General features: G+C 37.7%; 4 protein-coding genes and 1 long non-coding RNA gene across 10 annotated transcripts; 4 read left to right on the forward strand and 1 right to left on the reverse strand.

Annotated features, from left to right (window-relative positions):
* The first annotated feature begins 21,989 nt into the window (after nt 1-21,989).
* Nucleotides 21,990-30,148, forward strand: bdh2 (3-hydroxybutyrate dehydrogenase, type 2). 3 transcript variants are annotated; one of them, XR_010896626.1, is made up of 11 exons: nt 21,990-22,040; nt 22,604-22,691; nt 23,712-23,790; nt 24,682-24,778; nt 25,018-25,126; nt 26,845-26,905; nt 27,158-27,271; nt 27,380-27,438; nt 28,461-28,553; nt 28,693-28,808; nt 30,008-30,148. XR_010896626.1 is itself a non-coding variant. In XM_067403254.1 (11 exons), the coding sequence occupies exons 2-10, from the start codon at nt 22,620-22,622 to the stop codon at nt 28,744-28,746; spliced, it is 738 nt and encodes a 245-aa protein (XP_067259355.1). In that variant the 5' UTR covers nt 21,990-22,040; nt 22,604-22,619; the 3' UTR covers nt 28,747-28,788; nt 30,008-30,147. The 3 variants fall into 3 exon arrangements, 2 of the variants coding, with proteins under 2 accessions (XP_067259355.1, XP_067259354.1); XM_067403254.1 differs by having other exon boundaries at nt 28,693-28,788; nt 30,008-30,147; XM_067403253.1 differs by lacking the exon at nt 30,008-30,148 and having other exon boundaries at nt 28,693-29,188.
* si:dkey-162b23.4 (sodium/hydrogen exchanger 9B2) lies at nt 28,696-48,449 on the forward strand. 4 transcript variants are annotated; one of them, XM_067403250.1, is made up of 13 exons: nt 28,696-28,788; nt 30,008-30,185; nt 31,985-32,198; nt 36,210-36,380; nt 38,378-38,520; nt 38,725-38,852; nt 38,938-39,113; nt 41,056-41,162; nt 41,290-41,439; nt 41,677-41,785; nt 43,489-43,625; nt 43,800-43,983; nt 46,546-48,449. In XM_067403250.1, the coding sequence occupies exons 2-13, from the start codon at nt 30,093-30,095 to the stop codon at nt 46,605-46,607; spliced, it is 1,674 nt and encodes a 557-aa protein (XP_067259351.1). In that variant the 5' UTR covers nt 28,696-28,788; nt 30,008-30,092; the 3' UTR covers nt 46,608-48,449. The 4 variants fall into 4 exon arrangements, with proteins under 4 accessions (XP_067259351.1, XP_067259350.1, XP_067259349.1 ...); XM_067403249.1 differs by having other exon boundaries at nt 28,706-28,808; XM_067403248.1 differs by lacking the exon at nt 28,696-28,788 and adding an exon at nt 29,335-29,390.
* A 528-nt stretch (nt 48,450-48,977) lies between these two features.
* Nucleotides 48,978-51,595, reverse strand: cisd2 (CDGSH iron sulfur domain 2). Its single transcript, XM_067403255.1, has 3 exons — nt 51,412-51,595; nt 50,532-50,746; nt 48,978-50,019 (listed from the first exon to the last, which is right to left on the reverse strand). Exons 1-3 carry the CDS (start codon nt 51,512-51,514, stop codon nt 49,930-49,932), a joined length of 408 nt encoding a protein of 135 aa, XP_067259356.1. The 5' UTR covers nt 51,515-51,595; the 3' UTR covers nt 48,978-49,929.
* Nucleotides 51,596-52,653: 1,058 nt separating this feature from the next.
* Nucleotides 52,654-89,510, forward strand: suclg1 (succinate-CoA ligase GDP/ADP-forming subunit alph). The gene is made up of 9 exons (XM_067405065.1): nt 52,654-52,780; nt 54,558-54,658; nt 58,768-58,884; nt 59,166-59,378; nt 61,954-62,011; nt 63,316-63,399; nt 63,503-63,654; nt 68,774-68,962; nt 73,017-89,510. Exons 1-9 carry the CDS (start codon nt 52,747-52,749, stop codon nt 73,041-73,043), a joined length of 975 nt encoding a protein of 324 aa, XP_067261166.1. The 5' UTR covers nt 52,654-52,746; the 3' UTR covers nt 73,044-89,510.
* A 4,700-nt stretch (nt 89,511-94,210) lies between these two features.
* On the forward strand, nt 94,211-98,551 carry LOC137033008 (uncharacterized). The gene is made up of 6 exons (XR_010896787.1): nt 94,211-95,471; nt 95,715-95,802; nt 96,313-96,377; nt 96,494-96,563; nt 97,584-97,660; nt 97,810-98,551. It is a non-coding gene; the product is annotated as an uncharacterized lncRNA (long non-coding RNA).
* The last annotated feature ends 45,628 nt before the right edge of the window (nt 98,552-144,179 follow it).

Below are 144,179 nucleotides of genomic sequence, written 5' to 3' on the forward strand. Positions count from 1 at the left end.
AGCGGGGTTTTATCTTAAGTCCGGTCACAATCACATCATTGATCCTGGAGTATTGCTCCAAATCCTCCACTTTCCTCTCCAACTCCACTATTTTCCTGTCCCTTTCCTCGATCTGAATTCGTAACTGTGTGACTTCCTCCACCAGTTTAAGAATTTTATCCTGTTTAGTCTTTATAGCTCCTATATCCTGGGAAAGAAAATCAAGTGTCTTTCTTATGTCCTCCGTCTCCTCCGCGGCTGGATTTTTCTTCGGTGCCATCACGATAAAAAAAAAATAAAAATGATGGGCTACCCAAAAACAGCAACAACAGTACGCTGATGACTAACTTGTGCCGCAGCAAAAAGTTTACGTCTTACCTCTATCTCCGTTACTAATGTGTATCAGTGTCGCCAATGAAGCGAAAGCAATTTTTCAGTCTCTGCAGTGCATTTTTGGATTATTTTAATGGTAAAATACGAAATGTTTTTTACCATTAACGTGCGAAACGTTCAGTAGAAGTCCGGTTCTAGCCAACTCGCAGCACGAGGTGAATCCAACTTTAGTTGCTGTAGATTTACTTTCCAAGCTTCACTGTCGGTATTTCAAATGTGCAAACCCCTTACATAAACATCTTATTGCGAAATAACTATTGAACTGTTCTGGTTTAGTCTCTCGTGATTCATTGAAAACTCCAACTCCAACTCCAACTCCACTCACTCGACAATGTCACTCGGCGGCCGAGTGTTTGGTACGCAATACATTTTTATCCACTTGAATATAAACGTTTTAGGGTAAAACAAACACATCTACAGTAACTTCTGCTTATATAATAGGGGGAAATACATGCATACAGGGTTACATACACTTTTGGAGTATATTGAATACATTTCTGGAATTTAACTTATTGGTTAAAAAAGAGAGTTTGTCTATGTTTCTCTCTCTGTGTGTGTGTGTATTGGGTCATCTGGGGTTCAGGCCTGGTTTAGGGTAATTCGATCTGAGTTGATAATGAAGTCAAGGAGGGAGAGTTTTATGGATATCTGAGTTGTCTCACACCTCGCAACAGAGCTGTTGAGTGAGCCATAAATTGAGTGAGCCACCCAGGCCGGAACCTAAGTGAGATTTATATGAGAAGTTTGAAAGGCTAAAGTTTTTTTTTAATGCAAAGTTGGTTTGATGATCTTGAACCTTTCCAGACACTACATCTTGTATAATGCTGGTTCTAGCAGTTGGTAAAAAGGACTTCCTAAAACGCTCCTTGTAATAGCGGGAATAAATGAATCTTCAGCTATACGTACTCACAAGACCTCAAAATGTTCATGAAGGGGATGACAATCATGATTCATAAATCATAAAAAACAGTTTTCTCTATCATTCTATCTCCTCTAAGGTGTGTAACACACTCCCCACCACAGTCTTTGACTGCAGTTTTTATCAGTGAATCAATTAAAAAACAGAATCATTCGGGAATGAAGCACCACTGTGTTGCAACAGTCATGCCGTGGCTTTGTTTGGCCTTTGTTTCGTTAGCAAAGCAAATAAATAACTAGCAGTATTGCTTAAAATGTAAGTTACCCAATGTTAACTTTTTGTTTTTTGAACTGTTAAAGCAAATTAATTAAATTAGAAAAAAGGTCAAAATAGAGGCATTTTCACTAGTGGTCTCTTTTGAATCCCACTGTTTATTTAATAATTCTGTGTTGATCATATAACAGTAACTACTTCACTGGTAGCATTTTATCTGCATGAATATGCTCCTGTACTTATGGTTCCAGTGCAACATTTGGTTCAACAATCCTGTTCACAATGACTAATGACACTTAACCCTGTAGCTCGAGGGAAACTGTCCCTGCAATTAGTGTTTGCAATTTCAACAGCACTCGATGGAAAGCTTCCACCATAAGGAATTAAAACTGAATGCTGCCTTGATTCAAGTAGAGTGCCATGCATGCAGATTGCAGATAGAAATGTTGAACTGAACATAAAAATCATTTTAAGGGCTTACATTTGACAGGTTGTCAAAAGGATTTCAAAAAGTAATGTCAAGCATTTGTTTAAATGATTAGTTTTGAATGAAAGCTACCAAAAAAAAAAAAAAAAAAAAATCTCAAATACTAAAGCTTGGTGCTAGTATCTGTCCATCCATCCATCCATCCATCCATCCATCCATCCATCCATCCATCCATCCATCCATCCATCCATCCATCCATCCATCCATCCATCCATCCATCCATCCATCCATCCATCCATCATATTCATATTTGTATTTATTTATATTTTACAAATGTCATCTATATCATTAGAGTTTGTTGTGATAAGTTTGTGTGCATGCTGAAAATATACAAATGTACAAAAGTATCTCAGGGCTCTTAATCATTCAATCAATGATGATTTTTAACTCCAACCGCTGCCGTCTGTCAGTCAAATAATGGGAGTGAATGGGAACTCGAAAAATAAGAGTCGAAAAAACTTGCATAGACAAATCCAAATTAAACCCTGCGGCTTGTGACAACACATTGATGTCCTAAGACATGAAACGATCGGTTTGTGCGAGAAACCGAACAGTATTTATATATATATTTTTACCTCTAATACACCACTATGTCCAACTGCGTTCAGCACTCGCTTAGTTAGGTCTGATCGCGCTCTGACAGCGGAAGTGATGTCTCGCGCTCATTGAAGTATGCTCGAGACATCACTGCCGTAGTTATGATAGTTTGGGTAGTTATATTTTTCTTATGGAAATATTATTATCTTTGTAACAAAGTCTGAAGAAGAGTGCCTAAACTCGTGGACAATATGTTAATGTGTAAATGTCAAAGTTGTAAATCACTGCATATTAAGAAATACAGCTCAGGGTGGGTCTCTGTTTAAAAATATTGTTCTGTTCAGATTCATTACTGGAGAATGGTTTGATCTACAATGAAATGTATTAAAAGTAGATTAAAAAAGACAAAGGCTTTACTCACTTATTAAATCGAAACAGTCAAGCCCATTTGTGGAAAGAAAGTAAGATAAATCTTGTGAAAGTTATGAAAGTTATGTTCGTGCCGGACAAATCAGACAGTTACATTACTCTCTGCGGCTCGGACTAATTGAGGGTACTTGATTAATGATATGCCTTATTGCAGTAATGTGAAAACAATATGTAATCAATTATGCAGTCTTCTCAGGAGCAACCTTTCCATTTAAGTTGTCAAGATGCTAATTAACAATACCACAGACTTTATGGGTGTATACATGTATTTTTTTAAACACTCGACTGCAACAATTACTTATCTGCTCATGAGTGTGGAATCAGTTGATGTGTTGGTCTTGCGAAATGAATGAATCGGTAATCTGTGGAAGCCTGAATTATTTTTACTTTCACTTTTCACTTCACAAAGCTTAATTCAACAGGATTAAATCTGCCAGAATATTGTAATATATATTATTTAATAAATACATAGAACTCTCATTTCTCCAGAACATTTTGTTTTGTTTCATTTTGAAAGTGATTTCAACATTTGCAACATAGTGCCACTTTGAAAAATATATAAATTTGCTAAAATAAAAAGGCAGTTACTGCTTTCAGTGCTTAACATCTGATATGTCATCTAAAAATGATATGCCCATATAGACATTGAGAAGAATGAGGTTGGTTGGCACAATTTTCATTCTTTGGTGAAAAAAAAAAAAAAAAACAACTAACTGCATATGAAAGCTTAAATCCAAGTGTAAAACAGGCCATAAAAATCCATGTGTAAAAACATGGGATGCAAAGTTTTGAGAGAGGAGTAAACAAAAATAAAAGCTGCGCCTGAAATTGCATAGGTATACATTTGAATTTGAATTTACTTCAGGAATGTTAAAAAAAATGTTCTGTAGTATGAATATGGGTAGTATGAATGAAATTCGGATGTACTTCTACGATGTTGTTACTGACTGTCATGTGACCTACCAGCATCAGTTGAATGGCCAGATTGGTTCAAGCTGATAGGCAACAGTAACTCAAATAACCACTCGTTACAACTGAGGTCTACAGAAGAGCATATCTGAACACACAACATGTATAACCTTGAAGCAGATGGGTTGCCCCTGTTGAAAAATACAGCATATGCTGGTTAGGTATGTTTTGAAGCATGGCAGCTGGTTTGAGCTGGTTTATGCTGGTCCTTAGTTGGTCATGAGCTGGTTTAAGCTGGTCCTGAGCTGGTGCTAGTTGCTTAGGACCAGCACTTGACCAGCTTAAACCAGCTCATGACCAGATGCCATGCTTCAAAACATATACCTAATCAGCATATGCTGTTTTTTTTTTTTTTTTGTTTAACAGGGACAGCAACAGAAGACCACACCGGGTACCACTCCTGTCAGCTAACAGAAAATGGAGGCTACAATTTACTCGAGCTCACCAAAATTGGACAATAGATGTTTGGAAAAAACATTGCCTGGTCTGATGAGTCTCGATTTCTGCTACAACATAATGATGGTAGTGTCAGAATTTGGCGTAAACAACATGAAAGCATGGGTCCATCCTCGTATCAACAGTTCTGGCTGCTGCTGTTGGTGTAATGGTGTGGGGGATATTTTCTTGGCACACATTTGGCCCCCTAGTACCAACTGAGCATTGTTTTAACATCACAGCCTACCTGAGAATTGTTGCTGACGCATGGACATCAAGTGTGTGGATATCAAATTGACGTCAAAAAATTGACGTCAGTTTGATGTTTTTTTTTTCAACATCAATTGGACATCAGTGTGTGGACGTCAAATTGACGTCAAAAAATTTACGTCAATTTGATGGTTTTTTTCAACATCAATTGGACATCAGTGTGTGGACGTAATTTTTTTTTACGTCAATTTGATGTTTTTTTTTTTTTTGACAGGACATCACTGTGTGGACGTCACAAAATTGACATCAATTTTATGGTTTTTTTTTTTTACATCAATTTGACATCAGTGTGTGGACGTCAAATTGACGTAAAAAAAAATAACGTCAATTTGATGGGTTTTTTCCATCAATTTGAAGTGTGTGGACGTCAAAAAATTGACGTCAATTTGATGTTTTTTTTTACATCAATTGGACATCAGTGTGTGGACATCAAAAAATTGATCTCAATTTGATGGGGTTTTTTCTACATCAATTGGACATCAGTGTGTGGATGTCAAAATTTGAGTCAATTTGATGTTTTTTTTTTTCATCAATTGTACATAAGTGTGTGGACATCAAATTGACGTCAATTTGATGGGTTTTTTTACATCAATTGGACATCAGTGTGTGGATGTCAAAATTTACTTTCAATTTGATGTTTTTTTTTACATCAATTGTACATAAGTGTGTGGACATCAAATTGACGTCAATTTGATGGTGGTTTTTTTTTACATGAATTGGACATCAATGTGTGGACGTCAAAAAATTGACGTCAATTTGATGTTTTTTTCAACATCAATTGGACATCAGTGTGTGGACGTCAAATTGACGTCAAAAAATTGACGTCAATTTGATGGGTTTTATTCAACATCGATTGGACATCAGTGTGTGAACGTCAAATTGACGTCAAAAAATTGACGTCAATTTGATGGGTTTTTTTCAACATCGATTGGACATAAGTGTGTGGACGTCATTTTTTTGACGTCAATTTGATGTTTGTTTTTTCAACGTCAACTGGACATCAGTGAATGGATATCAACAATGACCAAAAGCATTTTTGAAAATCTACTCACCCCACCTAAAGCACCTTGTACACCTTAACAGTTTTGTATTATTAGAATGGCAGTGGCTAAATGCATTGCGTAATGTACTAGGCAGATGTGTATTTCCGTGCGTGTTTTTTATTCTGCTGGTGTGGCTTGCCTGGAGGAAATAGTGAGGATTACTGATCTAGGTGGTTATCCACGCTTGTTTAGAGAGCTTTAATTATTTTGTGGATTGCTACAGTATGTTAGTATGAGTGATGGTGGCTGAAAATCTTGTAATTAATGTTGTAGTTTATAATGTCTTAAAATGAGTGATACAAGTTGTTCCATCTTCATACAGGTTCTGTACAGCAGTTTCTGAAAGCGTGCTGCACTGCTAAGGCACATGCTACTCATGTATTTGAAGAATGAGCATGCGAGCTCATTGGCTACTAATACAGCAGGAACCAATCATCTGTGTCCTATAGATAATGATGTGATTACTAGCAGTTGAGTTAAGGACCTAGACTGCCCATTTAGAGTTTCATAACAGAACTTTGTATTTTTCTTTCATTGCATTGTGTCATTATTTTGGTGGTCGAACGAATATCAGTGTGTGGATGTCAAATGGATGTCAAATTTTTGACGTCAGTTTGATTTGCATTTTTGACCTGTTTTTTTTTTTTTTTTTTTTTTTTTTACGTCAATTTGTTATTTTTTTCGACATCAATTTGATATCAGTTTTTGAATCTCAAATGGACATACATTTTTTTTATGTGAATTTGACAGGGTTTTTTCATCATCAATTGGACATTGGTGTGGACATCAAATTGACGTCTAAAAATAGATGTCAATTTGATGGGGGTTTTTTTTCAACATCAAGTCCATGTCCATCCCTTTATGACCACAGTGTACCAATCTCCTAATGGTTACTTCCAGCAGGATAAAACACACCATGTCACAAACCTCAAATCATCTCAAACTGGTTTCTTGAACATGATCATGAGTTCACTATACTCAAATGACTTCCACAGTCAAAAGATCTCAATCCAATAGAGCACCTTTGGGACGTGGTGGTGGAATGGGAGATTCACATCATGGATGCGCAGCCAACAAATCTGCAGCAACTGTGTGATGCTATCATGTCAATTTGGACCAAAATCTCTGAGGAATGTTTCCAGCATCTTGTTGTCTCTTGTAATCTACACCATGAAGGATTAAAGCAGTTCTGAAAGCAAAATGGTGTCCAACCTGGTACTAAAGTGTACCAATAAATTTGCTGGTGACTGGCCAAAATGTTTGTCTAATATACAATTTTTTTTTTTTTTTTTAATTATTCTTATTCTTATAATGGTTTAATGGCTTTAACAATGGTTTGACTACTATTTTAATTAGCCATTGAATTGCTGATTGACATTTTTTCTACAAAATTGCTAGTTTTATTTATCCTCTGCACACATTCACATTTTTCTTGTTATGTAACCTGTGCTCATGTATAAATAAATCTATTAATGTGCTTAAATCAAAGGGATTGATGGCTTAATGGCAAGCTTGTGATGTAAAAAGAAAAAGAAGCCCCAGGCAGAAAAACCTTATTTACCTCAATACGTTTTTGGAGGATCGATAACCCATTAAAGGTTTCCTACAGCCTTAATAAGACATCCACTGAACTACACAGAACCAATATGTATCTCGCTCCAGCACTGGTTTTATTTTCATGCTTCTAAGCTCACAAAGCACTAATTTCAGCTCTGTGAATTGGATAATGGGATAGATTCAACATCAAAGTATTAAGAGTGAAACAATTTGCTTTTGGGTCCATTCATGTTTTGTACCGCATTGCTCAAGCGCTGACCTTAGAATGGATTTGGGTCCTATAGCACCTCTTGACAGTAAATGCAGAATGTCTTTAAGCAAAGTCATTTTTCCTTTAACATTCTGATTGGACCATTGTGACCCTAATAGTATGCTTGGGCAAATACAAACACACACTGAATCAAGTCAAGTGACTTCATTCACTACAAATTGTGACTCCATTATAAATGTTTTAAAAAAAGACCAAGATGATGTTTGTGTCAAAAAGGCCACCATATCTGGCACATAACAATCAGCATCAGAAAGCAGCAAAAAACAAAAACAAAACAAAAACATTCAAATTTTATTTTATTATTATTTTTTTTTTTTAAATATATAAGTAGGCTACAATGTTATGCAAGTTAATGTTTGTTTCAAAATAAAAGCCTGTTTGACTGTGGCACCACTGTTTAATGCTAGTTTCCATTACCCAGCCATGTTGTATTACCCTAGCAGTTTTCTTGATTCATGCAGCAGTGAAATATAGATTTCTTCCCTTCTTCCTTATTGCTTCAGATATACAGTTGTGGCCAGAATTATTAGACCCCTTCATAAATATGATCAAAGATGACTCTAAAAATAAATCTGCATTGTTTATCCTTTTGATCTTTAATTCATAAAATTAGCAAAAATCTAACCTTTCATTGAAGGAAAAGAATTGAAAGTGAGGGGGAAATAACATTAAGAAATAAATGTTTTTCTCCAAAACACATTGCCCACAATTATTAACACCCCTAGAATTTTTTATGAATAAAATATCTCTGAAGTATATTCCCATTCATATTTAATTTTTTTTAGCTCACCAGGGTGATCATGAACATGAAATTGGCCAGCCATGACTTCCTGTTCCACAGGAGTATAAAAATGAGGAAACACAAAGGCCAAATCCCCTAATCATTCATCACAATGAGAAAAAACAAAGAATATAGTTCTGATGTGCAGCAAATGATTGTCGAGCTTCACAAAATAGAAAGTGGCTGTAAGAAAATAGCTGAGGGCATTGAAAATCCCCATTTCCACTATCAGGGCAATAATGCTAAAGATGTTACAAATCTGCCTGAAAGAGGACATGTGTCTAAATCGTCCTAATGTGTGGTGAGGAGGAGAGTTTGAGTGGCCAAAGACTCTCCAAGGATCACAGCTGGAGAATTGCAGAGATTAGTTGAGTCTTGAATCTCAGAAAGCCTAAAAAAAAAAATTATCAAAAGCACCTACATCACCACAAGTTGTTTGGGAGGGTTTCAAGAAAAATCCTCTGCTCTCATCCAGAAACAATCTCCAGCATATTCAGTTGTCAGACAAGACTGGAACTTCAAACGGGACAAGCTTCTATGGTCAGATGAAACTAAAACAAGAGCTTCTTGGCAGCAAACTCACCAGATGGTTTTTGTGCACACATGGATAAAAAGTGCCCCATGCCCACGGTCAAATATACTGCTGGATCTTTAATATTGTGGGCCTATTTTTGTGCTGGAGGTCCTGGACAACTTGTTCAGATATATGGTATCATGGATTCTATCAAATACCAACAGATAAAAAATCAAAACCTGACCGCTTCTGCTAGAAATCTTATAATGGGCCGTGGTTGGATCATCCGTCGGGACAATGATCCAAAACAAACATCAAAACCAACACAAAAATGAGTCACTGAGCACAAAATGAAGCTTCTGCCATGGCCATCCCAGTCCCCTGACCTGAACCCTAAAGAAAATGAGTGGAGTGAACTGAAGAGAAGAAGCACCAACATGGACCTGGGAATCTGAAGGATCTGGAGAGATTCTGTATGAAAGAATGGTCTCTGATCTCTTATCAGGTGTTCTCCAAACTCATCACGCATTATAGAAGAAGACTCAGAGCTGTTATCTTGGCAAAAGGAGGTTGCAAAAAGAATTGAATAAAAGGGTGCTAATAATTGTGGGCAACGTGTTTTGGAGAAAAACATTTATTTCATAATGTTATTTCCCGTCCACTTTCGATTATTTTCCTTCAATGAAAGGTTAGATTTTTGCTAATTTTATAAATTAAAGATCAAAAGGATAAACAATGCAGATTTATTTTTAGAGTCATCTTTGATCATATTTATGAAGGGGTCTAATAATTCTGGCCACAACTGTATGTAATGGGCTATATGCACGGAGCGGTCTGAACTTCCGCAATAATATAAGACAGCTCGAAAACTTCCGGTGAGAATGGTGTGTTGAGACTCAATAGTGTAATACTTAGTTTATAATCAGAATATAGTCACTTAAATAGTCAGGCATAGTATTCATTTAGTTATTCAAATGTAAGACAGCATAAAAAATAAATATTCCCTTAACTATTCCCTTGTTCCTCCTTGGGTAAATTCAATTCGATCATCAGTTTTCACACTTCAAAAAGCTTCAAAAATTTTATTTATTGTGCACTTTAGTTAGATTAATTGAATAAAATGTCTGTTTTCACAAGTGCGCTGAAATCATTGATCTTGCACTGCACTGACTGACAGCTTCAGTTCACGAGTTCACATATACATATGATTAGATAGAGATAGTAATGCGTATTTGGCGTGCTGTCCAGGGGGAGGGCTCCGAGCTCGGAATTTTGGCCCGAACCCAGAGTACTCCCCCCGGATGTGGTTATGAGAGATGGAATTTAGAAGTGAGGAGATGGGGTGGTGGAGGGATGCTGATAAACTGTCAAACGAACGGAGGTAAGTGTGCCGTATATATACCTCCATTGGTTGATTAGCTGAATGCTTTCCACCTGTGATAATTAGTCTAATAATCTGCACCTGCTCCTCCCGAATTTTGTTAATAAAACATCATTTCACGAGTTCACATATACATATGATTAGATAGAGATAGTAATGCGTATTTGGCGTGCTGTCCAGGGGGAGGGCTCCGAGCTCGGAAATTGGGCCCGAACCCAGAGTACTCCCCAGAAAGCTAAGTGAGCAAAGGACAGCCGCCAGACTAAAGACCCCAAAAGACGCCGAGAATTGGCGGACTGGCATTTCAAGAAGCCTGGTCGTTTGACCAGGAGGGCCCATGTTGCCACTGACGGGGAGCGTATCACTGTACCGGGCGGACGGGCCCTACTAGCCTGACAAACGATGAGTAGCTGAAATTTGGAACGACCGATCGGGAGGGCTCTCGCAACATCTGATAGGAGACCAAGGCTCCAGAAGACCGATGCTTGTTGAATCAGAAGTGTAAAGCCCTACTGGCCGGAAACTGAGGAGAAGTATGATTTAAACCGTCCAACTGGGGGTCCGTGTTGCCTCTGACGGGATCGTGCATCGCCAGGTGGACGGGCCCTACCGGCCGATTGACGGGGAGCGCGTGATTTGGAGCGCCCGATCGGGAGGGCTCTGGTTACGTCCGACGGGAGACCGAGGCTCACGGCGTTGAACGGGTGAGCCCTACCGACCGAGAGTTTCCAGACTGACCGACCAATCGAAAAATGTTGGTCGATAGTGTGGTGGACGGAAAGAATGCCCAGCCAGGAGAGCTCTCGCAGCGTCTGATGGGAGACCAAGGCTCCAGGAGACCAATGCTCATGGCATCAGACGGGTAAGCTTCGCTAGCAGACAGGCAGAAAATAAAGTGCAGAGGTTCGATCGGGAGGCTCTCGCGGCGTCCGACGGGAGACCAATGCTCCAGGAGACCAATGCTCGGGGCCTCGGACGGGTAAGCCTCGCCGGACGAGGAGAGAATGAGCACTGACCGGGAGGCTCTCGCGGCATCCGATGGGAGACCAAGGCTCCAGGAGACCAATGCTCATAACATCGGACGGGTAAGCCTCGCTAACAGACAGGCAGAAGTTAAGCAATGAAGATCGACCGGGAGGCTCTCGCTGCGTCCGAAGGGAGACCAAGGCTCCAGGAGACCAATGCTCGTGGCGACAGACGGGTAAGCCTCGCCGGACGAAGAAGGATATCGACAAGGAAGCTGATCGGGAGGGCTCTCGCTGCGTCGGACGGGAGATCAAGACTCACTGTGTCAGACGGGTAAGCCTTGCCCCGTCAGAGAAAGGATAAAAGGATAAAAGCTGACTGGGGAGGGCTCTTGCTGCGACCGATGGGAAATCAATACTCACAGCATCAGACGGGTAAGCCTCGCCAGACAGAGGAAGGGAAGAGTTGGAAACTTAGCAGGAGGGCTCTTGCAGCATCCGATGGGAGATCAAGACTCGCAGCATCTGCGTTTTTTTTTTTTTTTTTTTTTTAAAATCAACCGATAAGGGTTTGGTGGGCTTTTCTGATATGGAAACGGTTGGTCCTGATGTAGCTATGGAAAGCATCTGAGGACCATCTTCCTAGAGCTTGGATTTGCTGCTGGGAGAGGCCTTTTTGGGCTGCTGATGTTGCTGCCCCAATGCGGAATGAATGACTGGAAAAGTTGTGTGCTGAGATGCCGGATTGCTGGAGAACTGATTTGAGGTGTTTTTTGAAACCAGAAGCGTGTAGCAGGTTTGTTGGAAGCATCGATGAAAAGAGGTTCGAGAGGAGATTTAGCCTGGGCGTTTCTGATCTTCAGATATGCTAAGATGGTTTGGTATGGTTGGATTGGAGATGAGAGGTTGAAAATGTATATGTAATGGCCTTTTTTAGCTTGGTCCGTTTTGCTTTGCTTAATCAAGTAGGAGATTGTTTCGCTGTCGATTGCTGAAAGGTCTGAAATGGTGGGGTGGACTTTCGGATCGAACTTTGAGGTGATTGCAATTTCGGAGCATCTGAGAAAGCCAAAAGGCGAGAATGAACATGGCGTCGAGGGTGCGGGCGGTATTAAGGGGCTGATAACTTGTGCGAAGGGTATGGATACATTTGGTGAGGATGTCCAGCGTTATAGGTTGTCTGGAATCAGGGCGGGAGGGCTGGGATCGTTGGATCCCTTTGATTAAGAGAGAGGTTTGAGAGTTATTTATTTCTGCGGAGGGGCGCCATAAATCAGTTTATGGAAAAATTGGACGCCGCTCAGATAGCCTTTGATGGACCCGACTTGGAGGCCCTTAACGCTTTTGAGATAGGAGATGAATGAGGTTATTGAAAGGAGAGAAAAATCAGGGAACTGCAAGTTATATGCGCAATGGAAAGCTTTGAAACATCTCCATGCTGTCACGTAGGATTGGATGGTTCTGGGGGAAACAGCCTGCAGGATAGCGTCGAGTGATGCATCGAGAAGGGGTTTTAATGGGTGGTTTACGGGAATATCAGATCTGAATAAGGAGGTACGGGAGTTGGGAATTGGTCTGCTTCTGGAGCCAGCGTCCTGAATTTCTGAAAAAGAAAACGAGACAGAGAGTCAGCGATCTGGTTTTGAGACCCAGGAACGTGTTTAGCACGTATGATAAATTGGTCACATGCTGAAATCCAGGTCAGACGTCTCAGCATGGGCATCAGAGCGGGTGAATGGGAACGGCCTTTATTAATGCACTGGACCGTTGACTCGTTGTCGCAGTGCACCAATATGCTACTAGCAGACCATTCTTTCCCCCACAGAAAAGCTGCGACTACGAGAGGGTAAAGCTCGAATAGAGCTGAAGACTGTGAAAAGTCTTGTAGCTGCGGTGGCCATGGTGATGCGAACCAGCGACCTTGATAAAATCCCCCGAAACCAGTTGATGGGGCTGCGTCTGTGAACAGTTGGATATCGACGGGGGAAGAAACGAGACTGTTATAGAAAAAGGTTAGGCCGTTCCACTGATTTAAGAATGATATCCATAACCGGAGTTCGTCGCGGCATGCCTGAGTCACGGAAATTAGGTCCTCTAGCGCGTGAACCGAAGACGCGAGTGAGAGGAGATGTGAAATGAAAGAGCGGCCCTGTGGAATGATGCGCATTGCGAAATTTAAGTGTCCGAGAAGGGATGAGTTCGCGTTTGGAGCAATTGGAGTTATGCAGGAGGGTTGACGAGACGAGGATTATTCTATCGATTTTTTCTTTTGGCAAGGAAGCCTGGAATTTCTCAGAATCTAAGTTAATGCCAAGGAACTCGATGGATGTGGCGGGACCCATGGTTTTTTCCTGGGCGATAGGGATTCCGAGCTCGGAAAAACAGTTTGAACTGTATGGATATGCGCGGCTGGAATGGCGTTGGGTGGCGAAATGACTAGAAAATCATCTAGCAAGTGAAGGAGGTGAGGAATCGCGTAATTGTTGGACAAAATCCAGCAAACGGCTTCTGAAAGCATATCAAAAATCTTGGGGCTGCTTTTGCAACCGAATGTTAAACGAACGGCAAAGTAGAATTTCCCGTGCCAGCGTACCCCGAACAGGTGCCAAAAATCAGGGTGAATAGGCATCACTTTGAAAGCAGAGGTGATGTCGATTTTTGCAAGCCAAGAGCCTCGACCTGCGATTTTAATCATCTCGATTGCTTGATCTATGTCATGGTATTTTAGAGAGAATTCGTCGAGAGGGATCAAGCTATTGATGCTTGGTAACGAGGAATTGTGCGGGGCTGATAGATCGATTATAAGACGCTTTTTTTCCGGAGAATTTCCTCGTAGCCACTCCAATGGGGCTGATTCGAAATATTTCGAAAGGGGGTTGTCGAACGGGCCGATCATGAAACCTGACTCGACTTCTTTTTTGATCAGATCATTTACTACTTCTGGTTCTGCGAGTGCGGATTGAAGATTATTACAAATGATAGACTGAGTGAGCGGGCATTCCACGCCGGGTTTAAAGCCGTGTTCGAGACCAGACAGCAGATAATTAGTAAATTCGGCATCCGGGTGGTGAGCCAGTTCGATAGAAAGGCGAGAAATGTTCACAGGAGTCGATAAATAATTTTTCTGTTTTTTATTAAGTGATTTAGACACCGGACATACGTGACGGGCATGAGCACCGCCGCAAAAGTTGCAGATATGTAGATATCTGCAGCGCTGTCTGAAGCAGCCTGCAGTGTTGAAACTGTTACAGGGCTGCCTGTTGTCTGTGAGAGGTGGCGGGGCTCTTCTCACATTTTCAGTTGCGAAGGTTGCTGGTCTTGGCACATAGCTGGTGGATTTGACTTGGGTGTCCGGGCAGGGAGGGATGGAAGGGTTAATCTGTGGGCACGTCATGGTAGAATGTGCCACTGACCTGCATATGGCACACGAAATGTTTCTGCAGCCTAGAAACACCCTGCTGTGGAGATCGGCATCGAGTGCACCCCAGTAAGGGCACTGATTCCACTGGGCGACTCGCACGGCACATTTTGCAGAAAACAGTTTGTGGTAGGTGTAGAAGTGCCTGCCCCCATAGGACAGCGCCAGCTCAGCTATGATTGCCAGATAATCATTTAGTTCGCGCCGCCTATGGGGGAAAGCTGAACAGATTATTTCAGTGAAACGGGAAAAGGCAATAGAAAACTCAGAAAAAGAAAGCAGACGAGATGAATGTGGATTTGAGTTTTTTAGGGTGACTGAGAAATCGCCGCAGTCTATTTGACGGTTAGAATCTGGAGCCGGTATTAAAGAGAGAAGAGATGATAAATCTACGTCCGCACCTGCCAGGATCTGCACTCGGATGTTTTGAGCCACTGGGGGGGCTCCGAGGCGACCGCATTCGGTGGGACGGGCATCGCTGATGCTGTGAAGAGAGAGTAAGGTGATTTGTTTTGCAGGAGTGGATTGCAAGAAGCAGTGGCTGCAGCTGTGTTTGTCAGCAGCGGTGGCCTCATGCTTAGATCAGCCTCTTGAAAAGGAAGATTGAAAGGAGCCTGGAGGTGAGCTCTAAAATCTTGAGCTGAAGGCGTAGGCGCCCTCGCTTGCGCTGCCTGCCACTGAGAAGGGGCGGGGTTAGAGATGTTCGGAGGGAACTGGTGAAAGCCCTGAGCCTGAGTTGCCAGCATCCTCGCGCTAGTGTCTGCGAAGGGAGCTGGAGGCCACTGATAATAGGTAGGGTTGTGGACAGCGAGAAAAAGGCTGAGAAGCTGAGGGAAGGCCTGTTGGCCCGGCCGCATGAGGTGTTGCGGCGAGAGGAGCCGAGTAGAAATGCTGGGCTTCAGCGAGAGGCGGACTAGGTCTTACGGCGGAGGCATCTGGGGCACGGCCCAGGCTCGCCGAATGCCTTTTGTTGCAGCCAGACAGTTGAGTCGAGCTAGATCTTGTGCGGGAGGAAGGAGGAGTTGAGCGAGGCGAACGTTGACCTTTGCGGGCTTTGCTCTGCCTGTTGGCCGTCTTGGGAGCTGGAGTGGACTTCGGAGTGAGGTAGGTTGGCTGTAAACTCACGTATAGATCGTACAGTTCCGCTTTGTTCATTTTCCGCGAGAACTGTACATCTGAATTTGCCAGCGCTTGCCTCAATCCTACTACTGTCCACTTGCCAATAGGTGGAATCGTTGGGACGGCTGAACGATAGGAAGACGCCGGGGAGGTATTTTGAGGTCTCGCCGGTGGAGGCGAGGGCTGAGCTCGGCGTCTAGGCGAGCTTGTAGCTGCACGGGCAGGTGGTCGGCCGCGCCTGGGAGCCTGGGGCTCAGGTGCAGTGTCGGGCAGAGGAGAAGTTGTCGAGGGGTCGGCAGGTGGAGACGCAGGATCCTCGGAAAAGTTAGCTTCGTCGTTAGACGGGGAGACGTTAACTTGAGACATAGTAGCAGAAGGGCGAACCGAAATGCTGATAAACTGTCAAACGAACGGAGGTAAGTGTGCCGTATATATACCTCCATTGGTTGATTAGCTGAATGCTTTCCACCTGTGATAATTAGTCTAATAATCTGCACCTGCTCCTCCCGAATTTTGTTAATAAAACATCATTTATTATTAAGGGAAAGCGCGGTGCTCGCTTTCTGTGTCATTCATTCACAAGAAAAGTTATTGTTTTTCTTAAGATTTTTTGAGTATTTCATAGGGTGAATTAAGGGTGATTGGGACAGTTTTTGAACTTCCGCCTTTTGCAGGGTTTCTTGTCATAAATGAAAAACATTAGCTCAACACATGATACATTTCTGTAATACTGAAGATGTTAACTATGCATTTGAGGAGGAAACAATGGTATATTATAATGAAAGGATGTGTGATATACACTTTTCTAAAAACTGAGCAAAAAAAAAAAAAATGTTTTGGTAACATTTGGGTGATTGGGACACAACGTTTGGGTGATTGGGACAGCACATCTTTCCACTGATTTAGGTAAGCATATTTACTGTATTGCACATGTTAGTTCAGACTTTGATATAATTTTATATGCAATATTTCTTTTCTGTTCATCATCATTAAGAGTCCATGTTTATGATTGTTCAGCTCTATTTCTCAGTTTGTAAATCCATCCGCAAAAGAAGGAATGAAGTCCATAGGTCATTGAAAACATTTAAAAATCAAGTAAACAAGTAAAAAAAAAAAAGAAAAGAAAAAATGCTATAGGTCCAAAATTCATACAAAAAAATCCAAAACCTTTTTTTTTTTTTTGGTAACATTTGGATAAGATGTTGGGTGGGCCTATCGCCAATTAACAGTTTGACCAACACATTTAACCTGCACAAACCTTTATTGCAACAGTAAAATTATTACTGCAACAGTAAAAAAATAAATAAATAAAAATAAAATTAAAAGAGTTTAACTATAATGTTTATATTTTCAGAATTTGGTTGTTTTACTTTAGTAAAATCTAGCTAGTTCATGAATATTTTAGTGGTTGATTAAGGCTTGCACATGGTTGGGAACACTGATTTAGAGCATATAGAGCATAAACAATGGTTCTTTATTGCAAGGCTAATAATTTTCTTAATTAGCAAAGCATTTAAGCACTGTCCCAATCACCCAAAATTATACTGTTCCATCCGTTTGGGTGGATGGGACAAAATAAAAACGACCTAAGTGAAAATAGAAACATGATATTAACATTTTTTTTTTTACTGATTTTGTAGCACAAAAGTGAGTCCAGTTGTTTCTGTGAATTGCAGTGATCCATTTGCTTCTTTTTTTTCTGTAGCTTTCGGCAGTCTTTAAATATATACCTCAGGTTTTGTGTCAAAGCCATTTGTCATGCTGAAAACCAATGCTGCCGCTCAGTCTTTTGCCACTCAGTGGGCGTGACCGCAGTCCTAACGGTCAATGGTGATGTTACGTGCATACCCTCTATAGCCTATTTGTTGCAGTTTTTGCCAGGGGTATGAAACAATTGAGATTAATCAATCTGAATGTGAGCTAATGTATTTTTTTGAGTGGAATGATTATCTGTTTCATTCTGAATGGAGGTTTATTATACTGTAGGTGGAGACCGGGGACAGTTGTAACAATTTTTGGTCATGTCGTCATTCCTCAAATACCTGTAGACAAAAACAACATTGATTGAAACATTAGAAGTCAAATGTTACATCTGCCCCCACATGCGGGGGCAATTGTAACAGCACAGGGGGCAATTGTAACAACAGCATGCTGCAGCAACAGCAACCTCAGCATGCTGTGAACAGAGTGTACAGGGCCTACTCAGTAAAATGGATCCCCAGATTGAGAGGCAAAAACACTTTTCTTAAATTATTGAAAAAATTATCTATTGTGATGTCCTTACTAAACTGGACACTATTATGATGGTGTCTGGGGCAATTGTAATGCAGTGTTACAACTGCCACCGAATGTACCACGCTGTGACAAGCTACCCTGCTCTAGGTCATCAAAACAAGACAGATTTAAATTCATATAGTCCTTAATGGTTAAGTACGGAAGAGGATTAGGGCCAAGCAATAATAAAAAAAAATAAAACCATCTCGAGATTAAAATTGTTAAATACGGAAGAGGATTAGGGCCATGCAATAATAAAAAAAAAAATAAAACCATCTCAAGATTAAAGTTGTTAAATTTCGAGAAAAATCTCGTTAAATTTCGAGAAAAAAATTGGAAATAAAATGTTGAGAATAAACTTGTTAAATTACGAGAAAAAAATCGTTAAAGGTCCCGTTTTTCGTGGTTTTTTGAAGCTTTGATTGTGTTTATAGTGTGCAATATAACATGTGTTCATGTTTCGCGTGTAAAAAAACACAGTATTTTTCACATAGCCTAATTCACTTATCTGTATACCGCTGTTTCCACTGTCATAAAAACGGACTGATGACTTCCTTGTTCTATGAAGTCCCTCCTGCAGAAATACGTAACGAGTTCTGATTGTGCCAGCGGTTCCTGTGTTGTGATTCGACAGCAGCTTAGTGCACCCAGAGCCATAGAGAGCGCACCTTGAAAGGTCACGCCTCTTACCATAACGTGTGCTGCACATAGTTGGCATGTGGATTATTGTGGTTTTGTGCCGAATGAACACAAAAGACAATAATTCCCGAGAGACTGAACTCTTTAATCTCCACAAGCAGCGACAGAAAATGTACAACGTTAGCACTCACTCAGAAGAGTACGTTACCTCATACGGAAAACAGCCATATACATAAACATAGTACCCTCTTGTGGCCATTATGTGCACTGCAGTCCAACATTAAAGGGATACGTTTTGTTTTGTGTCACCGTACACTACTCGAGTAACTGTATTTAAATAGGGAAAACATGGAGGTGTTTGGTAGCTTCTCTGCTTGGCCCCTATTGAATGAACTGGGCTAAGCTAAGTGCTAACAAAGTTTTGCCGCGAGACAGAGCGATTTAGTGCACGCACTGAGACGAGAGAGGTATGTATCAACTCGTCTTAGTTAAGGGAATTACATAGTTTAATATAAAAAAAACGGTGGAATATCCCTTTAACTATTTCAGTAAGGATACCACAATTATAATTTTCGGGAACGAGTTAAACATAAATTGTAACCATTGATCTCTAAGTACAGCGTCCCTGGGAAGGCCAAACAAAGGTGATTGGACTGTGGGATGAAAATAACACCGTTTCAACGACGACAAACACACTCTACAAACGCAACTCTTGTGTATTCCTGTGGGCGGAGGTTAGTCAAAAAGCTGTTTTAGTGACGTCATTAAAGAAGAAAGTAGAGGGATGTAGTACAAACTGGCCGTTCGATGTAGGCACTTCTGTTATCTCGCTTGGCATTGAACTTTGAGCTTTAAAATTTTACAGATTTTATTTATACTCTAACAACAACAACAACATTACACACTAACTAAAGTTTGAAACATGGGATCACGAAGAACGGGACCTTTAAATTTCGAGAAAAAAGTCGAGATAAAATGTTGAGAATAAAGTCATTAAATTACGAGAAAAAAGTTGTTAAATTATGAGAACAAATTTGTTAAATTATAAGAAAAAAGTTGTTAAATTATGAGGACAAATTTGTAATTTAACTACATTTTTTTCTCATAATTTAAACAATATTTCTCGTAATTTAACAACTTTTTCTTGTAATTTGATGACTTTATTCTCAACATTTTATCTCGACTTTTTTCTCGAAATTTAACAAGTTTTTTTCTTGTAATTTAACGAGTTTATTCTCAACATCTTATCTCGCCTTTTTTCTCGAAATTTAACAATTTTTTTCTCGAAATTTAACAACTTTAATTTCGAGATGGTTTTATTTTTTTATTATTGCTTGGCCCTATCCTCTTAAGACAATATGAGGAAAATACTGTAGATGAAAACAAACAAACAAACAAACAAACAAACAAACAAACAAAAACTTTCATATCTCAAAAAAGAGTCTTGTAGAAAAACTTTTCCAAGTAGGGCTATGACTCAGAAGCTTGTCCTTTGGCATGCAGAGAGGGATCTCCACAGAGCACATGCAAAATGAGTTTCATGGATCTGTCTCATTTCTGATTGGTGTAATTTGAGATGTTACAATTGCCCCCTGTTACAATTGCCCCCAGTCTCCCCTACTTCTCCAAAGCCACTGGAAGGCAAGCCTGCAACCTTTAGCCAAAAAAGCGTAACGGGCTGGCTGTGATGGTTCACGGAAACCAGCAGGATGCAGAGAAGGAGACCATTACGCAATAATGGTGCCACACGTGATTAAGTTAGCCGTTTCTCCAATGGTATGAGATACAGACCCTCTCATCTTCTCCCATCTCCAGTTCCTGCCATGGGCGAGGCTAGCCCCTTTTTAGGGGTGCTTCAGCACCCCTAAAAAGGAGCTCAGCACCCCTAAAACTTGGAGTAAGAAATGTTATTTTAAAATTTTTGTTCGTCTTTTACAAGGTTAAATAATGTCCAAAACATACTCCGTAGTTTGTGGTTTAAAATGTATGTGTTAAGGATGAAAATGAAAACATTCCCCTTAGCAAATCGTGTCATACTCTTCTCTTCTTCTACTTCTCCTCTGTACCTGCACCGCTGAGCACGACCGTCATCCAGCGCGAAGAGTGAGAACCCGTTATGTAGTGTTGTGAATCAACTAAGTTGCTCCAAAGCTGTGTCTCACACTTCTTTCCTTTTACCTAGAGTTGTTCCGATTCCGAAACCATATCGGTGAGTAGCCTACTGGAGTCACCCCCTGGGTGATGCTACTCCTCAAACCACCAACAGAGCATATAAAATACCAAAAATTTAGTTTATATAGAACTGTCTCTTTACGACCACAACAAACGGGACACTTTTCAGACGCGCGTTCCGACCTCGCCTCAGCGCCAGGTGCAAGTCAAATGAGGGAGCTTCAGTTGAACAACAGTGAACTGCGGCCAGATGAGATGTTGTCAGGCTATGTCGGTAAAACTCAGAAAAATGAACACGACTGTCCAATCAGCTGTTATTCTGTGCTCATGGCGCGCACTAAAGAATTGCATGCGCAAATGCGCCGGCGCGCGCTGCATAATTACTTTATTATAGCTTAAATAAAGCGCAAAAGAAACTGCGAGCAATTACCGTCGTTGTTCTGTTGTAAATTAAGTCATGAAATTACCAAACATGCGATTAAAGCTGCCTCAAAACTGTGCATGCATGTATATATGTGGCCATGGTTTTAAAGCTATTGTTATCCAATTTGTTGGCCTTAAAACGTCTTAAAATGCACATATGTACACCAGGGAAATCTAAATTTTCTGACCTTTTCTGACCTCGGTAATTAAAACCCGGCGTGCGGCCCCGCTTATATTATAATGAATGAGGTAAACGTGCATTTCTCCAAATGTGCGCACTTTTGGACTAAAAGTTTTGTGTATGCACTGTGAACAAAAAGAAATGGGACCAAACACGATTGAATTTGTGCCTCGTTATTCAATTAATAACTAGGCTATACAAAAAAAAAAAAAATAATAAAATAAAATAAAAAAAAGAAAGAAAGAAAGAAAAAAAAAATCTGGATTTTGGAGCTAGTTGAATCAATGTTAAAATGATAAAGTTATTTTTCAATAGACATATTTTTTGTTTTTGTGTGAAAAGAGGGTGGGTGGTGGCAGTGGGGCTCATTGGGTGCTCAGCACCCCTAAAGCTCTGACCCTAGAATCGCCCCTGGTTCCTGCCATTATTCATGAAAAAAAAACATAACTCACACATATATATGTGTCATAAAATAAAGTCTGGTAGAATTATTAGGCCTATTTTCAAAAACACATGCGTATTTGCCTGTACAACAAATAATCACATTTTATGCTTTTCTTTTATACATACAAAATACAAGACTTTTATTTTGATAGAAAAACGAAACCTGAACGACAGGGAAGTTCGTTCATCACGTGTGTTTTTCTGGAGCGCACACACACAAGTTGACAGTAAGTTGTTCCGCTGCTTCTCCTTGTAAAAATGCTTTGCCTTTATTAAGCGTTTCCACTGACTAATTGTGAAGTATTTAGGGCGCTTAAACGTGGACTGCATCTGTTTATTTCTATGTTTACAGTCATTTATAAAACTTAACTGCTGCACTGAATTACCTTTAAACTCGTCACGTGACAAGCTTTAGACCCATGTTATTTAAACTTAACTAAATGAACGTCGGATAATGCGCGATACGTCGCTAAGATCCAAGATTAATTTTACACTGCTGCAGAGACGTTCATCACCTAAAATTACCCGTCAACTTATTATTAACCAAGTAATTTGTTTACTGCAAACGATAACTCACTGATTCTACTGCATGTATGTTGTGTTACTCATGCTGAATATAATGTATCTGGATATTTTGATATATATATATATATATATAAAACATTTCCATTGGGATATTAAACATGAACTGTTCAAAACGACTAAAAAAAGGTAAGTGTGTTCAGCATACTGAATTTAATGTAATCAAACTAATAAACCTTGCCTTTTTATGCTCTTTTTACACATTTAGGTTATTATCGAAGAAAATGGGCCGTTTGGACGGGAAAGTCATAGTCCTCTCTGCAGCAGCACAAGGCATTGGAAAAGCCTCTGCAATAGTAACCATTTATTTTACTTCAGCCACTTCCTGCTTACAACTCTATAAGTTTTCAGCACTCTGCTGTGGCTTATTGACAGCCCTGTGTGCCACTTTGATGCATATAATAAATGGATTTACTCTGAGGGTTTACAATTGCCATGTGTTTTCCTTTTCAGTAAAAGCATGTCATGCAAAGGCTGTCAGCATGGTATTTTGTGGCTGTCAAGTGTAGATGCAGAATTCTTGGACATAGAAATAACACTATAGTAAATGTTAAACCCAGCTCTAGGGAAGAAATTGCCTAGCTTTTGCAACCTATTTTCTATTTTTACCAGAATTTTTTGTATAAAATTGCTATAATTAATCATTAAGGGGTGAAGAAAAGAGTGTCTCAGATCATTTAGGCAAATTTGATCTCTGTGAGTCAACAGCACGTTATCAGCAGAGCGCTGGAGGTGGTTAAGATGCACACCTGCTAGGTGAATAAATTTCCATATCAAGTGAATATTCAAATGGTTATTAAATGAGAGAAGCTACAGATTGAGGGAACGCTCTAGCCCTGAGCCAGTTGGCAGATCACATGGAGGGAACACATGCCATTGCACAAATTGTCATCAAATGAAATCTCACTGGCGGAGTGTTATTGAAACGTTTATATGGTAAGCTTTTATATCACCTCAGCTCTGCTGAGTGCACTAACCCTGCTCAAGATGAGCTATAAGATACCTGTTGTCCGGTGAAATGGATTTGATGAAACTTATCAAAGGTTTGAAATCATACCCATTGCTATGATATTGTATTACATTTGTCCATCTTGTGGTAGAGCATGAACCTGACCTAGAGGTTGAGAAAGTTAACAAACATCATGTGATTGTATTAGTAGTGTGATGAACGAGAGTCTGGCTCGGAACACACATTTGATTGCTCAGTCATTGAAACAAAGCGCGTGTTTTTATTTGTAAGGTTATAATTACATGATGCTAATCATGCAGGTTGTTGTTTATTGACTTTAACTGTAATGACATCTTAATTGTAACAGGCTTTTGCCAAGGAAGGTGCTCAAGTCACTGCTACAGATATCAACGAGGAGAAACTTAAAGAGCTGGATGGCATTCCAGGTATTTTACTTATTGACTAGCTATGTATTGCCACCTAGTGGGAAATGTGAAAGTGTGCTATGTAATCTTAAACTTAGATATCAATATAAACTATTAATGCCAATTTCCTCAATTATGAATGACAATGATTAAAAATAACATTCTGTAAATTTTAATGAAATAAAATCCAATTCACTTTGACTTGAAATGTTGAAATATGAATGTCTGTCAGAATTTTTTTTTTTTTTAAATGCACTACTATTCAAAAGTGTTTTTTTTTTTTTTTTTTTTTAACTGTTTTTCAAAGAAGTCTCTTATTCTCACCAAGGCTGGATTTATTTGATCAAACATACAGTAAAAATTGTAATCTTGTGAAATATTGCTACAATTTAAAATAACTTAATTCTAATGTATTTTAAAATGTAATTTATTCCTGTGACGGCAAAACTGAATTTTCAGCATCATTACTCCAGTCTTCAGTGTCACATGATCCTTCAGAAATCATTCTAATATGCTGATTTGATGCTTATTAACATTTATTTGTATTAATGTTGAAAACAGTTGTGCTGCTTTGTTTCAAGATTTTAGAAAGTTCAATAGAACAGCCTTTATTTGAAATCTTTCAAATCCAAAATGTAGTGATGGACACCTGGTCATGTGTGTTTGCTTCTTAATTTCCTCAAGCATCTTCTTTGATCTTTGAGCATGTCTATATCAGACTTATCCCCCACAAAGAGATTTCAAAGGCTAGTGGGCCTTTTTTAGCCCCCCTTTTCATACCGCTCTGCTTTGCCACATAATCCCATTATGTTGGAAACAAATTGCTTTAGTTCAAGGGTGCTTCTCCCCTCAGGCTTTTGTATGCTCTTCTGATTCCTGGAATGCCTTTTTTTTTCTCCCTTGCTTTTTTAGGTATCAAAACCAAAGTTGTTGATGTTACCAAGAAAGACCAAGTGGAGGCCCTGGCCAAGGACTTTGACCACGTGGATGTGCTCTTCAATGTTGCTGGGTTGGTAATCAGTGAATATATAACTTAAGCTAACTTTTAAAAAAAAAAAAAAAAAAAAAAAAAAAACCTGGATATTATATGGAGTTTCTATATGTAGCCTATCCTGCCTAGTTTCAGAATATACCATCTTCCAGAAATCACATTTCATGAATAACAAAAAAGCATGACTTTGTTTCATTTTTGGGTGAACTATTACTTTAGTGTGCACACAGTTTCTCATTCTTTTTTCTTTGAAATAGTTTTGTCCATCACGGCTCAATACTGGAGTGTGAGGAAACAGACTGGGACTTCACCATGAATGTGAATGTCCGTAGCATGTACCTGATGATCAAGGCCTTCCTTCCTAAGGTCATCTTGTCCTTCTCCTCTCCAGGATTAGACCAGAACACATGCTACCTCTTACATTTAGAGATTATTTTTTCATCCCAATCTCTTTTGTTCTTTGAGGGTTTAAGGGTTAGTTCACCCAAAATGACTTTCATTTCGTTAGACTTTTGTTCATCTTCTGAGCACAAAAGAAGATATTTTTAATGAAATTTGAGAGTTTTCTTTCCCTCCATTGACAGTCTACGCAACTACCACTTTGACGCTTCAAAAGTTCACAAAGAGATTTTAAAACGAATTCATATGAATTGAGTGGTTTAGTCCAAATTTTCTGAAAAGACTCAATCACTTTGTTTTGATGTGACAGTTTAATTTAAGCTTTAATTCACATATAAACACTGATCAGCAAACATAAACAGAAGCTTAACCATACATTATTTAATGCACGAGAACAAACTTCATTGGTTCTTGCAGAAGCTCAACCATGCTGCGTAAAACACATGAGAATGAACCTCATTGGTTCTTGCAGGCGTCAAGCAAACATGCTTGAGCTCCCATTTACCACAAATGATGTGTGAGTTGATGAACGTTAATATGTGAATAAACGGCTAAAATCAATCAGTTCATCATATAAAACGATCGTGTCACTTCAGAAAATAAACTGCTCAATTCGTATGGATTAGTTTTACAGTCTCTTTATGAACTTTTTGAAGCGTCAAAGTGGTAGTTGTGTAGACCCAATAGAGGGACAGAAATCACTCAGATTTCATTAAAAATATCTTTGTTTGTATTTTGAAGATGAACGAAAGTCCTACAGGTTTGGAACGACATGAGGGTAATTAAATGATGACAGAATTTTCATTTTTGGGTGAACTAAACCTTTAAGAGTACAAAACATGTGGTTAACTACTTAACCCTTCTGACGGTATAAATGTGCTCAAACATTGTTCCTTTGTTGATGAAATATGAATGTCTGTCAAATTCGTACACTTTTTAAACATAACTATGTGAATGCTAACTTCAGAAATCATTCTAATATGCTGATTTGCTGCTCAAGAAACATTTCTTATTATTAGGTGCGTTCATGTCATTTACTCAAGTCAAATTCCCTTATTAATTATGAGATTCCAACTTGTAAAAGGCAGCACGTCCTCATAGAACTTGTAATTACTAAAAACTATTTTCTGAGAGCTCCAACTTGTACCTCATGATTGCTGTACCACCTGACAGCTGTACAGATTAATTTTGGCATTGATAAGTGTTGCCATAGAAATGTATAATTCCCAGGATTTGAACATCTGAGTGGACTGTCAAATGTTGTCATCTCGTAATTACGGTAATTCCCACACGTATTATTAATGTTGAAAAAAGTTGTTCTGCTTAATATTTGTTTGGAAACCGTGAAACATTTTTTAAAAGGTAAATAAAAAGTTCAACAGAACATTTATTTGAAATTGAAATATTTTGTAATATTATAACATTATAAATTGTAATAGTATAACATAGTAACATTATAACATTAACATTGTAACATCGTCTTTTCTGTCATTGTGCTGAATTAAAATATTAATTTCTTTAATAACATCATATTTATGACTTTTGAACAGTAATGTATATCTGGTAATATTATTATCATGGGATCCATGACAGTTGCATGAACACAATAATCCTGTCTGATTTGAAGAATGTTACTTTAACCAGTCGGCCAATTTAAACTAAATTCCCCTTATCCATTTCTATAGATGCTGGCTCGTAAATCTGGTAATATAATCAATATGGCATCTGTGGCATCTAGTATCAAAGGTAAATATTTTCTGATCGAAACCTATATGCATTTTGATGCTGAATTATAAATGGGCCTCTGTAATACATAACGTTGTATATCGAGGTTTGGCCCTTTGCTCCTAATTACATGTGATGATTGACATTGTTCCATGTAGCTCTTGGCATATCATCTTACCCCCCATTATCTCCAGTTCAGCTGATGCTTGGATAAATTCCAGGTCAAGTGAAGTTTGCCCTTTCCTAATTGCTCATCGTTAATTGCATGTCTAGGAGTTGCTAACAGATGTGTCTACAGCACGTCTAAAGCTGCCGTCATTGGACTGACCAAATCAGTGGCAGCCGATTTCTTGGAGCAAGGGATCCGCTGCAATTGTGTCTGCCCTGGTAAGCTACTTTATTGATTGGTTTCCTCTATTGAGTCCCTGTAACATACAAAAATGCCTCTATACCTAATGATTAAATGAGTCACTTTGCTTCTCTTGAACTTTACAGGAACCGTAGATACACCATCTTTACGTGGGAGAATTCAGGCCAGTCCTGATCCAGACCAGGTACTGCTTCCCTATTACCAAGACATTGTGCTACACAGCCAAGTGACACAGTAATCTAAAGCTGTTTGCATAATCTTCAATTGTGTTTATTATTATTGTTTATTTTTATTTTTTTACAAATGCAAAACTCAGAATCTTGACCAAAAAATGTATGCACCTCTTGATGGAAATAAATGTTATTTCCATCAAGAGGTGCATCAGTTTTTGTTCTTGTATTGACAACGCAAGAGTCGAGCATTTGTAAAGTCTACTCCAGCACATCCCAAAGACTTTCAAAGAAATTAAGGTCTAGACTCAGATGTGCCAATTCATGAGTGAAAATGATTCTTCATGCTCCCTCCTAACCATTCTTTCACAATTTGAGCCTGATGAATCTTGATAATGTCATCCTGGAAACCATGATGCATCTTCCTACATGGTTGTTTAAGAAATGAAAAGCTACACACTCCACACTGTAAAAAATATTATCATGATTTTAACAGTAAAATACATTTTTACAGTTTTATTTTGTACATTTTAATTTACAGTGAAAAATCGTGAATTTTTATTCCCTGAATTCCCTGCATGACATTTAATGTATTTTTGTTTAAATATCTGTTTCTTATTAGGTTTTCTTCGTTTTTTTTTAATCAGTAATGTACATTAGAGTTTTGTTACATCTATGTTGTTACATTATTGTTCATTAATGTTATTGTTAATAATGTTATTAATTAATGTTTATCAAAATGGATGTAAGTACTTCATTAGGTCAGTAAATTAACATTATATCAGTAAATGAAATATGTTTTTTACTGTAAATTTAAGTTAAATCTGTAAAACCTAAAATGTTGCTACCGTATTTTTTACAGTAAATTTATGGCAACAGCTGCTGGGTTTTTTTACCGTTAAAAAAACAAAAAAAAAACAGTTAATTTTAAAGTTTATTTATTTATTTTAACCAACAGCATTTACTAATCATATAAACACACACAGTTCAGCCTGTCAGTCTCTCTGTCATAGAGTTTCTGTCTTTCACCTCTCAGGCTTTTAAAGACTTTATGGCCAGACAGAAGACTGGTAGAATGTGCACAGCAGAGGAAGTGGCACATCTGTGTGTGTACTTGGCCTCAGATGAGGTGAGTATTCGACCATTGTACCCTCTTCTTTTCCATTATATAATTTTTAGACACACCACTTGGATCTTTATAAAGGTTTTTGCACACGTTATTAAAGCTTTTAAGTTTAAAAATAATCAAAAGTTTTTTCTTCCTGCAGTCTGCCTACGTAACAGGAACTGAAGCCATCATTGATGGAGGGTGGAGACTCTGAGGATGTTTTATCACTGGCCAAATCTAAAAAATCAATGCTGCTGTGGGTCCTTCCTGAGTTCTGTAAATCCATGTCTTGATTTCATTGAATACTAAATTGTTATTAGCCAATGCTTGCAGTTTATAAACTACATATTATGTGTTATTTCCCTCTAACATCATGTCATCTTCAGCTAATTTTCAGCTTTGTTAAAAAAAGAATTGCTTGGTTGAAATAATTGTCAAATGTATCAACATTATACAGTCAATTACTATCTTCTTTTAGGCTTATTCGTGAATCAAAATTAAGAATAGTAAACCATGTTTTTTTTTTTTATTATTAAAAACCCATAGTTAGTAATTTAAAAGAATGATCTTTGAAACTCTTAGTTTTTTATTTAATTTTTATTATATGTGACATTTATATGTAATAAAAATGAACCATATAAAGCATAAAACACTGTGGATGTCCCATGACGGCGTCTTGTGATTGGTCCGTTGCTGTCAAATCTAGCCAATCATGCTGCACAAGGGGCGGGACTTGTCAGAAAAGGGGTTGGGAAAATATCCTGATTGGACCACTTTATTTCTTTGGGTTGGACGAACGCAGAGCCGGTAAAATAACAGCTTCCATCTGTCACTCACACTTCCGGATGCCTCCACCGGGTAAAAGATTAACCTTTAAGGAGTATCCTCGCATTTGGGGATCAAGCGCGAGTGTGTATTTTCAGTAATCTTTGTTTTTGTATGTAAAGACCTCAGCACATGCCGGTTAATCCCTTGAAGACATCAAAGTTACCGATACGACCGCGTGAGATTTGAACGCAGTTTGAAGCCATGATTTTTTTTTTGTTTGTTTCATTGCATGTCAGTCAGCTGATTTATTTTTAATCACAAAAATAATAATCATCACATAGAAAAGACGTTGTCTTGATCACGCAAAACAATGTGACTTTAGGCATGAACCAGAAACGAGGGAATGTAAATATTAGATAAATGCGCATAAATGGACTAACAACATTGTAATGTCAGTGATGCTCAGTGAGTGGTTTACTACAGTCTTATAAACAGAGACCATATGCCACACACTCTTCAGTCTGATAAAGCACCATATGGCCCAGTCGTCGCGTTTAGTCCTGTTACAATCCGATTAACCTGTTGAACAAACCAGGCGCTTTTTTCCCCCTAGTAGTCGTGATATTTCCTCATTGAGGTTCATTGAAAACACCTAATCAGGCTTTATCGATAGGTTGATGTTTTAATAGCTATTTATATTTACACAGGTTGAGTCTTGATGAACAGGAGCCGGTCATGAGCGCGTGCAATGGCTAGAAGACCCGCGCGAGGATAGAGCAGAAGTGTAGTGCCATGGAGGATGCCCATTCCAGACCCCATTCAGCTCACTCAACTTACTCACAGAGGACTGAGGATGCAGCCTCCGTCTTGGGGAATCATGCTGAAGTAGGTTATTAGTCAGACTTTATGCTGTAAAATTGGTTTTAAGAAATGGGAGAGTTGCCTTTATTGTTGTTATGTAGTGTAGAGGAAATGTTATGCATCTTCATAGCTGATCTTAAGACTTAAAGAAAGATTAAACGCTTTATACTAACCGTAATTTATATAATTAACAAACATTGTAATGCATTAGTTCAGTAGTTTATGTACATTCAATTAATATTTGAATGTATGAATATATGAATAAGAAAATACAGTGAGAGTGTATTGGCAATGCTGTTTTGTTTTTGTTTTTTTACATTCTTTTTAAATTTAATTCAATTAAGTTATTTACAGCATAAAGTTTGATTTAAAATCTGATTGTGAAAAAAAAAAAAAACTTTTAGATTTTTTTAGTATTTTGTTATGTTCTTTAAAAACAGCAGTCAAACTAAAATAATATATTAACTTTTTTGTTTTCATTTTACATTTGTTTTAGTTTTTTTTTTTTTTTTTTTCAAAATCCTAAATCCCGGTTTAATGACAATTCTTATTTTTTTTAATGGAATATTTCAGCATTTATTATTAAAGGGTTAGTTCACCCAAAAATTAAAATAATGTCATTATTTACTAACCCTCATGTCGTTCTACACCTGTAAGACCTTCGTTCATCTTCAGAACACAAATTAAGATATTCTGATGAAATCCGATGGCTCAGTGAGGCCTGCATTCACAGCAATGACATTTCCTCTCTCAAGATCCATAAAGGTACTAAAAACATATTTAAAACAGTTCATGCGAGTTCAGTAGTTCTACCTTAATATTATAAATTGACAAGAATATTTTTGTGCGCCAAAAAAACAAAATAACGACCTTTCAACAATATAGTGATAGGCGATTTCAAAACACTGCTTTGGAGCTTTACGAATCGAATCAGTGACTTGGATCTCCTATCAAACAGCTAAACTGCTGAAATCACGTGACTTTGGCACTCTGAGTCACTGATTCAATTCGCAAAGCTCCGAAGCAGGAACGACATGATTAAATCACATTATTTTCATTTTTGGGTTAACTAAACTCTTAATGATTTATCCGTGCGAGTGTTGTCAAAAGTACAGACCGTGATACCAAGTCGGTACTGAAATTTAAAAAAAAAAATGACGCTGTTGAGCGGATTCATAAACACCTCTGATTGGCCATTGTGTTCACGCACTCATCAGATATGTCTGTGACTGGCTACAATGATCAACGCTTCAAAAACATGTTGTAAATAGACATCAATGACGCTCTTCACCGACCTGCTTTCAAATGCTCCCGCTTTCAAAACACTTTCAAATTCAAACACTTCCGTGTGCTTTCAAATGCTCCCATGCGTTGATCATTGTAGCCAATCACAGACATGTATGATGAGTGCGTGAACACAAAGACCAATCAGATTTGTTTACGAATCCGCTCAACAGCGCTCAAGTCATTATATTTTTTAAATTTCAGTACTGATTTGGTATCGCGGTCGGTACTTTTGACAACACTTAAAAAAAAAAAAAAATGTGCTGTTGTAATTTAATCAAAATAACTTCCACTTGCAATGGTATCTCTTCTCTTCTCTAATGCTGTGTTTACGACAATCACAATAGGGAAAGAATGACTATTGCAACTTCCGTTTCATGCCAACTTCATATTAAAAACTATAGGTGTGGTCTCAGACATTTGGAAATACATCATATATGTACTATGTATTATATTCTGCACTGGATAAAGCATCTGCAAATTTAGATTTTGCTACTAAGATCACCGTTCATCTCTTCACTCTTCATTTTCTGATTCAGCATCACCTTACTGTCAGTCAGACAGTCCTTGTGGTTCCGAAGCGCCCGGAGAGCCCCAATCCGAGTGTGACTGAGGAGACGACTTTTGTCCCACGACCGGTGTCTTCAGTTGACGCTTACACCAACACAGACCCTCCGTACGAATGCTGCCCTTGGCTGCGCAGACTATGCCCGTGCCCGCCCAGAGGCCTGCTGGCTGCAATTATCACCAAAGGTCAATAATCTTCCAAAACCTGATGGTAGAGACTACATGTGTACTAGTACTCAAAAGATTTTTAAAAGTCACCCAAATTGCATTTATTTGATAAAAAAAATAAAAATAAAAAATAAAATACAATAAAAACAGTATTATAATAAATATGATTACAATTCAAAATGCCTGTTTTTAATATATTTTAAAATCATTTATTCCTGAAATAGCAAAGCTGAATTTTCAGCTTCAGTGTCACATGATCCTTCAGAAAAGTTTTGTCAAAATGTCTTGATTTGATATGATCTCAACTGAGACACAAGGAACCTTAATTTGCAGTGGAGACTTTAATATAATTCTCAACTCGAAAATGGACACCTCTACATTGACAGAGAAACCGATAACTTCTACAGCAAAGATATTGAAAGGTCTTATTAGGAGACATGTAGGTTTGATAGACCTTTGGAGGGATTTTTTTCCTAAAGGACGAGATTATACCCATTACTTGCATGCACACTCAAAATACTTGAGAATAGACTATTTATTTATGTTTAGAAAAGATAGACATAAGATAAATAAATGTACCATAGGAACAATGGACCTCTCCGATCATGAACCAGTATATGCCTCAGTGAGTTTAAATAAAATTCATATTAATACATTATGGAGACTAAATTCTAGTATTCTGAACAATGAGCAGTTTATAGAATGCATGAAAACTGAAATTAAACACTATTTAGAAGAAAATGACAACAGGGAAGTATCCCCAGCAGTACTGTGGGATGTTTGTAAAGCTGTCTTGAGAGGAAAAATAATTGTAGAAACAGCATTAGCTAAGAAACGGAGACAAGAGAAGCTCATTAAATTACAAGTAAAACTAAAGGAGCTGGAAAGGGAACATAAAAGTACACAAGCCCACAGATCAGGTCTAATATAAGAGACTGGAAAAGTTAAAGAAGAAATTGCTGAGGTACATAATGTGGAAATAGAAAAGAATCTCACATTTCTGAAACAGCGTCATTATGAAGCTGGGAGTAAAACATTAAAACTTGTGGCTTGTAGGCTCCGTAAACAACAAGCTGACAACACAATTTAACCCTAAAACGAGAAAGATTCAATATAGATTAAAAGAAATTCATGAACATTTTGAAAAGTTCTATAAGAAACTATATACAGAAAGTACATCTATACCAGAAATGGATATTACGGCATTTCTAAGTTCTTTAAAATTACCCAAATTAACAAAAGAACAAAATGAAAGTTTGAAAAAGGATATAACTTCACAAGAATTGCTGACAGAGATCACTAAATTAAAATTAAATAAATCAACAGGTACACATGGGTTTACGGCTGAATGGTACAAGAAATTCAAGGAACAGCTCACCCCTATCCTTCTTCCAGCCTGTAATGCTACATTTCATGGAAGGGAGATTCCTATTTCATGGAATGAGGCAATCATTTCTCCTATTCCTAAAGAAGGAAAAAATAAACTAGATTGTGCTTCTTATATGCCTATCTCGGTTTTAAATGTTGACTATAAGTTATATACAGCAATATTGACTAGGAGAATACCGGTAGAACACTTACTTCCAGAGCTGATTCATAATGATCAGACAGGGTTCATTCAACAATGATAGACATATACTACATATAATGAAACACATTCAAGAGAGTAACATGCCAGCAATGATATTGAGTCTGGATGCTGAAAAAGCCTTTGATTCAGTCAGATGGTCATACCTATATAGAGTACTAGAAAAATTAGGTTTTCATGAAAACATTATTAAAGGTGCCGTAGAACGTCTTTTTAAAAGATGTAATATAAGTCTAAGGTGTCCCCTGAATTTGTCTGTGAAGTTTCAGCTCAAAATACCCCAGAGATTTTTTTTTTTATTAATTTTTTTAACTGCCTATTTTGGGGCATAATTAAATATGAGCCGATTTAGGCTGCGCGGCCCCTTTAAATTATTGTGCTCCCCGCCCCCGGAGCTCACGCTTGCCTTAAACAGCATTAACAAAGTTCACACAGCTAATATAACCCTCAAAATGGATCTTTACAAAGTGTTCGTCATGCAGCACTACTAATCGCGTAAGTATTTTATTTATTTGGATGTTTACATTTGATTCTGAACGAGTTTGATAGTGCTCCATCGCTAACGGCTAATGCTACACTGTTGGAGAGATTTATAAAGAATGAAGTTGTGTTTATGAATTATACAGACTGCAAGTGTTTAAAAATGAAAATAGCGACAGCTCTTGTCTCCGTGAATACAGTAGGAAACAATGGTAACTTTAACCACATTTAACAGTACATTAGCAACATGCTAACGGAACATTTAGAAAGACAATTTACAAATATCACTAAAAATATCATGATATCATGGATCATGTCAGTTATTATTGCTCCATCTGCCATTTTTCGATGTTGTCCTTGCTTGCTTACCTAGTCTGATGATTCAGCTGTGCACATCCAGACGTTAATACTGGCTGCCCTTGTCTAATGCCTTGATCATGGGCTGGCATATGCAAATATTGGGGCATACACACCGACTGTTACGTAACAGTCAGTGTTATGTTGAGATTCACCTGTTCTTCGGAGGTCTTTTAAACAAATGAGATTTATATAAGAAGGAGGAAACAATGGAGTTTGAGACTCACTGTATGTCATTTCCATGTATTGAACTCTTGTTATTCAACTATGCTGAGGTAAATTCAATTTTCAATTTGATGGCACCTTTAAAGCCATACAGTTAATATATTCAAGACCACAAGCAAGAATTAAAGTAAACGGGAGTTTGTCTAATTTCTGCAATCTGGAAAAAGGAACGAGACAGGGGTGTCCTCTTTCCCCCCTCTTTCTTTTCTCTATATTGAACCCCTTAGTCAACAGATAAGACAAAACCATTATATTACTGGGATGAAGATGGGGGAAAATGACCATAAAATTGCGCTATTCGCAGATGATGTTATGATATACTTGAGATATATATACTTGGGATTTGGGAACAAAATGAATTTGTGCAGATACTCTTGTCTGCATTTATGGCTATTACAACTAATAAGGTTGTTTCTAAATGTTATCATTGTCTACAAAACCACAGACCAGAATCCACTTCTTAAGTCAAAAGAAAATGGGAGAAAGAAGGAGACATGTCTATAACGGAAGAAGCTTGGTTAAAAACATGTAAATCCCAATGGAAAACCACAGGCTCTCACCAATGGAGGCTATTTTCCTGGAAAAATGTCATTTGATTTTTTATTTCACCAGCTCAAAAATGTTATAGTGAAATAGGATCAGGATGTTGGAAACACTGTAATTCAGAAGAAGCAAATCATCACCATATATTCTGAGCGTGTCCAGTCATTCACACATTTTGGAAAGATGTACACAGGACATTAGAGGCTATATTAAGAATCAAAATTCCATTCCAATTTTATGTCTTATATTTGGGTAATCTGGACTTGCATAAAACCAATTTTATATACCTATGGAGAATATTTCTGGTTGCAGCTAAAAAGGCTCTTATGCGCAAATGGCTTCAACCTACGTTACACATTATATAAGACTGGAAAGCAGTTGTAATTGAAATATATAAGATGGAAGTTCTTACCTTTTCTTTAAAATTAACAAAGCAAAAAGGGATTCTGCTGTGGAAAAGATGGAAGGAATTTGTGGAAAACAGAGTAATTATATAATAGATGTAATCATAGATTATTGTTGGAAAATCAAAACTGTAACTATGCAAAGTTGCCACTAGACTGTACTGTACCCCTAATTGTTTTTTTGTTATGTTTTTTTATACTTGTGTTGGTTATCAACCTTTTTATATATATATATAGTGTTGTGGATAACTTGTGTTCTGCAACTATTATGAATTTATTGAGTATGAATTTATGGGATGTCAGCTTAATGGAAAATATCCAATCTTCCATTTATTCTGTAATGTATGTATGACTCCTACACAAAAAAAAAAGTATTATGTTTACTGAGTGATCTGCTGGCTGACTGAACCCAATATCTGTTTGTTCTTGCAGTGACCATGGCCGCTGTGCTCTTTGGGGTGGTGTGGTCCATTACAGAGAAGGAATGTCTCCCGGGCGGGAATCTCTTTGGCATTGTGACCTTGTTTATTTGTGCCGTAGCCGGCGGAAAGCTGTTTGGACGCATACATTTGCCGAACATGCCACCTTTACCTCCCCTTCTTGGTATGAGCAATTTCTTAACATATTAAGGTGAGGTCACATTTGTGAAATTTTGCCGGCAAAAAGGTCCATTGTCAATATTGAAGCGATATTGTCTGTGTGTGGACCTTTTTCGCCCTCACGGGAAACTGCGATTGCACACATTTGTGTAGATATTGACCACAAAGTTTCATTAAATGTGACCGCACCTTAAGAAAATAATGGCTATGTTAGGGATGGAGCATTAACCTACTGCATACTTCACAGTATATACTGTATACTACCTGTTATTAAACATCATACTATTTTTGTACTGAAAAAAATAGTCCAACTTATGAAGTCTTTCAGATGGTAACTTGGATAAGAACCTTATATCTGAACATCTACTTAATAGTCTTCTACTTATTTAAAACTAATTTACACTACCACTCTTTTTTTTTAATTTAATTACACTTTTAATCAGCAAGTATGTATTAAATTGATCAAAAGTTACAGTTAAGACATTTATAATGTTAAAAATTATTTCCTATTAATGTAGTTCTTTTGAACTTTCTATTTATTAAAGAATCCTAAAATAAATGTATTGCAGTTTCCACAAAAATATTAAGCATCACAGCTGTTTCAACATTGATAATAAGGAATGTTTCTCGAACACCAAATCAGCATATCATGTGACACTAGCTATGTTTCCATCCATCTATTTAATGCAAATTTTGGGTTATTGCATAAAAAAAACACCAAGATACATTCTAAAAATGCGCAAAAAAACAAAACAAAAACATTTGTGCTCAAATGAAGCATATTTTTGTTATTCAATAAGATGACATGCTTCAATGGAAAAGCATTTACTAAATAAATCCCTCGATACACAACCAAAAACTCTGGACTAACCAGCTGATTCATTTCATTTGCACAGCATCTCAAAAGTTGGTTTTATTATTGTGAAAAGCCTGAGCCAAAGTCTGTTATCAAAATAGTTGGGTATAATTGCATCCCAAAACTGTCTCACACGATTGCGTTCGGAGGCGGATGCCTGATACTTGGGAACGCAATCGTGTGAGACAGTTTTGGGAACATGACAGTGTTTATTTCATCTGTTTGCATTGACGTTCAAGGAAAAGTGACAGTTTTGTTCTCTTGAACACATGGGATTGAAACATTATTTGCAAATGTTTTATGTTATATTCCAATTTTGCTCATAAGTTAAATTCATAATTTTGGATGAAAATAGCTTCTGAAGACTGGAGTAATGGCTGAAAATTCAGATTTGCCATCACGGGAATAAATACACGTTTAAAATAAATAAATAAATAAATAAATAAAACAGAAAAGTTTATTTTAAATTAAATGTTTCACCATATTACTGTTTTTACTTTATTTTTGATCAAAAAATACATGCAGCCTTGATGGGAGACTTCTTAAGAGACTTCTTTTAAAAACTTAAATTCTCTTTCTTTAAATGTAAGTACAGTACATAGTATCTAAGGACACCTAATATAAAGTAATCATTTGATACAATGTGCTTATTGTGTACATACGTTTTTTACAATGTGCTTACATTTAAAAAAAAATCCTGCATGTAATTACATCTGTAATTAATTAATTTCTGTAATTACACTTTTGACCCATCCCTTACACCTTAACCCCCCCTTAAACCTACCCATACCAGCTCCACTACCACTTGTCCCTAACCTTACACATATCCCACCTCAATAGCAGAAAAAGTGTTTTACGATACACTATGAACACAATAAGTACACTGTACTTATTTTTTGAATGAACTACATAGTAGTTAAGGCCACCTAATATAAAGTGGGTCTAAAAACTCTACTCTAAACTTTTGAACGGTAGCAAATAAATCAGTTTTCCCTACAGGTCAAAGAAAAACTGCCTGTGTTATTATTCATTTTTTCTGTTAACGAAGGGGTCAGTTCATTGTCAGTGTGAGAACTGTTATGAATAACTATGGGATTACTGTTTGTGTTATTCAGTTCTGTTGTTTTCTCTGTGTGTGTCCGCAGGCATGCTGCTGGCAGGCTTTAGCCTCAGAAACATCCCTGTGGTGACAGATGCAGTTTACATTGATATTAGATGGTCATCTTCTCTGAGGAACATCGCCCTGGGTGTCATTCTGGTCAAGGCTGGGTTACAGTTAGACGGCAAGGTATGAAACCGCATCAGCCCCTGTGAAGTTACACCCAAAACATTGCGGCTGACCCGAGATGATGTGCCTCCATACTCTTTAGAATTCTCTTTCAGCCAAACACCATTGTTTTTTGATATGCATTTTCATTTCATGAAAATTGTACAATAAGAAAAATCGGTTTATCGGTTATTTTGTACTAAAATACATTTATGTGTGTTTCAGGCTCTGAAGAAGCTGAAAGCTGTGTGTTTGCGTTTGTCCATGTTCCCTCTGACCTTTGAGGCAATCACTATGGCTGTGGTCTCCTATTTAATACTGGGTCTTCCATGGGTCTGGGGCTTTATTTTAGGGTAAACCACTGTTTCTGATAAGATAAGAATCTCTTTGAAAGTTCTGCGGCTCCCAACACAACTGCTCTGGTTTTCTGCTCTGTAGGTTTGTTCTCGGGGCCGTTTCTCCTGCTGTTGTGGTTCCGTCCATGCTGCTTCTCCATAAGGAAGGGTACGGTTTAGAACAGGGTATACCTACTCTTCTCATGGCTGCATGTAGCGTTGATGACATCATTGCCATTACCTGCTTCACCACCTGCCTGGGCATAGCTTTCGCCACAGGTATGCCAAGAGACTCAAATGTAGCATACACATAGTATATATTCCTAAATTAAAATTAATGAATAATTAAATGAATGAGATATTTTGGATACTTATATCAATAATTTAACCACAGAGACTGAAACTGCTTTTTGATACACAGAATATGTTTAGGATAGATGATGTGCTATATTCTTTTGTATTTACACTAAAGATCAAAAACGCTTGAAAAAGCTTCCAGATCACTGATAGTCTTTGGTTTCGGTGTTACCACTGCTTTCTACAAATTCCACCAAATATTTTCAATGAGATTTCAATCTGGAGACTGTATAGGCCACTCAAGAACATTCTGCGACTGATCCTTGACCCAAGCTTTGGTAGACCATTTGGATGTATACTTTGGGACAGCTGTCCTGCAGGAAAGTCTATTGATCATCAAGCTTCAGTCTCTGCACCGAAGGCGTCACCACCTTTGCCAAAACAGCTTGGTTCTTCAAAGAGTTCATGATGTCCTTCATACAGTCAAGATTTCTACTTCCTGCAACAGCAAAGAACCCCCATAACAAGACTGGACCACCTCCACTTTTGACCATGGAGATGGTGTTCTTCTGCTCATAAGCTTTGCAGCTTTGCCGAATGCCACTCTTGTCCAAAAATGACATAAAAGCTGACTTGAATATAGGGTTGCAAAGGGGTGAAAAGTTTCCGGTAAATTTCCGGAAACTTTCCATGGGAACTTAACCTGGGGAATTTTGGAAATATTCCAATTTGCAAACTTAACAGGAATTTATGGAAATGTATGGGAATTTATGGGAATTAATTGGAAATTTTGGGAAATTTATACAGATTTATAATATTTACATAAAATCGACCATATAAAACAAATAACATTTTGTTTGGTCATAACATGAAATAACAGTTATTTATTTTTCACATTCAATTAATTCTAATTTAGTAAATATGTAAATTAAACATTTTTATTGCAGCAATTGTTACGTGTTATTTCAGTGTCACATGATCCTTCAGAAATCAGTCTAATTTTGCTGATTTGTTACTTATTTGTTGTTATCATTGTTGGAAACGGTTGCGTTAGCATGTTAGAATGATATCTGAAGGATCATGTGACACTGAAGATGCTGAAATTTCAGCTTTGATCACAGGAGTAAATTATATTTTTATGTATATCAATTATTATACCATTATTTTAAATTGTAGTTATGTTTCACAATAGTTTTTTTGATCAAATGTGCATGTTATGGACTGGGGGAATGCACAGTGCATGCAGGGGGTGTGGCCTCAATAACCATGCAGTAAGTAGTGTGCTGTGTGAGGAATGTGCAGGGTAAAAATTAAGCTAAAATTGCATTAAGTATGGTTGTTCTAACCAAAATTATGTTTTTTCAACTATATTTAAGTACCCTGTTATAGACTAACCTGCAATTTGGCAAATTCCGCGTTTATTCCCATTAATTTCCGTTAATTCCCATATATTCCCGTTAATTCCCATGGAAAGTTTCCAGCTTTGAAAATTCCCGGAATTTTGCAACTCTACTTGAATATGCTTAAAATCATTTGGATATACCTGTGGAGTTGTGGAAGAATGTTTTATGGAGGGATGTGACCAAACTGGAACTTTTGAACCCATGGATCAGTGGTACGTCTGGTACAAAAAAGGAAATGGATGGATGATTCAGTGATACGTGGGAATTCATTCAGCACAACTCTCACAGTGCATTATGGATATTCTCTAGTCATTAAGTGTTTTCCATTTGTACACTCATTATTGCAGTGGATTATAGGATTGAACGAGGGCTCTTGATAACGTCCACAATAGCTTCGGAGACCACTACAAATGGCTTATCCCTCAAATATAGGGTGATTTTGAACACAGCCCAGGTATTATGGACTTCTTTGGTGTTAGTGGTCCACTTTATTTTAGAGTGCTCTCTGTTGCCCTCTGCAGGCGCTGTATGGTTAAATGTGCTGAGGGGACCACTGGAGGTGTTAGGTGGTGCGGTCACTGGTGTGGTCTTGGGGTACTTTCTACATTACTTCCCCAGCAGAGACCAGGTATGTGAACAACAACTTTATGATTGCGAAGTTCATGTTCAGTTCAAAAACTAATGTGGAATTGATGATGTTGGGGTTACAGGTTTCATTATTCTTGATGATTTGTGTCTTTTGTCTTTGCACATAGGGAAACCTCATCCTGAAACGCTCTTTCCTGGTGTTGGGGCTGTCCGTGTTTGCTTTGTTTGGCAGTAATGTGGCCGGGATTCCTGGTGCAGGAGGTCTTTGTACACTGGTGCTGGCATTTGTGGCTGGAATAGGCTGGGGAAAAAATAAGGTCTGAATCTCTTCACCAAACACACATTTTTCACTAAAATCTCAAAAATAGCTGTGAAAGAGATGAGAGTTTTCCCTACTTTCTTTCTCAGTCACATATTTATACACTCTAATTTTTTTTTTTGCAACAATGTCAAGTAATAGAATTAAAAAATATGAGAGTGTGACAACAATAATGAATCTTTCTACCCGTTTTGTAAGATCACATGTTAGATTTCTCTGTGTATGTTTGTTTCAGGCACTGGTGGAGGAGGTGGTGGAAAGGTTTTGGCATGTGTTCCAGCCTCTTCTCTTTGGTCTCATCGGTGCTGAGATTGTTATTAGTTCTTTGGAGGTCACGACTGTGTGTGAGTGTCTGTGCTGTTTTAGTAACAGAGCTGATTGGGAAACACTCAAAAGAGCTTTTCACACTTGAAGTAGTTAAAGGGATAGGTCACCAAAAAATGAAAATTCTGTCATTTACTCACCCTCAAGTTGTTTCAAACCTGAATGAATTTCTTTCTTTTGAACACAAAAGAAAATATTATGAATTAGGGCTGCACAATTTATACACAATATAAAAAATAACATTGAACTTAAACGCGATTATCGTTTACACACGATTCTTAGTGCGATTATGAAATTGCAAAGGCTGTGATTGTTTTGTCAATGAAGTATGGCTCCAAATGCTAATCCATCTGGAAGCACTGCGAGTTTGAGTCACTTATAATGTACATTTAAAAAAAGCAACACGTGTCAAACATCTTTCCAGACATGAGAAGCATTTATTAACATCTTGTCCAACAAAAGACAACATTTAATAACATGTTTTTACTCCAAACTCACTTCATAATGACAGTTGAGTGTCCTTCTGTGGGATGATGTGGCTTCTTACACAGAATAAGGCAGTCGTGTGTTTATTAGTCATGTTTAATCAAAGTGTTTCAGTCTTCTGTTTATTCAGCTACAGTGATATGAGGCATGTTATCTTCTTCTGCGGCAGGGTATATTTGCAGGTTCTGCGCTAGAGCGCCCTCTGGCTTTCAGATGGGGAAGCATTTACTACTGATCACAGCTGACAAGCTGCACATAAAATAATCGCAGAATTTGCCAAATCGTGTGCGGTTTAATCACGATAAATCGTTTTTGAATAATGTTGGAACCAGACATGATGGTCCCCATTGACTTCTATAGTATTATTTTGTTCCATACTATGGAAGTCAGTGTGGCTGTGACTGCCCAAAGCATGTGAATATGAGACAGACACGTGATTTGTTGTCAGCTGCTAAGCATTTATCGTAACGTTTTTCACACTGTACACTGGCACCCAAATGCTGGGTTAACAGTGCAAAAGCAGTGTTAACCCTGTTCTGGAGATTGACGATAAATCAGGGTTAAGCGCAGTGTGAAAAGCCTATTATTACCATTTTCATAAGATGTATCTAGTGTCCCCAGAATGTGTCTGTGAATTTTCAGCTCAAAATACCCCACAGATAATTTGTTATAGCTTGTAAAATTTGCAAAAACACAACATTTTTGTGTTTATCCCTTTTAAATGTAAATGAGCTGCTGCTGCTCCCGGCCCACTTTCCAGAAGAGGGCAGAGCTTTTACAGCTCATGTCTGGCAACAACAAAACTGGAGAATCTCACGCAGCCAAAATGTCAGAAAGTGTCAGTAGCGGTATTCAGCCTTACATGTTCGAACCGGAGTCAGACACTGATGGAGAGACTTTAGAATGCAGCTGGACGAAATTTAAGTTGATTAAGTCATTGATTAGCATGTACCGTCACGTATCTTATGTAAGAGTTAGGGGAAATCTGGAACCGCATGTTTGGAGAGACTTTATGATTTATGAGGAATATAAAAAAGGAGTGGGTGGATTTTTACCATTACAGGCTGGTAGTTTACACACACTGTGGACACACATCTGTGTTCAAACACCTTTATAAAATGTAATTTTGCATAATAGGTCCCCTTTAAAGTAACTGGGATGTAAGCAGTGCACACTTTTGCACACGTGTAGTGTTTCAAACATGCAGCTGATCTATTCTAATTTAATATGTCCTCAGTTCTGGGTATAGCAGCTCTGCTCATCGCACTCACGGTACGGCTGCTCATCACTTTTGTTGCGGTACTGCGAGCTGGCTTTAACCTGAAAGAGAAAGTCTTTATCGCTCTAGCCTGGATGCCGAAAGCCACAGTACAGGTAAAATTGCCTAGTATATCAACCTATATATAGTACTTTTGCTTTCTTGTCTTTATCCTGTACCCATTCCTTCTAGGTTTCTTTGGACAAGAGTAAGCTGAATGACTATAAAATGAAATTAAATGCATATGTGAGATCCTTAACAGAGCAATCCCGTTATGTGATTGGTTTCAGGCTGCCATAGGCTCTACAGCTCTAGACATGGCACGCTCCAAGAATGACCTTGAGCTGCAGAAGTACGGCATGGATGTCCTCACTGTTGCTGTGCTGTCCATTCTCATCACCGCTCCTATTGGGGCGCTTCTCATCAGTCTGCTCGGCCCTCGACTCCTGCAGAAACCAAAGAACCCTGAGTGGGGTGAGATATTTGTACACACACACTCGCATACATTGGCCACTTTATTAGACACACCTGTTCAACTGCTTGTTAATGCAAATAGCTAATCAGTTCAGCTCAATTCAGTATTTGCGCTGAGATCTGAGATGTGGCTTTTTGGGTGCGTGCTTTGGATGTTTGTCCACACAGCGAGTACCAAATTGAGTTCTTTTTTGCATCTTCTTACACTTGAATATTTAAAAAAAAACACATGCAAAGGATACATTTCTGTGACGATGCAGAACTAGCCCAATCTGGACAGTGACACTTCCGTCAATTGTCCTGAGCTTCATTCACGCTGGCACCTGGCAGTCCGTATTGTCGAGCTCTGCTATATTTTGTACAGGTTTCATTTTGTTTTGGCAAGTATTTAGTTTACCCAGAGAAAAACATTGGATCATGCAACAGATATTATACAAGGTATAATGCAGTTATTTATTCCTCATGCAGTTAATTATTCAAAACCATCGGTATCTGCCTTTTTCATGCTGTAGCCGATATGCTAATGGTTTTAAGTGGATCAAAAACTGGCCAATAAATATTAGCGTCCAATACACTAGTGCATCTCTAATATGCAGCAATTTATGAAGTCTGTTCCTAACAGTTGGCATCAGTTTTGCTTGGATAAAATAAGATAAAGTGGTTAAAGTTTTGCTTTGGTCAAAAAATCATTTGGTTGAGAAAAATGTATTTATTATATGAATTATAAAATAATTTAAATAAAATAAAGATTTGAACATTTTAGCCAAACCAAGAACTAGAAAAGTGCAACCTTTTAAGGATAATTGTTAAAAATAATATTTAGAATACATGAGATTTTGATGAACTCTGTGTCCAAGAAAAGAGTTTTTTCGGAGTTGAAAAACTTGAAAAAACTTGAAAAAACTTGAAAGTTGAAAAACGTGCAGCTCAAATACAAAATATAGTCAAAATAACTTAAACACCCGCTCATAGTTCACATCACTAGGATGCCAAAACTGACAACAAGAGATTCGGAGTTGAAAAACTTTAAATTTCTTTGTTCTTCTCATCCATAACTGGACTTTTAAGTGTATTAACTTCATCTGCAGGCTACAGCAAAATAAAGTATGGCATAGCAATAGACACAATTAAACAATACAAAAAATAAAACCATTTAGCCATTAAAAACACGAAAAAATCAATGAAAAAAAACGTTGGACAGGCAAATCTAGTGGTCTCGCGAATCCAGCCGCTTCGCTTCTGAAATGCTTCTGGTGTGAGTTGACACCGCGCAGAGGACGGAACAAAACCTCGCTGGAGCCGTAACGCGCCGCAGACACGTGCAGTGTAAACAAGGCTTTCCTCTGACGAAAATGACTTGAACACACATGACGTCCTAAACACCACTTCCCACCTCGTAAACACAAACTTCCCAGGAGCACTTGAATGCACCATATCGTCTGACTGTATTGGAACCAACCTGAGAAACACACACACACACACACTTGTATATGTGGTTTACGGGGACTCTCCATAGGCGTAATGGTTTTTATACTGTACAAAATGTATATTCTATCCCCCTACACTATCTCTATCCCTAAACCTCCCCATCACAGAAAACTCTGCATTTAAAAAAAAAAAAAAAAAAAAAAACACCACTTAGTATGTTTTTTTTATTTTTTTATGCCATTCGGTTTATGAGAACACAGGAAGTGTCCTCATAAACCATGTTTACATTGTAATACCCATGTCATTATACACGTGTCTTCATAAACCATATATACAAGAACACACACACAAATCAGCCACTTGTGAGGTTTCATGGTGGTTAGGATGGTGCCTTAAAAATGAGCTGACTTTGTAGACAGTTAACAGGGTTTGGTCAAACCTCAAAACTAAACTGCATAGCTCTGCGAATAATACTGAAGCAGGTTTCTGCAGTTGTCTCACCACACACACACACACAGAAATAATATTTTATATTAATATATATAAATATTCAATGACACAATGTGGATAGCAGCTAATCCATTTTAATAAACAAGCTACATGAGATGCACATGGAAATGTATCACCACAGCTTGGAGAATTTGCATGCTGGCAGGGTTACCCTTTGTCCTGTTTCATTCTGTGTTTGTTTGCTTTATTGTTTGCACAGTGCTGCCTCTCAACTTTGCTAATGTGTTGGGGGGAGGGTGGATCAAATGCTCCAGCCCCTATAATTAAGACCAGTAGATTCAGTTTGCTTCTGATAAACCTGTAAAAACATGTATAAACCTGTGTTTTGAACAAACAATCATATTAACACACAGTATCTGTGACACTGAAGACTGGAGTAATGTTGCTGAAAATGTAGCTTTGTCATCACAGGAATAAATTACATTTTAAAATGTATTAAAATAGAAAACAATTATTTTAATTGTAATAGTATTTCACAGTAGTATTGTTTTTTTTTTTTTTTTTTTTTTTTTAATTGTGAGCATATGAAACTTCTTTCAAAAACATTAATACAACTAACACTAACATTCTTTATTGCATTAAAAAATGAGTCCATTGTATTAATTATCATTTTCTGAATTGCAGCTGTCAGTCAAGGTGCTTTGTCTGCATCAGGGACACCGGTGACATATGAAAGTGCCCTATGATGTTACTGGAAGGCTTCTGGGAAGTGACACCCCAGCATCCAAGGCTGCTGATCATCCTTTTTGTCCTCAAATTTTGATTCACAAACTCGTTATTACTATGACCCTCTGAAGTCAGAGTGCAAAAGTGGCAGACATGATTTCAGATGAAGGAACCCAACTTTTTTTATTTACCTTCCAAGGTGAATGAAAACCACTTGCAGTATTTCTTTTACAGATGAGAAGTTCCAAGTTAGTATTGTCCTCCGAAACGTAGGATTTTAAAGGATTACGCTATGGATTGATAATTTTTAGCACTGTCGAGTACAAAAACTGTTGTTTATGAATATTTTTTTTTTCTAACTGGCTGATATTTGTGTTGATAGTATTTCTAAAATTAGATATTCCAGATATTAATATATCAGTCTGAAGTGACTGCATATTAGTTTTACAGAAAGTCATATGCTGGCCAGTGTTGTCATGACTATGTTTGGAATGGAATGCTAGCTGCTTTCACTGTGCTGTATATACGGTGTACTCTGGAAGCTTGTTTCCGCCACAGAATAAAAAAAAAAAAAGAAAAGAAAAGGATAATTGCGACTAATTCTGACTTTTTTTTCCTCACAATTGCGAGTTTACATCTAGTAATTCTGAATTATTTTCTCAGAATTGTGATATTAACTCGCGATTGTGAGTTATAAAGTCCAATTCTGAGGAAAAAATACTTTTTTCTCAGAATTGTGAGTTTATATCTCAATTCATAGTTGCATGTTTATTAAGTCAGAATTGTGAGATATACTATATTTATATCTATACTATATAACTATTTTGAGGGGAAAAAAATGTACATTTGTATCACGCAATTCTGACTTCATAACTCGTAATTGTAAGTTTAACCCGTGGTTTCACTGACAAGGCTTAAGATAGTCTCACTCTAAAATGCATGTTTGAGCTGTTTTAACTGAAAGCAACTTGTACTGACTTATCTTAAAATATGTCAATGCCATTGTTTTGTCTCAAGATGCAAACCGTTAATGTTTTTTTCTAGGGTACATTTATAAAAGCAACTTAAATACCCTAATTGAACTAAGGCCTAATCCTGGTTTAGTCTAAGCCCTGTTTGTGAAACCGGGCTAGTATCTCGCAATTCTGAGAAAAAGTCAGAATTGAGTTTACATCTCGCAATTCTGACTTTATAATATATATCTCAATTCAGAGAAAAAAAAAATCTGAATTGTGAGATAAAAAGTTGCAATTACCTTTTTAATTTATTATTCAGTGGCAGAAACAAGCTTCAGTAGTATACAGCCTTCCATTTCTATTTTTATATAGTTAAAATGTCACTCATGTCTTTGGCTGATGGCACCAAAAGAACAATCCCAACACTAACCAGTCAAACATTGACTTTTGGTTTCAGAAAGTATGCTACATAAAGAATAAAAACACACAAAAAAGTATTTGGCAGTCTGATCAGAAGATGAGGCTAGAAAGAGGTTTCTTTCAGTTCACCCATCAACCTGGAATTGGAAGGTCAAGTTGAGTGTATTTTGGCAAATGTAGTAATTCATCTGAGTATTGTAGGCTTACAGCAGCAATAAGAACAGTATGGTAACTATTCCAAGCATAGTCATGGACCTACATTCTGAGATTCAGAGTTTTTGCAGGTATCTGTGAAGTCAGTTTAGAGTTCAATTACATTTTGTGTTTACAGTGAAAGTCATTTTAGAAACTAAAGAAAGATGTAGGGATTTATTTTATTAGGAGTAGAAAGAAAAACCATATATTTCCCTTTGCACAGTTCATCATGTTACTTTTCATGAGCCACATTTATTTCGAATTTTTTTCATGTTTTTTTTTTTTTTTTTTTTTCATAAAATGTGTATTTGAATGTTATACAGTCATGTGAAGGGAACACTATTAGTGGACTGAGTTTACTGCTTGAATTTTACAAGGTTTTGTATTGTGATTTTATCTCATAGTATTGGTAATGCTGCATACAGTCATTCTTAATTTAAGCTATTAAATGACTACTGTTAAATGCATTAGACCCTAATTATATACTGTATGGTGTATGTGGAGTTTATTTTTTATTTGTAGATGTAATGCTGCAGAAAATGAGTGACATGCCTTCTAAGTAAATGACAGGCAAAACCCCCTGCTTGCATTTGGAAGCATTATCTTGTTATATCATCAAATGCAAAGCAGATGTAAATAAGCAGCACTGTTACTTCAAAGAAATGGAGCATCAGCATAGTAAAGTTGCACTATTGTGTGTTTTAGGAAAAGTACACAGAAGAAACAAACTTCGAAAAACACTGTTGAATGGCATCACACATTCATCATTCACATTCAGATTAATAGATAAGAAAAACAGCATTTAGATTAAAAAGAATTTTCAGGAAGATAAAACAAGTTTGTTTACCTTTTATTTTACAAAAGTTATTAGGCACATTCCAGTTATCACACAAATGTACTTTATGAAAACATCTATGAACAAGGGCCATAAAATATGAAATCAAGTGACACAAGAGAAAAAATGTGTGAAAACCAAGGGATTGTCAAACTAGAACTTTTGAATGTGAATGAATGCACATATAATATGAATTGTAATTTTTGCAGCATGTTGGTTTAGGTGGACAGTGAAAAGAGGCCACATTTCTTTGTTACATTATGATAAATGTTGTAATATATAAATGTGTAACAATAGCTTTGTTACAATCTCAGGCAATGGGGAATGTTTGTAGGTATACAAACAAAAGTCAAGTTTAGTATCCTGCACTTGAAAATGTTAAAAATAATTTGGCAAACATTTTAGAACTCTTGTTGGTTTAGGAATAATGCTGTAGAAAATGGCAAACAAGTAAAACCAACAAAAGCAAATCCTAATAATGTACTTCACATTGAAAAGTTAAAAGTGTGACTTTTTTTTTTCGTTTTACAAAATGTCAACGCACATAAAATAGTTATAGTACAAGGCAACTTAGTTAAAACTGAATCTAGATATAGATTAAGAACGAAAAAGACACTTGGCCACAAAGATTTGACATTTTCCTTGTGGTCTTGTTATATTGCACACAAAAGTCAAACTACATTTGCCAAGTATATATATATATATATATAAAAATAAACACCAGAAAAATGTAACAAAAAGTAAATCAATATAATTAATCTCTCAGGATCAACCACAATATCTTGAGCATTTTAGTCTAAATTTACAGCTCTGTATTTCTGCACAATAAGTAAGTAAATGGTTGGGGTAAGTACAACAAACAAAATTACAGTAGGTTTTCAGTGGAAAAAAATATGCATAAAAAAACAAATAGAGTTTTGTCCCAAAACAGGTGGGCTAGATAGTCTTCTTCTTAAGAACAAGTGGACCAACGTTGTCCCCCGTCAGCTCATTATGCTTTAAGTGTGATTTATCACAAACAGGAAACTGTAAGATGAGAAAGAAAAAATGAAATGCTGATAGAGAGAGTGGCTAGAGAGAGTGGCAAAACTGACACTCGCAAAGAGGAAGCAGAAAATCACACATGCTTTTTCATTTTTTACACAAATTAATAGTTTAAAAAGGGGTCATATACTTTTTTTTTTTTTTAATTACACACACACACACACACACACACATATATATATATAATATATATAATATATATAAATTTTTTATATATATATATATATATATATATATATATATATATATATATATATATATATATATATATTTTATATATATATATATATATATATAATTTATATATATTTTATATATATATATATATATATATATATATATATATATATATATATATATTTTATATATATATATAAATAAATTATATATATATATAATATATATATAAATTATATATTATATATTATATATATATATATATATATATATATATATATATTATATTTTAATCTCTCAGGCATTCAACCTCCTACCGTTTTAGATCGCCAGCAGCGACAGTAACAAACACTTGGAGTCCTCAGGTCTTCAATGTCAATCTCATTCACCACTCTAGGGTTTTCTTTTTGGATCTTCAGATTTATTAGACAGTCTCTTGGCTTCTTCTTCTTGGGCAGGAAGGGCCGGATGGTCAGATAACCCAACAGAGCCAAAATCCCCAATAATGGCAGAAGCCTCAGCCACTCTGAAACTGAGACACAATCAAGTGTTAGAACTTATTATACACTTAAATGAAAACACAGTCTACTTAGTGCGAGCACTTCTAACTTTGGAAAAATATGTGTGATAAGTGTCATGTGCTGCTATTCAGCATGTCAGATAAAGTAATATTCAGTGCTAATACACTTCTCATATTTGCACACATGTGCATTAGAGATTATTAACCAATCATGAACTTTTGCCTTACACAATGACAGTTGCTGGACCCTTATGGGGGGTCATTTTAGCTGTACAGGTAAACATATTTACAGCTGCAGATATTTCTGTGCCATCACCTGTCATTCTACAATAAAGCATGCCTCTTAGAGGCAAAGAGGCCTGTTTTGTTCTTCACACATTTCTAAAATAGACACACACTAACATTAGTCGTTTGTATTAATACAAATAGACTAGAATCACTTGAGCGATGAGGCACTGCCTCTTGAGAACCTTCTCACGCAATTATATGGGAAATAGGTGGAAGATACCCAGAAACACGTTCAGCCAACCAGTTACCAAGTTATACGCTATTTGAGTGTTAAAAGATGGAAAACAAAGACACTTGCATCGCTCTATCTAGGCAGGCATGCGCTGTTAACTTCATTTTCCATCTACGCTTGTGACATTTTGTAAGATAAAACCTGGATAAACACATACCTGTCAGTCGCACAAAGCCTCCGATTGTATCCGGAAGGGGCAGCTTCTTGAGGTACGCTGGAAGTTGTATTTTGATAATCCTGGAGATACTTTCTAACACCATCTTGAATGACTTTGTGCGCTTCTAATTGAGACCCAGTAGGATATTTCCTGGGACGTTCTACTACGTCATCGCGTTAGTGCACTTGCGTAGTCGTTTCCATTTGCTCGTGAGGAGGGACTATTCATGGACGGATGAATATACGGAGTTTTGACTGTGAATAAGCGTAAGCGCACGACGCGCCGTAAAGACGTCAACCAATCACCATCTGCAGAGTTGGTTGCGCGCGATTGGCTAGTCTCACCGCGCCACTTTCTTTTGCGGGGCTGCCAACTTAGCAATTTTGTTAGATTTGACAACTTTTCAGCATGCATTAAATTGATATTAGCAATTATTCAATAATAATCGTTAATTTATGATAAAGCATGTTATTAGCTTGTAGCCTAAATTTACCTATAATTGTTATTCAGTTAGGTTAGGTACGCTGTAAGAACAAAATTGTAGAAAAAAGGAAAAGGTACTGGTAATTTTCTGCCAGGATATTACCTGTTAGGTTGTAACCCTGTGTAACCCTAAAACACAAAATGCAATGCGTAATTTAAAACAGGTAAAACACTCGTTTTCATTCATTCATTCATTCATTCATTCATTCATTCATTCATTCATTCATTCATTCATTCATTCATTCATTCATTCATTCAACATCTGATGTGTATAGAGTTGCATTCATTTGTATATGGCTTAATATAAATTGTAGACAATTTGTTTAATTTGTACAAAATATTTCATTATTTGTAGTTCTAACCCCCTCCTCCCCACACAAAATAAAAATAAAAATATGGTTTTCATATGGTTTTTCATATGGTTTCATATGGTTTTCATATGGTTTTTCATATGCTTTCATATGGTTTTCAACTGTATATCAAATTAAAATATGAATACTGTGCAAAGAATCAAATTAATTTAATGCTATATTATATTATATTATATTATATTATATTATATTATATTATATTATATTATATTATATTATATTATATTATATTATATTATATTATATAGAACAACATTGTCCAGCATTCCTTGCGCTTTTAAGCAAACAATTCCCGTTTTCATGGGTACATTTTAAATACAGAGTTAAATGAATTTCTAAAGTCGCATATAATGCTATGGTGTGTTAGATGTTATTTACTCCGTATGAAGGCGATTATATCTCTTCAGGCATCTAGCAGGACTACTATGCACGCTGACGTTTAGGTCCATGTCTGTCCGGTGTCATTGGTGAATGACCGAAGATGTCTCATAGCAGGTTGTTTGCCCGGTTGCTCCGTAAGTAAAACTAACAATGTTACGTTTTAAACACATCTCTGTCTTTGTTTTGACATTGTTCCAGTAGCTATTGTAAACGTGGGAGTCTTTTATTTCTTTCATTTCTTTTGGTTAAACACAGACAGTCAGCTAATGCTAATGCTGTTGTGTTGGTGTATTCAGCAATAAAACCTAAGTGTATTTATGAACAGGTGACCTTTACTGGTAAATGTGTTTCATTTCAACCTCATCACGAGGTTGTCTTTTTAAAATATGTCTTATATGTTAGTGAAAGTATCTGGAGGACTTTGAAGGTAGCAGACTGACAGCACTATCATTTACTATCTTAGTGCTTATTTATATGTTGTATGGGACAGAGTGTGTGTGTGTTTACTACAGTTATGATCAAAATGTTGCTCATATCTTCAGCTAGAATGACAATGTTCTTTATAAATCAGCTGAACGCGTGTTGACAGGTATTAGTACATGTGGACGACTAGTGTGACTGTAGATTAGTGTGAGATGTAGGTGTGTGTGTGGTTGCTTGTACTTCTTTCAATCCTTAGCGTTTACTATAGTAATAATTTAGCAGAAAATAGAGCGTCTGCAGTGTCTGTGAAAGGGTGTTGGCACTTTTGAAACTTTTGGTTAACTCTTCCAGTCTTGTGCAATTTAAGTCTGTCAATAATGGAGTTTTCTATCCAGCTGAACAGAAAGCAGTTTTGCTTACTTCCCTCTCAGTGTGAAACACTGCATACTCTGCTTTTTCAGAACCATAAACCGTGAACTTAATTCAATGCAGTTTAATGCATGTGCAGTTATTTCCATTTGTAGGAAGGCAAACAGAATAATTTTGCCATTGAGTAGTTGTCTATGACACGGGTTTTCAAACTGGGGTCTGTGGAAAAATATAAAGACAAACAGCATAATAAAATGTACAAATAAATAAGATAAAATAAAGACAAAAAAGATTAAGCTAGCCTAAATATATTGAATAAAATAAATAGATTTTAAATAATATAAAAAAAAAATACATATACAGTACAGCACAGTAATGTTGTGTGTAGAAAAAAATGTAACATAAAAAACACTAAATATTTTCCAAATACTATTTTATGTATATTAATTATAAAACAGTATAAATTTATTCTTAATACATGAAGATATATAGCAGCCTCTTAGATTTTTGGATGGGGGGTCTCGCACCAGTATGATCATATTTGGGGTTTTTTGACATCTAAAAGATTGAAAACCCTGATCCATGAGTGGTTTAAGTGAACTTTAACCTAGAGAAATGTGGATGGAGCATTTAATCCTGTCAGCTGTGATCAATAGCCTATTTCTTGCAGTCCTATTCTGTTATGTCATTCAAGAAAACTGATTGCTGATCACTGATAAACATTGGAGTTTTTGGTTCCGCTTGGTGCTTTGCAACTATTGTCATCTGTTTCAACCCTGCCTATTTCTAAACTATTTGTGGTCAAGGCAGCATGACCTTTGGACATCAGACCCTGTAGGGAACGTATAGAGTAATGTGAAAGAGAAGCCAACAACTTCTTCTTAGGCCTAACCTTTAGCTGCCAATTTGACTGTACATTTAATGTGACAGATTAGTAAATAAACTGCAGGCAGGTGTGTTGGACACAGGAAATATTATGAAATCCAATATTTATAGAAACGGCAACATTTGGTCATGCAGACTTCACTAAGAATGTAAAAAAAAAAAATCATACACTTTTAGATGTGTATTTATTGATCCTTGGTTCTTATTCCACTGCTGTTGTGTTTGTATTTGCAGTGCAGCAGGCTGGGGTGAGACACTGTTATACTGGCAACAGGAAGAACCTTTACATCAACAAGAACACTAAGGTCATCTGTCAAGGCTTCACAGGAAAACAGGTGTGTAGCCATTTCAGCCCAAATATTTGAAAAGGTCTGGATTCACCGCCTTTCCATTTAGTTACCGATTGAAGTGCTGTATCATCTACTCACCATAACTGGACATGAGGGTCACATTAATAATAATAATACAAAAATAATATATGCTCTTTTGACAAACTAAGGGACTCAAAATATTTTTTTATGGTAATTGACATCATGCCATGTTGTTAAAGCCAAAGTTTTGTTTAACCCAAAATATTAAAAAGTGGATAAATCAGGTTTTGCAAACATTGAGCCACAGATGAATCTGAGGAGTAAAGCCTGCATGCTTATGAATTTATAATTTTGGTACATCATTTTAAGAATTTTTCTTTCTTGTTTGTAATTATCTGGGCCACATTTTGAATGCAAAGTGGTTTATCATGCACAAAAAACATAAGCAGGAGAAAAAAAGTTTACATAATATGTGTGTGTATTGTGTATATTTACTATGTAAAATATATATAAATACACACACATACATATATTTATTTAAGAAATATTTATGTATATTTATATAGAATTTATATATATATATATATATATATATAATTTTTTTTTTTTTTTAAATATATACATGCATGTGTGTGTTTATATATACATACTAAATATACACAGTACACATTATATTATGTAAACACAAACTTTTATTTTGGATGGGATTAATCGTGATTAATTATTTGACAGCACTAAAAAAAGATTAAAAGAATAAATAACAAATAAATTAATTTATGAATTTTTTATATTAAATTGCCCCTATTATGCTTTTTCGAATATTACCTTTCATGTAGTGTGTAATAAAGCTGTTTGTGAATGTAAAAGGTCTGCAGTTTTTAAGATCAAAGTGCACAACACAAGTTTATTGTCTCCTAAAACAAGTCGTCAGCAATTCCTTTCACACTTCTTGTTACATACTTCCGTAACAACATAAGAAATATGCATAATACCAGCCTATGGTTTTTCAGCACTGCGAATCCACTTTACTGCACTTCAAAATGATGAGGAATTGATACGTAAAAACTGACACCGCCGTTCCTGATCGTATACAAGTGCTGAGGAAGCCTCCAGAGCTAAAATTCAGATGTGGTAATCCGGTTGTTAAGTCTGACGTCACGCGGCAGCGCTTCCGGGTCCTAACGCTCTATCTCATACCACAAGAAAACAACAAATGGTGCTAATATACACACACGATGTGGTTGTAATACTACAAAAAATATATAATTACAACCTTTATCTCCATATCAAAATTCCAGATGGCCAGACAATGATTCATCTTTTATAAATCATTAAAATATTGATAACTGTTTAACTTTTTTAAATGATTGATGTTTAATATAAATAAATAGCGCTCATAAATGGCCGTCGATGGCATTCTCAAGTGAAACGAGTCGAGGCTTGGACCCGGAAACGGCGTTCTTTACGTCACGACTTAACAAGCGGATAGGCGTTCCGTTTTTCACACATCACAATAGACTGGGCCGTCTGACCAATCAGAGCAGAGGAGGCTCACGGAAAGCAGGGGTTTAGAGAGACCGAATCTTCGAACAAAACATTTTCGGACTCTTTAATAAATGAGGTGATGTGCATTAAATGATGGTATTGTATATTATGAGAAAATGAAAGTTTTTTTTTACCTTGAATGCATGTAAACCTGTTGTAGGAAACCTACAAAACAACATTAGGTTTTTTTAAAATAGCATAATGGGGGCACTTTTTAAATGTATAAAATACATAATAAAATAAATAATTTAAAAATATGACATGGCCGCTTTAAAGAATATTCTTATACGTGTGTTGGGTTGGGATTTAAATGTATTATCCTTTCATGCTTTATTTTATTAGATGAGGAGAGACCGACACAATTGTTCTTGACACCTGCCTAGAGGCCCTTTACACTAAAACTGCTGGCTACAGTATTCAATAACCTTGCTTTTCTCACCCCTGTGATTTATTTCCAATATCTCATTGCATTTCTCTAACTCTCCTTCACCCTCTTTCAAATGACTCTTTACCATAATAAAGGGTTATTAGATGAAGTTTTAATGAACACTCATTATAATTAGAAGGGGGATGAAGAATGACTGGAGTGTCATCGCGGCATATTAACTTTGCTGTTCGGCTACATAAGCAAACCATACCTCAAATTAATCGCTACACTGTTAACGGAGGCAGCGTGCAGGAAAAACTGTAAAGTTAGCTCAGCACTTCAGCGTTAATGAAAGCATGAGAACAAATGATGGTAGAAAAGTTGGCAAAGGGACGCTTGGAGGGAAATAGATCGAAAACGTGCCAGGTTTCCTCATTCTTTCTAATTATATTTATAACATTACAGTGGTAGATATTGACGCGGCCCTTACCTTTGGACTTAACTGCGATGTTTCAAAATAATTTGTAATAATTAACATGGACATAGCGGGGAAGGAAGGTTAAAGTTCGTGACGCACCATTTCTACAGACTGTTCAAATCTCTAATGATAGGGAAATGGTATTTTACTGATACATTTTTATTTTACAGCATTCATTGATTTTAAAGTGCTTCACATAATGAAAGTGCATTTGTAAGTCTATGTTCTGGGTTGCATGCAGGGAAATTATAAATGTCAAGTTTCACATTAGTCTCTTTACATTTAGTCAGTAATTTAATAACCAAGCTAAATGTGAACTGATTTATGTACATGAAAATCTTGCAAAATTGTGCAAACCATGTTACTGTGCCTAAAATATGCTATGCATGACCATTACACAAAATCATTTATCTTTGTGTAAGGGTTTGGGTTCTGTGTTCCAGCAGTGTGTCGTATGTTAGTTATATAGAGATAGTTTAGAATATTATAGATTCAAAGGTTACCTGAGACTACTTTCAAAGTGAGAGTCCTCTTTCTCTGCGTTTTCATTGGATTTTCACTGTATTGTGGCTAGGTTTTGTTGTGTATAGGGTATTTATTATATTATATTATATTACATTACATTACATTACATTAATTACTTTCCATTTCTTTTGTTTCAAAATTGTAGATGTAATTCTAACACAAAGAAGCTACTCTTTGAATACTGTCTCCCTCTTAAAATTAAAACACTGCAACAAATCTATCCAGTTTAAAGTCAACAAGGAACACATTCACAACCTGTTTACTTCCATAATGTGACATAAATGAATCAGGATATTCAACAGGAGACTTGGGTTGGGATATTATCCATCTGGTATTGTTTAGATTGTGAAAAGTGGTCACTATTTTACCAAGTTAAAAGTTTTTTTTTTTTTTTTTTATCATTAATTAATACTTTTATTCCATAAGGACATGTTAAAATTGATAGTGACAGTAAAGACATTTTTTAATGTTCTATTTCAAATAAATGCCTTTCTTTTGAACTTTCATTTTAATTTAATTTCTTTTGTTTCATTTAATTTCTTTTGTATTGTTTTTTATTAGATTTATTTTATTTTTTTATCTAGTTTTATTTTAATTTGTTGTATTTTATAAGTCCGTTTACTCTTCATTTACTCTTTTTTTTTTATACTTTATTTTTATACTTTTGTCAGTTTTTTTTTATTCAAAGCCATTTTCCTCCCACTCTCTGACACTTAAAATACAACTTTTCTTTTTCTTTTTTTCTTCTGTCTACCACCTTTGCACTTTTGTCTGCTCATACTCTGGCAGTGGGTTTGCTTTTGGCTTCAATACAGACATTAACATTCTTTATTAGCAGCTCCTTTGAAAAGTGTACAACACATCAATTGTTGTGTGGTCACAAAACAATAAAAAATGATGCTGCATTATTTTTTTGTGAACTTTCACACGCTTTACTCGTATTTTTAGTTCTTTTGGTGTTTAGGAATGATAGCATCTGCCTGTTCAGAATGAGTAGTTTGTAGATCAGGATCAACAAACAATCTTTTTGGACAGGGGGATGAAGTTCTCATTTTAAAAGTTACAGTATGTTTTCATAGTACATTAAGATCTTTTACTTAAAAGGAAACCTTTTTTTGGGGGTGATATGACCCTTTTAATGTTAATACAAGCTGACTGCTGAACAGTAAGCCAAATTCTTCTTTCCTTCATTGAAAGCTCTCTCTCTTCTGTCTCTAGGGCACCTTTCACAGTCAGCAGTCTCTGGACTATGGTTCTCAGTTAGTAGGAGGAGTGTCCCCAGGCAAGGGGGGCAAAACACACCTGGGTCTGCCAGTCTTCAACTCTGTGAAGGAGGTAATTGCCTGTGTGACTGCTGACAGACTCCTGTAAGCCACAGTTACTTTTTGGACAGCTGGTCTGATTCTCTGAGGGTACTAGGGGACATTTAAGGGGACTTATTTAGAGCAAGCAATGCCAAAAGTAACAGAAGTGTTAAAGGCCAGAGGCTGGTTGTTTAATCTTTATCAGTTTAAACACTTTCAGATAAAGCCCAACTGCAACTGAAATGCTAAAATTGGATGTTTGACCAAATATATTTGTTTAGTTCTGCGAATGATTCTTTATTTGGTTTTTAGGCTAAAGATGGCACAGGGGCTGAAGCCACCGTGATCTATGTGCCACCCCCTTTCGCTGCAGCCGCCATCATCGAAGCAATTGACGCAGAGATACCACTCGCTGTCTGTATCACAGAGGGAATCCCTCAGCAGGATATGGTGCGGGTCAAACACAAGCTGCTCCGCCAGAACAAGACCCGCCTCGTTGGCCCCAACTGTCCTGGTGTCATTAATGTGAGCGCTGCACTTATGCTGTTTTTTTGGGTTTTTTTGTACCTGCACGGCTTCATTTTTGGAAACTTAACTCAACTAACATATTATTTGTAATATGAGTTAAAGATGCTGTAAGTTTCTAAGAGAAGGCATGTGAGGCGCAAATGTAGATGTAATTCTAACACAAAGAAGCCACTATCTCTCTTAAAATTAAAACTCAACATGCTTAGGCTTTGACTTAACTGTCAAATAATTCTTAGTAAAAAGTAGGACTTGTTTAAGAACAGAAGCTATTTACAAAGAAGCTAAAAGCAACTTTCAGCAAAGTCTAAGATTGACTCTTAGGTGCTAACTGAGGTCACACTTAAGTTTTGAAGAAAAAAAAAATATATATATATAAAATTTTCCTCATATTTTGATGGTTTAATCAAACTTGCAGGGTAATTAAAAACAAATATGCCCTCCAGACATCACTTTTTATGTATGTTTGGTGTGGTTAGTGTCACAATAGTGCTATTTAAGAGCCTTCTTACTGTGGGCTGAGGAGCCCAAGTTCTCTCCGGTGCACTGCTGCATTTTGTCAGCTGCCAAAAAATGTCATTAATACTTTCATCTCTGCAGTTAGAGCATTAATTTGAAGAGTGGGAGAAGTTATTCAATTTCTTACTAGGTCAGTTACAAAAAGAATTCCTTGATAATCAAGTCTGTATGGTTTTATCGACTCTGTCATCATGTAACTCCAATTCATTGTCCCCTGGTTTCACAGACAAGGCTTAACCTAAAATGCATGTTTGAGCTGTTTTAACTGAAAGCAACTTGCACTGACACATCTTAAAATATGTCACTGGCTTTGTTTTGTCTCAAGATGTACACCAGTAATGTTTTTTAGTAGGGCACGTTAAAAAATGCCCTAATTGAACTAAGGCTTAATACTGGCTTAATCTAAGCCCCGTCTATGAAACCACAGGGCTGTTTTATAAAACAAGATTAGAAAACAAGCCAGGCTTATTTTAGTTATTCAGACTTATTGTCAGTGAATTCTGTTTCATAAAACAAACTTAAATAAGTTCAAACTCAATTACTCTGGCAACTTATGCTGGGAAACTAGCCTGGTCCGGAGCAGGCTACCTGTCAGGCTAAGCCGAGCTTCTTTAACACTGACCAATAGGAACGCAATGATATTACAGCTGACTCTCTCACATACAATTATTTGACTGTATTAACCACTATCAGTCCAAAAATAAATAAATATAAATAAGATTTTCTTATCAAAGTGATATAATGTTGTATTACAAAATTGAGCAACCATTTACTAAATAGAGCTAAATAATAATAAAAAAAAAATGTTGTAAGTTTAAGGCATTTTTTGATTAAAATGTAAGTGAAACAAAACATTTAAAGAGAAGTAATTTCTTAAAAATTATTTAGTGATGAGTGATTATTATTATTATTTTTTTGCTAGACAAAGAGCAGGAGAAATACCAAGCAAGTGCCTCAAAGCCAGCAAAAGCTATGAAAAGAGTGACAGTAATATGCAGCCTGCAGAATTGACACGCATGGTTATTGTTCACACTAGGCCTACCTACTCTAGTCAAAGCACAATAAAGTCAGCGAGCCTTTTCTAAAATAGAGACCTCTGGGAATCTATATCTGTAACCTACAGGTTTTCTTTAAATTTTTTGTGCCCAAGATTTAGATTGTTTTAAAATATATGAATACATTTCTCTCTGGTTTTATTTGGCAGCTGTAGTACATTTTTCTTTTTTTCTTTTTCTTTTTTTTTTTGTTATTAGAAGAGCAGAAGTTAAAATCACAAATTAAAAATTAAAATAAATATGCACAGACTAAATTTTAATTGATAAGATGAATCTAAACTCAGTAGTTGGCCTAAAGCATATTGATTTACCCCATTACAATAGTCCATTTACAGTTACTATCATAAAAATACACTTACTTGTAGGTTTAAAATTGTACATTTTATGGCACATTCAATGTCCATCAAATATTTTAGCAAAATATATATTTTAGTCAGAATTATTGCGCTTCTATTGTGTCCCGTCTGTTTAGCAGAAAAATGGAAATATTAATTAGTGGGACTGCGTGAACTTCAATTAACTTATGAAACCGCTTTAGCCCCAACTCATTTGTTAGGTTCATTCGAGTCAGGTTTTGGAGTTTAATCCTCGCTTTTCTTAGCATCTTTTATGAAACAGCCCTCAGGTCTATATCTTTTTCAGAAAGTGTGTGTTTCCTCCTCTCTGCTGCCATCTTGTTACTCCTAACTAGGTTAGGATACCTCTCCAGCACTCTTTAGACTAGGTCTCAGCTCCTAAATTATTTAATACTTAGGAACCTATATGAATCACACTTATTAAGTTTAGGAATAAGACTAAAATTACATCATTCTTAGAATTTTGACACACTTAAGACTAAAATTTTACTCTGAGGCTTTATACATATGGCCTTTGGAATGTGTATTGAATTGGGTCCATTTTTATTTCATGTTGACTTCAAAGCCTACTGCTTGTAATTTTAATTGCCTACAGTAAAATTTATAATTTAAACTGAACTTTAATGTGTTTTTTTATATCTGCAGCCTGGCGAGTGCAAAATTGGGATCATGCCTGGACATATCCACAAGAAAGGAAGAGTTGGTAAGAGCTCCACTGGATGACACCTGGCTTTATGATAAAGTAAACTCTGTCATTCTTCCAGAAGAGCTTGACACTGGAGCAGCTCGCTTGCTGATTGAATAGAATCTTAAAATATCCTTGAAAGGCATAACATTCCTCCTCTCTTCACGTTCATAAAAGAAGCATCAGACAGACAGAGCCAGAGGATCTCGATTTGAGACGGACCCTTTTTAATCTGTCAGATTTGTAAAAGTGTCTCACCATGCCAGGGATGATGAGATGTCTCTGCTTGAACATGAACTCAGATATAGAGTGTAACGCAGTGTTCAGACTGCTAAAAAAGAGTGGTGCAGATAACTTCTCATCAGTGCTCTGTCAAGGAATTATATACTGCAGGGCTGTGCTGTCTGAAGTCACATAACAAGACAGATGCTACAGGTTTTTGAGGAACTCTGAAGAATAGTACTCAGAGTTGAGCTTGGTGCCTGTTCCTGTAATAAGAGTTGTGACCTTGTCTGTCTGGAAATGGTTCAGCTGAAATTGGCCTTTTCCAGTATTGTGTTTCTATTAGGTTACATCTGACATTTGGAAAGATTTTTTTATTACTTCTGTGCTGCCTAGATGACCCCTGGTTTCATTGTACATTTGGAAAAGAACTGAGAGCAGCAAAAATACATTAAAATGTTGAATACTACAAGGAATTTACATTTTTGCTCTTTAGAATATTGTGAACATAGGAAACTACACTCTTAGGAAAAAAAAAAAAAGATTCAGGTGTGGTTCAATATAGAATTTTAAATTTTATGCCATAAGGGTTCTATACAAGGAGAAATGTTTTAAAGGATTGCATAACATTTTGAAGCCCAAAAACATGCATCCATCCATCATGAAAATTATCCACATGGCTCCGAGGGGTTAAATATCCATATTTAAAACTTTATTAACTATAATAACTAGCTTCCAGCAGACGGCCTTACACATCGATTTGTGACCTGACGCATGACATAATGACGAATGCGGAAGCACAGAGGATAGAGCAAAACAAAATAAAATGAATTGGAGAAGTAGAGACTCACACTTTGATGTACTACCTTTAGATCTGTCAGTTAATTACATTATATACTTATTAATTAATCATATGTTTGAACCTTTGCCAATTAAGTACTCCAATGTACAAATTTAAATTGTTGTTTGATTAAAAAAAATGTCTTTTTTTAATCAAATAGTTAATTGCACTAATTATGTTAATTTAACAAAACAAATTACACTATAAAATTGCAATTTATCTTTATCTAGCTCTAGTTTTCTCTTTTTTTCTCTCTCAGGCATTGTATCTAGATCGGGCACCCTTACGTATGAAGCTGTACATCAGACGACCCAAGTGGGTCTGGGCCAGTCGCTGTGCATTGGTATGGCAAACTAACCATTGGTCATCCATTATTATAAATCTGCATAGAATACAGAAAGTGTTTAATGCAGAGAGGTCTTTGAATAAAGTGTCTTTTCTCTTAGGTATCGGTGGAGACCCTTTTAATGGCACTAACTTCATTGACTGCCTGGAGGTGTTCTTGCAGGACCCAAAAACTGAGGGCATCATTCTGATTGGAGAAATTGGAGGAGATGCAGAAGAAAATGCGGCAGAGTACCTGAAACAGCACAACTCCGTAAGCGGCTTCTATTATTCTCATGTGACTTCTAAACTGTAAAATGCTGTTAAATTTAAAGGTTATATCTCAATCTTTTAACACTTACTTCCTTGCCCTCATAACACAAGGCTATCTTTGTGCTATCTCCAACTTTTTCTACAACAGCAAGTTCCTGTTTTTGGTTAACATCCAGCCTATGTATTTTTTTGTTTGTTTTTTAGCACATATTTGAACATGCAAATGAGGTTTGCTATTTCTGTCTGTTCTTCTCAGAAAGCTATTTTATTCATTCAAAAGACTTTGAATATAATGCACAAGTCATATCCCTATTTTGTGCTGGTTTTGTCATTTAATTTTTGGTGAACTGTGCCTTTAAGATCTTCCATACACACCCCCACTCAAAGGTTAAGAATCACTGTTATACATTCATGAATCGCTTTTAGACTCACGAGTCAGTGCTTATTTTTTCGTAGCCCTTGGGATGTACACAGTGTTTTTCATCTTCTGGATCAGCAGCTTTCTCCAACAAACAGGAACCCTCACCACACATGGAGCTCCTCTTTCCGCGCTGGCAGGAGCTTCTTGCCCCTGAGCTCACATTGTTTCTGTGAATGAGAAAACGGCCTCCAGCTGCTCTTTGATCTGTTTTGGCTGTGAAGGAAAATCTACAAGGTTTTCATTGTGATCTTTGGACCAGCCAGGCTGGATTTCATTCACAGTCAAACACCTCCTCCACTCCTAACGGCGCCTCAGTTTGTGTCAACATTAACCATGTCATATTTATTCCTCCAATCTGAGAGTCATAGAGAGCTGATGCATTAGCAAGTCTCTTGCATTGAGAGAATTTTTCTGTCTGTGATATAAAAAAAAAACTCATGGATACTCATGGAATCATTTCAGCCGTGCTGATTGAGCCAAATTACATACAGCAAACTGATGCATGAAAGTCCATTTTCTCAAGAGGAACTCAGACGGCCAGACGCGATTCAAATGAAACTCCAGTCTGAGAGTGTAGCAGCGTAGGAGCACAGTAACCCCAGGAAAATCAAGAAGCCGCTCTGAATATGTTAACTGCATGTACAAGTGCCTCATTTTTGAGCAAGTGCTTGGATGTTCAAAGAACCTCTCCTCCATCCTGTGAATCAGACTGTGTTAAAGAGCTCGTTTTTATTGTTGCCACATTTCAATTGAACTGAAATGGTGAAATGTCAATCTGCAATTTTCAGCATTGTTGAGAAGTTTCACAGTTGCAGACACCATTAAGCCTTTTCTTTACTTGGAGAAAAGCAAGCATGTTGCTCTTTGTGCACGCCTGTCAGTTAAATTAGTGGGAGAATTGAATTATTCCTCGCCGACTTGCTGATTGTATGAAATTGGTCCTTTCAGGTAAACTTTTCTCATTACCTCAACAAGGTAGTTTTTAAGTGAATGCTCCAAAGATGGCCTTGGCCATGAATAATGGAGATCAATACATGGTCATGCTACATTTCATGCAGTGGATTCAGCCTTGGGAGAAGCATTTGGCAGTTATGAAATTTTCCGTCTGCGCCGCTGTTAACAAGACCTGAATTGATCAGACTGTTAAACGCATGCCGGTCTCATTAAGAAGTGCGGACAGGGATGATACATCAGGTTCAAGGCGGTAATGGAAGCGGCGATCCATATAGGAGCTTGTAAACTATTAGCTCTAGAAAAAGTCGTGACAGATTTATGTTGTTGTATGAATCCTTTTAGACTGGCCTAAGAAGAGCATCTGTTTTTCTTTTGGAATAATAGCAGTGACAAAGGGCTCATGGTCCAATCCCATAACTTCACTGCACATTTAAACGCTCACACACTTCCTGTTGAATCCATATCTGGTACTTGCTTTTTATTAGCTGCAGTGGCATTGTGCAAATAATGGTGTGAGCACCCTGTTTTCTTCTTTTCTGTTAATTTGTCAACTCCCTACATGCATACACCAGTAAGTCCTTGTGTCAGAATTGCCAAGGCAAACTGCAAAATTGCTTTTCAGCCAAATTAGCATATTGATATGAATATTCCTCTCAAGTGCTTGTCAGCTATACGCTTGTTTTTGCTTATTGCTAACATTTGTCACCTGGGGAACATTGCCCATTAAGATCCACTTGCAGTCCACAGTCACCACGACACTATTGGGGGCTGCTGAATGATGGAGAGGAAACTTTCCAATGGTTAACATGGAAACTTTAAAAACTGTGTTTTCTGCTAACGTTCATTGCATATCTATAATCTATTTTTCTGTAAAAATACATTCAATTAGTACACTTCTAAAAGGATAGCTCATCCAAAAATGACAATTCTGTCATTATTTGCTCACCCACGTGTGCTTCCAAACATGTACACTGTTATGTTTTTTTCTATGGAACACAGAATTTTTTTTTTTTTTTAAAGAATTTTCACAAAACAAGGAGTAAATGATGACAGCATTTGGGTACTTTTGGATGTACTGCTACTTTAAGACCCATATTACTTATGTAACTGCTAAACAAGCTCAAAATGGGGTTGACTGGAGAGTGTCTGAGAAAGTCATTGTCATTCAACAAAAATGGAGCACAAAATGAAAGGACAGCGTTCCACTTCAGCATTCTCTAAAGGTTTTGTGCATGAGCAAAATATAATTACCTCAGTTCATTATCGTAATCTTCCCAGATTAGACTTTAGTCTGCAGTCAGCTGCACGAACATGAACAGCTTGAGCAGAGCTTGAGCTTTGAACCGGCTCCTGTGGAGCGCTATAATGTTAGCGAGTAGTTGAAGATTATCAAGTATTAAGTTAGACTGTCTTTGACTGGCGGTCACATTCATTTCACCGTCTCTACCTGAAGTTTGTATTCCCATTTAAAGTTTCTAGTGAAATCAAAAATTGCCTGTGAAGTTTAGAAACCTTCTCTCTTGCGAAATGCTAATGAGCACGTCTGAATTAGTGCTGGCTCCGTTTGAGCCCAAGGGAGTCTATAATACCATAGAAAACGATCCATTAGCATTCTTATTGATCTCGATGGCAATAGCTCAGCTGGCACAGGAACCCACAGAAGTATGCAACTGAAAAATATCTTTTGTAATATATTTATATGATAAAATAGTATTATCAAAATATATATATTTTTTTTTTTTTGATGGGACTGGCACATGCTTACCAGCCAAGCCTTTCAGCCTGTCTAAGAAAAGCTGACAAAATTGCCATAAAAACATCCAAAACCATTTTATTCTAGACACTCTCATCCACCTGTTGTGATTATAAAAACCCACATCCCACTCTGGAATTATGATGTCATTCACGAGGATAGAATATGGTGGGAATGAGGAAAAAACAGCCTGAGCATGATGGCCCATCAGTAATGGCAGTTAATTGGCATGGACATGACAAATTACCTTCCATGAAAGTGAGATTGTATTAAATGACAGACTCTAGTCACTGTCTGCCCATCTGCTTACTCCCACACAAGCTATTAGATGCCTTGATCTGCCTACATTTTAATGCCAATTGAGCACAGTATGTGCTGTCTAAAAGCCCCTGCACTTATCTTTACCTCTTATTTACAAGTCTATAAAAATAGAGACTCACCTCCTGTAATTGTGTCTCAAAACACAATTATTCTTGTAGGCCTTACTTAGCTTGACTATGACCATAGTTATTTTTATGGAGACCCATAATGCAGTGGTCAAATAAAAACATACTTTTGCTGTATATTGTGCTACCTAAGATTTGAACTAATTTTATATACATTAACCCAAACACTACTGTTCAGAAGTATGGTGTCAGATATATATTTTAATGTTTTAGTAAAGATGTCTCACCAAGGCTGCATTTATATAAATAATTTCAAGAATAAATTATTATCATTGTTGAAAACAAGGTCTCTTTTAGGGGACCTCCCACCTCATATTATTTCATCACAAAAGTTTTGTAAGCAAATGCAACGTTTCTTGGGGCAAAGCAAAAGTTTTGCGAGCGATCAGTTTTTTGGGGGGAATGCAAACGTTTTACGAGCAAACGGGGGTTCCTAAAGCATTGACATATAATTTTTCCTCCCATCTCATTCCCATCCCATCTCATGTGACAGTATCAAATTTTCATGTTGTGGTAATTGCTGACGCTTTTATCACGGTATATGGTATTATCACAATATTGAAATAAGTTGCAAAAAAAAAGTGTTGTCATAGTATAACAAGTTTAAGAATTTTTTCTTATAACAAAAAGAACTCTATATTTTTGTGTATTGCCTTATTGTATTTAAATGTTTAAAGTAAAATGTTTCAAACCAATTGAAAAAGTCATAAAGAATTATAAAGAACAACAGGTAACACTTTACAATAAGGTATTTAATGTTAGTAGGCTATTTATTTTCAAACCTTAAACATTTATTTAAAAAAAAAAAGAAAATAAATAGCCTATTAAGTCTTTAAGTATTAAGTATTTGGTGCTGTGATGAACAACATTGCAAATGCAAAAAACTGAATGGCTCTTTGAAGCATTTTAAATACTGTAGTAGCAGCTGGGTTTCCGGGGTAACCGCTGCATTTCTGCTGTTCCATCAGCACCCTCTGCTGTACAGAGAGTGAACGTGCACTTTCATTCAGCGCGTCTCCTTCACTCATTCCACCATGTGCTTCTTGTGCACTTTGGGCTTGTTTACTTTTGAGTGTGTGTCCCTTTTACGCAGCATACAGCGGTGTTGTGCATTTTATATGGTGGATGGGGAAAGTATTCTTAAAATGTATTATAAAAATTGGAATAATTCGTAGTAAATAATTATTCACGGTATTTTGAAGTGCCCACGATAACAATATTGTGCATATTCATTATCGTGATATCGTATATCGTTCATTACCGAATATTGGCACATGTCTACCATCACCTTTACCACCATGTCTCTTTAGGGGCTCTGAAAAAAGAAAAAAAAAATTAAGCAGCTTAATATTTTTGTGGAAACCATGATATATCTTTTTAATAAAATTTGATGAATATTAAGTTCAAAAGCATTTATTTGAAATAGAAATATTTTGTAACAGTGTAAAAATCTTTCTATCACTGTCACTTAATGAATCCTTGCTGAACATAAGTGTAAATGTATTAAAAAAACACTTAACTTATAGTTTTTTTTTTCCCTCTTCAGGGGGCCAATGCTAAGCCGGTGGTGTCGTTCATTGCTGGCTTGACAGCCCCTCCTGGAAGGAGAATGGGGCATGCAGGAGCCATCATTGCCGGAGGCAAGGGGGGTGCCAAAGAGAAGATCGCCGCTCTTCAGTCGGCTGGAGTCATCGTCAGCATGTCTCCGGCTCAGCTGGGCAGCACCATGTTCAAGGTGAGACAGTTTTCTCTCAGTGTGAGCTGTAACTCAGAGGCAGAGTCACCACAGAGCTGCACTCCTCGTGTCTTACCTCACTGTCTAAATGCTCAGCACCTGTTTTTAGTTTCTGCAAACTCAAACATGCTGAGAGCAAGCCATTAAAGACATTTTTTAAGTAAAAAATCTATTTGTTTTTATTTTTCTCCTTTTAGTTTAAAGCATCACAGTGAGGTCAGCTCACTGAGAACTGTTTTTAAAGTAGATTTATCGGTTTGTGCGGCTCTAGCCGAACCGGCTCTGGGAAATTCACTATTCTGCGGGCCAAACCGGTGACTAATGTAAAGGGCCCCCTTAGACAACCATAGCAGTTTTTACCATAAGATATTCAATGGAAAACTACACCGCAAGAGAGAAAATGAACAAAGCTCCATTTATATTGGTGAGTTAGCAGCTCTGCCTCTTTCTCAATTTATCACAGCCAGCACTTTTAACAAGATGTATAAAAAGTGAAAGCGTGTATTGCACTCATTCATCATTTTAGCCTTTCATTATCAGCACTAGCAAACGCTCCTTCCTCTGCATCAATACCATTTTCTTTCCTCTTCCACCACACCCCTGGATTCTAATTTGTAATCATTGGAAGTAATGATGAAAAACACTCTGGCTGGTTGTTAATTTTGCAGCCCATTGTGTTCATACATCTGTGTTTATCTCACTGGCCAATTTAATAATGATGGCACATACGCACGCCTAAAAGATGATTGTGTGTTTCCTCGCTTTTTGACCATGTTAACACACACACGTATGTTGGCAACTCACTCACGATGTACCAGCCACAATCCCACCCGGAATATTAACCCTTTATCCCATAGTGTCTCCCATTATTCCTTGCATTTATGCCTGGATGATATAGCCAAGAAATATCTGTCAGCTTTTTGACTCCATTCATTATTTGTTTTTATGCATAATTTTGATCAAACCAAATTTAAATTCATTTTACGTCAACAACAGATCCCAAACTTTTCAACTTTTTAATACAGAGTGGTTTACAGCAATATTTACATTATAGAGTGTAAAATACCACATTGTGGCGCTTCTGTAAATATTTTTGAGTGATGATACAAACAAACTTTTGAATCGGTGTTTGAAATCTTAAGATAAATGAACAATTTGAACTGATTCATAGAAAAAATCGATTAATTAAAAAAATTCAAACCTTTTTTTTTTTTTGGCAAGTATCTGTCTTAACGCTTTACAGTTTTAGGAAACTTAATGACTAAAAATGGACGGGTTAAATCAATATTCACTATGATTAATTTTATTTCACATGTATGCATTTCAAAATCTTTGTAAATGTATTCAGTGAATATTCAGTAAATCACCCAACCCTACTAATGTGTACAACTGCACACAACACAGGAAGATACTAATCATGCTCTCATTCGTTTACCCTCTCTCTCTTACTAATTATGTAATCACAGCAAATACTTAATTTCTTGTGTTACTTGAGGCCATTTCCTGCAATATTATTTCAGGAGGCAAGTTGGCTTGACCACTAGATGGCAGTCGAGCTTCAAGTATTTTTACAGAAGAACCTGAGCATCTTCGTTTCTAAAACATGACATTTGCATAAGGGAATTCTCTCTGAAATGCACCATTCCGTCACCCTTAGCTGTGGAAAATGCATTTTCAAAAGCACAATGCATCACCCTGTAGCTGTATGCTTTTGTAAATTAACTATGTAAATAGCTATTCCTGACTGGAACAATCTACATTTGTCTTTGTATCATACAATGCATTTATCACAGTTTTATGTGTTTACCCACAGCTTCGGTAAAGGGTTTTTCCCCCCTGTGCGATTAACCTTTACACGGCCTCAAATCCTGAGATTCACAGAGCAATCTCCTGTTTAATGCAGGGAGCTTTCCAGGTGTTAGAATTTCCGAATATGAAAATGTATGCTAGATTCCTAAAGAAAGACTATGAGAGATGCCAAGCACAAACTATGACCAAATACAGCATGAATACAGTCACACACACAATATGAAAAAAAAATCAAGAAACTCAGGAATGAAAGATTTTGTGCAACAGACAAGGTCATAACAGAGTGGGGTTTCATAGTATTTTTCACATTTTAGGATGAGACAAATACAGTAAAAATCACAATTCCAAAGAATGAATATTAAACTGAAGGTTAAACTGCTCCTTTAGCAGCTATGTATCCGTTGCCTGGCAAGGCCAGACTGATCTATCTTCTACAAGATATATCAGTCTGGTCAGTCCGCCCTCCGTCACAATTCGAGTCAACTCCAAACAGTACCCTGCAATCAGATTCGTTTATTTCAGTGACGCAAACAGCGTCACTCTAGTGTGGCGAAAGTCCCTTCAATATCAACAAACATTGCACACGGGAGACCCGAGAGTTTGTTCTATTCAGCCGTGAATTCAGTTTTAAATGACCAAAAACACATTAATTATTTACTTTTCGCTGTCGACTCTCTTGTCGCTTTGCTAACGTCATATCCGCCCTTCTCTGATTGGTTTACTCCGCTTCCTGTTTGCTCGGATTTGCTCCGCCCTAGAAATCGAATTGATTCAATGGCCGACCAGACTCATCCGCTGGTACAGTGGTGAGGCTGGATTTTCCAGGCTAATGTATCAGTGTGTCAGCCTAAGGGACGATTAACGATTATTGTAATATTTCGTATTTAAAGTTATAGTTCGCCCAAAAATAAAAATTACATTTACAGTAGAAGTTGTTATAAATACATAGCCGGCCAAAAAAAGTCACTGTTTGGATTGAAGTTATTGCTGTGATTATTATGTTTCTAGCATGTTATATGTTTGGGAACAGTTAGGATCAAATTGTAAAAGAATGGTTGAGAGGGAACATGAAGAATCATTTTCAAACATGAATTAGAAATAACATTTATTTCCATCAAGAGGTGCAACAATTTTTGTCCAAAATCTAAAACCTAGGCCTGTAGGTGGCACATAGACTTCATTTAACCAACACACTAAATACACTAAGGCCCAGTTTCACAGACAGGGCTTAGACTAAGCCAGGATAGGTGTAGCTTTTATAAATGTACCCTAGAAAAAAACATTACTGGTGTGCATCTTGAGACAAAAATTGGCATTTGCATTTTAGTCTAGGACTAGCTTAAGCCTTGTCTGTGAAACCGGGGGGAAATGCACTAAAGGCATACAGGGGCTATGTTTTCAACAGGAGCATTTATTCTGTAATTGCAAACAATCTGGTGGAGATCCATGTTTGGATTTATTACAGTTCATCACCAAAGGTATGACGGCAGGTTTATTCGCACAAACAACACAAGTGCCTTGTGAAGAAACACAGACTGGAGCTGCGTCCAAAATCGAATACTTCTCTACTATATAGTACCCGAAAAACAGTATGTCAACAGAGTAGTATGTCTTAACTTTCCGGCGAGATTCTGAAGTGTGCATTCGATGGACACTTTACTATCCCGTGAGGCCAAGGGAGAGGATTTATGAATGGAGGTGAAGCAATGTAACTCAAACCGGTAGGTCACATGATAATGACAACATGGCGGATGTAATATGTCCAGATTACATTCATACTACCCCAATTCATACTATATAGAACATACTTCTTTTAACAGTCACAAAGTAAGTTAAAATTCAAATGTAGTACCTCCTCAGACAGTACACGATTTCGGACGCACCCTGGCTGTATGACGTTTTAATTTGAACGGAATATCGGAATGGTGATTGTTAAACTCAAACATACAATTTTGTCTGTGTTTTCATCGGTGCTATTTCCGCAGTGTAGAGAGAGCACATGCACATGGTTGGCAGATATATATATATATATAGCTATATAGCATTTTCAGTACTTATTTAATTCACCTTATTTTCTGTATTGACTCCTTCAGCTCTTTAAACACAGTATAATAGTAAATGTTAACAATCACTGCAAGAAACTTTGACTCACACAAACCAACTGCAAATGAGGCAGACCGTGCTCCTGTAGCCCATGCTGATCATGTTTGTTTGACCCCTGTTTGCTCTTCCCTGTTCTCTGCAGGAGTTTGAGAAGAGGAAGATGTTGTAACATGTTAGAGGGAGTGTGAGAAACGGACAGCCCTCCCTGCCTGAGGGCCTTCATCCCTGCTGGAGCCCAGCACCTTTCTCCAGGCTCAACCGTGCACACACTTTGTGTTTTCAGCTGATTCTGTGAATACATGTTCCGTATTTTCACCAGAGGAAATAAACATTTCGAAATCTATCATAGCCTTTGTCTTAGAAGTGTACAGCACAGGAACACATCCACCTTTTAATCCAGCCACACTTGGAGCAATGTCAGCCATGTGTTGCTTTATGTGATAATGTCTTCTTTCCTTCTGGAACAGAAAATATATCTCTTATACTTTACCCTGTAGTAGTTAATTTATTATTGCATTTGCATCATTGTCTACGCTTCATTTACCAACAGCAGCTCAATGCACGTCTCCGGCGATCATGTACTTGAACGATGCATGTTATCCTTTTGGCTGTCTTGATAAATCTATCGCCCCTCTGTGAGAGCTAATGTGTGATTTTTGAACTGAATCACTCTATGGCAGAATGCTGTTTTCCCTTTGCATTGGAACTCATTTGCGCAATTGAAAGCCTTCGAGTTTCTTTCTGCAATTCTGGCTAAGTGTGACCATCTGGTTCCCTGAGTCTTTGAGTGCATTAAATGCACTTAAATTTTTCTTTGGCATTGAAAGTAAAGATATTTTCTCCTATATTTTTCAGCATCTACTTCATGTGGCAGGTGCAATTGTAGACATGAAGATTTAGAAAGCTGTACCGACAGCGTCAGGCATTGTTGGTCATCCTCAGTTGTTGTTCAGAATTTGACGCCAGATGGATTATTTAGTCTTTTCATATGACAACTTTCACTTTAGCATGACGAATTTGGAGAACTAAATGGACCAAATTATTGAAATCTAGTTTGCATTGAAAAGAGCAAAACTACATGTCACCTGTCCCAGGCTTTTAGCAAGGATTTTCATTTGCAGACACAGGTTTATTAATTCTGACATGCCTCACTGGAAGGTAAAATGTGTGTGGGAGGACTTTCTCCTTTCGCCCTGTAATTGCATCTCTCTTGCCTAATGACATGCATTCACATTTTACTCCGATAAAGAATAAAAATGCAAATTTGTTCTCTTGCCAGGTGCATTTCAGAAGTGCTCAGAGTTGATGAATATTCTTAGTTTGAATCGCACATTTATCAGCCTCAATTATGTGAGGTTGCACAGGTTGTCTGTATTGGAAAAATGTGCGAGTTTGCTCGGATTTCAATAACGCCAATTTGTGTGGAATGAGTGGGAGGAGGTCAACATTGAAATGTCACCAAATGCACACCGTACATTGACTGTATCGTTACGACCCTCCAGCTAAACTGTAAGAAGAAAAGGAGGGGGAAAAAAACAGAGATGAGCTCTTGAACTGACACACATCACATCTCTGTATATGCCTTTGTGGCGAACAGGAATTGGGACGCATACTTTGAGAGAATGATCACAGATTCGCTGACTGTGTGATATCTAAAGCTACAGTGGCGCAAAATTTGTGGATGCGCTCCAACTTTTATTCTTAGATGTAAGACTTGAGCTTATTAGTGCTCACCAGGATAGTCGGGTCGCACCAGTTGTTCGTGAGCTCTTTTAAATTGGGACAGAAAACTTCACACTATAGTGCTTAGTAACTAGTTTAGTTTGTACCTAACTCTGTGCTTAATATAGTTGCACTATTTGTTCTAGTAAGTCATAAGCTCACCTTTAAATAATGTGCAGTCGAGTAATATTTATCTTTGTAGATCCAATAAGCAGCCTTCGAATCTGTGTTGAATGGATCAATGGTTCAAACTTCTTTTGCTTTTTTTGAAACTCTCAACTGAAAAATCATACAGATAGTTATGAAATACAATTAGTATAAAAAAATATGTAAATTATAGGTCACATTTTTTATTGGGTGTCTTTGAAATTGTAAACACTTTTGCTGCTATTGAGGTGGGATACGGGTCAGCAATGTAATTATGGATAATTACAGAAATTAATTACAGCTGTAGTTACATGGAGGGATTTTTAAAAACATGTACACAATCAATTGAAACCTTAGTAGATAAAGACGCTTAATATATGGGAACAAATAATATTCACTAACAATATAATTAACTTTTTGAGTGTTAACATCGTATATTTTTGTCTGTGAAAACTCTTAATCTAAATCCGTCTGATATTATATTCCAGTTTTAACACATGGTGTTTCAACTAAGTGTAATGGCTGGATTGCGGCCATATTAGTATCCCCTACCGACATAGGGCATCATTGATTTACAGCCAAAAAATTGACCTAAAATGTTATCTGTAATGATTATTGTCTTTTCAGGCAGGATAAGATGTAGAAATTGTTAAGATGGCTGTATCGGCACACTGCTGACACAGATAGGCCTAACTGAATTAAAGCCCGGTGTTGTGATGAATTTCGTCCCCCCCTGCCAAATTATTAACCCCCTCATTGAAGTCGCAACCTGATTGCCTACTCTTAACCCAACCCCTAATCCTAACCCCTCGCCTACTCCTGAACCTAACAATACTAGGGGGGGGTAATAATCTGGCAGGGGGTCGAAATTCAGCACAACACCCCGACATGAGGCGGCGACAACACAGTCGGCATTTATCAGTGCTAGTTCTTTGGCATCGGTTTGAAAATATATTTCTTTATACATTAAATTTTAAGCATGAACGCACTGTATATCTGGGATTATTGGCAGAAATTGATTGAATATACATTAAATATTACAATGCATACAAGGCCCTATTACTATTGCACTACATTGTATTAAAATTCAAGGTTTATTATGCATCATCTCAGAGCGACAGTATAAATAAGGCTGTATCATGTCTAATTTTCACAACCCATGTTTTCTGGGGTTTTTTTATTTACTGGAAAGACATTTTGAATGCTGCATCAGCTGAATGAGTGACACCAAAGTGAACAAAAGTACAACCTATTGAACAGGCTGAACTTTCATTTCTCTTAGCGTTGTTTTGAAACATGTAAAGTTAAATACAATGTCTAGTGTCTACGCGGGGCAAGATCTACAACTTTGAAAAAGAATGATTTGCAATTTAAACCACCTCTTTTGGCAGTTGCACCAGTAAAGGGTTTCACTTTTTACTGACTAATCTTCCATTAGGTCAATGCAGATGCTAATGATTACATGAAATTTCTTAATGTCTTAAACTGCATGCCTCCTCCTGGTGGATAGTTATAGTACTACAGTCCTGGCAGTAAATTTAACATCAGTGGCAGATTGTCTTATCAAATAAGCTCATATAAATACACGACAAAGGAAGACAAATGGAAGTTCTTTGTTACTTAACACAGATACAGATGCAGGCCCTTCATATCATCATAAAGATACATTATCTCCATTGTCATGCAACATCATCACCACTTCCACAACCATTCGTCACAGTTCCTCCATTTGGTATCTTTTCAAACAAGGAAAGACTGGGCCTGGCGTGGGAGATTGGTATAAAATGTAATTAAAGAGTCTGGTCAGATTTCATTTCTTATTCCTCTAAATGAGACTTTAAAGGATAGATCACCCAAAAATGAACACTGCCATTTACTCTACTTTCCGAGTCGTTTGAAATACAACAGGTTTGTACAAGAAACAGATCAAATTTAAGTCATTATTCATTGATAATATTGTTTTCCACCATAATTCTCCCTTAAGAATCTGATTTTTTTTTTTTTTTTTCTTCTCAATTAAACAAGTGATTTGTTTACACTCCATCTGGTCTCAACAGTTAACAGCACACCAGAGGAGAAAATGTAGGCCTATTGAACCATTAAATCATTTAAATTTTGGTCTGTTTGAAACGAAAAGCTATTATGTGAACTTTTATGGTACTAAGACCTTTTCGTGGAAAAGTGTGACTAGCAAAATGTATTCTTTAGTGGTCTGCAGAAATGTAAGTCAATGTTTGACTTTGGGAACAACATGTGGGTGAGTATGAGACAATAGAATTGTCATATTTTGGTGAACTATTCCATATAATGATGTAGCTACATTTTGTAGAAACAGAAAAATAGATGCTAATGGAGCTTATAAATGTCCTCTTTCACCAGACATCTTTGTAGGCTTATCTCCATTTCGTCACTGTCGGCCTAGGAAAAGATTATGCTGTGTACATATTGTTGCCAATTATGTTCCAATCTGCATTAGAGAAATTACCATAATAAAGACTGGGAGGTCGAATTTAAGACTTTATTTGTTTGGGGGCTTAGGGTATCTACTCTCCCGGAAAGTTACTGTGGCCAAGCACTGCCGTGGCAGTCGTTATCTTTGCGCATAGGTAATGAAGCAGCGCTGCGATGCATACTGCGCTTTTTCCATTCATACCTCAGTGCCTTCGATTTGACTATGAAGAGCAGGGCACTGGCAGTGTGACAAGTGATAATACGAACAAAAATAACTAGCTTTTTTCAGGCACGTCGAGTTTTAGAAGAGGTTTGTTGTCGCTTACCCAGTGAACTCTTTCGAACACGTTCTCACGCCTGTCACGACGCAGCCCGAGCGTGACGTTTATTTGACGTCTGCGGGTTTGTAACATGGTTTGTAGCTACTGTTTGTACTTTAAGATTCATATTAACATGTTCCTTATAGCCTGTCAGGTTCAATTAAATATTTTATTTTTTTTATTATTATTATTATTTATTCAAAATATGATTTATCCAGGATTATTATTATTATATGCTTAATGCTCATTCATTCAGTAATTCGGATATTCAGCCAGATAATATATAGCTAAGATTCATTGTTGTTGTTATTTATTATTATATTTCCATTTATTTATTTATTATTTTTACAGATTATGAATCCAAGCTATTCTCAAAGAATTGTCAATACTTATTAAATGGCCTTGTATGTTTCACCTTTTTTTTTTTTGGAATTGTGCAATTGCATTTTTTAAAGGTGTCTATAAGGAAAGTTAAAGGTGATAGAGAGGATTTTTTTGTCGACTGAGAATCCAAAGACTGTTAGTGAGTTTTTCAAAGGAAGGCCTCCCAAAACTCATGCACGAGTATTGGAACACGAGTGTTTACCACCGGCATTCACTGTGTCGTGTTAGTGGATTCATTATGTCGGACTCACTGCAGGTAACTCATAACCTGCAGTTGTTACTCCTGTCTCCTGACAAAAACATTGCATGCAGCGCCTGTGGAGTGTGGAAAGTTACTGGAGCGCGCAGCCGCACTCGTCTCTCACAACGTCACGGCAGTGATTGATAAGCCAGAGAGCCAATCCGCGCACGTCTCTCACATGGCAGTGATTGACAAGCCAGAGGGCCTGATGTTTTTAAGGCCCTACCTCGTGCACAGATGATGTATATTAATATTATTCCTTTCAGTGCACCTAATAAATAGTCTTTTATCAGTTAGTAAAGACAGTTTCAAGTAATATTGCAACAATGTATAAAACAAAACATCCTATTTAGCACCTTTAACATGCTTGCTGTTTTAAAATGTGGGGCTCATGAAGTCAAATAAATTCAGCACTCCAGGGACTGCAAGTATCTCATTGTGGCCTCAGCAATACAATTTATCTTTTGTTCACCTCCATCTCTCTTTCTTGTCCTGTAGTTAAACCACTACCTCTGTCTGCATGGACGCCACTGCACAATCAATCCTCCGCCTCTCAGACAAATCAATGTTTCTCTCATATAACAGCTCATATAAACTACTCGTAATTGTTTGTGAATCCGTGGCCGCAGGTAGAGTGATTTGTTGCTATAGGTGAATTACTCTGACTGATCATTGTTTTTGTGTGTTTTGGTGCAGTTTTAGGGCCTGGCTTAACTAGTTAATTGTCTTGAAGACTCCTTGAATTCCTCCATCCTTTTTGTGGGAACTGAGCAATATTGTTAATGGTCAATAACATTTTATTGACCAAATTAAATTAACCAAGTGAAAAAACACAAGAGTTTAAACGGGTCATAGACAAATCACATGGACTATAGGGTGAGTTTGGACTATCAATGTAAAATCTAGTGCATATTGTTTTTTTTGTTGTTGTTGTTTTGTTTTTGCTGAACTGTTCATTCAGGTATAAAGGGGCCTTCTGAATGACAACCTAAACCACCTTTCACACTTTGCTTGATTTTATGTGGCGATGGATAGTAGATAGTAATATAGTAGATATAGATAGTAATGTCAACACATTAAAGGTGCCCTAGAACGTCTTTTTAAAAAATGCTATATAAGTCTAAGGTGTCCCCTGAATGTGTCTGTGAAGTTTCAGCTCAAAATTCGCCATAGATTTTTTTTATTCATTTTTTTAACTGCCTATTTTGGGGCATCATTAACTATGCACCAATATATAGGTTGCGGCCCCTTTAAATCTTGTGCTCCCCCTCCCCCGGAGCCCGCGCTTGCCTTGAACAGCATAAACACAGTTCACACAGCTAATATAACCCTCAAGTGGATCTTTACAAGATGTTCGTCATGCATGCTGCATGCATACACCGGATCATGTGAGTATTGTATTTATTTGGATGTTTACATTTCATTCTGAATGAGTTTGATAGTGCTCTGTGGCTAAAGCTAACATTACACACTGTTAAAGAGATTTATAAAGAATGAAGTTGTGTTTATGAATCATACAGACTGCAAGTGTTTAAAAATGAAAATAGCGACGGCTCTTGTCTCCGTGAATACAGTAATAAACTATGGTAACTTTAACCACATTTAACAGTACATTAGCAACATGCTAACGGAACATTTAGAAAGACAATTCACAAATATCACTAAAAATATCATGATATCATGGATCATGTCAGTATCGCTCCATCTGCCATTTTTTGCTATTGTTCTTGCTTGCTTACCTAGTCTGATGATTCAGCTGTGCACATCCAGACGTCCTGCCCTTGTCTAATGCTTGAACATGAGCTGGCATATGCAAATATTGGGGCCATACATATTAATGATCCTGACTGTTACGTAACAGTCAGTGTTATGTTGAGATTCGCCTGTTCTTCGGAGGTCTTTTAAACAAATGAGATTTATATAAGAAGGAGGAAACAATGGAGTTTGAAACTCAGTGTATGTCTTTTCCATGTACTGAACTCTTGTTATTCAACTATGCCGAGGTAAATTTAATATTTAATTCTAGGGTACCTTTAATATAGTCACAATGAATTCTTTAGTCTCTGAAACGCTAATTTTCATTTTTCATTATTTGATTAATAGTGTGTGTATATATATATATATATATATATATATATATATATATATATATAATAATAAAAACATTTTAATAATATTACACAACTGTTGTGTGTGTGTACCATATAAATGCTGGCGTAGATCTAGAAAAATATTAGCTAAATTAATAATTATTCATGTCACTTCATTATTGATTCAGTTATATAACACTTAATGAATATATTTGCAGCTGTCACTACACCATACATTCAGTTCTACTCAAGAAATCCCACACATGTCCTTTAATAACATGTGTGAAATTTAATAATAATTATGTCTTTCCATAATAATGTCCTTTCTACAGGGAAATCAGCTGTAGTTTATTATGAAGCAGTGTTTAGAAATAGAGACCTAATAGATCTGTAATTTAGAGCCACTAATGTACTTACAACAAGTTGTTTATATTCAGTCAACTAAAACTGTTCTTTAACAAAAGCCGCAGACACCAGAGACGCTCCAGCAAGCTAAATATGTGCACACATGTAGGCCTACTAGATGAGATGACTAATACCCTGTATATTCAGGATGATTTATGCATGCACATTTCTATAAGCCATTCATTATGGGTCTAAAGGCTCAACAAAAGTTCTGGTTTCCTACCACCTCTCCAATCCCAAAAGGCTTTAGGCCATTGGTAAGTGCATTTCATTCTGTGATAAGTCGGCGTGGGTTCTTGTTTCAGTGTCTCACGGTTGATGAGTCTGCCACTTTTGAGTGGTGCAGCAGCAGTGTGCGAGCAATGGGCCTCGGCCGCTGAACTGCATGAGAAAGACATTAACCGTGCTCTACATCCCGTAGAACTCTGCAAATGACAGGGAGACATTTTAGCAAATGCACTGAACTGAAAATAGCCTGAATAATAATGTTTTAACTTTAACTCTTTCCAAGCAATTGATGAGATTTTGCCATTTGTGACACAACGTTTCCCCATGCACCATTGATGAGTTTTTTCCCGCAATCTGTATTTTCTCTGTTATATGGTAGGGGGCGCTGTTATGAATTCAATGAAATAGCACAGCATCTCCGAATCCAAAAACAAGCGAAGAAGATAATCTTTGTAAACAAAGGCTGCGTCCGAAAACCTAGGTAGCTGTCTTGCTGCCTCGCTATCTTATAAGAGAATGACTTGTACGGCAGTGTTTGTGCATGAAGGTACCTCACGAAATTGATTTCGGAAAGACTTCTGAGGCAGCATAACAGTTTAATGATCTACAGCAATAGCGTGAGCTTTGGTGAGAACTAAACAAATATTTAATTACTACAGTAGTAATTTCTCGATAGAAATGATATCAAAATTGAAATATGTTGATCAAAATTGTATATTTATACACAAACTGAGCAGAAAACGCAACTTTCGGACGCCATCTTTATTTCTCTAGCTCAACTGTCACAGAATGGAAAGCACAGGACTGTGGGATATCAAAGGCAGCTAAGGATACATCTATGCTTCCTTCAAAAATCAATCTGAGGAAGGTATCTCATGAGAGAGGAAGTGAAGCTAACATTGGATTCGGACGTGCCTTGATGCCTTACTACCCATGAAATGTGTCCACGGAAGGCAGCATTTTCCAGTTTTCGGACGCAGCCAAAGTCCCTTTAAGACAAGTAATTTCACTCGGCGGCCATCTTTGAAACGCCTCTCGGGCATCCTGGGCATCATGAAAAAAACTGTTTGCTCCAAAACTGTTTGCCAACCTTACGATTACATTTCATATTTTAAATCACCAATGAAATCTAACAACAACGCTCGAATCATGACAAAAAACTGTATTTTTCAGGCTGGATCAAGCTAATGCGCATGCGCAGACCTAACTGCGCGTCTCGTCGGAGGCGCGCGTCTGACTGTTTCTATAGAAACTGGCAATTCTAACAGCCGCTGAAGTGACGCGATGACTTTACCAGTTGGCGATTGGCTATTATTTAGAAGGCGGGACTTATTCCACCATATTGCGTGTTACACTTTCTCCCATTCGATACTACACGAGTGACAAGTCTTGTGTTATACTATAGTCTTTGGTGTAAACCAGTGGTAGGTTGCATAAATTGCTTAGGCTGCGTTTCAGGGCTGCATTCCAGTTCGTTTTTTATGACCTTCCCTCGCTAACTTCCCACAGTCTCGTTGACTCGGATGTACATCATTGCTTACATTTTGCATGAGTGCCACTACTGGCGGAACCCTTACAATGGACTGAATTGGAACGTCCTAAGCCCTTGATCACTTGTAAGCTGCTATGTAGTTGATTTATTATTTACATTTTTTCCCTTACGAAACTGTGTAATGCAGCATTCTATAGCTGCGTTCCATTCGACAGGGTCCCTACGCAGTGTTAACTGCTCCCAACTCCCTGAGCGCGGTATATCAGTTGAAGTGGACTTCGCTGACAATAATCGTTCATTTGGAACACCCTGCAAACGTCATCAAAGAAAGTCAATGACAGTGTCGAGCAGATTGATAACATAAATAAATAAATAGATATTTACTTTAACTTACTTTCGAATTTAAAACTGACTCTTAACAGATTTGAAGCTGTAACTGTCATGCCATATGAAAATAAATTCTCAGTTGGTTAACTGTATAAATGTATTCTTAATCCATGGTCTCCTGTGCTTTCTTTTCCACGCGCAGCCACATAAACAAAATAAAATAAATGATAGAGCCTTAGCTGCTTTTCAACACTTTTACTTTGTCATGCCTATTCATGCAATAAAATATATAAATGTAACACTCATCGCCATAACCATTCATACTTTGGTTCGTATAAAATGTATGAATACTCAAAACCAGAGAGCCGTTAAACTCTTTCAATGGCTCTGCTTCATCTTAGTTCTGAATGGTGACGTGGTGCGCAATGACAGTTGGGTAATTTTACCTCTCTACTTCCTGTGAAGTGATGTATCGATGTTCCCTTATTCCCTATGCCGTTCGCAGTGCCCTTCGAACTGAACATGTTCGCTCCCTTCGGAATGGAATCTCACTTAAGACGTGACCGGTTCGGAGATTTCAGAAAAAAATCAAACAAGATGGCGGCCTCTCACTGGCAGTGGAGCGGAGGAAAAGAGTGTGAACTTATATCTTTTTACACTAGTAATTGTCATGCGTCAACCCAAAACAGGGAATTTACCTCATATATTGCTTAAAATACCAACAAATGTCCAAAGTAATGCATGTAAGCTGTAATTAAGCCATTGAATGTTTTCAGTTAAATACTAAAAAGACGGAGTTAGTTTAACATATATAGTAGCGTAGGCCGTAGGGCATATGGCACATGAATGTAGCTTTTGATGCGATCGATGCGGGTTCGAATCCGCCTTTTGCTGAACTCTCTTCTCCCTTTTTCTATCACAAATCGGAAAGGCATTTATTTTTAATAAAAATCAAGAAAATATTTGAAAAATTTAAATAAAGTGCCTATAAGTGTTTATAGTAATGTATTTATTGGGTTGGCAATAGATTTGCTCCTCTCTGATTAGTTGCTGCCAACTGTCTGTTGCCCTAATTAGTTGCCCTGTGTCTCATCAGGTTGCCCGTTGATGGCAACATTGCCCAGCAATATTGCTCAAAAAGTTGCCTCGTGTATCATCACCTTAAAAGTGCAGTGAAACGCAGTCCAACTTAAGACTAGTCTAAGTCTGCGTTTCACTCCACTTTTAGACATGCACTCGCGAACTTCACTCAGAACTTCCACACGGTTTATATGGACAGACCCTCGCTCCCTTGATTTTGACGGGGGGGATTTGCAAAGTAGGAGGGGGCAGTGACACTGGGTGCACCTAAAAAGGTCCCATTGTCCAGTGAGGTCCAGTTGGGGAGTTAGCGATGGGCCGACTTGGACCGATCTCATATTGTATGATCTTATTACCTGCTTATCTTCTGAACTGCCATTTTCTTTAGCACGCTATTCAGCACAAATCAGTTTCATTGGTTATGTTTAAGGTGTAGGGTAGGTTTAGCATTTGTTGTAGCATTGTGTAAGAAATCAGCACTGTGATTGACATGACCAATGAACTCTTTAGAATTGGCTGCAGGGCAGAGTTTGTGCTGAACTGGTTGGGCGGGAAAAATCACGCATGTGTGTCATGTGCCTGTCTGTCAATGGGAGGAAGCCATGCCCTATTTTGGAACTCCCAACTCCAATCTCCAGGCTGCCCCTCTCAAACATTCAACAGCATATAAATCAAAACTGCTTAACGTGAAAAAATTGTCAAACCCACAGAGTGGTACACATCAAGCTTAGGGAGGTATTGATGGACTTGATCTACTCAATATATGTTTTAATCATCATTCTGAATCCGATCTCCACAAATTCTTTAACAAAAATGCAATTTTCTCAGCTTTTTGTTTGACGTGTTGTTGTTTTTTCAGTGTATGTTAGTGTAGTTAACATTCTTGGCTGTTAATCCATGTAATTAGACACTGCTGCTCGTTCTAGAGGTAAAGATGAAGTAATTCACTGGGCATATGATTTATCTCTGTCGCTGCAATGGCTGTTCATCACAATCCTCTTAAATGAACACCTGAGAGAGTGAGAGAAGCGATAAAAACTGATAAAAAATGCAATTTGCATGAGGTATTGCTGTATACGAATAGCAGTGACTCAGACTTACCGCAGCACTTCAAAAAAACATGAAGAGGAGGGTTAGAGAGAGGGAGGGTGAGCAGGGGTGGGAAAAGATAAACAGTTGCTCCTATTGAAGCCAGTTAGAGATGATTTTTTGCTCTGCGCTGAAAATAAGGTTTCATTTTTTACGCTTGCAAAGCTGATGAGTACAAAGCGAGACAATTCTGTAGGAATAAGCTATTGTTTTTCCACTGTGACACTTCACTTGAGAAATGTGATCATGGTTTAAATGGAAAGAACTCCCTCCTAATGCGTTTCTGAAGAGGCTGTGATAGCTTTGCTAAAGTTCTTTATTCATTTTAACAGAATTGGCTTCAAATCTATACCAGCAAATGAGTACATCACCTATTGTTGCAAACACGGTTTTAACTGTGGCTTTTGAAACTCTATTATACCTTCATTTCATATGTGCGCAAAGGGACAGTACTATTATTGTGCTGATGAGCCTCTGTATTATTATCACTTGTACTATTGCTATCTCTGGCAGGACTATTTGGGAGCTGAAAGAATATAATAAGGCACTGCATGTCACAATATCCCTCATTTAAATATTTCCCACCCAAGGCATATGCAAAATAAGGCCTGCTTGAGTTGCATTATAGTGCGTTGAAACGGTAACTGTTCACACAGAATGCGTTTTTCTATTCCATTGCGCTACTTTTACTAGATGGACGTGTGTGGCCGATGCGCTCACGTCTTGCATTATTTGCAGCGTTACGCACATAACATGCCATTCTAAAATTGTGGTGCTCAAGTTAAAATCAGTTTAACTTTAAAAAAAAATGACCTTGCGTTTTTCAAAGCAAAAATGCATTCTGTGTGAACAAGCCCTGAGGGGTGTGACATTTTTGAAACATGTTCGAAGTGGTTGACCAATCACAACACACTGGTCCAGTTGACCAATCAGAGCACACTGCGCTTTTTGGAAGGAGGGGCTTCATAGAGACTGGAACTAAATAGCGTTACTGACAGACTGAGAAGAGAGGTGCTGCAACAATAAAATATGTGAAAAATAATGAACATTCAAGCATAAAAACCTATTCTAGTAGACTCCATAAACAAAATCCAGATTTCAGACAAAATCCAAATCCAGACAGGTCCTCTTTAAGGTCTGGTAAAATGCTAAAACAATGTCCGGAGAGCAACATTCAACTTTTCTTCACCCGGAAATGATTCATATCCACAATAAATTCAAAACTAAGCAGACTATGGAACTGAAAAAAAGTTAATGTACCTTTGGATCTTTTCAGCATGTTCATCGGTGTTCATTTACTCTGTGTTTAATCTTCTGCATTCCTCACAAAATGTTTTCTTTGTCTTTCATTCATTATGTATCAAAACTGTCAGATATAAGAAAAAAAAGCAAGTAGTTAACTTGTGTCAAGATTTGTATAAATATGGACAAATCTAGGATTCATCTATGATTAAGAATGAATTTAGACTACAAGATAGTTTCAAAGTAGTTGTCAGCTTCATCTATTGAAGAAAATTTGAGGGTTGACAGCTGACGATGTTGCTACAGTAACATTTACATTACTTTTCTACATTTGGCACACACTTTTATTTGGACAAACTTACACTATTAAACATTTTATCATGCATTCCAGAGGAATCAAACCCATGACTTTGGTGTTGCTACTCTAGCGCCATGCTCTACTTTTTGAGCTGGAGAAGTGGGAAGTGTTTCCTACTTGACACATATCGCTAAAATAAGTGTCCTGAGATATCACACCTGTCTCTGAAAGCCCTAGGTAAACAGTAAAACCGAATCTGACTGCAGGACGCTGTTGCTAAGCCAATCAGAGGACACTGAGGTGAAAAAGTAAATGTGTAGTACCGAAAAGATCCGGAGTGGTGATTGGCTGCCATGGCTCCAGTCGGGGCTGGACGAACGAGTTGACGTCAACCGTTTCTGAGTGCTTCTTTGCATTTATTCATGACAAAGAACTCATTAATTCTAATTATTCATGAGAATGAACTATTGTAATTCAAGCACTGCACTGTATTACGCATGAGATGGCATTACAGCTGAGAGTTCAAATGACGCGCGCAGTCCATTCTGTTGTTGTCCTTCAGGCACATATAAGTGTATGTTTCCTCCCCAGTAACACAAAAGTGCTCTTTGCTTTTTCTCCGCAAAGATTTTGGAGCTGCAGTTTGACTACAGACATATGGGAAATATCACTGTAACACAAGTAAAAATGTGGAGCGCGTATAAGAGCGGTTTCTGCACGGAACGACTCAGTGAGTTTAACAACACTCGTCATGTGGATCATAGATCGTATACGGACAGAAGTAGGCATGTTTCATGACACTTTTTAAACATTTTTATTGATATATTTTAATGAATAACTTCTAGTTTTAATCAGTTAATACTGCGGTGGTACTTGCACTTTTAAAGGGTTAGTTCACCCAAAAAATGAACATTCTGTCTTTAATTTCTCACTCTTAGGTTACGTTCCTCACCCGTAAGACCTTTGATCATCTTCAGAACATAAATTAAGATATTTTTGATAAAATCCAATGGCTCAGTGAGGCCTCCACAGCCAGCAAGTTAATTAACACTTTCAAACACCCAGAAAGGTACTAAAGACATATTTAAAACAGTTCATGTGACTACAGTGGTTCAAAATTAATGTTATTAAGCGACAAGAATACTTTTTGTGTGCCAAAAAAACCCCAAAATAATGACTTTATTCAACAATATCTAGTGATGGGTGATTCGAAGCTTTACGAATCTTTTGTTTCGAATCAGTTCGTAACGCATATCAAACTGCCAAAGTCATGTGAAACATTGAAATTTAGAAACACTTATGACGTAACGAAGCCTGGTTTACTGTAATCACGTGACTTTCATGCTCTGAACCACTGATTCAGAAAAAACGGTGTCCCCTAGTCTTACATAGCCAGTTTTTTGCTTGCAAAATGGTTGATTAAACAGCAAGTGCAGATTATATTTCATAAACATAAGAAAACTAATTGGACAACAAAAAAAGAGGAACTTTTATTCCCTTTTATTCAACCCTGTTAACTAGACGAGCAGCTGCAGGCCACAACAAGCCATGCTGTGATCCAGTGCTTCATCTAGTCTCTTCTCGGCTGTGCTCACCTCAAAGGACTCAAAGGATGGAGAAATGCAGTCTTCCCCTCTGTGGCCTGGTCAAGGAGTCAGTCTGACATCTTACTTAAAGCCAAAATGCTTTAACTACTCACATTAAGCAGCGCTCAGCTCCTGGCACTGGCTTCAGAACTCTACTACTCCGAGTCCCCAGCCATTTTTATTTCACAGCTTTCGAAATTCATGAAATCGGAGAAGGTATAAAGTGCTCGTATAAGATGGCTATAAAGCCTGGCTGCCCACTTAGTGCTGGAATAAGATTAAATACTTTCTGTTTTTACACTTCAAAAAGCAGCAGGCTGCTTGAGCTTCCCGGTTGGTTTCTGAGTTCAGTCTGTGATTACACCGGCGTGCGCTTACATTGACGCCAAACGTCTGAACGTTTCAAAGCATCAGAGCCTGATCACATCCTGTTTCAAAGTGCCTCGTTCCCCGCGCAGCCTCATGCTAATGCAATTTAACCTCTACACACATCCATGCTGATTTCATCAAGCAGCAAAACACCCCGGCTGCAACTTAATAATGACGCAAAGGCAACTCGAGTCGGTCTCTCAAAGGCGACACTTCTGAAAACATGAAATAGTGAGAGGGCTTCTATCATCTCGCCTCAAGGATATCATTCATCTTTGTCTCCCCCTCTCTCTTTTTGCCTCGTCTCTCTCCCTGTGATATCCTGAGCTAATTTGATGGAGGATTTAGCAGTCTAGTCACTGATTAAGGCATCTCCATTCATCATGGTTCTGCTGGGGTTCCGTAGGCTTTTGTTGTTCGCCTGTGAAAAGAAAGTGATAGCATTGCATCACTGCGACAGTTTTTTATTATAAACAGTTTACTTACCATCACTTATCCATCCACATGATGAGCTCGTCAGTCAAGTAGCAGGGAGGCAGATCCCATCACATCAAGAAATTAGGAGCAGTGCCATTTCCTTGCCCACTTCCCACCCCGTAAAAAAAAAAGACAATACAACCCCGGCGTCAAAATAAACGTGTCAATTTATCTTTTTGATCGAGAAAGTCGAAGAGCTCTCTGCTTGCAGAGCTATTAAACTGAGATGCTTTTAACACTGTTGAAATAAGTGAGATGTTTTCATTTAAGTTTGCAAGTTTTGTCATTAGCTAAAAATGAATGCATCAGTATCTTTCTTGCATTCAATCAAGTGAAATGATGCTTCCATTAGTGCTATGGGGGAAGTTAACACTTAGACTCTTAATATTTGGTATCTTGAAAATTATGTGTTGTTTTCTTGGTTTTTGTTGTCTTTTTCTTTCTGTTGCGAGACAACCCCAGTCACAATAGATTTGTTTTTGGACTTCTTATTATGCTGTGCAGACAGTGTTGATTTTGAATGAAGTTTACTCCACAGGGGTTCCTTCTTCATGCATGTCTTATTTCTATGTTTATTTATTTATTTATTATTTACCCCGGAGAGAGAAAGAACTGTGTGAAAGTGTCTCAAGAGTTTCTTTTGAAGATACTTTTTCTGACTATTGTGTTTTTTTTTTTTTCTTCAAAATATCACTTTTGTAGTAGGCCTACCTCTGAAATCTTTGTAATATTAATCAGAGATATAATTATATTGGCCATTATAACATGTCCTTGGACTTGTGGTTAAAATGTATTAGGGAAAGTGCAGCCTATGTTTGAGGTCTTTTAAAGTCAGCATGAAACAGAAGAAGAAAAAATATAGGGCAGGCATATAGGCGGAAAGTGTGAGTCGGGGTAGTGGGGTTCACGACCTATCCTATCTGAGGGTTGTCTACCCACCCCAGCCCATAAACCACAGTGTGTATTGTAAATAATATAATGATATATACTTAAACGAATTGTTTAAGTATAGTAAAACAATGCAAATGGAAACTGGGCAAAAAAAACAACAACAAAAAAGCTTTTTAAGAAACATTTTGAGCCCTCTCTTGCCTCGCATTGCTTTGGTCCGCTGCCTGCTTTCCCCTTTTACTTCAGCTACAAACAAAAGTTTGTTGGGAGAGAACAAGGTTCTGCAGCAGTTGTGGAACTACAGTAAGTAGGCTGTCGAAGATATTCTCTTTAAACATTGGATGAAGTGAATATTTTCTCTTTAACAGAGATGATGCTGAGTCATTAATAAATTAGTCATGACAAAAAATGATGATGATAACTGATATTTTTCCATGCGTCACCTTATGTTATTTAGCTTGTTTGGTAACTTGTTTAATAGGCTAATATTGTAGATCTACTATTGTGTTCGGGTTTGCTCAATATGATGTTGAGTGGAAGATCAGTGGGCTTGCTGCAGTTGAATATCTAAGTAAGTGATGTCCTCTGTCCCAGACAAAACCTAAAATGTGGAGGACGATAATTTAATAATTATAATATGACTGCATGATGAACCTATGAACCTAACTCATATTTAAACAACTATGGCTATGTATTACATATATCCTTAAAAGTACAATTTTGGCTGTATTATTTGTGTCCCTGCTATATCTGACTGTACAATTACAGTACAATATAATAATTTATATTGTACTGTAATTGTACTAAAAAATGTTCTACTGCTGTATCTTGTGTAAATGTTTTACTGGATCTATTAAAGTTGCAGTCCGTAAGTTTTGCCTCTTTGTCACCATCTCTGTTTGAAACCTGAAATTGCAAACAAACTTTGGTGCGGTTCGAATGATATACAGTAGGATGGATCATGGATCATCCATCATGGATGGATTCCCGCCGCTGTTTTGACAACTTTACACATTTTATAAGCTCTTCACGAATTCCCAGCTGGCCAAAATACCATCACATGCAGGCTATCCGCACCGCTACGCACACACAACGAGTACATTTACCTCAGCAAACAGCATTGTTTTGGATGTTTGGTAAATTCTGTCTCAAAATAGTTTGTTGTGAATGTATCCCTATGTAGCAACAGTAGCTACAAAATGGCCAATGGGGCATCTATGTATATCTATGATTACGACGGCACATGACATTTAAAGAAATGCACGGATTAATCATTTATAATAAATACTGCAATATTCCATAATTTTGATTTCATGGTGGCTTTAACTTGACACCATTTCTTCAGGTTTATACAAAACTTTTTTTTCACTTTTGAAGGTACAAATATTCCAAGAAATAAATTAGATCAATAATAATGATTTTATAAAAACTGACAAAATCTACAAAGTCTTCCCGCTAATTTTTGTCGGCTGTAACAGCGACGACCGTTTCACGAATCACTCGTATGAGCCGATTTTTTCGGTCAGTCACTTTATCAAAATGGTCTGATTCGAATCGCGATTCAGTCAGAATCTCAGAATCATTCGGGTTTTTCACCACAGAAAACAATCGGGATAGTAGGTATAGAACACAAGGAAAAAAAACGCAAGATGAAGTCGATGTACAGGCGTTTGGAATGAACTGCATAAGCACCATATTTGCCGGCGATGAAGAAGAAAATCTTTAGTTCACCCCCTGCACGCGCTGCTCGTGAACGACAGGTAGGCTACTGTATACACAAAAGCGCTTAAATACGTCATTCTCATGTATATCGTACCTTGATGGTGATTTTAATAAACCTCAGATGATTTTAGAGATGCTTGAACTGTGTGTACACTTGCTGTTTTATGCTGGACAAGTTTAACTGCTTTGAAAACAGCTATTGTCATGCTACTGAAATATGTTTGTTACTTAACACTAATGTCAACTACCCTCAAAAACCGCCTATAGTGTATAGGTCATGAAGATTTGTTTAAAAAAGTTTCTGAATGTTTAGTTTTGTCTTTTACCCAGCTAACGTTACAAGGCAAACTCTTAGCATGCGCTGTCACGCTTCTTCTTTTTCTTGTGTAAATTGTCGGGCAAACTAGGTTCAGCCAGTAAAATGTTGAAAGAGAAAAGTTAAGAGAGGGGGAAGATACCTAGAGAGACATTGGGAGGTGAGACAGAGTAAATTTTGTTTAATAGAGAGAAATTTGTGCCTTTCATTTCAAACTGTCACAGCCATGAAACAATATAAGACACAGTGTTATTACAAACAGACACACAAAGGTATATAAGTAGCCTACTCCTGAGCACAAAAATAAAGAAATAAAATCAAACAAAAAATAAAAATAATAAAGCTGAAGAATTGAAGAAAAATGGCATGTAATGGAGGCTTGAAAGTGAATCTGTGGTGGAGCAGGCTTTTTGAAACCGTTTTCGATCTAGAAGCCATAAATAAGATGACATAAAACGGGGATGTTTTTGAGCAAGTTTAGTGTTTTTTTTTAAGGAATAAGTAAAAGCTAAAAAAAAAAAAAAAAAAAAAAAAATAGACCAACATTTAAGTTATTAAATTCAGTGATATTCAGTCTATTAAATTTTGGCACCTGAGCCTGAAAAGTTCCAGGGCAATTCCACGCAAAGGTCATCTTTACCATGAAAAAAAAAAAAGTTTTAACCAAAAGAACAAAACCCTTTTTAAATTGTCCATTTAGGTCTGTAATATACTGTATTAATGTGCTCTAACAGAAATTAAGAAAATTGCCTTGTTTATCCACAATATACACTCTAAAAAAAAATGGTTCTTCAGCGGTTCTTCAGTGGTTCTTCAGCGGTTCCTTGCTGTGGTCAGGGGCGTAGCAGCCATTTTAAAAGTGGGGGGGACAGCTGTATGGTGATGTGACCCAAAGCTGATATTCATAATAATAAATTCTAAATAGAATACCAATTGGCATTTTACAGCACCCTAGTGGCAATTTTGGGAACATGCCATGATAGCTTACAGGAACCTATTTTTGTGAAATCATCCTCAAAATTTAAAAATACTGCAGGACTTTGAGACCAATGTGAGACCATCTATACTTTATTTAGATAAAGATATTTTATGATATTTAAAATATTTCAGTTACACTACATTTGAACAATAACTTTTCTTACTTCTTAATAGTTGTGTTAAATGAGTATACAGATTACATCTACAGTAATTTTATACAGCATACATTTTATGAAAATATATCAATAAAACCTAAAAAAATATATATTTACAAGTTTTTAATATTTTCATGATCGAAGTGAGATTTTTAAACAAAACTTCCAAACTGAATTATACGTTAATATACATTAATTAATATAATTATAATTATACATTAATTAATACAGTAGTTAACACTATTGGAACACACAGCCTTTATACATAAAGCTAATTTTAACATAAAATAGAAAATGTTATCTTTTTTTTCTAGCGATTATCGTTGATTTGATTACACAGATTCTATTTAAACTGAGCTGACCTAGACAATGACGTCTCTGCATTCAATAATAAAATTCCTTAAACTGGAAATTCAGTGTTTAATCGTGTCATTATAAATTACTCTATTCTCCTATTTGATACTGTTCAGTGCTTTGACACAATCTGTATTATTAAAAGCACTATATAAATAAAGGTGATTGATGGTTGATCTTTTGTTTTAAGGAATTAAATTGATGTGTAATTCCTTAAAATATTGGCAAGCAGTAACACTGCCTTAAAAATAGTCAATCTGCTTTTTTTATACAAATCGCACCTGTACACATTCTGGAGAGGTTGAGCAACTGTCCCCTCTCTCTGTCAGTGACGTCACAGCCTGCCTTTCCTACAGACCAGTTAGGACATAAAGTAGAATATTTACATAAAGTATAAAAATATATATATTTTAAATTTGATAAAGTATTTTAAGATATTCGGTGCAAAACAATTTTGATTTATTGTGAAAGGATAATTCTACTCCGCGAGCAGCACGTTGGCAACAAAAGACAGAAGAAACCAATAATTTGTTACGTCTCATTTAGCAGACGCTTAAGCGACAAGTAGGACAGCATTTAACACACTGAATCCGGCGCGACGTGACGAGGTCCATACGGGTTCTGTTGTCTTTTGACGTTATAGTAACAGTTAGTTTAAATCATAACATGAAAACTTTATCGCGTGATTCGTGTCATCGCGACATACTGTAACATACTTACAGTGTGTGTTTGAAAAAAGGATGTAATCGCCCTTTGCTTTTTTCTGGGGTGCATTTTATCCCAGACGGCCTAATAGCAAAGTGAATGAACGAACGATAACTCACAACAGCAACAAGAGATTTGAAGCTCATAGCAGACGCGCCCAAGAGATGATTCGCTCTGTGATTGGCTGAATGTTAGTTCACTCAAATCTAAGTAACAAATCAGAGAACACTGCCGGTGCCGGAAATATTCACGCTGGATCCAAAAAAAAAAAAAACCAGGGGTCAGAATCACCTGTTTCTAAAAGTGCGGGGGACGTGTCCCCCCCGTCCCCCCCGGTTGCTACGCCCCTGGCTGTGGTTAAGGTGCTATATAGCACCACTGCCATACAAAGAACCTGTTAAGCCTCTGTATAGTTCTTTAAAGGTTCTCTAACTCTCTTATTCTCTTAGTTTAGTTGGGGAAAGGATTAAAAACAACATTAAATTACAGTGTATTTTCTAAACATAACCTGGTTCTCAACCTTTTTGTCCCCAAGCCCCTCTACACTGTTAGTGAATATGGGTGTAAGTTGGATTGCTATAACTATTTGAGTCTGATTACTTCGTCTTTCTGCGAATTGCTCTCAATATTATAGTAGGCTACACTCAACTGCTCAAATATCTCACTTTCAGCCAAAGGATAATTTCTCTTTAAGGACCCCGTGACAGACGGTTTTTCTTTCTGACGTCATGACTCACAAGACTTTCTGGAGTTTTCTGCTCGGCCGCCATTTTCTTTCCCCTGGACTCGGATGAAATAGGGTAGGTTGGAAATGTTTTAATTAATATACTCGAAAATGCAAAGGTTGAACATGTGTTTTAGCGGTTTAGAGTTAATTAGCGTTGTTTGTGAACATGAATACTAACGAAATCGTAACTTACCGAATTTTTGAATTTTCGCGGCCTGCAGTAACGTTATAAAGGTTAGCGCTAATTGAATATTTCTATTCTATACAAGATGTTGCATTACTTGTTTTATTCTATAGAAATGTATTGTTGTAGTGTTTGGACCATGTAAATATGTCTCTAAATAATTTTTAAAAGAAACGTCTCCTTTACCGTGTAAGCAGCGCGTGCTATTTGAAATGATGCGGGCAGGAAGTGCGTGGGGAGCGGGAGAGACGCTCGAGTCGAGGCTGAGGGGATCCTCGCATTACAATTATTGAGTTTAGGTTTTTAAAGTAATGTTTGTCAGTTCTTTTATTTGTCTTTTTTTTTCACGTTAGCTCTGATTTGTTCGACCAAAATGACGAATAAAGTGTGTGAGTAAAGACATATTTAAGGCTTAACGTTACTTCATTTGACTAGCGCGAGGTGTTTTTTTTTAGTAGAATGAAATGGCTGAGTATTTACACTACTAATTAATTACTTGTACTGCAGCAAACAAGTTTTTTTTTTTCCATTTATAAACACTGATTCCCCTCCCCCTTTTAGGATCTAAAGCTCCTCAATGTTTGACGACTAAGGACACTTTGCAATAACTTTACATGGTAAGTAATTTCTATAAAAACGGCTATAATTGTTAATAGATAATATGAATTACCAATGTTGGACATGTTTGAATAAAATCCATCTAATGTGGTCTATTGACTTGAATGTCATCCTCATTAACAAACTTTAGACTAAGAATTATCCATTCCAAAACATTCATCAACTCCCTCTTATGCCATCTCAAATGCATGCGACTTTTTTTCTTGTTGTTTTGTATTATTATTATTTTTTTTTTTTGACAGTAGCCATTGACATTAAATTAATCACAGTTCCAGCTAAAAATCTTTACTGTTCTACTGAAGAAAAAAAGTCAACTTGGTTGGCCTGATGGTAAGTAAATTAACAGCTAGCTTTCATTTTTCGTGAAATATCCCTTTAATCAAGAATGATTAAATATATTAGGGTGTAAAGCTAATTTATTAATTGATGCATGTCTTATTTTCAGACTTATAATTATATATTATAAATTCATAATTTTAAATGAAACCAATGACTGATTCAGATGCATTTCTTAATTGCAAATCTGTAGTATTTTAGCACTGACGAAGGCCTGTGTGCTGAAACGCATTGGAAAAATAAAGAATTTTTTTTTTTTTTTTTTTAGCTCCTTTTTATTTATTTATTTATTTATTTATTTATTTGTTTGATCCCTCAACGCCACAAGTGTTGCTGGTATTGTCCATAAATATATTAATTGCAAATTTGGCCAGTCATTAATATGAATTATTTTCTTTTTCTTGTCCTTTGCTATTGCATATCTGCAAAAATTTGATTTCCTATTACAGATTATTGTGCTTTTTTTTTTAATTAAGAAAATTAATCACAATTGCTTTATCACAGGCTGAAAACATTCACCTGAGAGAAAGTCCTGAAGACCTCATCAAGGAGTACTTTCTGAGTTGAATGTAAGAATATTCTATTTTGGTTTATTTTCAGAAAAATAAGTCTAAATTTGTGTATTTTGTAGTTATGCTAGCAAAAGGTGACCGAATTTGTTTTTTTTTTTATGTTTACTATTTAGGATAACCAGACAGATGATTGAGGACATACATCATCAACCTGGCTTGTCCGAAACCCCTTTGATTTACTTTGTATGTATATGTCAGAGCTGCACAATTTATCGTAGAAAGGTCGCAATCTCGATTCAAACACCCACGCGATCCTACTTTATTAATGACAATGATTCGCCTGCGTCTGTTAAACCTTTGACAAAAATCCTACCGGAACATCATGGTGCCACTGATCCAGAAACAGCAGTTTTGAACCACACTGTAGTTATTCAAGGATTTGGTTATTTGATTTCTTTCACAAATATTAAAATTATCACATAAGTAATAAGACAAAAGTTTACAGTTAGGATATAAACACTGGACATCAGATAGCGATCAAAATAGAGAAAATCGAAACTAACATGGTGCTTCAAATAACTGTTGTATATAAATTACCTTGTTAAGCCACTAGGTGGCAACCAGTGACGTTGTCATTGAATCATTCATTCAATAGATTGGATAAGGTTAAACCCTGATTCATCCAGTAGTGAAACAAGTATTTATTAATGAGCCATTAATATATTCAAAACCATTTTTTAAAAATAATTCATTCAAATTAAACATTTTCCGGCAATTAGAGTCCAGCTATTAATATTTTGCTAGAACTAGTAAAATAAATGTTATTTTTAGTTGTCTATTTAGAATCGTGGGAGAATTGCGATCTCTATTTGAAACCAAAATATCATGATTCTCATTTCATCCAGAATCCTGCAGCTCTAGTGTGTGTCTCGTACAAATGTGAAGTTGTATGAATATCCAGTTGTGTTGTTTGAGAATTGCTTTGATTTGTGCAAGGGTAATCACCTTTAAAGGATTAGTTTACCCAAAAATGAAAATTCTGTCATTAATTACTCACCCTCATCATTGGAGGAACAGAAACCTCTCAGACTTCATGAAAAAGATCTTAATTTGTTTTGAGTTCAGAAAAAGCATACGCATAAAATACGAAGTATACTTTGGGCTTTACACACAGTAATGAATGTTTAAAAAGCAAAACAAAAAAGTATTGGGTAAAAGCATCCCCCGTGTTATGTTAACCTAATGATGTTATTTTGTTTAAAGGCCTACAGTTGGAAGCAGCTGTTCTCCTCTTGCCTGCACTGTTCAAGGTGGACCTGGGGTTGCTGTTTGACATTGAGGTGAGCCATGAACAGGTGACTACAGTGTGTGAAGCACAATCTAATCAAAGCACGACACTTATTGCACATTTTGTTATAATTTAGCTTATAAGGTTTGCCTTTCAAATAAATATGTGAAGATGGTTAATGCTATTACCCTTCTTCTCCAGGGCCATGCTCAGACCAGCCCTCCTGTCATCCCAACACCTAAGATAGTGCCTAAAGCCTGCGGGAGGATCATCTCATGCAGTATGACCACATTTTGTTCACGTTGGATGGCCAGTTAATCACAGAGTAGAGTGAGGACATCTTGATGGCACTGGGCCTCCTCCTGTGTGTATATTTTGCGTTTGGAATCAAATCATTTGTAAGTCGTTTGTAAGTCGCTTTGGATAAAAGCGTCTGCTAAATGACTAAATGTAAATGTAAATCCAATCCAGTGCCCTAAAGGACTGAAAAAGACACTGACCTTTTTGAAGTATGTTGTTTTGAAATTGAAGGATGCAGTCGGACTTCCTGTCACTGTAAAATGAGTGTACAACTCAATCTGTGAGTAGACTTTTGGAGTCAATACTCTCTCTTGCTCCCTTTCTTATGGTTTAAGTTCCAGTTTCTATATTTTTTTTGAAATCCCGAAGGACAAAAAAGAAACTGCAGGACTTCAGAGCATAACTCAGTATGTAAAAACAGGACTATTGTCTTCAAAATGTACATATTTCAAGCTTGTTGCATTATTTTGTATGTGTATAAAAGGGGAGTATAATGTGAGTTTATTTGCTGCTGAAAGAAATAAATTAAAAGGTTTTGAAAGTGTAATGTATTTTGTTTTTCAGTAAGCATTTAGTACATGATTTTGAATCTTTGAAGTCATGATTTGGTAAGAAATTATTAATTATCGTTCATAAAAGTGTAATTTAGAAGCATATTGACTCATCTACAGTAGCACCTGGCATGATAACGGGCCCTGCTAGCTCAAAAAACAATATATGGCACCTCTAATTTGACAAATGTGCTAGAAAACTATAAGAATAGGTGCTATATAGCACCAGAAAAGGTTCCCCTATCATAACGAGCCAAAGAACCACTGCTGGTACTATATGGCACCTCTTATGGTTCTATATAGCACCATACGACAAGGTGCCATATAGCACCTTTAAAGATAGGTGCTATATAGCACCAAAAAAGGTTCCGCTATGATTACGAGCCAAAGAACCATTTTTGGTGCTATATAGCACCATTTTTCTTTAGAGTGTATGTGGTAAGCAACAATGCTTAAATTAAATTTTCAACCAACCATATTTCATGCTTTCAAAAAAAGGGATCAAAGACCCCATTTTTTTAAACTTTATTTTAGCAGTAAGCATTGTGTAGAAAGATGGATACATGCCTGAGAAATAAATACACTCATTTAGTCATAACAGCACTGCCTGATGAATTTATAAGAGCTAGAATAAAGAGGTCAGGACGCTTCAGTGCTCTGTCACGTCCGTAACGTTTTAAAGATTAAGTTTATGTCATATAACAATTATAAATGCAAATAACTTGAAACTTTATATGCAAAGCTAAATTATGTTTATGCTTATTAGGATCAACAATTCATTTCACTACGTTGCTCTGAACAACCATAAGAAGCGTTACGGACGTGACCGTTACGGACGCTTCATATTAAATCCTATGAGTTTGCTTCTTTATATTGCTATCATCTGTTTCAGGCTTACCATATCAGAACATATCCAATAATCGCAATACTCTTTGTGCTTTGTTAGTTTTAATATGAAAAAGGTTTAACTTTCAAATTCAGTCGATTTTATAACAAAATTTAAACAATAGATGTCGCTCTTTAATAGCCTACGGCGCGTGACAGATTAGCTACTGCAGCGCCTGTAAGCGGCGGATCAGGTGCACATGAACCGATCTTCTCTTCCTCTTGCCAGAGAACGAAATATGAACATCAAAAGGTAGGCCTATATGAAACAGTACAACTTATAGAAGAGCATTGTGTCTCATAGGACACTTCCCTCGGGAATTGGGATGTCGCGTTACCGGTTGGTTAAAAATGAATAGCCTAGCCTATATTGATCACAATCTGCACGATCAAGCTGACAAAATGAAAATAATAAGATTGCAATAATTTTGACTTGAAATAAAGTTTGATCATTTTGACTCAAGACTCCGCTTTAAACTCTGAAAACTAGACGGAAAAAAAACGTGTGGTCATTCATACACAAAAAATAAAACTGACATGATTGCGATTGGCAATAGTGTCAATCGGTTCACCTGACTGTGGGGAAAACATGCGATTTTAAACTGCTTTATGAAACATTAATATTTGTCAATGTATTTTAGCAAGCAGTTCTGTAAGAAGGAAAATCATGGTCTCTAAATTGATTCTTGAACAACGCACATGCTTGTCAACATGAGAAATAGGTCTAATCCATAACCTTTTGCACTACAGAGTATAACGTTACATTTGGTGGTTTAAATGCTTGCTTGAGGTCTCTGTGAAAGTTTTAAAGCAGTTTTAAACCAGTCTTCTGTGCCGCTTTCAGACCGGTCACATCCGTAACGGAAAACTGTCACATCCGTAACGTTGTTTTTTCCTCATTAATGCGAACATGAAAAATGAAATAAAATGATTATTTTATGCTCTGTGGAGAGCCAACCCTTCTTCATTCAGTGGGCAGTATTACTTTTGGTTTGCGCAATGTAATTCACAGAATTCTTAAAAAATATGTTGTCACCCAAATCTTAGTGACTTTTTTTGTCACGTCCGTAACGCTGTATATTTCCCCTCATCTAAAATATAAAACAGTTGAATAGACTGACATTTTTCTAATGTCTGGACTCCTTTAGTAAGGGATTATGAATATATAAATAGACGGTTCAATATGTTACTATTAAATGCATTCTTTGAGCGTTTATATTTCAAGTTTTGACTCCAAATGTCACGTCCATAACGCTGGAATTGCCCACCTTTTTCATATACTTTCAACATATGGAAAATAATGTATTCTTTAACTCCAGATAATGTATTCTTTGATCCATTTGTTTTTCAGGGAAGAAAACAAGCATTAAACTGTAAATGACAGTTTAATTATTGTGGGGGAAAATAGAAACCTTACAACATACAGGCCACATGCATTAATGTTATGTCAAACTATATAGGTAAACAAGGTTACCAGAAGATGATTTGTTTAGGGTAATGTGTTAAATTCATCACAATTTCCAAGAATTTGACATCGGTTCTGAATGTTGCAATACTAATACCATTCTGAAGCGCCATAATTTCTGGTTAGATTAGCTCAACACTTGAGAGTTTTTCAGAGCTTCAAGAGCTATGCAAAGAACATTATTTGTCAGGTGGGTGATTGTTGCCCATTAATTTTTCAATTTTCAAGTAAGGCTTCAATGCCATTCAAGAATCTTTTTTTTTTTTTTTTTTTCTGTTTAGAGGAACAAATAGGCAGGTTTTGATTTCAGCCCTTATGCTCTCAAGTAGTTTGTCACTGAAGTTTGTCTATGTCAGTTGGCCTTTCAGTACTTCACAAAAATGTCAGTTTGGCCCTGGCTCAGATTGATTATGTCACTCCAGACACAGTCTAAAAATAATATCAGAATTTCATTTTTATTCTGTTTTGGACAGTATATTTTTTCAGAGAGATGGTTAATGCTTCCATCTCTCTGTCTTTTTGATCTTGCCTGTCTGTTGCTCCATGACATCTGACGGAGATCCATGCTGATGTATGATAGTCTTGCCATTCTTGGCACTTCGTCTTTTATGTGAAATTGAACCTTTATTTGACTGCCGGTGAAACGCGGCTTGTAAGAAAAGGAAAATTTTAGGGCTGCCAAGTTGAATTCTCAGCTGATTGAGTTGACATCCTCAAATACAGTAGTTGGCTTTGGAGTGAAAGATACAAGCAAAACATATGGTGCTATTTTCAAGCCTGAAAAGAGTGAGTTGTGAGGGGTTTGATTATTTTTGCAATCACAAATTAAGTTGTGATATCCGTCCTTGCTTCTGTTTTTTAATTTTATGGCTGTAGGCTTTTTTTTTGGATTTAGCAAGTGACCACAATTCATATACCTCTAGCTGAAATTAGGGATTTCAATGTCCATTCTCAAATTTACAATTTAATTTAATTTAAACATTTGGCAGCCAATTGTGTCTTTTCCCCCAAAAACCTAATATGTCTCTATTAGCTCAGTAAACATCTCAAAAAGCCTTCTCTTATATGTTTAATGTTTCTAAAGCGATAATAAAGTGTTATGTTTTATAGTAAATAAGATGTGCAATATAGCTAATGGGAACAAACTCTTGAAAATTTTACTGGCAAATAAAATCTTTCCTTATGTTTTATTTTTACATGCTTAAATCCAAGTCATCAAATTTGTTACCTTATCTAAATACATTGAATAATTAATGGGAAAGTTGAATTATATATTTTGTTTACAGTCCAGTATCTGTTTTAATGAGTAGGCTTCTGAGAAGTTTGGTCCTCATACCTAAGTGATATCTTTTTTGAAACTTGTAATAATTTATAATGCATGTAGCTGGTTTTGATGTCTTATTTGATCTCTTACAGATGGCTAAAACTGCAGTCACATGACATGACTCCTATCTGGTCTTACATTTTGTTAAATCATGTTCTTGCACTTAATGAATTATTCAGGATTGCATTTTTATTATTTGACTATTATTTAAACTTGTCCAGAATAGATTTTTTTTTTTAAATACTTTTTTTAGACAGATTCACATATACATTTTACACTTACATTTTACATTTAGTCATTTAGCAGACGCTTTTATCCAAAGCGACTTACAAATGAGAATAGTAGAATCAATCAAATCAACATGAGAACAACAGTACATAAGTGCTGAGTGAAGTCACAGTTATGACAGTTAAGTGCTTGTAGCAAGGAATTTTTATTTTTTTATTTATTTAAAAAAAAAATCAAAATACACAAATAGATGGAAGGAAAATAGAAAACAAGGTGCTACTATTACTGGGTCAAGTGCTGGTGAAAAAGATACATCTTTATCATTTTTTTGAAAATGGCTAAAGAATCAGCTGCTCAAATAGAGCGTGGCAGGTCATTCCACCAGCCAGGTACAGACCCGGAGAAGGTCCGTGAGAGCGATTTTGTGCCCCTTTGTGATGGCACCACAAGATGTCACTCGTATTGTTTTGAATGGGAGAAAGTTTAACGCTCAATATGGCGGAATAAGTCCCACCTTCAAAATAAGAGCCAATCGCCGACCTGTAAAGTAATTGCGTCACTGCAGCGGCCGTTAGAAGCACCGGTTTCTATAAAAACAGTCAGACGCGCGCCTCAGAAATGAGGCACAAGAGACGCGCATTTAGGTCTGCATATGCGCATTAGCTTGAACCAGCCTAAAAAATACAGTTTTTTTTTGTCATGATTTGAGCGTTTGGAAAAAAAAATTATGAGACAGTTGTTGTTAAAGAATCATCCATCACCACTCCAAGGTTCCTAGCTATCCTGGAAGGAGTAATGGTTGATGACCCAAGTTGAATTGAAAGGTTATGACGAAGTGTTGGGTTGGCACTGACCACAAGCAGTTCTGTTTTTGCAAGGTTGAGTTGAAGGGTGGTGGTCCTTCATCCAGGCAGAAATGGCTGTCAGGCAGGCTGCAATGCGACCAGCAACCGTCGGATCATCTGGTTGGAATGAGAGGTAGAGTTGTGCATCATCAGCGTAACAGTGATAGGAAAAACCATGCTCCTGAATGACAGATCGTAGTGATGACATATAGATGGAGAAGAGAAGTGGCTCAAGCAATGAGCCTTGAGGTACCCCAGTAGCAAGATGATGTGACTTGTGACTTCTCCAAGATACCCTGAAGGACCTACCTGAGAGGTACGACTTGAACCACTGGAGTGCGGTTCCCGAGATGCCCTTCGACATGAGTGTTGACAGGAGGATCTGGTGGTTAACTGTGTCAAAAGCAGCAGACAGATCCAGCAAGATGAGTACTGATGATTTTGAAGTCGCTCGTGCCAGTCTCAGGGCTTCAGTGACTGAGAGCAAGGCAGTCTCGGTTGAGTGGCCACTCTTGAAACCAGACTGGTGGTCATCAAGGAGGTTGTTCTGTGTGAGATAAGTAGACAGTTGGTTGAATACAACTCTCTCAAGTGTCTTAGCAATGAAGGGAAGAAGGGATACTGGTCTGTAGTTTTCCAAAAGTGCTGGATTCAGAGTGGGTTTTTTAAGCAGTGGGGTAATCCTAGCCTGCTTAAAAGCTGTGGGAAATGTTCCAGTGTGAAGTGAAGAATTGATAATGTGAGTGAGTGCAGGTAGAATTGAAGAGGAGATGGCCTGAAGAAGATGAGTGGGGATAGGGTCTAGCGGACAGGTAGTAGGATGATTGGAAAGGATGAGTTTTGAAATGTCTGCCTCCAAGAGCATGGAAAAGGAGGAGAGATTTTGTGTGTTTTCCATTAAGATGTTATTGTCAAGTGTGTGGTGTGGAGAATTGGCCGCTGATGGTTGTTATTTTATGTGTGAAGAATGTGGCAAAGTCATCAGCTGTAAGAGTTGATGTGGGAGGGAGGGGAGGAGGGTAAAGAAGAGAAGAGAAGGTTTTAAAAAAGGTGCGGGAATCAATCGAATTGTTAATTTTAGTGTGATAGTATGTGATTTTAGCATTGGAGACATTAGTAGAGAAAGAAGAAAGGAGTGACTGATATGAGCTAAGGTCAGTAGGATCTTTAGATTTGCGCCACTTCCTTTCTGCAGCCCTGAGTCTAGACCGATGCTCACGGAGAACATCAGAGAGCCAGGGGGCAGAGGGGGTGGCACGGGCTGGTCAGGTTAAAAGGGGGCAGAGGTCATCTAAGCAAGATGTTAGAGTGGTGCAAAGCCAGTGATGAGAACTGGTTAGGGGGAGGAAGTGTGGATGAGACCAAAGAGGATAGGCGGGATGGTGAGAGGGAGCGTAGGTTTTGCCGAAAAGTAACATGTGGTGGAGTGAGAGTTGAGTTAGGGGTCAGGTTGAGATTAAAAGTGATGAGAAAGTGGTCTGAGGTGTGTAGTGGAGTAACCAGTGCATTGTCGGTGGAGCCACAGCATGTGTAGATGAGGTCCAATTGGTTACCTGATTTGTGGGTAGCTGAGGTGGCCACTCGCATGAGATCAAATGAGGCAAGCAGAGTGTGGAAGTCAGCAGCCTGAGGTTTGTCTAGATGGATGTTGAAATCTCCAAGTACTAGCAGAGGAGTACCATCTTCAGGGAAGGATGTGAGTAACACATCCAATTCCTCCAAGAAGTTACCTAGCTGACCTGGGGGACGATAAACAACTACAACATGGATTTTAGTAGCGTAGGTGATGGTAATTGCATGCGATTCAAATGAGCCATTGTCACAGAGAGATGGTAAAGGATTGAACTTCCATTCACTGGACATAAGCAAACCAGTACCACCACCCCTCCCAATCTGGCGTGAGGTGTGAGAGAAAATGTACTAGATGACATGGGTAAACTACGCAGATTGTTATGGTTGCACTGCCTCCAACGTGTAGCACGTGATTTACGAGTGTTAGTAATAGTGGGAATTTGAAAGCACATATCTATAAAAGGTCAAAAGACAGACAGACAAGAACACACTGTATAAAGAGGAAGAAAAGAATGAAAAAGAAATGTGCAATACTCCAGTGCCTTGTCGGTGTCGTTGCTCGGTGGAGTTGCACTGGTAGTCGCTGGTCTTTACACTCTTCGGTCTTCACACGGGGAGGGCTTCACACAAGGGCTGCTGCGTCCGCTGCCGCAGTAGACCTCAGAGTTTATACCAACTTGTTAGCAACGTTAGCAAGTTCAGCAGGCCACGCCTTATGGCTCCTAGTGAAACAAGAACAAACACGATTTGCCACGTGAAGTCAGTAAACAATCTTCCTAGCAACTACACGGTACTAAAATCAAACTAGAAACAACACAACAACACTTACAGTACGCAGATCATCCTGTAGCTTGAATGATTCTCTCTAATAAATGCTAAATTACAACTGTTTAAATAGTAAAGCTGCCTTTGGCCACGGCTTACTGGCTTGTAGCGAAATGAGAACAAATGCGATTTGCCACGTGAAGTCAATAAGCAAACTTCCTAGCAACTACACAGCGCTAAAATCAAACTAGAAACAACACAAAAACACTTACAGTACGCAGATCCTCCTGTAGCTTGAATGATTCTCTCTCATATATAACATTTAACATTTCACAGACAGGGAAATAATTCAGTGAAACTAGTTTCATGTTTAGGTCTTGTGCCTATACTTTAAAAAAAGCATGTATTTTAATGTTTATTGCTTGGCCCTGTGCACTTCCATTGTTACAGCCTTATTGTTAAAAAAGTAAAAAATCATGAAATTATAGGTAGAGCTATAGACCTTAAGTTGTATTCAACCTGAAGTCCAGGCTATTTTTAAATTCACTGTTCAACCTGATTTCGTTAATATTTATATATCACTAGATATGTTGTGAGCTTCAAACTTGCTACAAGGCAGCCAGTTTTAAAGTTTTGTGAATTTTAAAGGTGAAGATGAGGCCAGACGTTTTCTAATCGGACAAAATGTGAATGAGAAGTCTGGTGCAGAAAACAGCTGCATAGCCATCGGACAAACTTGTATTTGCTCGTGTAAAGATAAATTAAAATCAACATGAAAGTCACAGAGAGTGTCAATATTGAGGCAGAAAACCTTTCCTTTTTGTAAATTAAGAATAATTCTCACTGAGCAAGCGTTTAGTAACAATATTGAAGCAGACAGAATCTAATTTATCTTAGCAAGGTTGTGCACCGTAAGTCCAGAAGTCTGAGTTTGTGTAGGTTGGTGCATACATATTTAGAGAGATTGCCCTAGTGAAAATTCGAGTTCTAAAAGTGTCTTTGTGCTGACTTTTCCACACAAATCAATCTGGTCTACAATTTAGATCAGAATTTGCTTCCAAAATGTAAGCACAACGTTCATAATTTTGGGGTTTGTAAGGATTTTTTTTTTTTAGAAAATGTTCTTATGCTGCATTTAAATATCACTATAATTTAAAAATAGTTTTCTGTTACATATGTTTTAAAAAGTATTTTTTTCCTGTAAAGCTGAATTTTTAGTCACTTTTTACTATTTTAATGTATCCTTGCTGAGTTAAAAGTATTAATTTCTTTTAAAAAATCCTACCCCTAACTTTACGCAGATCCACCTCAAACACCTAAATGGGAGCGTAGAGTCTGAATTTATGAGCTCTGTAAATGTTTAAAATATTTTGTACACTGAAATGACCACAGTGTAGAAAAGTAATGGAGCATTAAGGGGATAGTTCAAAAAGAGGGAAAATTCCATCATTATTTAATGACCTTATTGTTGTTCTGAACGCATATTATTATCCCTCCCACTCCCCACGTGGAATTCAAAAGGAAAACTGTTGAATCACTATTACAATTAATGGGGTCTGAAGCTTTTAAGCTTCAGAAAGTACAAAACAAAAAAAAAAGTGTTCCTTTTCTTAAGAAACCGTATAATAACTTTGGGTGGAAAAACTAAAAATGTATCATTATTCACTGATAATCCTAAATGAGGACAGCATTTTAATTTTTGTGTAAAATGTTCCTTTAAAGAAATAATGTTGCTGTCTGCCATCTTATGTAAATGCTTATTGTAGTTTGTAAGCAAACATGTAAAAATATCTTTAAAATGAGGTAAAATTTAAAGGTTTGACCTGGCTTCAGAAATCTAGCCGATCCAGCTGGCACAGGCTGCCACCAAGAAGGAAATGAATACTCTGGCCACAATCAGTGGAGGGTAAATTAAATTCACAAGCGAAGCTAGATGCCTTGGTTTGCTCTGATATGTGGAGATGTTATTTGTTTCCTGCACACAGATGGCACGTAATATCCATCCAGGTCGTTTCTCTGCCCTAATCAGTCTCTGCTTTTGTTGCCATTAGACGTTGATTAATTGGTGGCTCTCTATTAAGATCCAGCCTGACTTTATTGTTAGGTGTGAAATAACACATTCATTCTCTGCCGTATTTTATGGTTTCCTGATTTTAATGATGGTTCACTCTCACCAAAAGATAGTTACAATGTCTGCTTTAAAGATCGTGGCAAAGCTTTAAGACAGATATTAAAAAGTGCCCTTTAATCAGAGGTAGGTAGGTGGCGAAAAGTGCAGAGAGGATTGGATGACTGGGGGACTATGAATCACTTGGCTTGGGGAGAAACGAGTTGAGTTCGGTGGTGTTTTTACTCTTCATTTGCTTTCTGTCAGCTTAATGGTCATTGGTCTGTCTGGCTCCTTTCTGCCGACTGTGTCGCACGGCGTGATTTACATGCTGTATAATCGGCTCAGTAATGGTTCTGATGGGCCTCTGTCACACAGTTTGTTCTCTTAATATTTGCTTGGCTCACCTTCAGGGTCTTACTGATAAAAGAACTAATTTCTTGCACAACATATCCTCCGTATAATACCATTAAATGGCTGATAAGAACCAAACATTCTCAAGGTTGCCAAAATCTGAAGATAGGAAATTAGATATTAAGCTTCCTTTTCATTAAAATCGACAACTTTTTACATAACAAGCAGGTCTGTCATTCAGTTAAAAAGTTTGCACAACATATCCTCCGTATAATGCCATTAAATTGCAGATAAGAACAAAACATTTTCAAGGTTGCCAAAATCTGAAGATTGGAAATGAAATATTAAGCTTCCTTTTCATTAAAATCGACAACTTTTTACATAACAAGCAGGTCTGTCATTTAAAAAGTCAACTGTCAATTAAAAAGTTTAAGGGAATTAATTATGATATAGCCTAGAACTGTTACACCATGTCTACACCGGAAGCGACCGTTGTCACAACAGCTGGTACACTGGACATGACAAAGCGCCCGTTGCAAAGTATTTGTCCTTCATGTCATTATATCATAAATAGAACGAGGCATCAGTATACTCTCGGAAAATTGTCACTCGCATTGCAGTGTAGACAACATCACTGATTATAATGGGTTCTATTATCTTTTGTCATGTCGCATCGCGTCGCTTGCGTCCGGTATAGACACAGTGTTTTGCAGAACCCTTTTTTTAATGTGTTTACTGAAGTTTACTGTGGGCAAACAACCGAAGCGCGCACCCAGAAAAAGCTTGAATACTGCATTGAATTCTCTTTCACGTCTTCTTGCTCTTAAACTGACAAATTCAAGCAAGATTATGTAAAAACGCCAGTCTTTGAGAGTATCTTAGTAAACATAGTTGTTATGTCTTAAGTGAACATAAACAGTTGAGAAATAAAACGCATGTGTAACAGTATATTGGATCCATGCATTTGGTCTTAAATTTATGCAAATTTTACTTTTATATGGTGTTTGAACATAAATGCGTGTTTGTGTGTGTGCACAACCACCCTATAATGATAAAAATCCACCCACTCCTTTTTTTTTTTTTTTTAAATCACCATAAATCATAAGCAACGTCTCAGAACAAGCCGTTAGCAGATTCTGTACAGTGACGTCAGTTTGTAAAGGCCCTGCTCACTGTTGACGGACACTGTCGTATTAGTATAGACCCCGCCCTGAGCGAGTTGTACAAAGTCCGACATTGTCTCGACAATGGATGTCAATTTCTGTCCCCACTGTTTATGTTCACAGACATAACCGACTGTGTTTATGTGAACTTTGTGTGTTTTTTGCGTAACCTTGTGTGTATTTGGCAGTTTAAGCACGATAAAACGTGAAAGAGAACTTAGTTTAAAACTAAAGAGACGTGCGTCTGACAGTCAGCTTTCTGTGCGTGTGCTTAAAGTTGCCCTCGAATGAAAAATTGAATTTATCTTGGCATAGTCAAATAACAAGAGTTCAGTACATGGAAAATATAGTGAGTCTCAAACTCCATTGTTTTCTCCTTCTTATATAAATCTAATTTGTTTAAAAGACCTCCATAGAACAGGCGAATCTCCCCATAACACCGACTGTTACGTAACAGTTGGGGTGTACGCCCCCAATATTTGCATATGCCAGCCCATGTTCCCAACATTATGAAAGGCATTAGACTTTGCCCAACACAGTTACCTTGTTTATTTTCTTCATTCAAGTTATATATTGTTCTATTTGTGTTGTAAAGTTATTTATAATAAGTGAAGTTTACTGTTCAGTGCACTGATGCCAGGCTTATTTTGGATAATAAAGTTTATTGTTAAATTGTTAAATACCCTGCCTTCATTACATATCTTTATAACGTCATATCTTGATCATCACATTTGAGTGATCATTACAAAACATGTGTTTATGTATATATGGTATTAAATATACAGTACCAGTAAAAAGTTTGGACACACAAATGGGAAGTGTGTCCAAACTTTTTACTGATACTGAACTATAATATACACATAAAGAATATCAGCCGATATATCGATATCTGTCTTTTTTTACTTCCTAATATCGGTATCGGCATCGAACCCCAAAAACCCATATCGGACGGGCTCTAGTTGTAACACTGATTAATTATGTTTAATTTATAAAGTGAAGACTATGTAGTGTTATTTTAAATTTGATTATTCAATTTCTGAACCTGAATACTGTTAAGGCCTGTACACACCGGGACGAATATCGCGCGCGATTATCGCCGATGTTTAATGCCTCGTGACAAACAAAATGAGTGTGCACACCGACGCGAAAAACGTGAGGCGTAAAAGCGGTGTGTACAGGCCTTTAGGCTTACCTGTAATATATAATGCTCTATTTAATTTGTAATTTTAACTTTTTTTTTCTATTATATTTATCTATGCGTGTAATTAGTTCATTATTTTCTATGCATATTCACTCACCAACAAAATCACCCCAATCATCCTAAGATTAATTCTTTCCAAATAGATCTATTCAAGTCATCTGGTGAATTTTTTTCCATATCACAATATATATAGCAGAAAAACAAAACATTGCAATGTCAATTTTTTCCAATATTGTCTCTTCCAAAAAAGGTAAACCCCCTCTCTTTTTACTCTAGTATTTTTAAAACTGTGAGAAGTCTTTTTTGAAAAGTTTATGTTTCTCTAAAGGCTGAGGCCTGAGGGTTACCTGTATGTTCAGAAGACCCCTTGTATTAAATAAAACTTTATGGCAGATGTTTATGCATGAAACTCACACTGGAAAACAGAGGAGTTCAGAAAGCAACCAACCCTACACCTTACCCTCCCAAAAAGTTTATAAATAAAATCCATCACATCTTCTCACTAGACAGAATGGCTCATAATTAATGCATCTAAGACTGCAATTGTGTATCTCGGGGCAGGATGGCATGCTGCTCCCCTCTGCAATCTGCATATCCAGATAGGAATCTCAGCTCTAACCCTTGAAGCTGCTGCTTCAGTTCATTCGGAGTACCCTCTGTGTTTTTAAACTGGTTATAACATTTTACAGTACTGATACATTTACTCACCTTCACATTTCATTTGCAGAACACAAAGTAAGTTATTTTGAAAAAATGCCCCAACAACTTTGGACCCCATTACTTTCATTGTATGATTCATTGTGTTTTGATGCTTCTTGAAGCAGTGTTTTGAAATCGGACATCACTTAATAAGTCTAATAATATAAATAAATTTAGTATAGTATAGTATAGTATAGTATAATAAATACATATATATTTTTTTTTTTTGGCGCTCCAAAAATATTTTCGTCGCTTTATAACATAAATATTGAACCACTGTACTCACATGAACTGATTTAAATATGTTTTTAGTACCTTTATGGATCTTGAGAGAGGAAATGTCATATCTCCCTATGAAGGCCTCACTAATCCATCGGAACAACTAAAATATCTTAATTTGTGTTCCAAAGATTAATGAAGGTCTTATGGGTATGGAACGGCATTAGGGTAAGTAATAAATGACAGAATTTTCATTTTTGGGTGAACTAACCCTTTAATCTTACCCATCTTCATCATTATTTCTCTAAATAGATGTCTGAACTGTTTTATTATTTGGATGTTGCATCGCAAAGTTTGAGGAGATTGGACTGTCAGCGTTCGGTGGTCGTGTTGGATTTGCGCAGTGAGGGAGAGCTGCGCTGGATTTGCACTACGGAGTAATTGCGTCACTTGAGGACTCCACATGTTTTTCTTTATCGTTTTTTTTTTCCTGCAAAGACTGTAGGCATTCACACATCCACACAAACGGAACTGAGACATTCATATTCCACTTGGACTTAAGTATAGACATACAGATTTTTTTTTTCTCCCTTTCTCTTTCTTTTCTTTGATTGTTGTTGGTGAACAATATACTTGTATGTATTCAATTGGTGATTTATGAAGTGCAAAGAATGTTCTCATGTGATGTGTGCAGTGTTTAAGTGCATACTGAAATCGAATCGAAGCAAAAGAGGAAATAATTCAGAGAATACAGTTACAGTTCATTGAAACTAATTAATGTGTTTCATTAATTTATAATTCATTTTACTATTAAATAATTTTTTTATTATTATTCATTCGGTTAATATGAGATCAATTCATGTAACACTGTAACAAAAATACCGCTTACTGGGATTCAGGAATTATTTTGCAGCTCACTCTGTCTACTACACTATACAAAAATAAATTTACAGATACAGTAACATACAGCAATTACTTTTTTCTTTCTTTTTTTATTTTACTATTATAAATTGATCTTGCAGTAGATTGCAGTAGTATGCACCACAATACAGTATACTATCAATTACAGTAAAACTAAATTCAGCATCCTCTGCACATTTGGCCAAATTTCATTACAGTATATACAGTACTATAGCAGTGCATTGGTAAAAAATACAGTACAAATAGCTTCAGAGAAAGCTGACAATCACAAGTTTTAGGGTGTATGCTCCAGTTTACTGTACATAGTGAAATTTCCTTCATCTAAAGTACTGGTACTGTGAAAGTTTAAAACCCCTGTAAATTATTAATTCAGCTCTCTCTCAGATTTTGACTGGTCTGTCATCAGTTTTGCTACCTAATGTAAACGTTTTGAAAAATGTGTCTTTGTTTTAAGAACTCAACGAATGGTTTGGGAAACTGGGCCAACTGCATCACTTATGTGTTAGCAATCGAGAAAAGATAAAATACATTTAGATTCTTACCTAACTAGTTTCTGTGATCGGGATCTTCTTATTGATTTCATGTTACCGTTTCGTCGGATGGCAGAAAGACCACGATGAAAGTGGAGTGGGCGATCGGTGAATCAGCTCGCAAAAAATAAAGAAAATTCAAGGACTCTGCTAAAAAACAGTAGTACTTGAAACACTGCTAACATTTCTATTTTATTCTCTGATAATTTTGGGGTGGCAGATGGGGTGGCAAAGCCTTTTCTTAGGGTGGCAGTTGCCACCCCGTGCCACCCCGGTAGATCCGCCCCTGATTAGGCTAATAAAAGGATCTTCCACTTGCACCTACAGTATTTTAAAGATAAACTGCACACTTATTATGCTACGTTATGCTCTTGCGCCGTCCATGCAATAAACACCTGTCTTTGAATGAGCGGTGTTTACGTGGGTTGAATTGACGTAGATCGGGGATGAGTGACAGGGCAGGGGCACTTCCCCTCACCCCTGGCTAGATCCGCCAGAAATCATATTGGAAACTAGAAATCTGCTGCAACTCATTCAGTCTTATCAAGACAAGTTCAGCTTAATATAATCAGTTAATGAGATCATATAACTTTTTTTCTATTAAGTACAATGCACTTTCAGGAATATTTGACTCATTTCATTTATTTAATTCAGTTTTCTAGTGTAACCTAACCTGTAACCTCGGTGTGATCATGTGGTGTTTGGCATCAGTACACCACTGAAGCCAAAATAAATGCCTAAAAGAGTCCTTACTCTGAGGCGTGTATTGAAATCTTTATATTTTCAGTGTACGCTAGTGGGCATCATTTATAAATGGTAACCTTGATACAGTCCTTCTAGCAGGAGGTTGATGGTGTTCATTGGGGCACTAAGGGAGATTACCTCCAGTTTTTATTTAGTCCCAAAATTGATCTGTGTGAATTTTGGGCTGACATTAATGATGGCTGCTATCTGAATCTAAGCTGCTCACTCTCGTGCAGGGTGCTGGCTAAAATCGATAGGGCCCTCTGTTCTTCGCTGTCTCGCTTTCACTCTTTCTCCTCTCTCATTCTTTTTCTTCCAAGATCCTGAGGTGTTTTTTTTTCTTTCTCATACATGGTGAAAGCCCACGCTGTGGCCCGTGTACTCATGTGTCATCTTTGCCACACTTTTCACGTCTCCCCTGCCGCGAGCCGGTGATCAACATGATGATCCTCTCTTCTCTCAGCCAGACTGTCCCCTGTGGTCATTTTCATTCTCTCTCTTTCTCAATGTATCTCTTTTCATCTCTCTTTGTTTCTCTCTTCTCATTCATGTTGGCGTGAAAGAAAAAAGGTTCAGTGGCGTTATATTCGCTTGGGTTTTTGACTCATTTTTAAAGAACACTTCATGGCGAAAAGTAGGGCTGCACAATGTATCGAAATGATCGAAACATCGCAAATGTATATTGTGATATGCATGTTGCAATGGCTTATGATAACTGAATGATTTTAATACTTCACAAGATTGCAAAAAGTTATATATATATATATTATTGCAGATGATGTTTTACCAAAGAAACGTACTAACTTAGAAGGACACATAAAAACACTAGAATATTGTGTTGAAATGACAGAAAGTAATCTAGTTAAGTCACTGACATTGTCTAAGAATTGCATTAGTTCTGTCTCTTGAATTAATTTCAAAGTTATTTATATTTATGCAATGTGCAGTTTGATTTGGAATTTTTAAGTCAAATTACCCCTGACTCCCACATGGCAAGATCAGTCTTGTTTTCATTAAGGGAAATTGGACACTGCCTGGACAGTAAAAGCTCAAACATTTTCCAGTTTTGTAACAGCATAGACATCTCATTTATAATCATGCCATAATCCCAGAACAAGAATGCACTGCCGCTCATTAAAGATTCAAATGGAGGAGCATGTATTTTCACGTCTTTGTCACTGTGCTGATGTGTTACATGAAGTGAGGAGAAATTCCTTGATGTTACAGTAGACTGACTCTAATGTTGCTATAGCCTGTAAACATAAAATAATTACAAGAAAGAGTATGAGCTAAATGACAGAATAGAAACAGGATGTAGTAGTAGTAGTCATCAAACTTTGATGGTTTTAGTTTTCTGACTCATAAATAGTCATTGTTTGGTTTAGGAAACTTGTTACAATCCTCTTGCCAGGGCCCACCTTCCTAAAATATGTAGGAAACTATAATTTTTCATGATCAAAGACCCATTTAAACTATGTGGGAAACATGGTAAGCATATTATAAACATGCACAAAGATGTAACGAAGTGGTTGGATTAAACGTGTATATATTAGGGCTGCCCCCTAATAGTCGACCAAAGATCAGTTGAAGAGAAGAGGCTTTAAGTCGACCAAAATTTGCAATTAGTTGGTTATTTGCAGAAAAAAAAAAAAAAAACCGTGACAGGAATTGGTGAAGTCACGTAGCTTGTGATGGACAGATAGTAACACAGCTGATCCAAGTGGTAATTACAGATAGTCGGGCTGGTAAATTTGCTCTATTATTACACATATCCAAGAGTTCATTTTGGATAGTGGAAAGAACTTAAAATACTCCATCATTTTTGCTCATATAGATAAGAGTAAAACAACATTCAAAACTGTAAAGTACTTTTAAAACTACTTTAATCACAATAGCAACAAAATTTTGTGCTTTGTAAAAAAACAAAAAACAAACAGGGTGTACTTTCTGCCGTCTTGGTCTGTACTGGAGCGCGTCACAAAATTAACCGAAACTCAGCGTATGCTTCCCTCACTGATGTGAGAAATATAGACATATTGAAATGTCTACTTTTAAATGAACCAATCCAAGGCTGCATTTATTTAATCAAAATACAGTAAAAACACAGTAATGAAATATTATTACAATTTAAAATAACTGTTTTCTATGTTAATACATTTATTTGTAATTTATATGTAGTTTTATTTAAATATTAAAATTTATTTTTTGATCATTTTTTTAATCATTATCATTATTTATTTATTTTTTTTAAGTTTTGAGAAACAAGCTGAATTTTCAGCAGTCATTACTCCAGTCTTCAGTGTCACATGTTCCTTCAGAAATCATTCTAATATGCTGATTTGGTGCTCAGTTTTGCTGCCATTCAAACATTTATGGTAAGATTAAAAAATATATATATATACTTTTATTCATCAAGGACTAGAATAATGATGCTTTGCCATCACAGGAATATATTACATTTTAAAATATATTCAAATAGAAAGCATTTCTTTATTTTGCAATATTACTGTTTTTACTATATTTTGATGATGCAGCCTTGGTGGTATATAAGATACAGAGTATAATTTAAAATTACCCTAAAACATTAAAACTGTAGCAGAGATACTGTATGATATTGTATTGAGCCATATGGTGCACACACTAGCACTGAACACCATGATTTGCTCACATACACTTAAAACCCACACCAATATATACCGGCAATATACCAGCATTGAAGTCTCCCAGGGGAAATTACATTTCCACAGGCAAATTACATTTAATAACCTGACAAATGTATATCTGTTAGTGTGAATGAAATGAATGCAATGAGTAAAGGAGTATAAATGGCTATTATTTCTTGCACAGTAGTGTGTTTACCCACCATGCAAAGCACGCACTTGCGTGGGGCCCGCGGGCTTGGGGGGACCCCACGGTGGTGTAGTCTACGTATACGCAGGAATATGCCATATACCCACTAGGAAAGGTCAAGGATTTGCATATACCTGCTTTAAAAAATGCGAGGATACAGATTTGGCGGTCTATAATGTGCCGTGACAGATCTTAACGCCTCCGTTCTAGAGAAGCGGCAGCCTGACGCGCACATGAACTGATACCAGTTACAGCGCGAAATAAATATGCATGAACAACAAAAGGTATGTTAATAGATATAGTTCAGCTTATCAAAATCCATATGATGTCTCGTGTAATCGTGCTCAATCATTGTTTAATACGCAGAAAGATGTTAATAAAAATGTAACGTCATGTTTACCTCAGAACAAACATACTCATCACCATAAACTCGTTAGTCAGCTAGAAAAATGAACTCTAGAGAGGAGCATTTAGCTTAATATATGCTCCACATTACATATTAATTTTATTTTTTTAATGTTCTTTAATATATAATGCATGTTTGAATAAATATATCAAGTTTACAGCCACAATTTAAATGTTTATATATCAAAAAAAACTAATTGGAGTAGAAATAATTCCAAAACAGAAATAAAGTCCAAACAGGGTGATATTGTGACATACTGATAAGCCTTTAATTTTCCATTATTGTTAATAATAGTGGCAACCTGCACTCTTAAATGTGCATTGAAAATTGTCAGCTGATAAACCCGCGGGAACGCGATCACGGGGCCCCCTCCTGGAGATTTGCTTAGGGCCCCCAATAACCTAATCACGCCACTGCTCACTCATTCTTATAGGATAATTCTGTCATTGTTTGCTCATGTTTTTACAATATTTAAATATGGCACAACAGGACGTGTCACAGCAGCTTTGACATCAGTGATGCCAGACGTTATTGGCTCTCATATGGCTTGTGGCAATTTGATTGTGACATGGTGCTTTTGATGACGTACATAATAATAAATTATGCAAATTGGAGAGATATTGCAGAAAGCATGATTGTCTATGAATAATGACTTAAATTTTGAGTTGCTCCTCTCAAAGCTATCAATTGACTTTCGAAAGATTTTGAAGGAGTTGTATGTCTACAGTTTTGATGTTTTATGGTGTTTTTTGGAGCTTGAAAGCCCCTGCTCACAATTCATTTTCATTGGTGGTCTAGTCTCTAGAGTCTCTACAGTTTTTTAATGACTTGAGTGGTGTACCTAATGTCTTAATGTTTCATTTTTGGTTCATCTTTAACAATTCATTTGATACTATTTGTTTAAAATGAGCATTTGGGTTAAGGGATTGGAGGTACAGCACTTTGAAGTGACAATTCCTTCCACTGGAGAGGCTTTTGATGCTGAACCATCTTCTTAAAAAAATAATGAAGGAAGGGATGGTGTTTGTACTGAGAAGAAAAGAAAGACAGGCGAACAGATGAGGGTTGGGAGAATGAGAACTAACACCCACCAACTTTAGATCTCAATGCACTAGCTGAGGATGAAAATGAGTTAGGAAGGTGGGCTGAGATCTCTCTCGATCATTACTAGCCACTGACTGACAAAAGAACACATGGGGGTGGAAAGAAACCAGTCGCTGCTTTAGTTTATAAAATGTGCACAATGTCTCTCAATTGCTCCAGCAATCTGTGTGATGACAGTTCTGTTACTGTGGCTTGTATGACTCAAAGAAAGTCCTGCCTTTGATTATTATTAGTTTGTCAGATATGGTGGCATGGTATCCAAGCTGGTTATGCAGAAGTTCATAAAGTTTAAATATGAGTTCCCATTCAGTCGGTCACGTTCGACGTACGTCGGACAGACCGACGAATAGGAATCTCGCTGGAGAGGCCAATCTACTTCGAGTGTAACTAAACGAGCCAATGCACATTGGCATGCAATCATATGCATCAGCTGCTCGCCTCGCAGCGCGGGTATATAATGAGCAGCAGGTGCGTTGCATCTTCAGCTTTTCGCTTCGGAGCCGAACGGTGTTTGTTCCTGTTCTCTACAAGCGAGTGTCTGCTAGAAGACGAGTCAAGCTTTTGGTTGAACTTCTCTTTTTTTCCGAGTGCGGGCGAACAGCACAGCAGCGGGGTCGACGTCCTCTCTTTTTCTGTTTCGTTTGCCGTTTTTGAGCAAATAGCTGTTTGACAGCGTCAGAAGGCTGTTCTCACGGCCGGTACGGTGCGCTTTTGAGCGCTGAAAAGCCGTTTTTACGGCTGGTAAGAGTGAGCGCCTTCAAAGAGAGAGAAAGCACACGACAGGCTGCACACAATCCCTGTCTGTGTTGCGGTGGCCGTTCCCCTGCGTGCTTCAGCACTTCTAAAAGAGTAAAGTCCCTGAAAGAGCTTACACAAGTAGATTCGCGTCTTTTAAAGACGACATCCTACTTGTGTTTCTGGATGCGATCGTTCCTGTCCTCACTGACGGCCACGATCACAGTTTCGCATGTCTGGGCGCGTGCTGAAATTATGTTCGTGGGTGTTCATGTTTTCATATGAGAACATGATCACGTCGACACGCCGGTCGTGACTCTTCTTTCTCCGGGAAGCTTGAGTCCCCTCTGTTGTTGGCCAGCTGCCGCTTTGTGTGTAAAAGCACAGCCGCGGCTCTGCCCGACACTCTGGGAGACCGCGGAGATCAACGAGAGCAAACCTCTCGCTCCTCTGCGTGTCGTGTGCCGTCGAGCAGCTGGGCTGCCGCGCGGGTTGTCACGGCAACTCAGCGCTCGCTCGGCGCTCTAGATGCGCGGTCTCCCTTGCGTAATCTCCATTGTAGCGCCCTCTCTGGTGCACCAGAAGAGGTCTACTTTGCTGATATGGCTTGGGTGACATGAGGTTGAGGGGTTCCTTCGGGGAACCAACCCCCTAGGGCCCCTCCCTCTCTAGCGCATTGCAAGCTGTGCAGTTTCTGGATTGAATTGCTGGTCCTTTTCATAGGGGAACCTAGCATTTCATTCAGAGCTCCAGCTGAGGGACAGACGTCGATTGCAGCATCGGAGAGAGTGCTGTTATGCTCTGGAAATGAGGGTGACGCTGCCCACTGTAATGGTGTGTGCTTATGCTGACTCAGATTCAGAGTTTACAGCCATGCTTTCCTGGGTCTTCCAGATGTGCATGGAAAACTTGGCAGTATGGGGGTATATTGGTGCCATAAATATGGAATGCCAAAGGTGCCAATCTGCATAAGTTTTTCCTCTCTCACTACCCTCTTGGATGGGGTGGCTGTACACAGACCACACCCACCCTGCATGTGAGGCCAAGGCACTCTTTTTGCAGGAGGGTAGTTCTGTGCTGGGGTTGAGCTGCGCTTGTTGACTAACCGTGATCAAAGTCACGGCGCAGGCCCTCAGCCAGACGATGTCCACCTCCGTGGTCCAGAAGTGCCCCCTGGCTTACCTTGTGAGGTGTGAGAGGTTGTCAAGCTAAATGCTTTCTCAATGCTCGCATCTTACGAGGTGGCCTTTCGGTGACACTGTCGAGGACTGAGCCCAGCGGTTCTCCTCAGTTAGTAGCGGATAGGGGAGCTTCCCATGACAAACCATTGAGTTCCTCTTGGGCCGCCCCTCAGTCTGCTCGTCGCCAAGGGTGTCGTCCCCTGCAAGAAACTCCGGCCCAGCAGGCTCTGCTGTATCCATTGCGGGGAGATGATGCCTCCCGTCTCTGCAGCTGTTTAACTGGTTGGTGGGAATCACCCCTGAGACGGGCGACCCAGAGATGGGTGGGGCTGCTCTTCCACCCCTGGAGGAGGGCCAGGTGGTAAATCCTTTATTGGGTTTGTTTCTGTTCCGCCACTGACCCAAGAGGCAGCGGTACCCAAATTTTAAAGAGCAGTTCCTCCATTTCCAGGTCTGAAGAGGGTTTGGAGAGCAGTGGGAGGAGAAAAACCTCACCACTCTCATCCCCCTCTTCTGTCGCCAGCGGACAGCAGCGAGCAGCGGGCAGCCAAAGCCTCGACTGCTCCCTCTGTCCATCCGTGGAGCCAGGTAAGTGTTGCCTAGCACACTGTGACGCCGCTTCGGGCCGCCTCACAAAGAGAGCCCCCGAGCCGTGTCCCTGTGTTCCACCTCGCTGCCCTGCTGCGGGTACACCGGTGGTCCCTTTGGTCCTGCTTGTACGGTCTCTGCGAGCCGGGTTAGCGCTCCCCAGTCCGTCTCGCTGGCTCCTTCGGACCATCAGGGTCGGCTTTGCGATTCAGTTCGCCCGGCTCCCCCCCCCCCAAGTTCAGGGACGTCCTCTTCACTACAGTGAAAGATGCCGATGCCCCTGTCCTGCGTGCGGAGATCGCAGTCCTACTGGCGAAGGACGCGATAGAGCCGGTCCCTCCAGCCGATTTGAGGTCGGGGTTCTACAGCCCCTACTTCATTGTACCCAGGAAAAGCGGCGGGTTACGACCGATCTTGGACCTGCGAGTTTTGAATCGGAGCCTCCACAAGCTACCATTCAAAATGCTCACGCAGAAACGCATTTTCGAGTGCATCCGTCCCCGAGATTGGTTTGCAGCGATTGACCTGAAGGACGCGTACTTCCATGTTTCAATTCTTCCGCGACACAGGCCATTCCTGAGATTCGCGTTCGAAGGTCGAGCATATCAGTACAGAGTCCTACCCTTCGGGCTGGCCCTGTCTCCCCGCGTCTTCACGAAAGTCGTGGAGGGAGCCCTTGTTCCCATGAGAGAACGGGGTGTTCGCATTCTCAACTATCTCGACGACTGGCTCATTCTAGCACAGTCCCGGGATCAGTTGTGCAAACACAGGGATTTGGTGCTCAGACACCTCAGCCAGTTGGGGCTTCAGGTCAACTGGGAAAAGAGCAAACTCGCCCCGGTGCAGAGGATCTCTTTTCTCGGTATGGAGTTGGATTCGGTCGAGCAGATAGCACGCCTCACAGAGGAACGTGCTCGGTCAGTGTTGAACTGCCTGGATACATTCAATGGCAGGACAGCGGTCCCACTGAAGTTCTTTCAGAGGCTCCTGGGGCATATGGCGGCTGCTGCGGCTGTAACACCGCTCTGTCTGCTTCATATGAGACCGCTTCAGCACTGGCTTCACGGCCGAGTCCCGAGATGGGCGTGGCAGCGCGGCACATTCCGGGTGCCAATCACTCAGGAGTGCCGCCGAACCTTCAGTCCGTGGTCGGACCCCTTGTTTCTTCGGGCAGGAGTGCCCCTAGAACAGGTGTCCCGGCATGCTGTGGTGTTCACAGATGCTTCTGCCACCGGCTGGGGTGCCACGTAATACGGGCATGCAGTCTCAGGGGTTTGGACGGGACCCCATCTGCATTGGCACAGCAATTGCCTCGAGTTGCTGGCAGTACGCCTTGCTCTGAGCCGCCTCAAAGGCCTGCTTCAGGGCAAGCATGTACTGGTCCGTATGGACAACACTGCGACCGTTGCGAACATCAACCGTCAAGGTGGTCTACGCTCCCGTCGCATGTCACAACTCGCCCGCCATCTCCTCCTGTGGAGTCGGAAGCATCTGAGGTCGCTTCGCGCCATTCATGTCTCCGGTGTGCTCAACCGTGTGGCCGAGCTATCATGAGCTGCGCTGCCAGGAGAGTGGCGACTCCACCCCCAGGTGGTTCAGCTGATCTGGAGAGAATTCGGAAAGGCTCAGGTAGACCTGTTTGCCTCACCAGAAACCTCCCACTGCCAGTTGTTTTACTCTCTGACCGAGGGGACACTCGGGACAGATGCACTGGCTCACAGCTGGCCCCGGGGCCTGCGCAAATATGCGTTTCCCCCAGTGAGCCTACTTGCACAGACCCTGTGCAAAGTCAGGGAGGACGAGGAGCAGGTCTTGTTAGTTGCGCCTTACTGGCCCAACCGGACCTGGTTCCCAGAACTCTCACTCCTCGCGACAGCCCCTCCCTGGCCCATCCCTCTGAGGAAAGACCTTCTTTCTCAGAGACTGGGCACTCTTTGGCACCCGCGTCCAGACCTCTGGAAACTCCATGTCTGGTCCCTTGGACGGGATGCGGAGGTTCTAGGTGACTTACCCCCTGAGGTACTTAACACCATCACTTCGGCACGTGCACTGTCTACGAGACGTGCTTACGCCTCCAAAGTGGAACCTGTTCGTCGAGTGGTGCCCTTCTCGCCGGGAAGACCCCCGAAGATGCTCGATCAGAGTCGTGCTTTCCTTCTTGCAGTAGGGTTGGAGTGTAGGCTGTCCCCCCTCCACCCTCAAAAGTCCATACTGCTGCTATATCCGCTTACCACGACCACTTAGATGGCAAATCTGTTGGTCAGCACGTCCTGGTCATCAGGTTCCTTAGGGGGGCGAGACGGTTAAATCCTTCTCGTCCCCTCTCCATACCCTCTTGGGACCTCACTCTGGTGCTGAGAGCACTTCAGATTGCTCCTTTGAGCCTTTGCTGTCAGCAGACTTAAAGATTCTGTCTATGAAGACTTTGCTGCTGGTGGCATTGGACTCCATCAAGAGGGTAGGGGACCTGCAGTCATTTTCGGTCGACGAATCGTGCCTGGAGTTCGGGCCGGGTGATAGCCACGTGGTACTAAGACCCCGGCCTGGCTATGTGCCCAAGGTTCCTACCACTCCCTTCAGGGACCAGGTGGTGAGCCTGCAAGCGCTGCCCTCGGAGGAGGCAGACCCAGCCCTGGCTTTACTCTGTCCAGTCCGCGCTTTGCGACTGTACATAGACAGAACCTAAAGCCTCAGGACCTCAGACCAGCTCTTGTCTGTTATGGAGGCCAGCAGAAGGGAAAGGCTGTCTCCAAGCAGAGGATGGCCCACTGGATAGTGGATGCCATCGCCCTGGCTTACCAAGCTCAGGGTGTGCCCTGCCCGCTCAGGTTGCATGCTCACTCCACGAGAGGTGTCGCATCCTCCTGGGCGCTGGCTCGTGGCGCCTCGCTGACAGACATTTGTAGAGCTGCGGGCTGGGCGACACCTAACACGTTCGCTAGATACTATAGCCTTCGTGTCGAGCCGGTCTCCTCCCATGTTCTCGCCACAGGTCAGAGGCACGGAGAGGCCCCGGCTTAGTGTCGGCTTGCTGCGCTACATGCGCTTCTTTTCTCCAGAGAGTCCCTACAAGGCAGACCCTGTCGAGTCCTCCAATATCCCTTCGGCAGCCGACGTGGCGGAGCGTCTGGCGCCAGGCCTATACTCCGTTGTATCCTTGAGAACCGGGTTTAGGCTGGGTTCCATATGTGTGACCCTACGGGGATCCCATATGGTTGGTTCCACGGTTGCTCCTAAACGAAGCCCGTGTCTTTCCCTCTGGGAGAACCTACCCTTCATCGGGTTGGAGTCACCCCAGCTCTTCCATATGTAGCACAGCCCTACAGGGTTAGTCCATATGTACTTCTCCACATAACTCCTTCGGGGAAGGATGTGGCTTCCGCAGCGTTCCTTTCCCAGCGAAGGGTACGCTTTCCCAGCGTTATCCAATAGTCTCACTGAATGGGTTTTGGGGAACAGCAGTGATCGACTCTCTCTGTGTTAGCCCTGTCCCACCATCCTCAGGCAAGGGGGTTCAGGTGGCTTGCAACAGAGCGCTGGAAGGGGGCAGCTCCTGTGGCGCTTTGGTAGGGATTCCTATTCGTCGGTCTGTCCGACGTACGTCGAACGTGACCGACTGAATGGGAACGTCTCGGTTACAAAGGTAACCCTCGTTCCCTGAAGGAGGGAACGGAGACGTACGTCCCGTCGCCACAGTCGCTGTACCCCGCTGATGCTGCCGCCTATCCGGTTCGGCTCCTCAGCGAAAACCTGAAGATGCAACGCACCTGCTGCTCATTATATACCCGCGCTGCGAGGCGAGCAGCTGATGCATATGATTGCATGCCAATGTGCATTGGCTCGTTTAGTTACACTCGAAGTAGATTGGCCTCTCCAGCGAGATTCCTATTCGTCGGTCTGTCCGACGTACGTCTCCGTTCCCTCCTTCAGGGAACGAGGGTTACCTTTGTAACCGAGACGTTGTAGCACTTCAGCAGTGACAATCAGTGAAAATGTAGCAAACTTCTTTCCTATGCTGCAAACAGACTACAGACACCATGTATGTATGCTATGTATTATTATTTTTTTTTTTTTTTTACTATTTTATTTTACTATTTCTCACTTCATTCTCATTTATATTCACATTATTTTCACTTTGTTTTTTACCTTTTCACTATCACTTTTATTTTCACTGTTTTATTTTTGACATTTTTCAACATTAAGATACAGATATTTGATTCACTAATTTAATAGATAAAAGTCAGTAGTTTAACAGATCACAATGAGTTATTTATATAGCTTAAATTTGATTAGCTTGCATTATCTGTAGCATTCAGTTGAGGGAGCCTGGCGAAATTTTTTTTTTTTTTTTTTTTTTTTTACACTTGTTTTTAAATAATTAATTGCACTATATTAATACACATTTTCCTATTCTAATCTTTTTTTTTTTTTTTTTTTTTTTTTAAATGGACTTTTATGCAGGTTTGCTGACTGAATAAATAAACTAAAAATATATAGTGGATGCGCATACAAACCCAACAATATTACACAAGCTGGTATCATACCATACTGATCTCCATATATTCAGACTTGAGCTGCTCATACTGACATTGACATTTGCCTTAGGAGAGAGTTGCGCACCAATCACAACTTTGTTAACCTGAGTGTGGAAGCAGGCTTAGTGAGTACTGCAGAGAATTCATTTATGAGATATGCATATTCCATATTTAACAGAGCAGAGGGAAATGTCCATTAGATCTCGGACTAAGGGGAAAAAACTCAAAAACGGGGGAAAATGGTAAAATTATGCAAAAGTTATCCTTTTGACTGTCCCTTGGTTTGCTGGAGAGTTTTATAATTCAATCTTTTTTCATTTTTTTTTTTTTTATATTAAACTTCGGGTTGTATAATTCATAGAAGGGCCAAGGGTTAGTAACCAACTGAAGTGTCTCTGCAGATGCGATTTGCAAGTCTAAATGAACTGCTGAATATGAACTGCTGTATTACTGTATTACTGAAACGTGACCAGGGCTACTCAGAGCTTGGGGTATTGAGCCTATGTATTTTTAATTTGGGGAAAGAATTTACTTCAGCAAACCAGATGAGGATGGGGAAAAGAAAGTCTAGACAACAATTATTGAAATGGGGTTGTTTTTATTCATAAAGTATTTGCTTTAAAATGATAAAAACTTGAGAAATAGTTCTGCATAACTTTGGAATGGCAAACCAGGCAAAGACTTCTCACCCAAAACACACACATTGATTCATTCTTCTAAGAGGATTGTTTGGTTTTGGGATACAATCAACTTCCAGTAAATTGTAACATGTTCAGCATTCAAACATGATACATTTATATGTCAAAGCATAATGTGTAAGCATTATTAATTAAAATAAATTAATTTAGTAATTAGTTACAATAATAACAAAAGTTTTTGCCTTAGGGATACATAGAACTGTTTCGGGTTTGTTGTTGTGTTGCCCCTTTTTTATATTGGTTCTCTATTGCTGTTGTGTTGCACTCCCAGAGGCCTCCATATACACTGGCCCACCTGAGGACTCAGGGAAAAATGAAGGTGGAAGGAAGCATAATTGAGAAAAGCAATTTATTTAGCTTATTTAAAGTTTCACAGAGCATTTAATTATCTTTCAGTGAATAATTCCCTGAAGTTTGCCACCATTTCGTAGAGCCGGAGAAGTAATTCTCTAATTTAAACAGAGGACTGCCTCACTTTTTCTCACCCCTTCCATCTCTTTCTTTCTCTCTCTCAAACATACCTGCCGTTCTATGAACCTGCTTTATTCACCAGCTTCATTGCTCATTTTTCGTAGAGGAGCCAATTTAACACAGGCTTAATCCTGCAGAGAATACTGGTGTGCTTCCAGTTCATTCAGTGATTGACGTCTGGAAAGATCTAATCGAATGCAATGTATTAGCAGGATTGACACTCAGGTGCAGCACTCTGTGATTCTGTGGCTCGGAACAAGGGTTGGTAGGTTTGTGGGAAATTCATTTTTGCAGGCGTTTTCAGAAGAGAAGAAAAGGCGTTGGCTAGAAAACGTTAAGGGAATTGCTTCTGGCATAATCAGTCTGGAGATCGCAAAATCTCTTTTTCTTATTCACTTTTCATTCACTACATTCTAAGTTTTGTCGAGGTGTACATATGACATTGCCTGGGCATGTAATTGGCAGTAAATTTAATTAAAGTTTGTTTCATATTTAAAACACACATAATAGTGAGGATTTATTAGAAGTATTAGAAATGTTTTGTGTTTTTTGGTGCTCTGTAGCACACCCTTTTATATGGTTGTATTTGAGGGGCTCTGTAGCGCACCCCTTTTCACCTACAGTAACCAAACTTCATACAGTTATAAATCTCATTGGTCCGAACAATTGATACGTAGCGTTGAAACAAATGTATGGCAAGAAAAGGGAAAAAGGAAGTGTGTTATAAATACATTAACTGATTTAGATGAAACTTCAGCTGTGTGTTCGTTGTAGGAGACTTGGATGGAGATTTGTAGGAGACTTGGATGTGACTATTGTGAGTCAAAGTCATAGCACCACCAACTAGCAACACGAAGTGTCACTTTCAAAATGCTTTGAAATCACCCTCTTAATTTTACCCGATTTGCTTCAGTCTTCGTTAGAATAATGGCAAGACACTGCAGATGCATAACTGTGAAAGGATTCTTCATATCTTAAATGGCAACACGTCAGACTTTTATAATATTCTTGGGTGTTTTTGAGGCTCTTCGCCTGTTTCAAATTGCATGAAACTTGACACACACATCAAAGTTGTCAGCCAGTACACATGGGCAAAGCCTTAGACATGGGTGTGGAGGAGGGCCTCTATAGCGCCATCTTTTGACAAAAGTTGGGGGGTTAGTCTTACCTACAGTCACCAAACTCGATAAATATATTATTCTCATCGAGACAACTTTCTAATTTACTGTCATTAACTCCGACCAACAGGAAGTCAGATATTTTGGTTTGAATGTGGATTTTTTGAATAATCAGGCTCCTTGTAAGAGATTCATGCAATCTCCACCAAACTATGCGAAACAAAGACACTGAATATGCTATATTGCGAACAATTATAGTGTTGCCATGCACAGGTTTCCTTAAGCCACCGGGGTGGGGCTGGGGCTTGGGCCCGTCATCACTGCTTGCAGCTGTATTTGTTCTTTTGTACTTTCTATTCATCAAAGAATCCTGAAAAAAATCATGCTTTTCTCAGAAATAATGCAGCAACATTGATAATAAATAATAAGAAATGTTTTCAGAAATCAGACTTAGTTCTTAAGGATCATGTGACACTGAAGACATGGAGTAATTATTTATATATATTAAACATGGTTGCATTCATACCTCAGGATTGAGGCAAACTTGTCACACACGCTGAATTATTGTTTTGATTTGTGATTTCTCTCCATAATTGCCACTTTTCTGCAGCCACATTTTGAAGAAGAAAGTCTGTTGACACCATGCTGATGTCTGTTTTCTTAACTACTGCAAGTAATGAAGATATGCAAGAAAATGACTACACACTGAGACTTGATCACTTGCAAATTGTGAAGTGTACAGTCAGTCTTACATATTGGATTTGAAAAACAGATTGAGTTAACACCCCAAGTTGCCTGGTAACCATTTCCACTCCTCAGTTTTTCTCTTCACTCTTAGTGTTCAAACTTTTCTATGTAGCAATTTCTCCTCTGTTATGAATCTGTTTATGTATGCTTATACTCTGATTCTGTTTCATGTAGTTTAGAATTGATTCGAGGACCTTTTACATTCATAATCAGCTATATTACAGACTACATGAAAGATAATATCAGAAAAAGCATAATTGGGGCACTTTACAGTCAAACCAAAATGTATTCAGACACCTTGAACATTTCATTATTACAGTTTATTTCCTATAGTTTAAAAAATGGTAATAAAATATGACAAGATCTCAGAGTTAAACTGTCGGGAAAAAATTAAGATTAATTATGTCAGATAACACTTAAGCAAAACATGGTCAGGTCAAAGCGTCTGAATAATTTTTGGTCTCAAATTTTTATCAATTTTACTGGTAGTCCACTGAATGAAGAATTTTTGGGTATAATATGTCGCAGTTCATGGACATTCATATCCATAGAGGACAAATAAACCATGTAAGCTAAAACTTTATGCTTATAGAATCTTCATTGAGTTCGAAAGTTGGACGGCATTGTCTTACATCCCCTTCTGTCACTAACACCATAACAAGCACATTAGTGACATAAATCTCACTAATTGAATTTGCATGTAGATGCCCAGCTTGATTTAGAGCCGCGTTTCGGGGGTGGGTGAATTGGAATAGATTCAGCTCTGGATGCAACATTAACTCCCAGTGCTTTAAATCAGCAGACTGCAGACAGACAGCGGTTGCCTTGTCAGTACAGAAGGGCATGTAAAATACATGGGGCCTTTTGGGTAACCTTGTGCAAAGTAGTTAATGATTCAGCCGCTCTGGGAGTTGGAGATGTTCTACACAGTGTCATGTCTTCATTCAGCTCCTTCATATGGATACCAGAAGGTTTCACTCTGCTGAAGTTTCCATGTTCACAGCTTTGACTGCTCTAGACTTTCTTTGTTGAAAACACTGCTGTTCCTTTTTTTTTTTTTTTTTTTTTTTCACTTGTTGTCATTGTGGAGCTTATTACAATTGAAACTAAATTTTATCAGGAATATCTGATGGGAGCTGATGATATTTTTGTAAAACAAGTCTAGGAATCATTTTCACAATTTTAAAGGGTCAAAAACATGACACTCTTTTCCCCTTAAAACTTGTAATAAAACAAATACTTTAAAAATGCAATTCATATATTTATGTAGTTTTTTTTTTTTTTTTTCTTACATGTTTTGTAAAAATATTAATTGCAAAAAAAAAAAAAATAATAAAATAAAAAACAATTGGACTTTATACCTTCAAAAATAATTTTTGAATAATTTGCATGTATATTTGGTGTATGGAAAATGTTTTTTTACTTTTTACTTCATGGTTAAACCACGTGATTTTTAGAGTCATTAAATTGAAACATTTTTGGAAAGGACCACGAATACAATTCTAAGAACTTTGCACGTGTTTTAAACTAGATTTCGCACACACACTTATCATGGACACTCATAGTTGTCATTTACCGTAATAGAATATTGCATATCTCTGTGCTGGAGGCATGTGTCTTCTAAACTGTTTCCTTTATTATGAGGCTCCTGTACATGCCCACGTCCTTGTATTTTGGACTTTTCTTTAATAACTACCGGAGTAAATTAACTAGAAAAGACACCTCAGGTACTGAGAGCAGCATATGAAAGTTAAATTAAGTACATTTGTACTTTCCTTCAGATACACACATTAACCCTGAGCACATTCCAGGACTGCAGTCCCTGTGCGACACGGACAGAATAACACACTCTCTCCAACAGGTTTCGCAAACAGATAGTTGAGTTAAAAGTTTCTCCTTTAAATCTTGCCTGGAAGTCTTTAAATCCGTTTTGCCCGTCTCATGTTCCAGTCCCTTTTCTCATCCCCTCAACCTCCACTCTGCGTGCAGAGACGATAAAAGAAAAGCAAAACAAAAAGTTTAGCTGAGAGAAGCGCAAGAGAGAAATGGAAGACGAGGGAAGCACCTGAAATACTGTTTTATTTATGAAGGCCCTGCTTGCCACGAAGGAGACAAATTACCTTTTAACAATGTGAAATAGAATTTTGTTTACAAGGCTGCACTTCCCCTTGCTTTTTAAATGAGATTTCTCTATGCTCCCATTTATATCCCCCGGCATTATCATCTCAATCTCTCAAAGCCCTATCGCTCTTAAAGGCAAACGCAGGAAAGAAAGGCATGCATCTCTTCTCATAAAACCAACCATTAGAAATATTCGCAAAAGCAACACCTCTGTCTGCACTGGTCCAGCCCGATGCTAATTCGTTGCCATCGGAGGCTTTTGCGGCTACAGGTTATTTAAAGCTGGAGCTCTATTGCTAGAGAGAGGGAGTCTGACCCTCAGTAAAAGAGGTCACGCTTCTGGATATCTCCGGCACTGAGTGGCCATCTGGAGAAGAACAGAAGGTTAAAAGTATGCAGGGCCTGTAGCAATGTAAAACAGAGATGAAAGGGAGAGAGAGAGAGAAAAGAGCAAGCAGGAGAGAAGTGCATTTTAAGACCTTGTTGTTGTATGGGGTTCTGCCCATACTGAACTGAGAACATCCCATAAATCAACAGTGCAACAGTCCAGCCAAAAGTAAAATGGAAAAGTCTCACGGACATTCTGAGTTAATTTATCTCTAGCCTTTTTTTGGGTCTCCAAATATTATTGTGGGCCTCTTGACAAGGATTTTTTTAAAGCTTCTTTTGAGCACATAATGTGTACATTTGAAGTGTCGTTAAAATGATGGACTTTTGTGGAAGAGAGTGTCTCTTCTACAAAATTAAATGGAATTTCAAGCACTTTTGTATAGCATTGCAAATCTTCTGTGTTCTCTACTATATCCTATATTTAAATGACAAATTATATAACTTAAGGTAGGGCTTTGCAGCAGAGACGGTATGGGGAGGCACTGATAAAACAATTCTGGTAATTATTTTCTGGTTTCTTATTATATATATTATGGAAAACTTTCAAATAAATATCCAATATAGGTCAAGTAAAGAATCTTTAAAATTGGCAAATAACCAATATCTCACCATTATATTGTGCACCTCTAGCTGGCAGGACTTATTTTTACTTGTCAACTTCCAGAAAAGTAATCGGTCGACCGTCAGTGGGTCAGTGCTGATTCCTTGTGTAAACTACTCAACGAATTGCTTATGTGCCTCATCAGCGGTATTTGCTGTTTCCGACAAGTTCATTACTGTATTCTGGAGTGTGAATGGACAGAATATCTGCAAAGCTAAGATGGTGAGAAGTGAAAACATGCATATCTCCATTTCTGGAATAATGAGGATTGCATTACCTATGTTTCCAACCAAAGTTGTGAATTTTACTTGTGTGCAAAATGGGAATATCGCATAAAACTTTTGTGAATAAAGCATCCTTTCCATGTATTCAAGAGAAAAAAATCATCACTTCCTGGGAATTTTGCGCAAAATATCTGTAATAAAAATAGAAGTTGCTGCAATCAGGGAAGCCACTGTGGCACTTTCTTCGGTAGCATTTTATTTTGATGGTCCCATTTAGACATTCTGTTGACTATAAGTATCGTTGCATCTACATGTCAGCTAACTTTCATTAGAGTGTTAGTTGAGTATTAGTAAAATTTCTGCTTAATATCTGCTAACACTTTATTTTGATGCTCCCCAACAGACATTCTACTGTGGCTAATGGCTAATGCTACACTGTTGGAGAGATTTATAAAGAATGAAGTTGTGTTTATGAATTATACAGACTGCAAGTGTTTAAAAATGAAAATAGCGACGGCTCTTGTCTCTGTGAATACAGTAAGAAACGATGGTAACTTTAACCACATTTAACAGTACATTAGCAACATGCTAACGAAACATTTAGAAAGACAATTTACAAATATCACTAAAAATATCATGTTATCATGGATCATGTCAGTTATTATTGCTCCATCTGCCATTTTTCGCTGTTGTTCTTGCTTGCTTACCTAGTCTGATGATTCACCTGTGCAGATCCAGACGTTACTGCCTGCCCTTGTCTAATGCATTTCATAATGCTGGGAACATGGGCTGGCATATGCAAACATCGCATAAACCCCTACACTATGGTCCTCCTTATTTTCACTCTCTGAAATTAAACATGGAAAGAACCTGTGTATTCTAGTTACAAAGTACATCATGTTTTGCATTTCTCTGAACAACCAGGAATTGTTAGGGTTTTTGTACTTTTACAGCTTTTTTCATGAATGCATTATCATAGCATCTTTTTTCATAAACAAATACAAACTTGCTGATTAAATGTGCATCAACTTGAATTTCCTTTGTGGCAATAGAATTGTTTTTTGTGTTAAGCACTACCCTGTCTAGGCTGTATAATGTGCACTTTGTTTAAAAATCAAAAGATCAAAGTTTGTTTTGTAAGAATAGCTTGTCGGCCAAGGATTTTTAAGGTAGTTTTGCATTGAATATCAATAATACACACTTTTTAAGGTCAGCATTTGCATTACCGACCCAATTAGGCCAAGGGTGCAAAATATGAACACTTTCTCCATTGATAACCTGCTAGACCAGACACTGCTTACAATTTGGTTAACAAATTTTATTTACAACACCAGAAGTACTTTAGAGTGAGTCTGGCCCAAAATCTATTTTATTCTGTGAGGAAACATGCTCTTTTATGTATCTCCACAACAATTTGTAGAAGTTGACAGTAGTTTCTTTCATTGTTCTCAAAAACAAAGCCCTAACTTTGGGTCTTTTGTGAGGGAGATTTTGTGGATTGAAGACTGAAGCTAGATGAAGTGTGGATCTTTGTTATATACTGGATGTTATTAATACTCAAGTTCACAACTAATTATAGTATTAGATGTGTAAATAAAGAGGGATGTAGTACAGTGTGCCTTTTGTTATGCAAAATGTATTGTTTTATTACTTAGTATGGGATATTATAATTACAGAATAGCTCACATTGTTTGACTACACTACCTTTTTTAAAAGAGTCTGAGAAAGGCTCATTTGATTAAAAATACAGTTAAAAAGTTATAATGTGTAATATTATTACTATTATTAATTTAAAGTTGCTCTAGAACATTCTTTCACAAGATGTAATATAAGTCTAAGGTCTGAATGTGTCTGTGACGATTCAACTCAAAATACCCCATAGATTTTTTTAAATTATTTTTTTTAACTGCCTATTTTGGGACATCATTAACTATGCACCGATTCAGGCTGCGGCCCCTTTAAATCTCACGCTCCCCGCCCCCGGAGCTCTCGACTATAATACAGTGCATAAACAAAGTTCACACAGCTAATATAACCCTCAAATGGATCTTTACAAAATGTTCGTCATGCATGCTTCGGAGTATAGTATTTATTTGGATGTATTACAGTTGATTCTGAATGAGTTTGAGGCTATGCTCTGTGGCTAAAGCTAACATTACACACTGTTGGAGAGATTTATAAAGAATGAAGTTGTGTTTATGAATTATACAGACTGCAAGTGTTTAAAAATGAAAATAGCGACGGCTCTTGTCTCCGTGAATACAGTAAGAAACGATGATAACTTTAAGCACATTTAACAGTACATTAGCAACATGCTAATGAAACATTTAGAAAGACAATTTACAAATATCACTAAAAATATCATGATATCATGGATCATGTCAGTTATTATTGCTCCATCTGCCATTTTTCGCTATTGTTCTTGCTTGCTTATTCCTGTGATGGCAAAGCAAATTTTCAGCAGCCATTACTTCAGTCTTCAGTGTCACTTGATCCTTCAAAAAAATATAGCATAAACACTATCAATATTGAAAACAATATTTTGGAAACTTTTGAAACACAGTTTATTTTCAGATTGACTAACAGAGTTTTCTGGTATTTTTCAATATTATTCTATTTTTATTTATCAGTAATAATATAACTATTAGTATTATAAATTATGTATTTATCAGTATTATTTTATTTTATTACTTTATTTTAAAGCTTTAATGTTCAAATACATTCTCATACCTAATATTATTGTCCTGCTTGCACCTTCAAAACTTGTCAATTGCTTATTTAAAGAACTGAATAGAATTTTGTCTCCACAGATCTGTGAACACATTTTTGTCTTTTTCTTAAAACTAAGGAGACAAATATTATATGATATATATTGATTGATTCCTATACATGAATTGTGATCAGTCACACATCAATTGATATTTATACATGAATTCTTGTTACGTGGTTTCAAAGAATCCATGAAACAGTCTCTGTAATACTCAGATGTGAGTCTTATAATTTTAAGAGAATTTTCAGTCTCTGTACTCAACATTTTTCTGAGTGGGTAAAAGACAAGCATAAATTTGTATAATACATTTTAAGTTAAGCAATCAACCACATTGGGTTATTTAAATTTAAAGAATTTAGTTTGCAGTGTGCAGTGAGGACCCTCTCAGTGTGCTTCTCCATTTGTATTTGGCCTCTAATGAAAAGGCCAGAGATCAAGCTAAAATAACACATCAATTATTTTCACCTTAAAGATCGAACGCCCACCACAATCTAGGCCCAAATCACTGTTTTTCCATTTCTTTCTTTGCTTGATAAAAGAAAAAAAAAAAAAAAAAAAAAAACCACAGAGTGACAAAGGTGTATTGGAGTCATTAAAAACTATAGTGAGAAATGTGGCACATCTGGCCTGGCCTCTTCACTGTGTGATTGATTGGGTTGTTGACGCTCTCCAACCCTCTGCCACCTCTTGTTACAACGGCCAGTGTTCTTTGTGGTTCTGCTGTTAGTATATCATTGATGCTTCTAAGTATAGACTATTTTGCTTCTCACTGTTTAATTGATTTAGATCATTGCATGCTCGCTAAATGACAGATGTGATTTCCTGACATGCTGCTTTAGTACGAACTGCAACGCTCCTAATGCATGCACTCATTTGCAAACTGTTGAACTAGCTTGTAATTGATATTTCAAAGTACCATCTGGAAGGCACAAAAACAATTGTTTTCAGCTCTAAACGACTAAAAACAGGGGAGCACAAATTATTCCCGGGGTGAGGGGCTTATTCCTTTTCACGTGTTTTGCAAATATGTAAATATCTGCAAATTAAGGCTGTTTAAATAGCACTCCCGCTTTCATTAAAAGTTATAAACTGGTAACGGTTCCACACCTCATCACCCCTGCAAAAGATGAACACATCTCTGAATTTAATTTCAATCTCATTTTGCCTGAAATTACTGCATTGGTCTGCTATATCTCCTTCCCTAACAGCAGCATTTATTTTCCCTCTGAAAAATTTCACGCTGTTGCTATCAACTACTTATTGCTATGGAGATGCTTCCTGAGAATTCTGGCTCTATTTTAACATTTGCATAATGCTGTCAAGGAACAAAGGTAATCTTGATTATAAGTGTTGTTTGACATTTAAAACATTTCTGTGGTTTAGAAGGTCATGTGAATGTAGATCACTCACAAATTTGATATTGTATTTTGTCTCCCAAATGTACTTTCATAATAATGCCAGTTTATAGTACTGTGTATGTGCTGTGTTAAATCCCATCCATCCATCCATCCATCCATCCATCCATCCATCCATCCATCCATCCATCCATCCATCCATCCATCCATCCATCCATCCATCCATCCATCCATCCATCCATCCATCCATCCAAATTTGCAAATACATTTATTTAAAAAATATGGTGACACTTTACAATAAGGTTAATTAGTTAACATTAGTTAACATGAACTAATAATGAACTGCACTTATACAGAATTTATTCATATTTATTAACATCCTCCCGTCCCTCCGACAACTGGTAATGGGGCCGGACAGACTATCCTCCCATCCTGCTGACAATGAGTGTAAGCTTTCCCACAAGTGGGCGTGGTTTTAGCGCAGACAGCAGACACGCCCCCCGCGTTTGAGAGCAGAGAATACTGCTCATGTTTTTCAAGTTTTGATAACTTATTTTATTTACTTGGCAATTTTTATTTCATTCAAATTTGGCTGGGTGGTTAATATCACATTTTCCTGTGATGTGACAAACTCCGAAAACATATTTCATATTGCTTTATATGGACTTTAAGAAATATAACCAGTTTAGATGGAAAGGATCTCAAGCTACCCAGCTGAAGACATTTCTATACCCATTATAGACACGATACTTCTTTGAAAATATATTCCGGCACAGCGCTACAACAACCTATCATGAAATGACCTATCACAATATAATGCTATACAATGAACTCTGCTAGAGAGCTACATAAGGCAATTTATCTGTTTAATAAAATACTTTATTCACCTGTTGAGTAATAAAAATGGCATATTCATGTCACTTCTACAACATTTCAAATCCCTCAGTTCTTGCCATCTCTTTTTAAAAACGCTTGATTCTCCGGAGGTTTGAGATTTAGTGTGCTCTGTTAACCTTTCTTGTTCATTTTGACAACTAACTTATGCCAACCCCAGACCAAGAGAAAAAGACTCAAAGACATGAGTGCAACAGCCAAACACGTCCGCCAAACATAAAAACAATCAGAAAAATAGTGCAATGGAATGCAAAAACCTGTAAAGAAATCAAGCGTATAGCTTTAGTTCTGACAGGTCACGTTAGTCAAGCTCGCATCAGCTGACACTCAGCTGATTCACATTGACCTATAGGAATATGAGGCCTATCACCACTTTGTATATACTGTATGTATGGTCCATTCAGTATTATCAGCAGCTTTATTGCTAATTACCCTCCTCCATCCCCAGCTCCTCCTTTGTCCAGTCAGGACTTGCCCTTCTGATATTTCTTTTGATCAAACTCATATTCTTCAATTATGTTGTTACGTTAAATATTGTCATTAAGAAATTAATGATATTGCAATAATTATCACTGCTCTCCCTGCTCTTATGCATGCTAGGCTGCATGGATGGGTTTTTGCCCAGAACAGAACCATGCCGCCAATACAAACTGTATGCTAACTCATTTTTGATGATAATGATCCTGACAGAACTACTACTGTATGTTTGATATTTTACATTTGCATTATGGTGACAGGCCGAAATGTGCTGTTGTTTTATGTTTTTACAAACCATTTGCTGTTAATAATACCCTATGACTGGTGTTATTTAAATCTAAAACTAAATCCGTTAAAGGATTGTTACGCTGCAATAATTAGGTCGGCCGGAACCGAGAACATTTCCTATAACACTAAATATACCTGTACATCAGAACAAGAATGGCATCTACGCTAATATCTGTCTCTCTGCTTATCCTGAGGTTTGCCGGGTGCTGGATCCAGGCCGTATCCAGGTCAGATGGAGAACCTGCGTCTGGACCTGACTACAACGTAGCCCAGGATCCCCGTATCCGCTTACATATATTTATATATAATCGATTTTTAATCTCTATAATAAAAATGTACAATTCAGATTTTGATCTCCATATACATTTACATATATATATCTTCCAAGGGGTTTTTTCCCTCCTAGGACTTTTTTCCCAGTGCTAGCACGCTGGGTTTTTCTCCTAGGGGGTTTTTTCCACCCCTGGAAGTCAGCCGACATTGGCTTAATGTAGCACCATCTTGTATATGTTACATATTACCACGCTTGCTTGTACAGTTTTAACCACTTCCCTTTTTTTCTGTGCTTCTAATATGTAAAGCTGCTTTGAAACAATTACCAATTGTAAAAGCGCTATATAAATAAATTTGACTTGACTTGACTTGATTTATTGCTATTACTTTTTGCCTAAGAAATATTTAGCATATTTTTTTATTTTTTATTATTATTTCTTAGTATAATAGGATATGTTTATGATAAGTTTGTAAAATATGTGCCTTCATATTTAATGCATATTTTCATGCATTTCATGCATATATAATATTTAACTAACAAGTCATTTGTCTTACATTTATACCATGTTGATCAATTCAGGTGTGTGAACTTGGAATATAACGTTTTTAACCATATTATTAATAAAGAGAATGTTACTTGAATCATGTTAAGTTTTTAAGTTGACTTGTTAAACATTAAAAAATCGTTCTGAAAAAAACATTTTTTTTTTTTTTTTTTGCCATATCGCCAGGCCTTACCTGTGTGTGAGTGACAGCCCAGCAATGCTGTGTGGACACAAGGGCGATATTGATGGCTTAGATTAGCCTCTCCACATCCCTTTGCTTCCATCTTCCTCATTGTTTCCTCTTCCTACAGAGATTCTCCATAATCTCTTCATATGAAAAACTAAATCTAAAATCTTTCTTTGTCATTCTTTCAGTAACCAGATTAAGACAGGTCTGAGTATTTGGTGAGGGATAGTCTTGAACTGACGACTGCTGTTTATTTGATTATCTGTGTGGAGGCAGCTGAAGTTGCCATTATGATGCTGCATACAAAGCAAAGTGAAGGTAGCAATTTGGGTTGTGGATTCAAGAAATTAAATTTTACCAGTTTACTGTAGCTCCATGAGCTGTGTATATATTTTAAACAGCACCTAAAGTTATGTGGGTTTAGTTTTAAATGACTTGAAGAAAAAGACTTTCGAGGTTATGTGTGTTGCTTGCAAAACAGTTTGATTAAAAATAAGCATAAAAACAACTTTAGAATGTGAGCTGGAAAAGTTATGAAACACCATTTGCATTTTATTTATATAATCTGATGTATTTCTGAGTGAAACAGGAGATTCAGTGAGAAAAAAAGAAAGTAGAGTGGGACTTGATTCTATCTAGTACATTTTGCCGGATTCTTTTTTTCATTTTTAATATAATCATTAACAACATTCAAAAGAGCACTGCTTTGGCTAAAAAAAATAAATAAAAATAAAATATCACTTTTCTGAACTAGTCTCTAGGCCTTGCAAGGAAGAAATTCGGTATCTTTTCAAGCATTACCAGAATCATTTATGAGGATATTTGAAGTTATTATGTGAGAACGAGAGATAATATATTCTTGTTGCTTCTTACTAGAAGCCTTCCTTCTTTTCTGCTTCTTTGCTTTAATGTTGTGCAATATAACTAACAATAAATGTACATGTTCAAAGAAGGATCGGTTTATTAATTGCTCCCACAGGTGCATAGATGAAAGTGAATGGGGTTCAGATTGACCAGCACATCTCTTTCCTTCTCTCTCTCAGCAAAACACTTTTTTTTTTTTTTTGCTGCTCTCTCTGTAATACAACTCATTATGCATTTGCTGAGAGTGTTGTTGCATAATTGAAGGGTCAATACTAAACCGTTCCTCTTTCTTCATGTAGGAGGACATTCATTAATCAGGTAGATTATTCATCAAGATGGTCTAGATGTTCTCCCTGCCTGACCAGCTCACAAAACCACTTAAACTAGCAAACCTGACCACTTCAACTTAAGGGGGTATGTACACTTAAGCACTTGCATTTTTTTCTGCTCTGGTCATGAAAAGACCAAGTTTAAAGATAAATGCAAGACACATAGCAATCTGACCACTCATTCAACCAGGTGCATTAAATGTAGTTATTCAAGCAACATATACTACCGTTCAAAATGTTGGGGTCAGTAAGATGGCAATGGCTTGTGGTAACTGCATGATTTTAATACTCCAAAAGTTTACAAAGAAGTCCAAGTTTTAGGTCCACGCAGACAGCAGAGAGTAGACTGTACATGACTATTACATATGTGTGACATGCTTAGTGTTATTAAATGCAATAAACGAAGTACTCGCGCACAGAAAGCCACCTGATTGTGAATTCAGTTGTCTGTCGCATGCCTGTGTTGCCAAATACACGCAAAATTAGGCCTATATCAAAATGCCCATCTTGGTGAATATTCACGTAATCACTGTCAGTTATGTCTTAAAGGGATAGTTCACCCAAAAATGAAAGTTCTGTCATCATTTGCTCACCCTCAAGTTGTTCCAAAACTGTATGAATTTCTTTCTTCTGCTGAACACAAAAGAAGATATTTCGAAGAATGTCAATAACCAAATGTTGATGGAAACCATTGACTTCCATAGTAGACATGGGCCGATATTCGGTAATACGATATGTCAAGGTAATAAATATGCACAATATTGTTATCGTGGGCACTTCAAAATACCATGAATAATTATTTATTACAAATAATTCAAATTTTATTATATATTTTAAGAATATTTTCCCCATCAACCATATAAAATGCACAGCACCGCTGTATGCTGCGTCAAATGGACACATGCACTCATATGTAAACAAGCCCAAAGTGCACAAGAAGCACAAGGCGGAACGACTGAAGGAGATGCTCTTAATGAAAGTGCACGTTCACCGTACAGCAGAGGGCGCTGATGGAACAGCAGAAATGCAGTGGTTACCCCGGGAAACCCCGTAAACAGAGCAGCTGCACTACTGAACAGTATTTAAAATGCTTCAAATAGTCATTCAGTTTTTCGGATTCGCAATGTTGTTCATCACAGCACCTAATACTTAATACTTAAAGTCTTAATAGGCTTAAACTTAAACATTTTTATATTTTAATCTGGACTACAGCACGCCCTTATATGATTGAAAATGTTCTGATTATTTGTTATTGTTCAGTAACACTTAGTGACATGATTATTAGTGACACTTATTGCTCATTCTTAATCTTCATTAATGCATTGCTAAATAATGTTAAATAATGAGACCTTATTATAAACCCGTTGTTCTTTATAATTCTTTTGCACTTTAATCAGTTTGAAACATTTTACTTTATTATTATTTTTTTTGTCATTAAACCTGTTACACTATGACAACACTTTTTTGCAACTCTCAAAATTTGATACCATCACATGCCTATTCCGTAGTATGAAAAAAAAAATACCATGGAAGTCAAGGGGTCCCTCAACTGTTTGGTTACCCATATTCTTCAAAATATCTTTTGTGTTCAGCAGAAGAAAGAAATTCATACAGGTTTAAATCAACTTGAGTTTAATTTGAACTATCCCTTTGTACTATGTACTATCACACTTTTCTTTTTTTCCTGAGCATGGTTTGATATTCTCCCATCTGCTCTCATTCTCTTTTAACTCTTTGCTTCTGAACATTTAACGCTGATGACAAAGAAGATGAGACACATGACAGCTGTTGCCTTTTATACCGCAATAGTCAAATCAACTTCTATGAGCCATGTTCAGCAAAATTTCATTCTGTTATATTTGCATATAGCACAGTACCCATACTGCTATTGAGCCACATTGTTTGGGGCATGTGATCATTATCGTCAGTGTGTTTGTTGTTTGCTTCTAATCCCTTAACAGTAAAATAAAAAGGATGATACGCTGAGACGGATGAAAATTGCATTTGCTGCCATTGTAATTCTACATCATACACCTGGCCCGCTGTGTTAAATCGATATTCGCACACGCTCATGTGAGCAGTCATGCAGAGGTAAATCCTGTGGGGAGATCAAGCACATGACATTTCCTGTGTTCTCAAGGTCACCAGCCTTGATTCTCTCTCAATGAAGCCTACAGATAAAGACAGATGACCCTGATATATACTAATAGAGGGACATTAAAGGAGAGAGCTCACCAAAATGCCTCGCCGCGCAGTTCACGGCAGAATAAATTACCCCTTCCATGCCTCGCCTCTGTTAAAATGATCACCCCATGCCTCTCGAGTAGAAGTGGCGTCTCATATTCACACATCACTTCACAATGTACTGCTCATACTAATAGGAGAGGACTTAAAGACACAAGAGGCGTCTATCATTGTGCCGGATGTCAGATGTGAGTTGTAAGTTTGATTATCAAAGCCCCCTTTGTAGAGGTCATTTTGATAAGTTCAGTAGTTAGTGACAAGGTCTAAAGTCATTAGCCCTGTGTAGGGTCCAAATTTTACAGCAAGTGCTAAATGTAAGTAAAAAGTTATAGAGTTTATTGCCATTTTGTTTATAAATTTAGATTAAAATAACAGGACCATCAGTAATGCCTATTTTGTTTTTCTTTAGAATAGTGCCCAGTGTTGGGGAAGCTTACTTTTAAATGTAATGCATTAAAATATTACGTTACTCCCTAAAAAAGTAACTGATTGCATTACTTAGTTACTTTTTTATAGAAAGTAATTTGTTATGTTGCATTTTGTGTTACTTTTTCTCACCAGGGCTGGGCTTACTTGTTTGTTTTTTAACAACAAAAAGTTCTATTTTTAGTAAATGTAAAGACCATTGGATTGTAATTTAAAGGTGCCATCGAACGTTTTTTTTACAAGATGTAATATAAGTCTAAGGTGTCCCCTGAATGTGTCTGTGAAGTTTCAGCTCAAAATACCCCATAGATTTTTTTTAATTATTTTTTTTTAACTGCCTATTTTGAGGCATAATTAGAAATGTGCAGATTCAGGTTGCGGCCCCTTTAATTTGCGCGCTCCCCACCCCCTCCTGAGCTCTCGACTCTATCATTGCATAAACAAAGTTCACACAGTTAATATAACCCTCAACATGGATCTTTACAAAGTTTTCGTCATGGATACTGCATGCATGTGTTGGATTATGTGAGTATTGTATTTATTTGGATGTTTATATTTGATTCTGAATTAATTTGAGGCTGTGATCCGTGGCTAAAGCTAACATTACACACTGTTGGAGAGATTTATAAAGAATGAAGTTGTGTTTATGAATTATACAGACTGCAAGTGTTTAAAAATGAAAATAACGACGGCTCTTAACTCCGTGAATACAGTAAGAAACAATGGTAACTTTAACCACATTTAACAGTACATTAGCAACATGCTAACAAAACATTTAGAAAGACAGTTTACAAATATCACTAAAAATACCATGTTATCATGGTATGTACTGAACTCTTGTTATTTAACTATGCCAAGATAAATTCAACTTTTAATTCTAGGGCACCTTTAAGGGAAATTAGAATTCTACATGAGCTAAATCAAAATGTTAAAATAGTTAGGCCCTCATTAAAGCCTAATTTTTCTTTAGAATGGTGCCACATATTCTTGTGACAGAATATTCCTTGTATGTTTAACAATGTCGTCATTATGTGCTCTGTTGGTTGAGTTTCTGTGTTTAGCTCCTTTTGTGCCTGAGTTAATTGTTTCCTTTGTTACTCATTAGTTAATTATTATGTTCAGCTGTTCCTGTTTAGTTCCTTCATTTACCTTTTGTATATACACTCCCTGTTCTGTTCATTCCTTTGTCGGTTATTGTCTTGTGTAATGTGTTGTATATGTCTGCGTTCTTCATTAAAATCTGTTCGGATCATTCCTAGTTCATTCGTTTTGTTTGTCCTCTACAACACATGATGTTTTTGTGATGTGTATATGTATATTTGTATATATTAGTGGTGTAATGGTTCTTGTGTTCATCCCAATCCGTACGGTATGGATGTTACGGTTCGGTTCATGCAGTCACATGCCGAATACAGTCGGTCACAGGCGATCCACACTCCAATCCAGAAGGGAATGTGCACGGTAATGCAATGCTAACAGTAGAAAAGCGCAGAAGAAGAAGAGACGAAGATTTAGAGCATCTAAAACTTCAGCTCTTGTGGGGTGTTCCTGGTCTGCAGTGGTCAGTATCTATCAAAATGGTCCAAGGAAGGAACAGTGGTGAACCGGCGACAGGGTCATGGGCAGCCAAGGCTCATTTATGCATGTGTAGCAAAGGCTGGCCCGTGTGGTCCGATCCAACAGACGAGCTACTGTACTTCAAATTGCTCAAGAAGTTAATGTTCTGTGTTCTGATAGAAAGGTGTGAGAATACACAGTGCATCGCAGTGTGTTACGTATGGGGCTGTGTATCTGCAGACCAGTCAGGGTCCCCACACTGATCCCAGTCCACCACCGAAAGTGCCAACAGTGGGCACATGAGCATCAGAACTGGACCATGGAGCAATGGAAGAAGGTGGTCTGGTCTGATTTTTACATTACGTGGATTGCTGTAGATCTCAATTCAATAGAGCGTCTGTTGGATATACTGAGCGAACAAGACTTTAAAAAACATATTTCATTTTATTTGTATTCTATTTTAATATTTTAAAATGTAATAATTTATTCCTGTGAGGAATTTTCAGCAGCCATTACTCCAGTCTTCAGTGTCACATGACCCTAAGTCATTCTAATGTGCTGATTTGGTGCTAAAGTAACATTAATGCTGAAAACAGTTATGCTGCTAAATATTTTGAGTGTTTTTGTTTAATCTGGAGGGCCAACCTGGGTTAAATGCACAGTATTTTACATTTCCTCATGAAAAGCCATTTGAAATCACAGGGCCTCATGCTCATGTTT

Source organism: Chanodichthys erythropterus, chromosome 12 (genome assembly GCF_024489055.1).
Source record: "Chanodichthys erythropterus isolate Z2021 chromosome 12, ASM2448905v1, whole genome shotgun sequence".
Taxonomy (NCBI): Eukaryota; Metazoa; Chordata; class Actinopteri; order Cypriniformes; family Xenocyprididae; genus Chanodichthys; species Chanodichthys erythropterus.

Excerpts from the sequence above, each read along its gene's own strand:
- si:dkey-162b23.4 (XM_067403250.1), top strand. The coding sequence starts at position 30,093 with ATGGAGGATGCCCATTCCAGACCCCATTCAGCTCACTCAACTTACTCA. Across the intron at positions 30,186-31,984 it reads TCTTGGGGAATCATGCTGAA|CATCACCTTACTGTCAGTCA; the intron begins GTAGGTTATTAG and ends TTTCTGATTCAG. Across the intron at positions 43,626-43,799 it reads TGCCGAAAGCCACAGTACAG|GCTGCCATAGGCTCTACAGC; the intron begins GTAAAATTGCCT and ends GATTGGTTTCAG.
- suclg1 (XM_067405065.1), top strand. The coding sequence starts at position 52,747 with ATGTCTCATAGCAGGTTGTTTGCCCGGTTGCTCC. Across the intron at positions 52,781-54,557 it reads GTTGTTTGCCCGGTTGCTCC|TGCAGCAGGCTGGGGTGAGA; the intron begins GTAAGTAAAACT and ends TTGTATTTGCAG. Across the intron at positions 68,963-73,016 it reads TGGGCAGCACCATGTTCAAG|GAGTTTGAGAAGAGGAAGAT; the intron begins GTGAGACAGTTT and ends TGTTCTCTGCAG.
- bdh2 (XM_067403254.1), top strand. The coding sequence starts at position 22,620 with ATGGGCCGTTTGGACGGGAAAGTCATAGTCCTCTCTGCAGCAGCACAA. Across the intron at positions 26,906-27,157 it reads TGTGGCATCTAGTATCAAAG|GAGTTGCTAACAGATGTGTC; the intron begins GTAAATATTTTC and ends TTGCATGTCTAG. Across the intron at positions 27,272-27,379 it reads CTGCAATTGTGTCTGCCCTG|GAACCGTAGATACACCATCT; the intron begins GTAAGCTACTTT and ends TGAACTTTACAG.
- cisd2 (XM_067403255.1), bottom strand. The coding sequence starts at position 51,514 with ATGGTGTTAGAAAGTATCTCCAGGATTATCAAAATACAACTTCCAGCG. Across the intron at positions 50,747-51,411 it reads AGGCTTTGTGCGACTGACAG|TTTCAGAGTGGCTGAGGCTT; the intron begins GTATGTGTTTAT and ends ATTGTGTCTCAG. Across the intron at positions 50,020-50,531 it reads GCTGCTGGCGATCTAAAACG|TTTCCTGTTTGTGATAAATC; the intron begins GTAGGAGGTTGA and ends CTCATCTTACAG.